Source organism: Vigna unguiculata, chromosome 10 (assembly GCF_004118075.2).
Source record: "Vigna unguiculata cultivar IT97K-499-35 chromosome 10, ASM411807v1, whole genome shotgun sequence".
Lineage (NCBI taxonomy): Eukaryota > Viridiplantae > Streptophyta > Magnoliopsida > Fabales > Fabaceae > Vigna > Vigna unguiculata.
Window position 1 is genome coordinate 1045137 of NC_040288.1, and position 124864 is coordinate 1170000.

Sequence of the window (124864 nt, forward strand, 5' to 3'; positions counted from 1 at the left end):
GCCTGAATACTCAGATGGGTTGACCAGACGACCCATATAGTCCAGGCAGGTCCAATTCGGACGGGTCGTGCCCAACGACCAGTACGGACTGAGCAGGCCCGAGACCCTGATGGGCCGAACGAGCTCGACGACCCGGACAGGCTGAGTCGTGTTGACCTTAAGGACACAAGTTTTAGAAAATTCAATTTTAATTTCTTTTATAAAAAGTGGATTTTGGATTTTGAACTTGATCTAAATATTTGGACTGGATTTAAATCTTGATCCAAATATTTGAATCTGGATTTTAAAAAAATTCAAACTAGTTTTGTTGAAAAAATGAATTTGGGTCGAAAATCTAATACAATTATTTGCAAATGGATGTGGATTGGATCATTAAAAATCCAATCCATGCTCACCCCTACTTCAAACTGGATAATACCTCGAAAGTATAGTGATTGACCCTAACGATGTGGATTTAGGATCAAAATAAATATTTTTTTTTACATAATGCTGACATAGGGTAGTAGTAAGATTTTAACCTAGTTAAGACCTAGTGATTATTTTGCAATAAATATGGAGAAATATCTGAAGAGTTTGATTGAATATACTTTAGGCCCTGGTTGCTGTGAGTGAAGTGATACAAAACAATGGGGAAAAGGAAATTTTGTTGCTGTCATTAGGAACTGGAATTCCAAAAGCTCAGAACAAGTTAGGTGGCATCTTTGATCTTGGGTGCCAAGCTTTATGGCTAAGTTTACACCAAGATGTTTTCAATGAAGCTATGTTCAGAACTGACGTGACTCATTACTACCTTGCCACAATCTTCCCTGGTCTCTTACCTGCAGATAACTATCTTCGAATTGAGGTATGCATAATTAGGTTTTTCAAATACATTTTTCTATATACTTATAATATAGAAGAAAACAAAATGATTATAATATGTAATTGCAGGAGTATAACCTGGATCCATCCATGGAAGAAATGGATGATGCTTCTAAAAAGAACATGGATAACCTTGAAAAGGTGGGAAAGGGCCTGTTGACCCAAAGAGTCAAGAGGATAAATGTAAAGACATTTCTCCCATATGAACTCGACCAAACAAATGCTCAAGCTCTTGACAAGTCAGTATAATCACTTTCTCAAAGTTTTTTTAAACAATAATACTATGACTCTCATCTTTTGATTCTCATTCTTTATTCTCTGAGATATAGTCTAGTATAGGTCATTGATTAATATATCACTACCTTTCTCTTTGAAAGAATCAATGACTTACACAGAACCAAGTTAGAAAATAAAGATGAGAGTAAAAGAATGGAAGTCAAAGTATAATTTTCTTTTCTGTTAATACTACGTATGTTTAAATTAGTAGCTAAACTTTACTGATAAAAGATATTAGTTCTCCGAAAACAACCCGGTTATTAAAATTTTTTACAGAATTATAAATACTTTTATATTATATTAATGCTAATTTTGAGAGGATTTTTTTTTTTTTCTTAAGGTTGGCTGAGGAATTATATGCAGAGAGACAATTGCGTCTGAAAAGGAAATCTATGGAAAAAGGAGGAAGACCTTTCATTGAAACTATATAATATTTCCTTATCGAGAAATCAACATATTGACATTATGAATAAATGTTATGTTGGAATATGGTTCATGTTTTGGGGTTCTGTGTAACTCCCAATTGCAAGAACAATATATATCATATAATAAGGTTGAATACTTTGGGGGTTCTATGTAACTCCCATTTGGAGGAACCATGAAAGATATAACATATGAGGTTCAATGCTTTTGAGTTCTATGTAGCTTAATTGCTAGGACGATGAAATATAGAGAGTAATCCCTTGTTTAATGTTTTTTTTTTTTTTGTGTTTTAAGATCTCGCTGTTCCAACTTCTTTGTTTACATTATTAAGCAGTAACAAATGGTGGGAAGTAAAATTAATTATTTTAACAATAAAAATTATTTATTTTGGAAAATAATAAATAATATTATTGTTGTTAGTAAAATATCATTATAAGAAACTAAAGAAGTCGAAATAAGGAAGGATATAGGTCATGTGGGAAATTTTACCATTAATAGAAACTGAGACAATAATGACTAACATTTTGAAAAGAGTGTTTAATATCGATTGGAAAAAAGTGAATATAAACTATAACGCACCATAATGAAAGTGCCAGCGAAGAAGGTATAAATTAATCTTAGGTTATGTATAATTAAACATTATTTATTACTTTTATAAAAAAAATGACTATTATGAGAAAATTGTTAGAATCATATTGATACATGATAATTCCATATCATTCTAATATTTTTTTTTCTTGTGCAACACCTATATTAACTAAACTATTTGCTGTACCTCCTCAAACCTCGCCTTAAAAAACAGTCAAAAATAATTTTTAAGTTTTTAACCGTAAAACAATACTAACTTTCAAGCATTTTTTGTACAGCTCACGAGATGGTTAGATAACATACAATTTTTTTATAGCTCACGAGATGGTTAGATAACAGAAAAAAAAAAGTACACATTATCGGAAGATCAAGTCAAGGCCCATGTTCCATAGTTTTATAGGAAGAGTTGTTAGGAACAAGACAATAAAGGAAAAAATAAGGAGAGAAAAATAAACGACACAAAAATTTAACGTGGTTTGGCGTACAATGTGTATGTCTACATCCACGACTATACTAGTAAGTATTTTTAGTTCTAGTGTATATCAAGTTTTACATAAGGTTTCTTATATAGCAAAATAGAAAATCACATCTCAAGATTCTAAAGTGATATGGGACTAAATCAAGCATCATAATACTAACAAGAGTTGGAGAGACTGCATCTAGAGCATAGGTGAATGTCATACTATTGCAGCCTAGAATCCAAAGGCAACTTCTAACACCTATAAGAAAGTTCAAACTTATGTATATGTGTATATGTGTGTGTAAAATTTACTAGGTTGATGTAGTGACGGATTTTCAACAAATATTTTTAGGTACCAAAATTTTGTTTTATAGATGTATACAAATTTTAGGGAGTCCAATACATACAATTTTTAAAACAATTATTTTATTTAAATGTTAACTTTAGTTTGTTTGTACAAAAAAATTTGAAAGTATAATTATATTTATTACACACAACATAAACCACTCTTGTCAACACCTTAACCATTTTCTCAAAAGACTTAGATTTCTCTAAATACAATATTTTCTTCCTGTCACCGTCCATTTCTTCTAGCGTCTGTGAATTCACAATGACATCACCCCTTTCTTCATTCTTCACAAAGCCACCACCTCTTTCTTCAATCTTGAAAGTGCCACAATCCCTTTCTTCAATCTTGACAATGCCACAACCCCTTTCTTTAATCCCATCTTTAGTAACGCAGTTGAAGTAATTGCACCCACCAATGTTCACTTCCACTTTGTTCGAAAAATGTCATTTACGTGACCAACAACGAATAATATTTTCAAAAACAAATACAGAAAAACCATACCAAAGTTTCCATGTATCTTTCCTTGTAGTTTGGGCAACTCCAAAAAATTTTCCCTTGCTCTTCATAGTTCTCAACAATGATTTATCCCCACAATATCAAATGGGTGTTACAACCATACTTTTACACCCAACTCCACCACAAGATGACACACTAGGGTTCTGCATTCTCAAAACTTCACAAGTGCATGATGAACAAGACGACCCGAGAGACATAACTCACCTACGCATACCAGAACCTCGGAGAAGAAGAGGAATATGCAAGATTGACACCAACACCACAGATTTAGGGCTTCAACCAAAAGAGGTAAATGATACGTATCTCTTTAACAAATTACATTGTGTCCCATTGCATTTCAAATGTAAATGACATGTATCCGTTACAGAAATCCACCTTAAGATCTTCAGCACCGTTTAACCCAATTTAAAAGAAAGGGCATGATTGATACCATTTTTCGAAAATATGGACTTATTTGAGACTTATAAAAATAAAGGGATTAAATCGATATTTTCGTATGAAAATGGGGATCAAAGACATAATTTAACCTTTTAACATTTAGATATTATAGTCTCGAATGGTTAAGTGAAGATTCACAAAGTTGTGCCCCACATCAAGATGTGGAACTTACTCAAGAAAGAAAAAAATGTTTTAAGATGTACTTTGATGATGTCGATGTGAGGAGACAAGTGAATCTTGAGTTTGCATTGTTGGGGATGATTTTTCATTGGATGACAATGAAATTGTTGATACAGTTAATCTATCTCTTGATGAATCATAATTAAAAGTTGTATGTTTCAATGAAGATTAACAAATATGACACTTAAACATATTATGATATTTTAAATGTTTCTCTTTTTTTTATTATAAAATATAATTATTAGATTTTAATATATATATATATATATATATATATATATATATATATTATCGTGGTCGTGTTGTATATTTTTTCAATTGTTGTAACTTCGTATCTGTGTTGTGTCCTATTTATATCTGTGTCTTGGTATCATAGATGAGTGCAAACCTTATTTATAAATCGGATTTGAAGAATTGAGTTAGACTTAAATACACTTTTTAAGATGAAATCATACCTTTGAACTTGGTCTTGCATTGCATTTTTGTGAATTTTACCATAGAGGGGATGAAGTCTTTGGTCCAAGCGAACACCCTCAGAACACCCTCATAATGATATTATTTATTATTTTCTACGATAAATAATTTGTATTGCTAAAATAAATTTTACTTCCCACCATTTGTGACTGCTTAATAATACAAACATTAACAAAGAAGTTGAAGCAGAGAGATCTTAAAACAGTACAAAAGAAAAACACCAAAACAACAAGGGATCACTTTCTATAATATAGATGGTCGTAGCAATTAAGTTACATAGAACTCAAATGCATTGAACTTTATTACATGATCCATGGTTCCTTCAAATGGGAGTTGCATAGAACCCCAAAGCATCAACCTTATTCCAACATAACACATATTACATTAAACATGATAAACACTGCATAATATAATGTCATACGCATGACACTTATTCATAATGTGAAGTTGCTTATTTCCGCAGAAGGAACTTATACATAGTTTCAATGAAAGGTCTTCCTCCTTTTTCCATAGATTTCCTTTTCAGACGCAACTGCCTCTCTGCATATAATTTCCCAGCCAACCTTCAAAACAATCCTCACAAAATTATCATTCCATATATAATCAACTAAAAAGTATATATAATATACATAACAATATTCGCAATTCAGTAACAATTTTTAATATAATTGGGTTACGTTCGAAGAACTAATTGACAAAAAATTGGGTACTATTCTGTTGAACAAAATTTATTCTTTTATTTGTTATATTTTAGCTTCTTTTTAACCTAAATATTACAGAATTCAGCACCCAAATTTAAAACTCTCAAAGTCCAATATGGAAGGATAAAAAGATTAATATTTATATAACACAATCGACAATTTGATTTTATAATGTACACCAATCAACTTTAACATAGGTGAAATGAAGGATATTTGGATAGTAGAAGAAAACCTTTACTGTCCAAACGTAGTGTATCAAACATAACATGTCGGTCACTTTACTGAAAATGTACTCGACCTAAATATGACATATGATACAATGCTAATGAGATATGAGTCCAATCAGAATATAATAGATTGACACCATTAATAATCTAAAACTTTAAGATAATGAGGTTCTGGGTCTTTATCGTTATATAGTGTTTCACTTTTATTCAATGTGAAACTTAGATTTACATTTAAATTTCTGACGTATAGGTCATATTTTCTGAAATTAGTTATGTAATTTGAGAAAGTGGTTGTACCGACCTGTCAAGAGCTTCAGCATTTGTTTGGTCCAAGTGAATAAGACTGGTTTAGTTAATCAAATTTTTAAAGCTTAAAAAATTGGAATTAATTAATATAATAGAAATTAGACCTTAAGAGCGTTGTCCAAGTGAATAAGAAGAGTGGCAGGAATAATTCCTCTGATGCCACCACCATCTATGCTCAGAATGGAAACTTGATCTCCATAGCTTGGAGGTGGCAACGGTGTGTTGAATGCAGCCATGAGTTGGCTGCAAAACACCAAAGTAAACAAGAGCAATGTAAGACATTATCAAAGTGTTCAAGAGAGAATTGAAGAAGGGTGTGAAATGGAGAATGAAGAACTTGATGATTCCTCTCAAATGTGGAGGCTATTTATAAACTTCTTCTTTGCCACCAGATGCAAAGTAGAAGAATTAAAAAAATAGTCTCAAATTTTATTATTATAATTAAAAGAACCGACTAAAATAAAGGAGCATTATTGTTTCTTAGCTTTGTTTTTTTTATCAACAAAGAATAAATAAATTATAGGAGAGTACTTAAAGGGTACTCTAACCATTTTACATAAAATACACAACCAGTTGAGAGAGATCGGGAAGCGTGACAACATGGTCACACAAAGTAGGATAGTCACCGAAATAAACATAAGTTATTGTAACAAAGGACAAACTTCTTCTACAAGCCAACAAAACATTACCAGTTCAAAAGCATAGTTATAACCTTGGCAAATGATAGGCAGTGGCTATCCAAGTAAAAAATTAACCACCTAACTAGCAAAACCTTTCAGGAAAGTTGGTGTTTGCAGCATGGTTGCTTGCACTTGAGGTGTCTCTTCTGCCTATTAGCACTATGATGCTGTCTCTCATTCAGAATACGGGAGAGGTAAGAAATTGTTTTCACATTATAACACAGTTGTTATTGAGATGAATCTGACTCTTATACTTCTCTTAGAATACGAGATAGGAAGATTGTCTTCACATTAGAACACAAGCTATCATTGAGGTGAATCAAACTCTGATACCTAGTTAGGTTTTTCAATGAGAGATACCGGAGAGTTAAGACACTAATAAATTTTGAACAAATTGAAATAAATTATCAAGACAATAATTTCAACACCTTAAAATAATAAGACTTTAATTTTTTTTTATTGACAAAAAATTATGCATAAATAGTTACACTTGGTGTGAGGGTTTGATAAAACACTGGACAGGAAAGCTCGAAGAAAAATATTTTAATAAAAGTACGAGAATGAGTTAGTTTACAAAAGTGAAATATGTTGAATATAAAGGAAAATTCAAGCAACAAAAAATTATAATAGAAAATCATAACAAAAAATTGAAAGAAGATATCAAAGATATCTTTAACATTCCTTAGGGGCACAAAGATTATGAAGGTCCAACTTGGAAGTATAAAGATAGTGGGATGTAGAGACTTGGTGACTTTCTTTTCTATTGAGAATCTTGAGAATCTTGAAAACGAGAACCTTGAGAATCCCGAGAATCTTGAGACAAAAATCGTAAGAACGAGGATCCTGAGATGAAAACCCTTAGAATGACAACCCTGAGAACAAGAATCCTGAGAAACTAAAAAACTTGAGAAATCGAGAACCTTGATGCTTTTTTTTAGCTACCCCAATCATCTAAAAACGTATTGGTCTAAAGGTTTTAGAATCAGAATTTCATTGTTGATAATTGTTATCAACAACAAAGAGATATACAAGAACAAGCACGTGGTTTTCTCCAAGATGAAAAAAATAGAGGGTTAGGAAAAGAAAAACTCGTTATGGGTGCGTCGAATAGAAGGTAACGATAGTGAAAAGTTGTTTCATCTAATACGTTAGTGTTTGATAAAGCACAAGTTAAATATGGAAGAAAGATATTTCAATAAAAGTATGAGAATGAGTTATTACAGAAGTGAAATATGTTTGAAAAAAAAGGAAAAATTCAATCAACAGAAAATGATAATAGAAAACCTAATAGAAAATCATAATAGAAAACCTATTAGAAAAAGTCATAACATAAAACTGAAAGAAGAAATCAAAGATATCTTTATCACTTGGGATGTCATAACCCATTTAGAAAGACATGAAGTTAAATTATGTCATAATCTTTAACAAAAAATAATGATATAAAGTCATTATTAAGATTTCACATCAACAAAAGATAAGACAAATTTACAGTATATAAGTGAATGTAAACATCACCTTAAAAGTTGCACTAATTTAGATTTAAAGTTCACTTGTTAAAATGGTATTAGAGTCAACTGAAGCTCACCTAGTCCCATGCTTAAAATATATGTCTTGGCACAAAGGTTGTGTTGAAATTCAACATTAACCAAACATAAAGTAAATTTAGAATATATAACTGCGTGTAAACCTTACCTTACACACTTATAAAATTAAATTAAATTTCAAACTCGTCTCTTAATAATTCATTTTTCTTGAACATTAGAATCATATTTCACAATCAAAGTTAGCTTGAAAAAAATATGCAAACAATTATTTATATATTTTTTATTCATTCATTTTTGTTGGGAATAATTCAAGTGTGAGTCAAAAGGTCCCACATTGGATAGAAAAGACAAAGTTCAGCACTATATAAGAATAAAGACCCATAACAACATTGCTTTAAGGTTTTAGTGTAAAAGGTCTTATATGTGTAAGACTGACTAATGTCATATAACCATATAGAACCACAATCTCTCAATGACTATGCCATGACTATAACTTATATATGAAATATATAAACCCATCAATTTTTAACCGATATAAAACCTTGAACTCATCTTAAATTTTTATGAAAATACTCTCCACTTACCTTCCGGGTTTGGCGAGCATTGTGAGAAAAGCACTTTGCAGGATGGTTTTGAGTTGCCAACGTTTTTTTAATTTTTCTTTGCCTCTTTGGGGAGCATTAACAAAAGTTGATGGTAGAGCAACTTAAATGCTGCAGCAAAAGATGATGAAGTTACGTGGCATCATTTATATGATAATTAAGACTCCTTTCATGCCAAAGGCTTAGGGAAAATTCTTAAATGGTAGAGCAAATAAAAGATCACCATATATGAGTCCTTTCAATCGTGAGGCAAGTTCAATATTTAATGCATTTTTATATCTACTTAGTATTCACTTTATTCGTGTAAAGGTTTTCTACGTTACCCTACCTCTACATGTAGAAACTTTAGTTTGTAGTATTTTCCACATTTAAGTTGAGAATTTTCTCACGTTTTTATTATATATATATATATATATATATATATATATATATAAATTACTAGAAATTCTTATATTATATGAGATTTTTCTAGGAAATTTGTTAAAAGGAAAAGATTTTTTTCTATCAGTTTTTCTAAGAATTTTAATTAGCAGATAATTCCTTCATGGGTAATTATTTCCAACAAAATTATAAAATTTACAAGTATTTCCTACAAAATTTGTTGTGAAAAGTGTTTTATACAAAATATTTTGCAAGAAAAATGGTAGCAACTTCTTGCAAATTTTTTTTCACAACAAAATTTGTAAGTATTTCCTACGAAAAAATTTTCAAAACAAAATTGGCAGAAAATATGAGTTTTTTTAGTAGTGATATATGGTTAAAATACCTTTTTAATCTTAATTTTAGTCAAGTTTTGTTTAATCTTTCCTAATTTTGTTTTTGTGTTCAAATAGGTCTTAATTTTCGTCAACTTTGTTCAATTAGGTCATTTTTTTCTAACATCGTTTAAATCATTAACGACCATAAACAATAATGGTCACGTATCATTTCGTGATTTTTTTATTTTTTTTATTTTTTTTAATTCTTTTACTTTTTTTAATGTTCACGTATCAACCCATAAGCATGCTACATGTTAGAGTCAATGTTTTATATTAAATCTGGTCCCTATATTTTTTATTTTTGTTCAATTTAGTCTCGATTTTTGTTAACATTAACCAATTTTGTCCCCTTTCAAATTGAAACCAAATTTAATTTTTATATTAAAATTCACATTTTATTAAATATTTTTATATAATATATTAAAATTCACATCATTATAACTTTTATATAAAAGTTAAATTTGGTCTCACCTTTGACACTAACAAAATAGGTCAATTTTAAACAAAATTGGGACTAAATTGAACAAAAATAACAAATATATGGATCAAATTGAATATAAAACATTGACTCTGATACGTGACAAGTTGCTGGGTTGACACGTGGAATTTAAAAAAATAAAAAAAACTACAAAGTGACACGTAACAGGTATTGGTCGTTAATGCGGTGTTTGCAACAAATGACCACAATAAACAAAATTGTTAAAAATTGGGATATATTTGACCACAAAAACAAAGTTAGGATTGATTTGACAAAATTTGACGAAAATTGGGACCAAAGATGTATTTTAACCTATAAATATATATATATATATATATATATATATATATATATATATATATATATATATATATATATATATATATATTTGTATAAATGTTATACTAATATTTTTTATTAAAATCCACTTTTTAACATATTACTTTATTAATTACTTTTTTTATTAAGTACTCATGTTTTATTAATTTTTTTTTCCAAAATAAAACAATATTGTTTCTTACTAATTTTAAACCAAAATTTTTATTTGTATGAATGTTATACTAATTTTTTTTTATTAAAAATGACTTAATAAAATGATTTTTACCACTAAATTTTAATATAAATATCAAATACTTAATTTTTGTAAAACTTTTATACTTAATTACTTTTAATTTTATAAAAAATGAATTTTAATTATTAAAAAAAAATTGGAGAAAATTGAATCATATATACATAAGTAGATACTAAATTGAATCAAAAGAATATATGGGAACTAAATCAAAATCAACACAATGACATCTGGTAGTGATACGGACATATGACATTGCAATGCCACGTGTCACACACAAAGACATGACACATGGCATTTTTATTTTTTATTTCAAAAATTAAAAAAATATTAAAAAATATTAAAAAAATTTGAAAAAAATTTAAAAAAATCTTAAAAACATAAAAAAAAATCGCATACTGACACGTGGCATGTCGTTAACGGCGTTAGTTAACTCCTCCGCTTGAAAGGGACCTAATTGAAGCACTCTTTCAGAAGTTGGGATGCAATTGACACTTTTTTAAAAGCAGGTACCAGATTGACACACTTCTACCAAAGTGGGTACAATACAAGTAATTAAACATTTTTTTATTTGTTTGATAATTTGAATTTTCGTGTACATAATAATATTGAAAGTTTTTAATTATTGTATTATGTTTCAGATTCATTTGAAAAAATGAAATTTTTATTTAAATATAATTTTAAATTATAAATTGTCGCGTCAAACCTTAAATTTCTGTGACTATTAAAATATTAATTTAATTCATAATTTTAAAAACTATTGATTATCAAGTTTTAAACGTGTTTAACATTTAAAATGTTTATCTATATGTAGGACTTTTGGAAATTATTCGTTATCATATTAATATTTAATTTACTTGATAATTAAAGTTTTTATTCATATAATTATTCAATAATTATTCATTATTTCGTTAAGTCTAGAATATATTTTATCATTAAAATTTTTATTTGCATAAATTTTAAAAATTACTAATTATCTTCTCAAATCTCAAACTTGTTTCATAATTTCGAAAAATAACGGATTAGTACCGTTTTTTTTTTTTACTGTTAAATGACTTCCAAACTCAAGTCTAGTTTCAAAAATATTTTTTAAACATTTTTCTGTTATTTTTATAACTATAAACTATTATGACGAATTCTTTATTTTTTTTTCAAAGATTTTTTTGACCGGTCTTGACATTGATCGCATATCTTGAAGTTTCGTGCGTAATTTACTACAACCACTTAAAAAGTATAATTATTATATAATTTAATGGTTAATACAACTATTTAAATTTGGTATTCTATAAACCAGTAAGAAGTAATATTAGCTATGACTTTTAAAATAATTTATGTAAAATAGTTCATAGGAACTGTATCAAATCATTCTCTTAGTTATTATAAAAAAAAAAAAATTGCTAACTTCGACTAAAAAGTCACTTTTATAGTCAATTGTGACCATTTTGAAAGACGTAGGTTTTAATTATTTAAATATTATTTAATAATATATTTAATGTTCCCATTTTTATAACAACCATTACGGTATACACGAGATATATAAATTTTGTTTGTTTTTTTTGTTCACTGCAGGATATATATGAAATCCCAAAGAAGCATGATAAACCACACAACATAGAGTTCTTTGGAAATCCCTAATTTGCTTGATTTTTGTCCGAGCGAACCCTAAAAGTTTGAAGAAGTGGTCTTCCTCCATTTCCCATAGATTTCCCTTTCAGACGATGTTGTCTTTCTTCATGCAAAATATCAGCAATCCTTCATAAAAATATAAAACCATTCCCCTCAAAATAGAATTCGATATTATATATAATTGAATAAAAGGTTATTTATTTTTTCATTTATTTTTCACCTGTGAAGTGCCTCAGCATTTGTTTCTCCATGTTCTTCTAAATTGAAAGTATTCAAATTCATCTTCACAACCTTTTCTTGTAACAGTTGTTGCCCAGTCTTCTCAAGGCCTTCCAAGTTTTCTTTTGTGACATTAACTGAGTTGGAGAAATCATGATTCAAGTCGTGTTCCTGCCATTCATTACATCATTCATCAATATATAATCCCAAATACAAATAATTTAAGCATAAAGATAATATCTTATCTTAATAATAAAAAAAGAAAAAGAAAAAGAAAATATATACATCAATTCGAAGATAGGTACTGTGAGGAGGTTGAAAGCCTGAAAAGAGTGAAGCAAGGTAATACTCAGTTATGGCTGAAGAAGCACGACCAAGCATATCGTTTGCAACAAAAGCCCAATTTAATATTGTCCAATTGGCAGCCGAGCGAGCATCAAAATCAGGATTCTCCACATATTTTTCTGCTCCAGTTCCCAAAGACAACAACAATATTTTCGGATATTCATTGTGTTGTAGCACTTCACTTATTGTTGCTTGTGTCTGATCAAATTAAACATTGTTAAATATCATAACTAGGATATATATTTGTTGTGTCTTGCTGCGAATGAGTGTCTATAACATTAGTTAAGGATAATTAATATACATTGGATCTTATAAAAGTATACAAATAAATATAATATTAAAGGAAAAAAATAGTCATAAATATAATCATTAATATAACTTTATTTTTTTAAAGGAAAAAAATAGTCATAAATATTGTACATATATATTTAATACTTTATTTAATGTTCATAAATAAAAGTTAAAAACTAATTAAATAATAAAATAACTATATATTTTAATGTTGCTAAAAATTAAATATAAAAAAGTTCATATTAACAGAAAACCCAACAAAAAAATAGTGATAAATATTTAAAAATTAAAAAAAAAAACATAAGAAATTATAAATTAACAGAAAAATCAACAAAAAAATTAGTGTTAAACATCTAAAAATGTTACAAAAAAAAAGAACAATTAAAGTGTTAATTTGAGACTTAATTGAATTTCTTTTCTTTTTAGTAGAGATCTTAAAAATTCCAAAGTCCTTATTTTGTGACAGTAAGTTATTGTCTAAAAATTTAAAAAGATATTTTTGTCTTTATAAAATTTATTATGTGCATTTATACTATTTTAATTATTATATTTAATTATTTCAACTTTCAATATAAAAATGATGATACAAAATTACATTTATTATATCTTAACAAGGCCCGGTACCGGTTAGCATTCTTCATATTTTTTATGTTATTTGTAATAAATAATTAAATCAATTTACCGGATTCCGAGCTGCTACACCACCATCAATCATATTGAACTCAACACCATCGTTCACAAAATAGTAAGGTGGTAGCTGAGTGGGTTCAGCTGAAGTGGATATGCATATATCCGACAACAACGCATTTAAGTACGGAGCATCCTCAAGCTGCATCACCCAAACATTATATTAATTCCTGTTTCCATTTTAACCTACGAAGAAGTTAATATATGAATATGCTATATGGTGCTAACCTTGTAGTTTGAGAATATAACTGGCTTTTGTCTCTTGAGGTCGAAAGCGGGGATTACAACGTTGGTGAGTGTTTGATTAAGTCGTGTATCCTTCAACACTTCACGAGTTATGTTATGTAAAAATTCCCCATCGAATTGGGGACCGTTTCCGGGTCTGCATGTTGGTTGTTTTCATCATCACAAACACAAAAGAAAATCAAGTTATTATTAGTTGCTGTTAATTAACTGTTAGTATTGATGATGTTCAGAGAATATTATAATGCTGTTACTATACCTAGATGAATTGAATACATGAGGGCCATTTTGTTTGTAGAATTCTACAATTTGTGCAGGAGTGAAGGCGCCACGAGTAGGATCATCGTGGCTTGGAGTGGCTAACATGGCTGTTATGAGTCCACCAGTGCTGGTTCCTCCTATCACATCAAAGTAATGTGCTAAATCTGCATTTGGATCCTTACCCTGCAACTCAACCAAATTCAACTTAACCTCATAAACATTCATTCATTCATGGCATTTCAATACATATGCAGAGTATATGAACAATAAGAATGAACCTTAAGAGCCTTTTCTAAGTAATCAAGAACTGTTGCTGGAATAATCCCTCTGATACCACCACCATCAATGCTCAGAACTGTTAGTATGTTTCCATTGTCAGATGGAGGCAGTTTCTGGGTACTGAATCCACCAATCACTTGCCCAGCAAACAACAAAACAAAGAAAACCAAATGAGCCATTAATTGCTTCACTAGGTATAGTATAGAAGTAGTGAGAGAATTGTGTGATTTGTGCTCAAATGCAGAGGCTATTTATAGATTTTTTTATTTTTTTTTTCAGGATACATCAATTCCCATGGTTAAACAAATGTTGGGGACATGGTCCTCGTTGCTTACATAAGCTGCAGAGAGTTTTAAATGGTTCCGAAAGGAAAGGATAATACAATAAAATCCATTATATCATATTAAATACATTTTAATGAAGATTCGTAAAACGTCTTCGATATTTAATACTGTTTGGTATCATAGTAATAATACATAGTACTCAAACTAAAATAAAAGATGAAAAATAAATGGAACAAAACTTATAATAGACAAACAATACAATTTTATTAAACTAAAGAAAATTACATAAGAAAAAAACAATAATAATTTTTCTTTGAAAATAGGAATAACAAATATAAAAGAGTTCTTCTAATTCTATGAATTTGTTTAGAATACTCTTTCCTTTAATACTATTTAAGAAAATTTCGGATTAACTAGTATTCCACCAATTAATAAACCAAGATTCCAGACATTTCTTAAATGTGAAAGATATACACAAGGGCAAAAAGACTATAGATGTAAGATATAGAAGGGGAATGCTTTTTTTTTTTCATTTTTCCTCTTTAATGAACTTAACATCTATTTTGTCAACTCTATATGATAATAACTTTTCAATCAAGTATAAACTTCATTATAAATTATAAGTTATAGAGCTTCTAGATAAATCTAGATTGTATTTTATCATTTTTTTTATTTAAACTTCGAAAGTTAGCTTTTACCTTATTGAGAAAAAAGAATACATAAATTGAATAAGAAATCGAAATAATTCATAGTCAATTCCAATCCAATGAAGAAAAAAATATTGTTTCGAAAGGATATTAATTGCTAAGATTCGAAGAAAAAAGGATTCTTTTCATAAATACACCAATGAGCACTTTGAGTTATACTATAATATTCAAATTTCGAAATAAAAAAGAAACTAAACTTCTTTCTCTTAAAAGATAAACTAATTTTCTCTCTTAATTTCTCTATCAAGCAATAAATCAAAAGGAACGAAAAGAAAGAGACTTTAGAATGTGTTCCTAAAGAAACATCGGACTCCTTTTAACATGAAAAAGTAAGTCTTAAGGTAAGTTCCCATCGATGTGAGACTTCTTTTCTTAAATTCTTTCACTTGAAGATTTTGATGAAATTAATCAAATCTTCACACTATGATTTATTCTTTGTCATTATGTTGGAATACTCTAGGTTCCATTGATGTATCTAATGATCCTCTTAACAGTACTTCAATTCTCTTCACCTAAATTTTTCATGAACCTACTAATCACTCTCATTGTTTATGCAATATATGATCTTGTACAAATTATAATATACATAAGATTACCCACTACCGATGCATACGGCACTCGAGACATCTTCATCCTTTCTGTTTCACTGTTAGGACCCATACTTGAGGATGACTTGTAATTGATAGTAAATTGGGTAGAAATTAGCTTGCAATTTTGCATGTTGAAACGCTACAAGATTTTCAATAAGTAATTCTTTTGAGCAAGCCAAATTTTCCTATCTTTTTTGTCTCGATGAATATGCATTTCCTAAAATCTTGTTTGTTGGTCCCAACTCCTTCTTATTAAGCTCCCTAGCTAGTTGTGTTGTAATACTACCAGTTATTGCAAAAGTTACGTTGCCTCCAGCATTTTTTTTCCGCTGCTGCAGTTTTGTTTGTGGTGCAAAGATTCTTCAGTTTTGATTCCATATTTATTGCAATGATTATGATTAATATTATCCATGTACGTTGCAAATCTGTTGTTGAACGTTAGGTGAGCAATGTGGATTTTCAGCCCATTCCATTCACTCCTTCACACCTATAAATAGGTGGTTTTGGTGCTCTCCAAAACACACCATCCTCAATATTTTCCTTCTTTCTTCTAGCTCTCTTCTCTCTCATATTTCTATTTTCTTCTTTTGTCTGGGTTAAATACTCTTTCAAGAGTACTTGCTAGTTCTGAGATCCTCAGAAGATCCGAGAAGTTCCTGTTGTATCCTGGAGGGCTTGCGCAACACATTGCGGATAAGTCCTTAAGGGCAGTGAATTTACATGCCTCAGGAAGAACCTTTTTGTTCGTGATTTATCAGTTATTTATAACAATCTTAAGCTGTAGAGAGTTTTAAATGGTTCCAAAAGGAAAGGATAATACAATAAAATCCATTATATCATATTAAATACATTTTAATGAAGACACGTAAAACGTCTTCGATATTTAATATTGTTTGGTATCATAGTAATAATACATAGTACTCAAACTAAAATAAAAGATGAAAAATAAATGGAACAAAACTTATAATAGACAAACAATACAATTTTATTAAACTAAAGAAAATTACATAAGAAAAAAACAATAATAATTTTTCTTTGAAAATAGGAATAACAAATATAAAAGAGTTCTTCTAATTCTATGAATTTGCTTTGAATAATCTTTTCTTTAATATTATTCAAGAAAATTTCGGATTGACTAGTATTCTACAAATTAATAAATCAAGATTTCAGACTATTCTTAAATGTGAAAGAGATACACTAGGGCAAAAAGACTATAGATATAAGATATAGGAGGGGAATGCTTTTTTTTTTCCTCTTTAATGAACTTAACTTCATCTCTTTCATCAACTTTATATAATAATAACTTTTCTATGAAGTATAAGCTTCATTACAAGTTTTAGAGCTTCTAGATAAATCTGGATTCTATTTTATCATTTTTTTTATTTAAACTTCGGAAGTTAGCCTTTACCTTCTTTAATTGAGAAAAAAGAATACATAAATTGAATAAGAAATTGAAATAATTCATAGTCAATTCCAATCCAATGAAGAAAAAAATATTGTTTCGAAAGGATATTAATTGCTAAGATTCGAAAAAAAAAATTCTTTTCATAAATACACCAATGAGTACTTCGAGTTATGACTATAATATTCAAATTTCGAAATAAAAAAAAACTAAACTTCTTTCTCTTAAAAGATAAACTAATTTTCTCTCTTAATTTCTCTATCAAGCAATAAATCAAAAGGAACGAAAAGAAAGAGACTTTGGAATGTGTTCCTAAAGAAAATATCGGACTCCTTTTAACATGAAAAAGTAAGTCTTAAGGTAAGTTCCCATCGATGTGAGACTTCTTTTCTTAAATTCTTTCACTTGAAGATTTTGATGAAATTAATTAAATCTTCACACCATGATTTATTCTTTGTCATTATGTTGGAATACTCTAGGTTCCTTTGATGTATCTAAGGATCCTCTTAACAGTACTTCAATGCTCTTCACCTAAATTTTTCATGAACCTACTAATCACTCTCATTGTTTATGCAATATCTGATCTTGTACAAATTATAATATACATAAGATTACCCACTACCGATGCATATGGCACTCGAGACATCTTCATCCTTTCTATTTCACTGTTAGGACCCATACTTGAGGATAACTTACAATTGATAGTAAATTGGGTAGAAATTAGCTTGCAATTTTGCATGTTGAAACGTCACAAGATTTTCGATAAGTAATTCTTCTGAGCAAGCCAAATTTTCCTATCTTTTTTGTCTCGATGAATCTGCATTTCCTAAAATCTTGTTTGTTGGTCCCAGCTCCTTCTTATTAAGCTCCCTAGCTAATTGTGCCTCCATATCCTGGATTCGAGTTTTGTTGGGACCAATACACTTCCAACATGTCATCCACATAGAACAACAAGATGATAAAATCATCCTCACCAAACGTTTTGTAATCAGTACAATGGTTTGAACTCAGTTTGTTGTAACCGAGGCTAATGAAGGAATTAAATCTCATGTACGAATACTTGGATGCCCACTTTAAATCGTTCAAAGATCTATTCAACATACAAACCAAGTTTTCTTGTTCTTTAAATCCTTCTGCTAACGAAAACCTTTTCAACAGTGGGACCCCAAGGCAATACCCCTTCACATTGTTAACATAGCCCAAACACTTAATTCTTTTCCCAGTTTGAAGCTCTACTCATGCTTTGAATTCCTTGAATACTAGAAACACATTTAACTTCCTTTTGATGAGCTACACACCCATAATCTCCTAAAGTAATCATCATTGAACAATGCAAAATATTTTGCCCTTGATAGGGATCATACCAATGATTCCCACACACCATAATGAGCTAAGTCTAATATGTGCATGCCTTTAGTATCATGTTACACTAGTGCAACGAAGGGTTTTTGGCATCAGGTATTTTTGACATTGTATTTTGATTTCCAAACTAAAACATATCAAAACGAGATAAAAAAAATAGAGGGTCTTTTCATTTCGATGATGAACCGAAACATAAAATTTGCATTAGGCTTTATTTGTCTCTAAAATTGAAGTCTAAAGCAATAAAAAATATAAAAATAAATAAAGAAATAGACTCGTTTCTAAAAAACAACATAACCCTTTCGACTATAGGCTTTAGTTTCATTGGCAACCGAAATTTACTCTAGTATTTAGAACAAATCTATTGTCATTAGGTAATTCCTACACTGTATTAACGTCCTGTTCTTATGAATGGAATTACTGTTTAGAAGAAAGCGTGAGCGATGATTCAAAGGTTATTTTTGCGTTCGTTTAAAGGTGATAAGAGGTGATGATAGGCGATGATCAGCGGAATACATTGAAAATTCAATCACGCTGTACATAAAGAGATTGGAAGGGATCACATGCATATTTATTTATAGAATTACCCTTTGATTATTTAATATTTTCTACACCACATGGAAACTAATAACTTCCTCAGCAATATGGTTATTCAATCTAAGCAACAGCAAAACATACAAACCCCATAACACTACACACAACAGATTCCTAAATAAAATAAAATTTATTATTCATGTTTTAAAAATAAATTTATGATTATTTCAAACAATCAACACAAATTAAATAAATTATTTTAAATTGTTTTAAATTATTTATATAGTATTTTATATTAATTTTAACACTAGGGATATTTTTGTAATCTCATTTTTTTATCTATTAAAAGTTTTTTTAATATGTCACATCACTCATTTCAATCACAAACTTTCACCAATTTCACTCTCTAATCCACTCTAAAATCACCTTCTAATTCCTTAAAAAGAACAACATCAACTTCACCCTCTAATCCTTTCAATCTCTTTCTCTTCCTCTCCCTCTAATCATTCCTCTCAAACGAACCCAGCCTAAGAGTGAATTAAGAGTTGTTTCAAAAAAAAAATTAAAAAAACAATTAATTTTCTTTTTTAGATTTGTAAAATAGAAAAATTCAAAAAAAAATCTTTTATTACTTTTAGGTCCAATTGTTTTACTACTTACATTACTATTTGTTTTATTTTCTTGGCATCATTTTTATTTTTTTAGTTTGCCATCATTGTTTCACTACTTCCATGCCCATAATTTTTCTTGGTTTGTGAGTCAACGTTCAAAATTTAATTTTAAAATAATGATATTTTAACTTACATTTTTTAACTCATTTTTAATTTATTATTATTCACTATTTCAATCACATACTCTAATTTTGATTAAAATACGATGATTTAATAATTAAGAATTAATTTTATCAAACTTACATTCTCTCTTCTTACTCACATAACTTCTCCCATAATTATTCGCCACTTGGCATTCTTTTCCCTCTCCACTGACTAATTGCAATAGAATCTTTGATTTTGTTTTGTTTTGGTCAATCAAAATCGTTGAGAACACTACACAACACTGACTCACGTTTGGCACCCACGTTTTGATTCACATTACCCGGTGGCTGGCGCGGTGACGGCGCGTCGCAGGGGCTGTGGCGCTCGGTTCTCTTGCACTATGAAGGAGAACGGAAAGATCGGAGCGACACCGAAACGCTGCGAGACCACGACGGTGACTGACGTTGCGCCGGTAGTTCTGGATGACGGAGGAGGTGCGGTCGCGAGGATGCAAGTGGAGCTACTACGTTGATGCCGGCAAAACCACGGTGGCGACCGACGTCATCGGCAGCGACGGAGGGCGAGGGTCGCGCTGCAGCTGCACCTGGTCTTAGAGGATGGCTCGTGAAAATGGATATGAAAATGAGAGAAACCCTAGCCGGTTTCATTTTGGGCTTCTCCCTGAACCCAAACGTTTCAATCCCAAAAATTGTTAAATTTCTCCTTTGCCTTCAGTCAAAAGGAAAAGAAGAAAGAAGAAAAGTAAATTTTTTAAACCTATCTCCTAAAAAAAAAAATTGCAGATGTCGAAATTCATAACACAAATCGAAATATGTTGAATATTAGCGTCATGTGGATATCCACAGTACAATTTAACATTAACAACATTTTTTATTTTATTTTTAATTAAATTAGATTCATAGAATTCAAAAAAAATTAACAAATCATTGTATTAATATTTATACATATTATAATGTGATTACTTGATTAAATGGATAAAAAAACAAAGAAAAAAAATTATATATGAAAATTTAATATATATATATATATATATATATATATATATATATATATATTTTGCGGATTTCGCAATATAATTTTACATTAACATTATTTTTTATTTTTTTAATTAAATCAGATTTATATAATTTAAAAAATTAACAACTCACTATATTAATGTTTATACATATTATAATATGGTTACTGGATTAAATAGATCAACAATCAAAACCAAACAAATTATATATGACAGTTTAAAAAGAAAAAATATTGCGGATGTCAACATTCGCAACACAAACTAACATCTGTTGAGTACTATTGTGAATGTTGACATCCGCAATACAATTTTACATTAACATCATTTTTAATTTTTTTAATTAAATCAGATTCATATAATTGAAAAAAAATTAACAAACCAATATATTAATGTTTATACATATTATAGTATGGTTACTGGATTAAATGAATCAACAATCAAAGCCAAAAAAATATATAAGAAAATTTAAAAAAATAAAAAAATGTTGCAGATGTTGACATCCACAACACAATCTAACATTTGTTGAATACTATTACAGATGTTGACATCCAATATACAATTTTACATTAACATCATTTTTTTAATTTCTTTTTAATTAAATCAGATTCATATAATTAAAAAAAATTAACAAACGACTATATTCATATTTATACATATTATAGTGTGGTTACTGGATTAAATGGATCAACAATCAAAGCCAAAAAAATATTTATGAAAATTAAGAAAAAAAATGTTGCGGATGTCGACATCCGCAACACAAACTGACATCCGTAACACAAACTGACATCCATTGAATACTATTGTAGATGTCGACATCCGCAATACAATTTTACATTAACATCATTTTTAATTTTTTTTAATTAAATCAGATTCATATAATTGAAAAAAAAATAACAAACCACTATATTAATGTTTATACGTATTATAGTATGATTACTGGATTAAATGGATGAACAATCAAAGTCAAAAAAATTATACATGAATTTTAAAAAAATAAAAATATGTTGCGGGCAGATGTCGACATCCGCAACATAATCTGACATCCGTTGAATACTATTGCGGATGTCGACATCCGCAACACAATCTGACATCCGTTGAATACTACTGCGGATGTCGATATCCACAATACAATTTTACATTAACATCATTTTTTTATTTTTTTAATTAAATCAGATTCATATAATTCAAAAAAAAAATTAACAATCCACTATATTAGTGTTTATACATATTATAATATGGTTATTGGATTAAATGGATCAATAATCAAAGCCAAACAATTATATATGAAAATTAAGAAAAAAAAATGTTGTGAATGTCGACATCTACAACATAAACTGACATTCGTTGAATACTATTGCAAACATCAACATCCGTAATACAATTTTACATTAACATCATTTTTAATTTTTTTAATTAAATCAGATTCATATAATTCCAACAAATTTAACAAACCACTATATTAATGTTTATATATATTATAGTATCGTTACTGGATTAAATTGATCAACAATCAAAGTAAAAAAAAACTATATATGATAATTAATATATATATATATATATATATATATATATATATATATATATATATATATATATATATATATATATATATATATATATATATATTGGATGTCGATATCTGTAATACAAAAATGACATCCATTAATATTATTAATATTATTACAGATGTCGACATCTACAATACAAAGTAGGTGAGATTATTATGGTAAAAAATTTTGACACTTTAAGATACTGGAGAAAGCTTTGGAGGTACATGGAGAAGCCTCTCTTTTTTGAGGCAGAGGGCGATCTTTGGACCAGCCGAGTTTTAGTTTGTGCACCCTAATTTTTACTTTCTATTGCATCCTTTTTTGTTTTTATTCATGCTGGGCTGTTTTGTGTTTAATTTGCACACCCCAATGTTTGTTAACCTTCACTCCTGCTGTTTTTGTTTGTTGTGTTTGGTGGGCCTATTTTTGTGTATACCTGTTGTACTCCCACATTTACTGCATACACATTTTCTATTAATTGCTCACTACACTTTGGCACATTACTATTTTGTACCATTTTTATTTGAGATATTTTAAATTTTGGACCCTTATTTTAGTTTTTTACTAATGTTTTTAAACTTTTTATACCCTCGTTTACTTTTTCACATTTTTTCTCTAAATAAAAAAAATAAAAAAATTATAGAATTAAGGTAATTTTTTCACGTTTTAAAAGGTAAAAATACTTGAGCAAGTTAATTTGTGTCAGTTTAGTATTTAATATCTTTCGTTTTTTAATAAATAATCAAAATATGTTTTTAAAATGTATGAATACTCAAGTCATCGTTTGCATCAGTTACGATCAACTTAGTACTTAATGTCTTTTATTTTCTTAATAAATAATTAAAAATAAATTTTTTAAAAAATACGAATATGTGAGCGACAATCCAAAATATATTTTAAAAAAAGTATGAATATGCGAGCGACAATCCGCACCAGTTTAGTAATTAATGTCTTTCCTTCTTTAATAAATAATTAAAATATATCTTTTTAAAAACATGAATACTTGAGTGATGGTCTGCATCAATCTAAAACTTAATTTCTTTCGTGTTTAATAAATAATTAAAATATGTTTTTTAAAATGTATAATTACTCAAACGATTGTCCACATTGGTATTTAATGTCGTTTATTTTTTTAATAAATAATTAAAATATATTTTCCAAAAGGTACGAATATTCTATTCGATATCTTTTCTTCTCTTAAAGCTTCTAGAAAATATAAAACTTTCAACATTTCAGCACTCTTCATCTAAGTTCTCATTGACATTCCCTTTCAATATAAATTAATGTTCTTTTTAGTAACAATAATTAATATATACATACAAGAATAATGTATTAGGAATAATTCGACTCATGTACAAAAAGTATAAATAAATACATAGATATGTGAATATGATAACTTTAGATAGTAAATTTCTTTCCAAAAATAATAATAATTAACAAAGATATATAAATCAATACAAATTTTATTTTACGACTCAATTTTATAATTAAATTATTAAAAGATCTTGAACGGATAGAGAATAGGTTCACATGCAGAGTAGGAAAAATACAAGTTGGGACAACAAACATGCTAAAATTGATAAACTTACAACAAAAATAGAATATCAAAAGAAATGACAAACTTTTATAGAACATGTCCTTATCTCATTTTCCGAAGGGTCAAAAGTGTCAAACCGAGAGTGGCCTATGGGTAGGGATGACAAAAATACCCGTGTCCGTGGATATCTGCGGATAAAATCCGCGACGGATAGTTACTACCGGTGGGTATTTATTACCCGCGGGTAGCGGGTATTTTAATACCCGCTTATAAATGGGTCGGGTACAGGTATCATACTATCCGTACCCGCAAAAAAATAAAAATTAAATTAAATTTATATTTTATTAAGTTAAATTTAATTAAAATCAGAAGTAATAGTATATTTTATTATGTCAAATTTAATTATAATTATAATTATAATTTAATTTATATTTTATTTTTATAATTTTATATTAAAAATTTTATAAAATACATATTTTTTTAAATATTTGCGGGTATCGGGTATTCACGGGTACCTGCGGGTTTTAAAAATATCCCCGGGTATTTTTAAAACAGATACCTGACAGGTAAACGGGCGGGTAACGGACGGATTTTTTTTTGGCAGGTTGGGTTGCGGGTAGACACTATCCGTGCTCGACCCGACCCGTTGCCATCCTTACCTATGGGGGAGAGCCTAACCCTAACGGGTACAAAAACGCCACATTATCTTAAGTCGAATGTAATGGTAATACAACACATGTCTTATTGTGTACGTATGTTTGTATTTTTTAATTTTTATAAAAATTTGAATTAAGATTAATAAAGAATATATAATTAATTTTTAAAATAATTGTTAAATGTAAAATTAAAAAAATAAAATATGTACACAAAAGATGTTTTTAAAATAATTGTTAAAAGACAAAAGGGATTTTTAGAATTATTTATAAAATAATTTATTTTTAAAAAAATAATTAAAGATAAAACTGGAATAATGAAATGTGGACACAAAAGAAGTTAACGTCTTTATATATTATTATAGATGATACCTTGAACGTCTTTTATAGACACTACTAAAATTCTCATATTACATGAGATTTTTCTTGTAAATTTCTTAAAAATATTTGCAAGAAAAGATTTTTTCTATTATTTTTTCTAAGAATCTTAATTGGTAAGTAATTTCTTCGTGGGTAATTATTTTCTACAAAATTATAAAATTCGTAAGTATTTCTTACAAAATTTATTGTTAAAAGTGTTTTATACAAAATATTTTACAAAAAATTTGGCAACAATTTTGTGCAATTTTTTTTTCATAACAAAATTTATGAATATTTCCTACGAAAAAAAATTCAAAACAAAATTAAGAGAGAATATAATTTTTTTTAATATTGAGAAGGGTTTCAGGACCCTTAGTAGTACTCTACTTTATTATTTGTTTTTTACTAATAAAATAACAAGTGTAACATTGTAAAATTTAGAGATGATAAACTCTTTAACTTCCCTTCTCCTACATACACGAGGTCTAAAGCATGAGATTATATGACTCAATAAAAACACATCATATCATTATAGATTATAGATGACAAACAAGTTAAAATATTTTGTTTGTCTTATACTCTTTTTTTTTTTACCTGCTAGCAGGTCCGTGTGACTTGTCTTGCGTTGCCATTGTGAAACTTCATTGGTGTGTTTTTGTGCTTTGTATGGTTATGCTCTTCAGGTATAGGCATGTTTGCATCTTTTTTTATCTATCTACACCCAAAATCCGCAAGCTACAATTAACCAAGAATGATAAAACTCGTTCATTAATCAACATGGTTTACTTGCACCTTATTTTCCACTTCCGAACTAGGGGACTTATTTACATACCCCAAGATATTATAAAATATCTTCGATATATTTACAGTTAATATCTTATGATATAATAATCTATTATCATATTCTTTCGATTATATTCCCAAAATATTAAGAAATATCTCAAAGATAGTTAATATCTTATAATAATTTATCATATTTTATTATATCTCTAAAATATTATAATAATAGTTTATTATCTAATATCTCTAAGATATTATGATATAATAATAGTTGATTATATAATATCATCACGATATAATACTTGATTATAAGAGAATCAATTTAATATGTATTTAATGTATTTGTTTATTTGTGGTCTGGGAAACCTATAAATACATGTTGTCACATGAAGTATGAGAGTCTCATAATTACTTTACTCACTTATCCTCTCTTACCTCTTATTGACTTGAACATTAAAGAGTCTTATTAGGTGAATTATCTTTTCTTTGTGATTCAAAGTTTGATTACACATCAACAATTAGGTCAATCCACCTCGAAAACTACTTGGTTAAATCTGATAAGAATAATTACTATTGATATTACTTATAATAACATTGGTTTAAAGAAATTTTATTATATTATATAAAATAGTAGTACCATTTTTAATAAATATAACCAAAAAGATGTTATTAAAATTAGTAAATGATATAGATAATATACATTCTTGTAGCAAGTCATTATCTTGTTAATATTATTGTCGAGACGAATTTCGGTCGTCGCTAATTGGTTTGCAACTACAAATTTTGTTACCACATATTTTCGATTGCTATTCCAATTGTTAAAGGATTTGCGATCGATTTTATGACTTTTAAGGATAAAAAAAGGTGGTTGCTAATTTTTTTTTAGTGAAAGATATCTCATTATCAACATCAACCTACACTTCTCAAGCTCTACAAAACCATTGTATTTTAAGCATGTGTGTGTCCAACTACATGCAAAAATTCGTACTATATTTTGCAAAAGTTTAAAGGGTTAAATATGTTTTTGGTCCCTCAAGTTTCAGCGAAATTTGGAATTAGTCCCTCATCAAAACTTTTGACCAATTTAGTCCTTCATCTTTAAAAATGCGTGAATTTAGTCTTTTTAACCAAATTTTGTTAAGTTTATTTGACGTTTCAAGCGCATTTCATTATAGTATTTGAATTATTTACACCGTTTGAAACAATTTTACTTTAATGTTAACTCAAATATTATCACAAAATGCGTTTAAAATGTCAAATAAACTTCATAAAATTTGATAAGAAGGACTAAATTTACGCATTTCTAAAGATGAAAGACTAAATTGGTATAAAGTTTCGAAGAGGGACTAATTCCAAAATTCACTGAAACTTGAAGGACCAAAAACATATTTAACCCAAGTTTAAATTGTAGGTGATACAAAATAAAATTCCCATTATAATAATATATATTATTGTACTAAGTCATTATTGTATTAGGGTATGTGGGAGCCAAAGTTCTATTACTCTTAGATAGATGCATGTTCCGACATACCCAAAAGTCAAGGGTAATTTGAATACATCTTCCTTATTCACGACTCTGATATGCATTTGAAGGACAAAGTTTTTCAAGGAGTTTCAGATTTCGAAGCAGACTATATATTGAATGCAGTGATTAACTCTAACACTGTATTTCAATGTACTTGAGATTGAAACATTTACTTTTAATATTCAACTTTGGGACTTAATTCCTATAATCATATTTTTCCGTTACTATTCCTCTAATACAAATCCTCACTCTCTTACAACTTAAGTATCAGAGAGTCTTTTGCATGAACTTTGTTTCTTGCTAAAACTCAGGACTATGTCACCAAGAAGCACCAAGTCAACATTCATCATCTCTAACTCCACCTCAAAGACTCTTTGGCATCATCCGATAAGAACAATATTTAAAACCTAAAACTATTAATTTCAACTATACATTATCAATCAAGATTAAAAGTCATTTTTATATTCACATCTAAACCAAGCCTAAATCATACTTGGGAAATTCTATATACATACAACTAATTCAATGGCGTTTCAGAAGCTTCTTACGTTTTCATCGTTTCAATTCATGTGTGATAGTGACACAGCTATGAAGCTAAGTAACTGGCGTTGAGGGTTTATTTTACAAAGAAACTTTTATGTAACGGTTCAATGCTTTACTTGCTAAACTAAGATCAAACTTGTTCTAAGGTGAAATTATATATTTTTGTTGGCTACATTACCATGCTTGTTTCATTCAAAAGTTTACGCGCATTTCTCTCACTTTCCGTACAGCTATGGTGAGCTTGAAATGTGGAAAGTGTTCCAACGATGGGGAAAGGTGACGGATATCTTCATCTCGCGACGACTAGACAAATGGGGGCATATGTTTGGTTTTGTTCGATTTTTGGAGGTGAAGAATGAACAAAGTTTCCAACGAGAGCTAGACTCAATCAGAATCGGATCCACCAAACTGCATGTCAACAAACCTAGATACGAAAGGGATGATAGACAGAAACCCAAATATGGAAGGGAAGATTGGTGGAAAGTAGCTAAGAAACCTAATACTCTGGAAGCAAACAGGCCACCCCATACTCGGAAGGTTTGGAGAGAAGTCAAGCGCCATCAAACTTTTGCTCAAATTGTAAAAGCTTCTACCACTTCATCCAATCAAGCATGGAAAGGCATATCCTTTGACACAGAAGAGGCGAACATCAACTGGATGGAAGGAAGCCATATTGCCAGAGTAAGTGATTATTCAAAAGTTAACAAGGTTCTGGAGGAAGTAATTCAAAATGGGTTGGGTCGTCTGAATGCAAAGTACCTGGGTGAGAATGCAATACTGATTCAAGGAATTGAAGGTGCAGAGATAGGTAATCTTATAGGAGAGAATAATGAGTGGTGGGAAGCAAATTTTGATTCTGTTACACCCTGGAACTCCTCTCAGACAATTCAAAACAAGCTGGTGTGGGTCAGATGTAGAGGATTGCCTCTAAACCTATGGTCACAACAGTGTTTTGGTAAAATCGTGGCTCCAATAGGGACACTAGTCTCCATAGATGAAAAAACTCTTACCTGGGAGTGCTTAGAATTTGCCAGACTAAACGTTAAAGTCCCAATTGGAACGAAAATCTGGGTACAGAAAAGCATGAGAATAAACGGGCGAATATATAATGTGGTCTTAGAGGAAGAAACCAACGGAGGAACATATCACACATGTTGTTGCGCTAACGAAAATAACTTGTCTTCTGATTGCAATACAAGCTGCAATGGCTTATTTGATTTCAGTTCTATATCAGAATGGTGCGACAACGAAAATTTGTTTGATTCTGAGAAGGAAAAGATGAAAGAGGAAAAGACGATCCAATCGCCGGCAGCCTTAATCGACCGGTGCCCCCAAGTCATACCGGAATTGTCAAGTGGGATTGGTAACGTCTCTATTCCCGACCGTTGTGGATCCAAAGCTGGAAGTGAAACGTCTGAGCCTAAACTGGATGATGCTCTGACAGACACAGATCCTATAAATGAGTATGGTTTAAGTTTTACGCCTGCAACAAAATCAGCCATACGAGATCACGCTACTCCTATCTTTGGGCCTATAGCAGAGGTAGCCCAATCTGCTAGTGAGGGGTTTTCTGAGTCTTTTGTCAAGGAATCTGAGTTGGGCTTTAATGGAAATGCAGACCCAGAAGTCATAAACTCTGGTCCGTCTACTGAGCTTTTAATTAAATGTAATACAACACCTCTGCTAACAAACACGCACCCAGGACGTGAATATTTGGGGCTCAATCACCATAGGGAAGGGTTTGAAGCTCATGATGAAGAACAACGTCAATACGTCGAACGTGAATCCAGGGAGAGGAAATTTGAAGTGCAACATTCAAGAACTCAGCTTCTCCAATCTACGCACGACACAAATAAAATCTCGACTATAAGCAATCCAGCGATCCACTCTAAAGATTTAGTGGGACATCAAACATCTAAGCATATGACGCTAATCAAAGAATCAATTATGGATCCAAAAGACTTCGAGGAGAGACGACAATTCTGGAAAGGAGAATCAAGCATGAAACGACCAATATCCAAGAATCGCAACATCTTGAACAAGGGCAAAGCTAGTAAGCGGAAACTTCTCAGGTCAGTGGTCCAAACTATTTGTAACTCGTTATCTGATGATAATATCTTAAATTGTAATAGACTGTTCTGGTCTACAAGATGCCAATCGAGTAACTCTGAATCTGCAACTATTTGGAGCCTAGCAAAAGAATTAGGAGTTACCTTTTCAGGTGAAGAGGAAGAAATTCTAAAGGAACTAGCATACATGGAAAATAGGGATAAGAATCAAAGGAAAAACAATGGAGAGAAGAACATAGTTGTTAATGAAGATCATTAGTATAAACATAAGGGGTCTAGGAGGGGGTCACAAATGGAAATATCTAAAGGGGATTTTAGCAAGTGAAGGAGTGGACATGATATGTATTCAGGAAACCAAGCTAAGTGATCTGCAACCATCTAGTTGTTACAACCTGTGGGGGGATAACAATATTGATTGGGTGAGCAAACCGGCAGTGGGAAACTCGGGAGGGATTTTAACAATTTGGCATAAAAACAAATTTAAGCTAGCAAAGCACATTGCAGGTGAATCGTATATAGGTGTCTTTGGTGAGTATTGTAATAGTGTTAATAATGTCTTAACTCCAGTCGCAGTTTTTAACGTTTATTCCTCGTGTAACTTTAATGAAAAAGTAAAAATGTGGGAGGAATTAATCAATATCAAGATGGGGGTAGGATGTAGTCATTGGTGTATTTTGGGTGATTTTAATGCAGTAAGAAAAATGACGGAAAGAAGGGGCATTAATCCGAGTGGTAATACAACGTTAAAAGAGGTGCAAGGCTTTAATAATTTCATAGAATCTATGGAGCTATTAGATGTACCACTGATTGGAGCTAAATATACTTGGTACAAAGAAAATGGATCAGCTAAGAGCAGAATAGATAGGATTTTGGTCTCCATTGAATGGTTAGAGCAGTGGCCTGATAGTAAACAATACATTAAAGGAAGGCAAGTATCAGATCATTGTGTTTTAGTGTTGAAACCAGTCACAATCGATTGGGGACCTAAACCTTTCAAAACCCTCGATATCTGGAAATTTGATCCTACTTTTAAGGAGGTGGTAAAACAATCTTGGGACACATATATTGGGAAGGGTAATCCAATGATCATTTTAAAAGAGAAGCTAAAAAAGCTGAAGTTTGATTTAAAAGTTTGGAACAAAGAGGTGTTTGGAATCATAGGTTTGAAGAAACAAAACCTTCTCCTACAACTAGACGAAATGGATAGAAAAGACGATGAAAGTAATTTAGAAGATGATGATAAGGTGAGGCGCATGAAACTATTAAGTGAACTGAAGCTGCTCTTGCACAAGGAAAGTGGGCTACTAAATCAAAAGGCAAGGCTTAAATGGATAGAACAAGGGGATACTAACTCAAAGTATTTTCACTCAAGAATAAGATGGAGAAGGGCCACGAATGAACTAAAAGGGCTGGTCTTGGATGGGACGTGGTGTGAGGATCCAACAAAGGTAAGAGAGGAGGTAAGACAGGTCTTCCAAAAAAGGTTTTCTGCGCTTAGATCTTTTAGTATCAACTTCCGAAACATAGAGTTCCAAACAATATCTGAGGAAGACAATATGCTACTAGTTGAGGAAATAAGTGATAAGGAAATAGAGGAGACGATAAACCAATGTGGTGAATCGAAGAGTCCAGGTCCGGACGGTTTTAACTTCTTCTTCTTAAAGCACAATTGGGACACGATGAAGAACGAGTTTAATCAAGCAGTGAGATGGTTTTGGAGAGGAGGGAAGATCCCAAAAGGGGGTAATGCTTCTTTCATAACACTAGTTCCAAAAAAGCAAAACCCTCTTGGCTTGGATGATTATAGACCAATTTCATTAGTTGGCTGTGTGTACAAGGTAATATCTAAGATCTTAGCAAATAGGCTTAAGATTGTGTTGCCAAAGGTTATAGACTACTCTCAATCAGCATTCATCAAAGGAAGAGGTCTCTTGGACAGTATCTTGGTAGCTAATGAGACAGTGGAGGAGTATAGGCTAAAAAGAAAGAGGATGGTAATAATAAAGGTTGATTATGAAAAAGCATATGACTTAGTTAATTGGGACTTTCTATATTACATGATGAAGAGAATGGGGTTTTGTGACAGATGGATTGGATGGATTAGAGAATGTTTGGGTACTTCGTCGGTGTCAATCCTTGTTAATGGGAGTCCTACTAAGGAGTTTGTTCCTACAAGAGGTCTTAGGCAGGGGGATCCTATAGCCCCCTTCCTGTTTCTTATTGTTGCAGAAGGCTTGGCAGGGTTAGTGAGACAAGCTGCTAAGAAAGACTTGTATAGTGGGATAAAAGTTGGGTCTAATGGAGTAAATGTGGGGTTATTACAATTTGCAGATGATACTCTCTTCTTGTGTGAAGCAAAATCTCAAAATGCACGAGTGTTAAAAGCCATATTAAGAAGTTTTGAACTGGCATCTGGGCTAAGGGTTAACTTTTCCAAAACCAAAGTTGGGGGGTTAGGTCTAGATGAATCAATGTTAAATGTATTTTCAACTACCCTAAACTGCAAACATATGAAAATCCCTTTTGTGTACCTTGGAATGCCAATTGGAGGAAATCCAAGATCTACACAATTCTGGCAGCCTATGATTGAGAAGGTCAGTACCCGATTATCTATTTGGAAAGGTAAATTAATAAGTATGGCTGGTCGGTTATGTCTAATTAAATCTGTCTTATCTGCTTTGCCTTTATACTACCTGTCCTTTTTTAAAATGCCAAAAGGTGTGAGCAATAAGCTCTTAAGAATCCAAAGAAACTTCCTTTGGGGTTGGGGTTCGGAAGCCAGGAAAATAGCATGGGTCAAATGGGAAAAGATATGTAAACCAAAGGAGGTAGGGGGCCTAGACATAAGGGACATTCGACTATTTAATGTAGCACTCTTGGCAAAATGGAAATGGAGACTAGGAATGGAGGATAAAGGGTTATGGAAACAGGTCCTAGAGTCAAAGTACGGATCATGGAGGAACCTTAATGATTCTAACATATCGAGGTCTGCGTCAAGATGGTGGATGGACATCTATAACGTGTGTGGGAGTACGACGCAAGGACTCTGGTTTGATAAAAGTTTTGAGTGGGTGTTAGGTGAAGGGAACAAAGTGAAATTCTGGGAAGACATATGGGCAGGGGAAGAAACACTTAAATGTAGGTTCCCTAGGCTATATTCGATATCAGAGTGTAAGGATAGAGTTATTGGGGAGGTTGGACACTGGGAAGACGATCGTTGGGAGTGGGACCTAAGTTGGAGGAGACAAAAATTTGTTTGGGAGTCAAATATGGAGGAACAACTTCTCCTAGCTATTAATGGCCTACGATTACGTAAGGGATATCCCGATACTTGGAAATGGAAAGAATGTGAGGATGGGATGTTTTCAGTAAAATCGGCCTACAAAGCATTGCAAATATACGATGAAGATGAAGTATATGAAGAGTTTACAATGTTGTGGAGCACAAGGGTAACCCCAAAGGCTAAAATACTGGGATGGAGGGTATTTTTGGAAAAGTTACCGACTAAGGATAAGTTACTAGCAAAGGGGGTTCAATTACAACATAATCTCTGCGACTTGTGTGGCACACATGAAGAGACTGTAGTCCATCTATTCTTCTCTTGTAGGGTGGCCCAAATGGTGTGGAATATGTGTGATAGATGGTTGAGGGTATGTAATGTGCACCATATCAATCCTAGGGCGAACTTTAACCACTTCCACCTCGCTAATCTTAATAGTAGACAAAACCTAGCTTGGAGAGGTATGTGGTTAGCTACTATAGGGGAAATTTGGAACCATAGGAATGGGGTAATCTTTAAGCAAAGGAAAGTGGACCCTATAGAAATTTTCAGTCATGCTCAAATGGTAGCTTGGGTATGGATGAAACATAAGATTCCTACTACATCGTTCTCTTATAGTGATTGGATTTTATCCCCATTTACATGCTTAAAATCCATGTGATACGGTAATGTTGTGTGTTCCAGTGTGATAGGTATCAAACTGCAGGTGTTCAAAAGCTAAATGGAATTGTATCGTGGTGGTGACTGTGTACAAGGGAACACAAATCAAGGTTCAAAACATATTGTAGTTACATGTGAAGCCGTAGGCATTTGGAATAACTTGGATGCTATTGCTGAAGGCTTAAAAGGACACACTACCAGCGACAAAGATCTCCCTCCACTGTGTTCATAACTATTTTATGATGCAGCATATTTTCAGACCTCCATTACGCTTGTTCTATTCTGTAGCAACCAAAACACAATGAAGTGGTGCTTGTGGAAGCAGAAGGGATTAGGATAGCAATTCAAAGGAGGCGGATCAACTCTATTATGCTGAATCTGCTAGATCTTTGTGTTTGGATCCACAAGCCTATCTCATAGTTTTTGTTCAGGGTTATGCTATTGTTCTAGCTTTGTACTAGATTGTTTTGTATAAGGGTTAGAGCACCCCTTAAGTGCTCTTTCTTAATTATATCCATTCTTTGCTGATCAAAAAAAAAAAAAAAGAAAGATGAAATGGATTTTTGTTGTATTATCCTTTCTTTTGAGATGAAGTGGACTTTTTCTGTATTATCCTTTCTTTTATTATTTGGATCCATTGAAGACTCTAGAGCTTGTTATAAAATTGTCACCCATACACTTATTTGAGCCTCATATTATTTTTATTAATAATAAATAATATATTAATGACAAAAAAACAAAATTCACAATGGTTTACAAACAAAGTAGACTGAGGATATATAGAAATGTGATAATGTACTCAAGTAAAACAATTTGAGTTTCATTTTTTATCATGTAACATTACAAACACAAATGCACTTGTCTCTTCTATCGTATTATATTTTTTTATATCTCCCTTTAAGGGTGAGTCTTTTGTTTTTTTTTTCTCTTCAGGTGTGTGAATGACCTCTTTTTGTTATGGTTATGTGGTCAATCACTTCGGTGACCCCTTTTTGTTATGATTATGGCTATGCGGTCAGTCACTCTTTGAACCCTCGGTTCTCTGATATCACTGATGAGTTTATATATATTTTACGTCTTATGGGTTATGGTCATAATCTATGATGCACCGATACTTCAACTTGGGTCACGTATCCGTGTCCGACACGTATCGTGTCCGATCCTTTACCAATTCTTATCAATGAAGTATCTAATTTATAAAGTTGTTGTAGTACAATACAATACAATTTTAGAATACAATACAATTTTAGAATAGTGACCAATTTTAGTGAAAAAATAATTAGTCATTGTATAGTGACCAAATTGAGAACTAAAATAGTTCAAAAAAATTATAATTGGTTTCTAAATTGATAATTAAAATAGTTTCAATTATGAGTTGGTTTTTAAATTGATCACTAACATTAGTTACCAAGTTTTGGCTACCAAAATAATTGGTCTCTAATTAGGAAATTTGGATTCACACATTAACAATCATATATTTATTTGTTTGTAAGAATTATTGTACATTTCTCAATATTCATATATCACGTATCGTATCCTATTATTTTGAAAATAAACGTATCAACGTATTAGATACGTGTTGTATCCGATACACGTATCGTATCTGTGCATCATAGGTTATAATCATTGAAAGATTGTGGTTCCATATGGTTATATGACATTAGTTTTACACTTATGAGACATTCAACGACACTTTTATACCAAAATCTTAAGACAATGATGTTAGTCTTTATTTTTATATAGTATTTAACTGTATCTATTCTATTCCATGTGAGACTTTTTTTTTTGACTCATACTTGGACTATTCCCAACAATTTACATATATAAAAAGTAGCTAATTTATCTCATTTATTCAATTAAAAATTTTACAACAGGATTTACTGACCTTTCCCTTATTGGAATACAAATTCAACATAGTAGGTAACTCAGATAATAAAGCCTCTGACTTTACAAACTGTCTCTGTTAAGTATTTTCCTTGTGAAAACTATTTTCCCTGTGAAAAATATTTTCCTTGTGATAAAGAACGTTGGAGTGATTGGATGCTTTTGAAAAGCTCAAAATACTCTATGATTAGGTATTATAACTCTTGCTCCTAACTTTTTATGAATCATCAATTGAATTGGTACACGTAGTCATAATCTACAAGTTTTCTAAGATTGCGTTTTAATAATTCTTATTTGTTTATAGATAAAACAGTACATGTTTTGAGTTAAATAATATTTTTTTTGTCTTATATAGTATTATTTAAAATTAGATAATCTTATATTTATATTTTAGTGCTTGTGGCACTTCAATTACGAAGAAAATAATATTAAATTTTATATTATATTAATATTTACACCATAAAATAGTTTCTCATTTTTCTCGTGTGTGCATTCTTTCTTGGTTATTCATCTTTCAAATTTATGACTCCAAGCCCTCTTTCTTTTTCATGCTTGTAAATATTTTTTTCATTAGACTGTTTAAATTTTTGTGTCGTTTATTTTTTCCTCTTTATATTTTTTTGTTATCTTTTTCCTAAGATTTTTCTACAAGAAGTCCATATAAAGTTTTTGATGTTTTTCCCCAAATTTTTTATCAACATGGCAGGCCACTTATAGACCCTAAAACTGAGATCACTAGTCCAAAATTAACTTCTAAAAGTGAGATCACAGATTGAGTTTTATCATAAAACTCAATTTATAAATTTGGTCTTATAATATCTTTAATCTCTAAGTTTTGTATAGTTTCTTATAGTGATAGTGTACTAACAAAAATAATATTATTTATTCTTTTCTAAAATAAATGATTTTTATTTTTAAAATAATTAATTTTACTTCCCACCATTTGTGACTGCTTAATAAATAATAGGTATAATTATTCGCAACGTACCCAGTTTCGTTCCAATGTGTCTAAATGGTACCCGCTTTTAACTTTGCATCTATTTAGTACCCAAATTAGTTAATTTGCATCAATTTGGTCCATCCCGTTAAATTTTCAGAAACACCGTTAACGGAACAGTGATCTGGCATTGTAGAACGGATACGTGTCAGTGAGAATAATTGTACAGTGGCAGTGGGTGGGTAACGTGTCATGCCCTATTTCAATTGATTTTCCCCACCTAAAAAACCCTAATTTCCCATTCCCATGTTCATGTTCTTCTTCGTTGCTCGATTGGTGCAGTGACCGTGAAGCTTAGTTGCTCCAGTGGTGAAGTCGCTGGCGAATAGGGAAATGTTGCGTGGTTTTAGTCATCCATTGTCGTCTTGTTCGTGTGGGTCACGTAATCACAGTGTTTCTTCTCCTGGGTCATTGAGTGGAACACCACATTGCCATTGCGGGGAGATTGCAGTGCTAAGAGTTGCAAGAACAGCGAAGAATTGCGGGAAACTATTTTGGGGGTGCCCTCACTACAAGGTTTGATATGTGACTTTTATTTTTGTTTGGGCTGAGTTTTGTTGTGGAAAATCATGTTTGCTTTGTTTTTTTGTGAATAGCGGAGTGTTGGTGAAGATTTCAAAGCCTGCAACTACTTCAAATGGTGCACGGAAGATAATGGGGATGAAAGAGGTAGGGCTGGGCATAGTTAATTAAATTGTACTGAACTTTAGATTATCTGTACTAAATGAAACTAAAATAATTGAACTATATGTAATAAAATCTGAACTGAACTATTATACAGTTCAGTTTTAAAAAACTGAACCCCTCAAAATTAAGTTCAGTTAACTGTTTAGAAAATGTTATCTAATAATAGAAACTCTGTCCAATTCACAATTGACCATTGTCTCGCTGTTCACCCCGTTGTCCGCTGCTGCTCTTTGTGCCATTGACGATGTAAGATTCAACTTCACTTATGTTTCTCGATCTAACTTCTTCTTCTTGTGAGAACATTTGCTTTTTCATTTGCAGCACAAATTTAATTTCTGAAATTTCAACTTTACTCTTTTCCTTTCCAAAGAAAATTTACATTTTAGGGTTTTTTTTGTTGAGATAGCAGAGACCCAATAACTGTACTTCTTTGCTTCACTACTCTACTTACTTCATCTCAAAATTGATTTCAATTGGAACCTAACAGTGTTTGGGAAATGGCTTAGACTATTATAAGCTACATAGTCTTCCTAAACTTTTTGGAATATCTCTCGTATTTCCTTCATAAATGTTAACTATTCAAGAATAACATTTCATTTGGGAAATAACATTATTGCTTCATTTGTTTAACAGGATATAACAGAGATTACTGGTGTGGTGCTTTCCTTTGACCCTAAGCCAATCAAGGTTAAAATTTACATTTTCTCTCACTTGGTGATTTGCTAGATTAAACATGTAATTTATTTTCCTAGTGGCTATTAGTTAAACATGTCATTTATTGCTCTGTATATGGGATAAAGTAAGAAGAAATAGTAGAATCACTAAATCTTAGAGGAAAGTGGAAACATATGTTGTCTTTTGGCGTCTTTTGTTCACCTTTGAAAATTGATTCAAGTTTTGGCGTCTTTTGTTCTCATCACTGCATAAAATTGTCACACAAGTCAGGCCCTTCATCTAATTTTATATTATTTTAATGAGTGGAAAGAGAGAACAAAGCTGAGGCTATCTCTACATCTGCTCCGAGTCATGTTTCACCACAACTAGAGACAACATCCGCATGGTTTAGTTATCACAAAAATGGGAGCACTATACTTGAACACCATAAGAAATTAATAACAAAAGTTTCTAATGAAATTTATGATGTTTCTTCATGATGGAGGCAATCTCAAATGATATGGTGTGTCTTCCTGCCACTAGATGCTCATGAATAGGGAGATAAATTACTAGAAATGTTACACTTGAATAGGAGACTCCAAAAATTTGAATGTTACCTTTTGTGCAGAGTTGGAATGACTTAAAGTAGTAGTAGAGTGGCAAAGCCAACATGGTTTTAACGTGTGTCAACCTCGAAAGAAGATAAGAATCTTTGTATCCATAGAAGCATTTCTCGTAGATAATCTGGCATATCTTCTAGTGTGTTTGTTTACTACAAAATGATTAGGCCCATAAATTGTCAAAGGGTGTCATGGTCACAGGAGAGTGAGGTATGAGTGCAACCCTTTTTGTTTTTGTTGTCATCATACTATAAATTTCATAAAATTATGCAACTGAAATCTGATGCAAGCACAATAATTTCCTAGTCAATAATTAATACAACTTCTGCATCTCTATTTCGTGCAAATAGAACTTCTGCACATCATGCAACTCTAACATCTAAGTTGGGTAAAATGTGTTTTAACACAATTTATTCCATAATAAATCATGCCACAATATGTTCTTTTAATACACGTACAACAACTTGAAACTAGCATCAAAATAGTCACCCCTTTTATCTACTAACTTTTCTCCATCCTTTTCCATCATGAACCTATTTTCTACATGTTATGAAGTAGTACTCTAAAAAAGCCTCAACCATTTAACTCATTTTAAACTGTATATTTATTTAACTACACTCAATTATATACTAAGTTTACTGTTTTTGCATTGTAGCATACTGGTAATTTTCATTGATATGTATATGCTTAATTTAATTATCTTCACTTCACCCACCTCAAGGGAAGAAATAATGAAAGTTTCTATAGCTCCTTAATGGCTGGCTAAAAGTCAAACATGGTTGTAAATGAAAAAGTTATGTGGCTGGCTAAACTCATTAGTAGTGCATGGTGTTGTGTTGCTGATTTCTTCAGAACTAATTTATCTTTCTACTCAATTTGGTGTAGTGACAGTGGATTATGTCGACAATGGCAAACAATTCTGACTGCTGACCAACTAAAAGGAAAAGGTCTTTGAGGGAATTACTAAAAGGGGTCTCATGGTGAAATATACTTGGTAATTTAGTACTCTACAATTTTCACAGACTTGTGCTATTAAAAGTACTGAAATGCATTCGTATATATTAACAAACAAAAGAGTACATGATGCATTGAACTAATTCAATTCACTATAGTCTTTCAGGTATTAATCACAACTTTACAAAAGCTCACATATCTCGTTGTAAGGCACCCTAAAGTTTATTTGTAGCAGGGTAAGACAATCATCTTCTAGCTTTAGCGGTTCCCAAACCCTCAGTGATTATCACACAGATCAGATGGATTTTACATTGCCGGAAACCATCGAAACTCTCACACCAACTACTTCTGGGATTGATCCTTTACCTCCTTGTATGGCTACATCGTCAACAGAGCATAGTAAAGGTCGGTCAGATGTGTGGGGGCATTTTACCAAACAAAAACCTTATTCTGAGAAGAAGGCTAAGTGCAATTACTGTGGTGATTTGATTAAATATTTGGCTGGAACAAGTGGGATGAGGAATCATTTGATAAGATGCAAGGAAAATCCTAATAGAGAAGCATTCAAAAGGCAAAAATTGTCATCATCAACTACAGAAGGGGTTAGTGTTGGCCCTTCACCAACTATTTCTAAGTTTGACCAAAATGCATCTCGAATGAAGTTGGTGAAGATGTTTGTGAAGTCCGAGCTTCCTTTTCGATTTGTGGAAGATGAAGACTTCCGTGACTTTGTGCGGTCCTTGCAACCACGGTTTGAGGTTCCATCCCGCACTACATTGAGGCGTGAAATGTGGGAACTCTATGAAGAGGAAAAAGCAAAGTTGAAAATTTTTCTATCAAAGCAGTGTGGGAGAGTTTGCTTAACTACAGACACGTGGACTTCAATCCAAAACCTAAACTACATGAGTTTAACAGCTCACTTTATTGATGATGATTGGAAGCTTCATAAGAAAATTTTTAATTTTTCTCAAACAACAGGTCATTCAGGGGAGCTCATTGCTAAACATGTTGAGGCTTGTTTGAATAACTGGGAGTTGAAGCGCGTCCTTAGTGTCACAGTGGATAATGCTACAGCAAATGATGTTGGGGTCCAATACCTCAAAAGAAGGATGTTATCATGGAATTGTCTTGTCTTAAAGGGAGAATATGTTCATATGCGTTGTTGCGCACATATATTAAGTTTGATTGTGAAGGATGGGTTAAAAGAGATAAAAGATTCAATTTCAAAAATTCGGAGTGTAGTTAAATATGTGAAATCTTCTCCAGCTAGATTTGCTAGATTCAAGGCTTGTGTTGAACAAGAGGGAATTTCTTATAAAGGTCTTGTTTGCCTTGATGTTGAAACCAGATGGAATTCAACTTATCTAATGTTAGAGGCAAGCTTGAAGTACAAAGATGCCTTTGTCTTGTTAGATATGCAAGATAAGAAATTTGGTGCTGAAATGGCCAAAAGTAGTGGTGTGTCATTAGAAGAGGATTGGGAATATGCGAGGTCTGTTCTACCATTCTTAAATATGTTTTATGACTCTACCATGCGCATTTCTGGTTCTTCTTACGTCACTAGTCATATGTATATGAAGGAAGTGTTTGGAATTGGTAAAAAGATTCGACAATATTCTGAGAGTAGTGATGTGAGCATAAGATCGATGACAATGAGGATGAAGGGTAAGTATGACAAATATTGGGGAAATCCCAATGGAATTAATATCTTATTATTGATTGCTGTTGTGCTTGACCCTAGAAGTAAGTTGGATTTTGTTAATTACTTCATTGACTATATATTTGAATCTAGCATGGCCAGTGGATTGAAATCAAAATTATTGTCATCTTTAAAAACACTTTATGATCAATATCAAGGATTTGAGGAGGGTTCTCAAAGTAGCCAACAAGAATCCCAACTAGATGATGAAGATGATGATCCTCATGGCATGAGTTTCTACCTAAGAGCTACAGGACATAGATTTGATTATATATCAGAGCTTGATAAATATTTGAGAGAGGATCCTGAACCTTATATAAAGTCGGTTGAGCTTGATGTTTTACGTTGGTGGAAGGTAAACTCAACTAGATTTCCTATCCTTGCAAACATGGCTAGAGAGGTGTTAGCCATTCCCATTTCTACCATAGCATCAGAGTGTGCATTCAGTACAGGAGGAAGGGTGGTTAGTCCTTATCGTAGTTGCCTAATGCCTAAAATAGTGGAAGTACTTGTTTGCACACAAGATTGGTTAAGAGGAACACCTTTCTCTATACTCTTTAATGAGGATCCTAAAGAGCTTGATGAATTTGAGCAAGGTGAGTTTATATAAAAACTTTATATACTTTTTAGTTGATACTTTATATGAAAGACTAAAATATATATATATATATATATATATATATATATATATATATATATATATTTTTGTAGATATAACTTCTCAAGACGAAGTGGGACCTTCAAGTGCAATTAATTTAGATGATTGAAGATGTATTAAGATGTATTAACATTTTGATGTTGTTTATGGGAGAACCTACTAAAGAACCTATGTATTAAGATGTATAAATATTTTGATTTTGGTGTACTGAAGTATGAGGCTTATTTCAAGTATTATTTCCTAAGCACTTTCAAATTATAACTTTATATTATTATTGCATATTACAATCATATGTAATTAGTGCAATTCAGTTCAAAATAATGTAATTCAGTTCAAAAACAGTGCAATTCAGTTCAAAAATTGTGCAATTCAGTTCAAAATCAATGCAATTCGGTTCAAAAATAGTACAATTCGATTCAAAAAAAGTGAAGTTTATTCAAAATCAGTGCAATTCGATTCAAAAACGGTTCAAAAATAGTGTAGTTAAGTTAAAAATTAGTGCAGTTCAATTCAAGAATAGTGCAGTTCAGTAAATAATAGTGCAGTTCAGTTAAAAAATAGTGTAGTTCAGTTCTGATATAGTGCAGTTCATAAAACAGTTCAGTTAATAACAGTTTAGTACAATTCATATTATAGTGCAGTGCAGTTCAGTACAGTTTATTTTTCAGAAAAACAGTTCAGTTCGTCTGAACTGTTTTTCAGTTCAGTGCAGTTCATACGAACTATTTTTTAGTTCAGTGCAGTTTTTGGTAGTTCAGTACAGTATAGTTATTTTTGCCCAGCCCTAGAAAGAGATGCAACCATTGCTAGACAGAGTCAAAGAATACGTCAACTGGAGAAAGATTTGATTGATTCCGAGAAGTGGCTGATGTACTTGTTTAGGATAATAGGGTTGTTGGGTTTAATTGTGATCCTTCTTCTGTTTGTATTGTTAAAAAAATAGGATGGTTTAACTTTTTGGTTTGATGTTCTTGTTTTGTTAAATCCGTGAAGGTTTAACTGTTTCAATGGTTAAATATGGTTTGTATTTAGGTATGTACTTTGTGTTCGATGAAGTTGTAATGAATGATTATTAAATGAATTAGAAGTGAAATTGTTGGTGATGAAAAGTGTGTTCAATTTGTGGTCATACATTTTTAAAGTTAATCTGCTGTAAATAATTGGATGAATATACATGGTGAACCACAACAGTAAAGATGGATGAAAATGCATTCATTAAACTAGAACTGAATATCATGTGCTGAGTACATAACCTGGGCATATCAAAATAATTTGTCTTTCAAAATAAGCCCAAATATAAACCAACTAGTCAATTACAAATTACATTTTAAAAAACCAACTAGTCCAAATTCTTCAAGACAAAACATTCACTTTCTGGATCATGGCTTCCATACTGGGCCCCTTTTAAAAGCCAATTTTGGTCTCTGATTTGTACGTGGAGGTGGTGCCTGAATTGGTTGTTGTGGTCCAGGAGGAGCATGTGTTGGGGGTTGAATTGGAGTCTCATTTGGTGCTTCAGCTGTGGACTGACTTAGTTCTTGTGGTCCAGGAGGAGCTTCTATTTGTGGCTGAAATGGAGTCTCATTTGGTGCTTCAGCTCTGGACTGGATTGGGGGTTGCGTTCCAGGACTCTCAGTTGCTGGCTGTGATTGCTGAATTGGTTGTTCTGTTTCAGGTCCTTGTGTTGGTGGCTGTGATTGCTGACTGGTCCCAGTTGGTGGCTGAGTTTGGGGATTAGTTGGTGGCTCCTTTGGGGCGTGGGGACAACCATTTCTTCTATGACCTATTTCCCTGCATATCCCACACCTTTTTCTAGTCCCACCCTGTCTCAGTTGTATAGAATCCTTGCGCAATTCCCAACTCTCAAGTCTTCTCTTTTTTTTAGGTCTCCCTGGCAATATCCTCTTTGGTGGGGGCAGAACATCAATATCTGAATTCATCTCCCAAACCTTAGGTCCATTGACTGGATATATCAGTGGAATATATGTTTCCTCATATGTTGATGTCAAAAACCAGTGAGGTATATGCTGTTCTATATTGATATTGAGGAACCTCATAGCAGTTAGTGAGTGGCAGCAGGGTATTCCTGTGATTGTCCATTTTCTACATGTACACTCCAATTTGTCTAGGTTCACCACGAACTTGTCACCAATCATGGACACGTGGTTCACCTCAAACAATTTCTCTCCAGCCCAACTACCAAAAGAAAATATAACAGTTAAAATCTGAAATTTACACATTAAACAACATCATATTGTATGGAAACATAACTAACCAAGGCATCCAATACTTTGTCTTCTCTAATTCGTTATCCAGTCTGTTTTTGATTTTGGGGCAGATGGAACCTTCAACCTTTTTTATGCTGACTCTATTTTTGGCCCATCTCTTCATAAGATAAATCCTAATATCTTCCATCATGGTGATGATTGGCTTACTTCTTGCATTGATGATTGTACTGTTAAAGGCCTCGCTCATATTGTTCACCAGTGTGTCACATACTGCCTGCCCTGTGAACCTGGACCTAGACCAAAATCTGCCACACCAAAGCAAAATGAGTACATAAAACTTAATATTGTTTAATCAGAAAAGCATGTATGACTTGCCTTGGAGGAATGGCAATAAGATGCTTAAAGGCATCTTCATTCAAGTCTTTCATGTCTCTCATTGTGGCCTCCCATGCTTGAGGGTGAGTTGCTGCAGCTGCCTTCCATAACAGTCTTTTCAAGTTTTTGCCAGGAAATTTCTTGCGGAAATTTGCATATATGTGCCTTACACAAAACCTTTGTTCAACATTAGGTATTAATTCTTGTAATGCTGGAAGCAGTCCCTGTAAAAATATCAAAATAAGTTATGAAATGTTACACAAATTATAGATGCAGACAGTAATATAAATGGTTATACAAATGCTTACTTTCTGTTGATCAGACATGAAGGTAATTCCCCTGCAGACTTCAACCCCACCAAGATCATCCACCAAGAGCTCTAAAAACCAACTCCACGTTTCTTTATTCTCGACTTCAACAACACAATACGCCAAAGGAACCATTTGGTCATTACCATCTCTTGCCACAGCTGATAGTAATTCCCCACCATATTTTCCTTTTAGGAAACATCCATCTAACCCAATGATAGGCCTACAACTAACAAAGCTGTCCTTACAAGCCTTTAAACACACATATAGTCTTTTGAAAGTTTTCGATCCATCGTTATCATCTACATTGACCTTCACAGTAGATCCTGGATTAGACCTTAACAGTTCTTGGGCATAGTCATACACAATTTTATATTGTTCCCTAAATGACCCTTCCACATTCTTGTATGCCATTTTTTTTGCTCTATGGGCAGTTGCCCTGGAGATTCCAATATTCCATTTTTTACCAACTCTGTTTTTAATATTAGTAAGTTTAATATCAGGATTATCTCTTATGTTTTTTTCTAATCTCTGACTTAACCATTTAGATGTTATCATCCTGATATTGAACTCCCTGCTGCAGGTATGTTCATTTATAATTCGTCTTAACTGCCAAGTACTTTGAGCAGCCTTGTATGCACAATAAGCATACCATTTACATGTTCCTTTTGCTCCAAGACACTTCACACAGATCCTTCGTTTGTCATTTCTAAAGATTTTTAATTTCCTTCCATTATGCACACCATAAGTTCTTATTGCTTCCACAAACTCCTCTTTTTCTGTGAAGTATGTCCCCACCTCCCATTTGTAGCCTTCCATACTTTTGGGCATTGAAAAAATCCCAAAGTTTCCATAACTATCTCTGTCATCTCCAGAACAGTCACTGTACTCAACACTATTCAAACTTTCAGATGCCCAGTCATTGTCAGATAAGCCTCTATCAGCTGCATGATTATTTTGACCACTAACTCCACCACTAACTCCACCAAAATCGATTGAACCACGACCATCACCGTCCCAAGAATCATCTTCACCTTCATAAGTATGGATACTGACATCAAGTAGATCCTCTTTAACAAAACTATCCCCTATGGAATCACTACAGCTACTTACATCATCCTTATCTACATCTTCTTCACCTCCATCTTTGTCTTCTTCATTCTGAACACCTCCATCATTTTCAACATCCACCTGCACATCAACCTCACCTCCATGTTCCTCTACTTCATTCTGAACACCTCCATCATTTTCAACATCCACCTGCACATCAACCTCACCTCCATGTTCCTCTACTTCATTCTGAACACCTCCATCATTTTCAACATCCACCTGCACATCAACCTCACCTCCATGTTCCTCTACTTCATTCTGAACACCTCCATCATTTTTAACATCCACCTGCACATCAACCTCACCTCCATGTTCCTCAATTACAATTTCTACAGGCACATCAACCTCACCTCCATCCTCCTCAATTTGAACCTGTACACCCTCATCAACCTGTCCTCCATCATCCTCATTTTGAACCTGGACACCCTCCCTCACATCACCCTCTTCCACAACAGGATGATATTCTAACAGATTCACTACCTCAGCTTCATCTACTTTGTGAACCACATACAGATGTACTTGACCATTAAGAGTGGCAATATTCACCATATGACATGCCCCTCGGTCATCACACAACAACTCCAATCTACCCTCCAAAACAGATCCTCCACCCACTGCATACCACATCTCCTTCACATTTGCATAACCCATCTCCTTCAGAATACCCAAAATCTTGAAATAGCTCCATCTATCTGGGTCACATGCCAAAGTACTTAATTGTCCAACATATTGCAGTGACCTATTGCTCTCAAACCTCTCACCATGATGAAAAACAACTTCGAAATGGTCGTCCATACCAACAATAACATATAAATACTACCCTGCGAAATACCATTTTACCCAAACAAAGCAACACAAATTACAATTTCATACCACTATAAGACCGACAAAACCATTAAAATAGACAAAAGCGTGAAAATAGACAAAAGCATAATGACCACTGCTCGTGCCCACAAACACACTTCATGGACCACCACCGTCAACGAAATCATAAAAAAGGACAACCACCGTCAAACATATCATAAAAAATTAAAACACCACCGCATAAAATAATTAAATAAATCAAACGCTAAACCCCACCATTCCCAAAATCAATTAATTCAATGAAAGACAAATTCAAATGACTCGCGCACCTGGAATCCAAAATACTTGCCACTGTGATGTGAATTTCAGCTTCAATTTCCTCTGCAACGCTCCAAATCCCCAATTCGATTTGAACCCTAACTTCACCATGCTGCCTCTCACTCGAACACACTCTTCTAATTCGTTCCCAAATCACGTCCCCTTTTCATTTTCAATTTCATTTTTCAAAACACTGTTCCACATCACACACCTGATAATGCCACGTAATCTTTTTTTTCCCACTTAAGTAGTCAACATGGTCAGACGTTAAGTCATTTAACGGAGTCAACTAAAAGGGACCAAATTGATGCAAATTAACTATTTTGGGTACTAAATAGATGCAAAGTTAAAAGCGGGTACCATTTAGACACATTGGAACGAAACTGGGTACGTGGCGAATAATTATACCTAAATAATATAAATAAAGATGTTGTAGCAGGGAGATCTTAAAACAGAAAAAAAAAACACTAAACAAGGGATCACTTTTACATGGTCCCAGCAATTAAGTTACATAGAACTCAAATAGCATTGAACCTTATATGTTACATCTTTCATGGTTCCTCCAAATGGGAGTTACATAGAACCCAAAGTATTCAACCTTATTATATCATATATTGTTCTTGCAATTGGGAGTTACACAGAACACCAAAACATGAACCATATTCCAACATAACATTTATTCATAATGTGAAGTTGTTGATTTCTCGATAAGGAAATATTATATAGTTTCAATGAAAGGCCTTCCTCCTTTTTCCATAGATTTCCTTTTCAGACGCAATTGCCTCTCTGCATATAATTCCTCAACAAACCTTAAGAAAAAAAATCCTCCCAAAATTAGCATTCAATATATAATCAACAAAAAATATATATAATATAAAAGTATTTACAATTCTGTAACATTTTTTTAGTAGCAAAATTATGTAACAGTACAAAAAATGGTTAAATATGTCTTTGATTCCTCAAATTTCAGTGAAATTTGGAATTAATTTATCTTCGAACCTTTATACCGATTTAGTTCTTCTTTTTTAAAAATGCGTGAATTTAGTCTTTCTTACCCAATTTTGTTAAGTTTATTTGACATTTTAAACGCATTTTATGATAATATTTGAGTTAACATTAAAGCGAAAATGTGTCAAACGGTGTAAACAATTCAAATACTATAATGAAATATGCTTGAAACGTCAGATAAACTTAACAAAATTTGGTTAAAAAGACTAAATTCACGTAATTTTAAAGATGAAGGACTAAATTAGTCGAAAGATTTGAAGAAAGATTAATTCCAAATTTTATTTAAACTTGAGTGAAAAAAAACGTATTTAAACCTAATAAAAACATGTTGAGAAAGTGATTGTACTCACGTGTCAAGAGCTTGAGCATTTGTTTGGTCAAGTTCATATGGGAGAAATGTATTGACATTAATCCTCTTAACTTTTTGGAGCAACAGGTCCTTTCCCACCTTTTCAAGGTTATCCATGTTCCTTTTAGAAGCATCATCTATTCCTTCCATGGATGGATCCAGGTTATACTCCTGCAATTACATATATATCCTCAATCATTTTAACTCATACATTACTTCTTAAATTCATTTTCTGTTTCGTTTGCTTCTATACAAGTATATTGAAAAATATTTATGCACAAAACCTAACTATGTATACCTCAATTCGAAGATAGTTATCTGCCGGTGAGAGGCCAGGGAAGATTGAAGCAAGGTAGTAATGAGTCATGTCTGTCCTGAACATAGCTTCAGTAAAAACTTCTTTGTGTGTATTTAGCCATAAAGCTTGGCACGCGTCATCAAAGATGTCACCCAACTTTTCCTTAGCTTTTGGTATTCCAGTTCCTATTGACAGCAACAAAATCTCCTTGCCCCCATTGTGTTGTAACACTTCACTCACAGCAACAAAGGCCTAAAGTATATCAAATATCAAGTTTTATATTGTCAAACTCTTGAGATAAAAACATCACTAGGTCTTATAAACTAGGTTAAAATCTTACTACTATACAATCTCTCAAAACTATTGTAGAAAAAGTGTTTATATGTATATAGTTTGAGTTAGTGATGAATATTTACTGGATTGTTAGCAGCGAGAACACCATCAGCCAAATCAAATTGAACACCATCGTTCTGAAATTCGTGGGATGGAAAATAAGTTGGTGCAGCCGAAGTGCCAAGACCTATATCTGAAAGTTTGGCATTCAAGTAACTTTCTGTCTTCAGCTGCATCATCCAAGAATAATGTTCAATTTTAGAACACATTTTCATGCATATATATATATAGATGTAGACAATTTTATTATAGCAAGCTAACCTTGTAGTTTGAGAATATAAGTGGATGGATTGTGTTCTCGTTGAAGGTTGGTATTACCACGTTGGTCAACGTTTGATCGAGTCGTGTATCATTCAATATCTGACGTGCTATATCTCGTAAGAACACTCCGTCATACTTGGGACATTTGATGGGATCCAAGATAGACCTGCATGGTTTTGTTTGCATCACAAGAACCCAAACCTTTCAGAAAACTAAGTAACTATGACGATATAACATGTCTCAAATAGTTGTTCTTATCAGAAAAATATCTCAAATAGTTGTTATGACTATGTTAACTCAATTTTTATGAGCTTGATATATGCATACCTAGGTCTAAATATATCAGGGCCATATCTCTTGTAGAACTGTACGACTTGTGATGGAGTAAAGAGAGGACGATTGGGCTCTGATGAGTTTGGAGTTACTAACATAAGAGTCATGATTCCACCAGTGCTTGTTCCTGATATTACATCGAAATAATCTGCCAACGATGATGTTGGATCCTTAGCCTGCAACAAAAACACAAATACTAATCAGACTCGAGTCCAACTGCATAAGGTATTGACATTACTCTCAATCCAAAACTTCAAGACAATGGATTTATGAGTTTTTATCTTTATATAGTATTCTACTTTCTCATTTTTAACTAATATAGAACTTAGACTCATACTTAACTTCTTAAAAAGTTTGAACCCAGAGACAGTGATAATATAATAGAAAACGGACCTTAAGAGCATTGTCCAAGTAAACAAGAACAGTGGCCGGAATAATTCCCCTGATGCCACCACCATCTATGCTGAGAACGGAAACACGATCTCCAAAGTTTGGAGGTGGCAATGGTGTATTCAATCCACCCTTGAAGTGGCTTAAAAACACCAAACCAAACAAGAGCAATGGAGACATTATATCTAAGTCTTCAAGAAAGAAGAAAAGGAGAAGGGTGTGAAATGGAGAATGATGAACTTGAGGATTCCTCTCTATTGTTGAGGCTATTTATAGACTTTTTTTGGCCACCATGCAAGTAGAAGAATTAGAAAAATAGTCTCAAATTTCATTATTATAACTAGGGCCACTTAAAAATTATAATCATATAATAATGTATGACTTTTAAAATAATTTACGTATATATATAGTTTGTTATTTATATTGTATGTGAGTTCTGTACTTATGAACCCTATTGGAGTAGTTAATTAGAGGTAAGTAGAATGTAAAAATTTCATGTACATATCTTTATGTGTATCTATAACTAAAGTATTAATAAAATTTCTAAAAAAGATATCTATATATACTAACAAAAGTTACGTTCAGACGGATACATATACTTTACGTGCTTTTGCTTTTTGTTTATTTTTCTGCTATGTAGTATATTTCAAACATGATTAAGTTTGTGTATATAACCAAATAATCATGACAATAGAAACAAGTAGCATAATGGAAAATTGTTACCAAATGAAAATTGTGCTGAAAACGTTTATTTATAGAAATTGTTTCGAGATACATCCATGATTAAACAAATGTTGGTCAAAGGTTATTTTATGCATGATAATAATGCTTTTATTGCATAGATGAGTTTATGTAAGGTTCGAAAAGGAAAGGATAATACAATGTATTCATTCCATCATATTATATATTCATTAATAAAGAATGCGCAAAAACGTGTCGTCTCCGTTATAAAAGACAAACTATGCTCTGTTTTATATTTTAGAAATTTTGAAGGTGAGAACTGTTAGAAATATATCCCTCCTTAATTAAGGGATGCAATTCTATATATAGAAACTAGTATATTTTTTTCAAGATGTTGGAATTATTTTCTTTGACTCTTTAAGAGTTGTATATTTGTCTTTAGAAAGAAAGCTGAAGAATATTTAATATTTACTATCACTCTTGATCTAGAAACGTCCTTCATTATAAATAAGGGATATTTAGATAGTTGGAGACAAGAGTCGTTGAGTGATCCAACTAGTAAATTGCAAAAGAGAGTTTCCATGGGAGCATGCCAAGTTCATAATAAATAAAAAAATACACAACTTCATGAAACATAGACAAAGAAGATCTATTATGAAAAATATTTTAAATAAAAGCATGGAAACCAGTTATAATGTTGCTTATGAATAAATGTCAAGATGTCTAACCTATCGGTATAATAATCCCAGTAATTATATATCGTTACACATCATATGTTTAATAAAAATTAAAAGAAAAAGTATTATTTTTGTTTTTGTGAAATTTGTTGTCAAATTGAGTTATGAATTGCAAGAGTTGTCAAAGTGTTGCACGCGTCTCTAAGAAACGATAGTTGAGTTTTTCACTTTATTACTGATGCGATTTGGCACATTTGTCAATCTCATAACACATATTCCTCTCCTCTTATACTTCATCCACATTTTTGTCTTCCTCCCCTTCATTCATATTCATTTGTTCCATCCACAGTCATCTCCCTTTTATTCATTTCTTTCATCTATTATAGTTTCTTTTTTTTCTTTGTTTTTTCCGTTTATATTTGTTAGATATGAAGGGACTATATGGGATTTTTGTTTTAATTTAATGTCAATAGCATTGGACAAGCTAACACTAAATTAAATCAATTTTAAAATTAAAATACATTAATGTAATAGCTAAATCGATGGTAAATTACTCTAATAAAATGTTATTTTAAAAATTAGCAACAAGTGACAAATGTTGTGAGTAGAGAGCAGGAGAAGGGAATAAAGTTTTATTTTGGGAAGATATATGGGTCAGAGGATCATCTTTGTCGTAGGTTGTGACTATGAAGTACCGTTTGTGACTTGTGCGCAAAGCATGAGGAGAATATCAAACATATTTTCTTTGTATGCAAAACAACTCAAATTGTCTGAGACAGTGTGATAGATTGGTTGGAGTGATTGCACTACATCATAGTAACTCTAGAGTTAACTTTCAACGCTCTCACCTTATGTAATTAAATGGAAAGCAAGATAAAATCTGGAAAACTATATGGTTAGCGATTGTTTAGAAAATTTGGAAATATAGAAATAAAATGATTTTTAACCAAGGGAAGGTAGACCTAGAATTTTTCTTTTTTGCATGGCACAAGCGAATGCATGGATTGGATGAAACATAAACTACCAAACGTTACATTTTTTTTAACAGTGATTGGTATCAATTCCCAATACAATGCTCGATGTTATTGTGAAATTCGATCCATGTTTTAAAGTTAAGAATTGTTTTTGAGAATGCAAAACTAGTGGTGGATTGGGTGCAAGTCTTATTTTTGCGGGTACTAGGAATATACATGTACAAATTATAGTACAAAAGAGAGAGATTAATTGCGATTTCAGAAGAAATTATAAAAATGTAAGAAAATACCTAACGCAAACACTTGTAGTTGGGAAGAGAGCATAATAAGTGAATGCATACCGTTCAAGGTTATTTATTGTTATTGTTACATAATCAATGTGTCTGTGTGAATGGTAACTTTCATGAGACCACAAGAAAAACAATAGTTATTTAAGCTTTCTTTATTATTAACGTTAAAAAACCTTTATTTTTATCCTTAACCATCATTGTAATTCCCTACAAGAAAAAGACATTTTAACCTAAGATTGTAAAAAAAAATTGTAAAAGTTTAGTAGAAAAAATAGTTTTCCTTTTCAAAATTGTATCCTTGTTCAGTACTCTACACTCTCCTCTTGGCTTAAAGTACCCCTGAAGCTCTATTTTTATATTATTTCATTAGTTTATTGGGTTTATCTTCAATAACTTTTTTAAGATAAATCCAATCAAGATAAATCCAACTTAGCTTTTCTTTGATTTTCATGATTCAGACTCCCAATAATTAATTGTAAGAATAAATGTGTAAGAATAATTATTATGGAATACATAATAATTAAATGTGTAAGAGTAAAAAATATAACAATTGCAATGATTCTTTAAAATCAAGATAAAAATCCAACGTGGTTCCATAAGTAGTTGCATTAGTTTATTGGGTTTATCTTCAATTTTTTTAAGATAAATCCAACTTAGCTCTTCTTTGCGAGTTGTCCCTAGTTAACTTGCTAAATGTTAAATCAGTAGCCTAACACTTCAAAACCACATGCGTCTAACTAATGCTTTGGATTATTTAATTAATGTTATTATTTAATTAAAAATCGTATCCTTTAACAAATAAAACATGGTAATTTTATTTCATCAAATATCTAATTGTATAACCATTTCATCAAATATCTACTAAAAATTCTCATATTACATAAATTTTTTTTGCAAATTTGCTCAGAACTTTGAACGTTTATAATATTATTAATGTCCATTTATTGATTCAACATGTATTCACAATTTTTCATTGCATTGGTGATCTCCAATGTGGTTGAGAAATGGACATTGTTTCCTGCATTAATCTTTTTCTATGATCTAAAACCTTGTTTAGTAAACACATATGACCTAGGATGACCATTTGACTTTGAACTAAATAGATAACATGCCAAACAATAAGCTTCATCATTAGTCGGGGAATACTCTAGTCAAGAAGGAAAAAATTTAAACCAATTAAATTGAAAACACCTTGGATGTTTCTCCTTAGAAAAAAGGTAGTTTTCAAGTTGTATTTATATGGACACCATCTTAAATAAACTCTTCTAATTTTATCTCTTTGGCTCATTGGATATTCTCATATTTGAAGACATGTCTTGGATCACATTCCAAAGAATTATTATGAAACTCCTCACCTGTAATTCTTTGAACCTTAAGAAAGAGCTACTCTAATCGAACAATGGATCATTAGTATCATACTTCAGGATATTTGAAGTAGTTGAATTTGTCTTGTTTTTATACTACTAAAAAACTCATATTTCATGCCAATTTTGTTTTGAAATTTTTTTCATAGGAAATATTTACAAATTTTATTGTGAAAAAAAAATTTACAAGAAATTGCTACCAAAAAAATTTGCAAGAAATTACTACCAATTTTCTTGCAAAATATTTTGTATAAAACACTTTTCGCAACAAATTTTGTAGGAAATACTTGCAAATTTATAATTTTGTAGGAAATGATTACCCACGAAGGAATTACCTGTCAATTAAAATTCTTAAAAAAATGACAGAAAAACAAATCTTTTTTTTGCAATTTTTTTTAATAAATTTGCAAGAAAAATCTCATGTAATATGAGAATTTCTAATAGTGTTATCTTCACAAATAGCTTCCCTTTTGTCACTTTAACAAATGCATCTATTTTGTTATTCTTCATCAATATACCTATTTAAAAAAAAGATAAAAATTAATTTTTATCATAATCTAATAAAACATTAAAAGATACTAAAAATAAAATTGATGATAATCAAACCACAATTAAAATCCAATTATAAAAAAGAAACACACATAATAAAATAATTTTTCTTCTATGTCCATAAAATAAAAAATTAATATACAAGGCTAATGAGATAAACTCTTAAACTAATATTTCACTATCAAGTGAGACAAAAGAAAATTACATTGTTTTTTCTTTTCAAGAATGAAAGAAAATAGATGAGAAATGAGAAAAAAAATAATAAATATTTTTCTCTTCATAAATAAAAGAAAACAAGTGAATATGATGGATGAGAACAATTTGTGAAAATTCAAAAGACAATGAGAAAAGAAAATAAAAAATATCTTAATAAATATTTGTATGATTTACTATTTTAATTTTATATTTTATTACTTATTAAAATTTAAATGTTGTGTTTTATAAAAGAAATAAAAAATTTAATTTAATTATTACTAATTTTGAATATATTATCTAATATTAAAAATTTCAAAATATTTTTGGGTCCCGGTCTTTTACGGTGTTCCGCCACCGGTCAGAATAAAGAAAAAAAAATGGTTTTAAATATATTTTTTTCTCCCAAACATTTAGATAAAGATATTATTAGATTGACAACAAAAATAAAATAATCAATAAAATGCTAAAGTAATGGGAGAAAATAAAACTATAAAAAATGAGTTTTGCGGTGCATATGTCCTGATCAATATTATTAAATTATATTTTAGAACCGCGAGAGGCACGCATTTCTTAACTTTATAAATAATAGAAGCTAATAATGTTATTCAATTATTCGATTACTAATATGTTTAGGAATGTCAAAAAAATCTGTACTCGCGGATAAAATCCGCAAGGGATAGAAAATGGATATTAAAAATGGATATCCGTTATCCGTGGGTATAAGTATTTTTTATACCCGCATGTTAACGGGGCGGGTACGAATATCATAGTATCCGTACTCGTGGATACCCGTATCCGCTAAACTTTAATTCAGAAAAATTATTACCCCACAAATGAGTCAAAACATTATGAGTCTTCATTATATTAGTAAAAACTTTAATTCAGAAAAATTATATATATATATATATATATATATATATATATATTAGTAAAAACATTATGAGTCTTCATTCAATAGTGGTGGTCAGATTCTTACCTCACAAAGGAGTAAATTACTTCCATATACTGTGGAGGCATTGATCTGTCTCTAAGACTGGTTATGGACCAATATGAAAGGTAATGAAATTAACATTTTTACTTAGATATTTTAATTAAGTGATTGTTAGAAATTTTTACTGAACTCCTTAATTATGTTTTAAGGCTCTTTTAGATTAAAATTGGACAACATGAAACTTTATACAATGTTGCAAGAGGTGGACATTGATGAAGTTAGTAATTTCTTTAATATTTTATTCAAAAATAAACTACAATATAAATTGGTAGTGATTTTTTATTTGTTTGTTTTTTAAGAATCAATCGGAGAAAGGGAACTTGTTGATCCAAACAATAATTATTGTTAAATAATTATTTTTTTAAATACTTTTGTAAATACCCGCGGGTACTTGTGGATACCCGCGAATATGAAAAAAATAGACGGTTCCCGCATAACGGATACCCGACGGATATGGATACGGGTACGGGGCGAATATTAATTCAGCGGGTAGGGTACGAAAAACTACTACCCGTACCCTACCCGTCCCGTTGACATCCCTAAATACGTCATATACGGCATTACTCGTTAAAAAAAGTCTGAGGTATGTATGGTTTTACAAAAATACTAACATTTGCCCAAAATCATGATTTATAAATTTACTAAAATAAACATTAAAATTAATTACTCTATTACTTTTTATAATAATTGTAAAATATAATATAACATAGAGAATACACATAATATGATAAGTTATCCATTAATTTTAATCCTTTCCTGTAATTTTAAATAAATTAATCTAAATATAAATAAATATAAAATAAATACACATGTGTGATATAATTTATTTCATAATTTATGTAATATTATTAAAAAAAAATATTGTGAATTATTTTAATTTAACTGCACATTTATAAAATTATACACTTTCATTTTAATTTTTTATTTTCTTGTTTTGATAAATAAAGATATATATAAAGAGTTGTGTGTTTTATTACCATATATTATATAGTAATTTTTAAATTTCTATTAATTTTATGAAGCGTTTGTTATGTTATATTTAGTAAGTATTAACATATACAATATAGAGTAAATATCTGATTCACGTAATATTAATATGAATACATTTATTTATTACTATTATTATTAGTCATTTTGTAAAAAAAAAAAAAAGTTAAATATACTTTTAAAATGTCAAATAAACTTAACAAAATTTGGTAAGAAGGACTAAATCCATGCATTTTTAAAGATGAAAGACTAAATTGGTATAGAGTTTCAAAGATGGACTAATTCCAAAATTTACTAAAAAACTTGATAAACCAAAAAGATATTTAAACCAAAAAAAATTAAGAAGAACAATAAAATTGTTCTAACATAAAAAAAATACAAAAAAATGAAGTAAAAAGAAAAAAATTGTCACCATGAGCTATGTCTCCCTCCCTTCAACTAAATAATTCTTAGTCATATATCTTTGTCCAGAAATATTTGTTGCCCATATAGCAAAAGAACAAATTAAGAGTTCGGACAAAAATTTGGTCTTGTTGCAATTTTGGTTCGTGCAAAGATCATTATAAAAAATGACCATGCATGTGATGGGGAAAATAATAACAAACAATATATCAGAGAATGCAGCGGATATAATTTTCCCTAACTTGCAAGAATCTATGAGGAGCAATAATCAAATAGCAGCAATAATAAATCACCAAAAGCACAAATAAAGGCACCAACATTTTTAACGTGAAAAACCCCTCAAATCAAGGGTAAAAACCACGAGTCGTCCAGACCAAAGAAATAGCTCCACTATGATCAACAAGAGTACAAAAGAGTCTCAATCAATAGCACAAATTAGTGCCAACACCCAACCAAATAACAAAGCAACAAAGCTTTCAAATAGAGAAGAACAAGAGGGGAAAACCTCTACAAATCACTGCTGCATTGCGAAATTAATATCTCCAAACTCAAATCTCGTATCAAAGATCCGACCGGTCAGAATGAAGAGCAATGAGTTCCAAACCTGCTGTAAAAATTTCAACCCAATCCAACGGTGAACGAATCCGCAGCGCCGAATTTACTGTGACAGCTCTATGAAAAACGTGAACAGAATTTTCCCTCTACCTCTCCCTCTATGTGTTAGGGCTTTCAGTGTATTCTGACTCTATTATTCTGCCTCTCTCTTTATTTTATAGCCTCCTCTCCACTAGGTTTAAGTGAGACATGGGCTTCTCAAATTTTGGGCCTTTTCTCCACATAGGAAGGGAACCCAATACCCAACAGCATGCACTAATACAAGTTTTATATCCAGAGAAAAACAAAACAAGCCACATTTACAAAACTTTTCCTATTATCTTGATAGGTTTACGATACTAATTCCATAATGATCTTAAACAAGGCAAACACCATATGAGTAAGATAGTATTCTATTCTAAATCCATTATAACATAGAACAATAGTCTTCTAATACAGAAATCAGAAAAAAAGTCATTTAACAACTCGAATCAAAGAACCTAATTTACTAAAGAGATATAGATCGTAAACATATAGTTGGACACAAACACTAATATGAAAATTTGGACTTTTTTGTATATCTGAGTCTATGTAAACTGAAATTTGTAAAAATGATATGTTGAATTTTTTTTTGCAAAATTGGGTTAAGCTGCCAGGGTGAAGGACGACATTATAGGTGAAGTCGTCCTCCACCCTACTAGTTTTTTTTTTTTCAAAAAGCGAAACCGTGTTGTGGGAGGCCGGTTTCTATTCATGTAAAAAGTGAAGTCGTTCTCGTACATGACGACTTCACTTTTAATTTTTTTTTTATATATTTCTTTTAATTTTGTAGAGTGGTAGTGGGAATGGAAACAGTGGTTTGAGTTCAATGGCTCCATTCTTGCTCGGTTATTTATGGCCAATTTGTAGCTTGTTGTCTCATTATGTGGCAGCTAACGGCTCCATTCTTGCTCGGTTATTTATGGCCAATCTGCATCTTATTGTCTCATCATGTGGCAGTTGACGAGCGCGTGTTATGCATCTCCATATATAAGCTGATAATGATTGGAACAAAGAGATTTTGGTGGTCTTGGACTCTGAGTTAGCCCTGACTTTCAGTTTCGTAATTGACTCTTCTGAGAAATGGAAGATTCTCTCTGGTAGCTCGGGTGCTTCAAATCTGCTAATAAACTAGTCGTGATGTTTGAAGGGAAGGTTAATTAATGGATCATAGCCATCAGGAAACCACCAGTTATGAATGGGGTGGCGTGAAATGGGAACACCGTATTCATGGCCTCAAGCTTGAGCTTGAAAGATCTCAGACCATGTATTAAAGAAATTCCAATAAGAAGTTACATCGCCTATGGCGTGGTTCATAAAACAGCCTAAGAAAACACCATCCACCACTTTCCAACGTTAAAAAAATATATAAAAAATAAATAAAAGTGAAGTCGTCATGTATGAGAATGACTTCACTTTTTACGTGAATAGAAACTGACAATCTACAACACGATTTCATTTTTTGAAAAAAAAAAAAAAGAAATCGGCAAGGTGGAGGACAACTTCACCTGTAATGTCATCCTCTACCCTGACGACTCAACTCAATTTTGCAAAAAAAAGGAAAATTAAACGGACCCATTTTTACAAATTTTAGTTTAAATAGATCCCAAAATACAAAAAAGTCGAAAAATTTACATTAGGGTTTTTATATATTGGCTAGAATGAACACTTCATCAACATCAATTCTTGCATTTGGGAAAATCATATTACTTCTATAATTTCAAATGCACCATATAATGGACACTTACCTACATCGACACACTTTGTTTTTTTCATTTCTTATTCATGCCTAGGTGTTCAACTTGATTGAATTGTTGTAACTGCTTCTATATTATGATGTACTAATGATAATCCCACTTATAAGTCACACATCTTGGCATCGTCTTACATAAAAACAAATGGTTAACAAATTCTACATTAATTTCACAATTACACAAATATTTCACGCAAAGAAAAGTTATATAGTGAGAATGGATCAACCATTTTTATATTAATTCAATAATATCATGTCATGGTACATATATACACTTCACAACTTTTTGTCATACACCTTTGTTTCATCATATATCAATTGAATACTATGATCTTATATGTCAAGTCTCATTTCCTTATTTTCAATTTGATCTTAATATTTTAATTTTTGTTTCAATTTAGTCATAATTTTTATAAAAATTGACCAATTTTGTCTCTCTCCAAATTAAAATCAAATTTAATTTCTATATAAATGTACACAAATATTTCCATCAAAATTGATATTTCAAGTGAATGTTTTTAACAAGATTAAGTTTATCTAAATTTATATTTTACATTGAATTTTATTTAAAATTATTTTAAAGTTGTTAATAGAAAATAATGCTAATAGCAAAAAAAAATCATAAATTATATTGATATTTTATTACATCATACTTTAATATTATTTTTTATTTGAATTTATATTTTAAATAATTGCATATTTTTAAAATGTGTAAAATTCAATAAATTTAAAAATAACAATTATATAAATTTAAAAAAAATTAATTAGTTTATATAACAATCAAAAACAAATAAATTTAAAATTTGAAAACAATTTTAAGTAAAATTAAATGTGAAACAAATTTAAATAAACTTAGTTTTGTTAAAAATATATAATAAAAATATCAATTTGAATAAAAAATTCAAATTAATAAAAATATTTGTATAACATTTATATAAAAGTTAATTTTTGTTTCAATTTGGAAGGGGGCGAAATTGTACATTTTTTACAAAAATTGAGACTAAATTGAGACAAAAATTAAATTATAGGGACCAAATTGAGAATGAGAAGATGACATCTCACATAATAGTGACACATGACACTGTCACTGCCACGTCACACTATCATTGCCACGTGGGGCACGATGTCAGCTTGACATGTGACAAATTTATAATTTTAAAAAAAATAAAAAAAAAACAAAAAAATTTCAAAAAATGCAACACGTGGCATCTCATATAACGCCGTTACTACACCACTAACGGAAATGACTTGATTGTATCAAATTTCTCAAAATATGGATGAGATAAAAGAAAATAGAAAGACCAAATTAGTATTTTGATACAAAAATAAAGACGAAAAATATAATTTTAACATTACTTTATTAAATCTATTCTTTTATCTAACATATCAATCAAATCATTCACAAACACTTACCAATTTCATTCTAATATTTGCTCCCATTCATCCTCAAATCCTATAAAAAAAACACAACAAATTATTAACTCAAATTCATCCGAATTTATCGTCACCTTTACTATTCTACTTGGGCATCATGGGTAATAAGAGAGGGAAGGGTAGTTACGTAATTTGAGCTGGGACTTTTTTGAAATTGGGTTTCACTCCCATCTCGTTGGTTTTGAGTTTCAATTTGCGCAAAGCTTCCTCTGCTACGTTTTCGCTTTTCTTCCTTACCGTTATCGGAAGTGTTAGATCTATTAGATTAGAGATAAGAAAATTTCAGATTATATTAAAAGATGTAAATTTTACTTTAAAAGTTGAGTTGGACTTACACTGCACTCCCTAATATCCCTAAACATGACGTTCATTTCCTCGCTGATCACATCGGTGGTACAAATTGGCTTTGGATGTCCTTCCGGGGTTGCAGTTTCGATTTGGATATCCTTTTCTGTTAGGAATCCAAGTGTGAGTCTAAGTCTCACTAGAAATGAGAAAGTAGAGCACCATATAAGGATCAAGACCCATAAACCCATTGCCTTAAGGTTTTGGGTTGAGAGTGGTGTCAGTGCCTTATATAGTTTGACTCAGGTCTCATTGGTGTTGTATCTCCCCAATCAAATCCCCTCTTTGTAAAACCTGACATTTTCTCAGTGAGCAATTCCGTTTTAGTCCCTTTCCTCTTTCTGATGTGTTTTTGTTTCGGCGATTATGTTTCCCTCACCCTTCGTCAGTTTATTTTTGGCTCTCATTTATCGTTAGCGTTGGACTTGCACGGTTTTGTGAGATGTTTCTGATAAAACGCATAGTTCGAGCAATTTTTCTGTTTCTGTTTTCCTATATATATTTGTACCCTTGCTTCTTTACAGATACACTATTGTAATACTTTTTATATGCAAGCTTTCTCTTTCTGCATTTATTGTAAAGTGCTCTTCTCTCTTCTCCTTAACACTCTCAGTTCACTTTCTCTTACCATGCACATGCATATCACATAACAGTTTCTGTGAAATCTGGATTTGTTTTTATCGGGTAGGGTCTTGAATTGTTCATGATTTGTTAACAAGATTGTAATGGGTAGGATTTATTTATCCATTTCTCAATGATTAGTTTTTTGTAATAACTAATGGGTAGAGAGAGTGTCACATGTTTTCGTATGTCACTGCCATAAACAGAATATTTGTGTTGACTCATGTAATTGTTTGTTTTGAACTTATGATGCTTCTTGGGGCTTCACACTGTGACATTCGTAGTTGATGACTACAATAACAATGCCTTAATATACTTGGTGCTTATTAAGAAATAATTATAGTAGTTAACGGGAAATGCTTTTCATTTTAAATGTTTCTTTTAATTCTTCTGTTTGAACCAATATCATTAGAATATGAATAGATGTCTTCAAATTATGATTTTGATTTGGCCTTTCTTTCATTTTGGATTTATTGGAACTAGAAAAACAACAAGTTTTATTTGTTGAGTTTCTTACAGACAGGAATCACTTCGTTACTTTTCATATGCCTGTTTTCCAGAGTTGGACCTTTGAACACAGACTTGAAGCCACGGAATTCCACATAGTTGAAAAAAAGCAGATCTCTTGTGGTAATAATCATGAAAAGAGTTTCTTTGAACCTGTTTACTACATTGTTGATTGAATTGTTCCATATAGGGATGAGAGACTGCAGAAGAGCCCTCTGTTCATCGTGGCAGAGTCATATGGTGGCAAATTAGGTGTCACTCTCGGTTTATCTGCTCTAGAAGCTATAGAAGCTGGGAAATTGAAGCTTAGACTTGGAGGTAATTTCTCTTGAATTATGTGCATCTGTCAGATTCTACATTGGTGTTTTTGGACTTATATACATGGTCCTAGCAATTAAGTTACATACAATTCAAAAGCATTGAACCTTATTACATGATCCATGGTTCCTCCAAATAGGAGTTACTAACAACCCCAAAGCATCAACCTTATTAGATGATATATGGTTCTTGGAACTGGGAATTGCATAGAACCCCAAAGCATCAACCTTATGCAAACATGGATAAAAGACAACATAATGTAATGTCATAACATGACATTTATTCATAATGTGAAGTTGGTAATTCCCTAATAAGGAACTTAAATAGTTTCAGTGAAAGATCTTCCTCCTTTTTCCATTGATTTCCTTTTCAGACGCAACTGCCTCTCTGCATATAATTTCTCAGCCAACCTTAAAAGAAAAATCCTCCCAAAATTATTATTCAATATATTATAAAAACCTTTTAATATTCTACATTAAGTCAATAAAAAAAAAGCTCTTAAAACTTTCTGCTACTAATTTTAAACAAAGTACAAAATTATTGAGAAAGTGAGTGTACGCACATGTCAAGAGCCATAGCATTTGTTTGGTGTAGTTTAAATGGGACAAATGTATTAACATTCATCCTCTTAGCTTTTTTGTCCAACAGCGCATTTCCCACCTTTACAAGGCTATCCATGTTCTCTTCAGTAGTATTATCCACTGCTCCCATGGATGGGTCCAGGTTATACTCCTGCCACAATTACATATATATCATCAATCATTTTAACTTATATACATTAGTTGCTGTTTTGTTTTCTTCTATTATAAGTATATCGAAACATTTATGCAGAAAAACCTAAGTGTGTATACCTCAATTCGAAGATAGTTTTCTGCAGGAAAGAGGCCAGGGAAGATTGTGGCAAGGTAGGAATGAGTCATGTCTGTTTTGGATATAACTTCGCTAATAGTATCACTGTGTTCACCTAGCCATCTAAGTAGGCACGAATCATCATCATTGTCATCACCTAACTTGTCCTTTGCTTTTGGTATTCCAGTTCCTAATGACAGCAACAAAATTTCCTTTTCTGCATGGTGTTCTTGTATCACTTCACTCACAGCAGCCATGGCCTATATTATTCAATCAAACTCTTCACATATTTCTCCATATTTGTTGCAAAAAATTTCACTAGTCTTAACTAAGTTAAAATATTACTACAACCATCTCTCAATACTGTGTTAAAAAAAGTGTATATAATGAGTTAGTGATGAATATTTACTGGATTGTTAGCAGCGAGAGCACCATCAACCAAATCAAATTGAACACCGTCATTCTCAAATTGGTGTGATGGTAGAAGAGTTGGTGCAGCTGAAGTGGCTACGCAGATATCTGAGAGTTTGGCATTCAAGTAAGCTTCTGTCTTCAGCTGCATCATCAAAACCACCACAAACAATATTCAACAGTTACCCTCAAGAAAAAGGTTATATTCAAATCAAAATATAATATACACATTTAATTTCTACCATGCTAACCTTCAATTTTGAGAATACAACTGGTTTGACTTTCTTCTCATCGAAAGATGGTATTACCACGTTCGTCAACGTTTCACTGAGTCGTGTATCTTTCAGTATCTCACTAGTTATGTTTCGTATGAAAACTCCATCATACTTGGGACATTTGATAGGATCCCAGATAGGTCTGCATGGTTTTGCATCACAAGAAACCAAATCTTTCAGAAAACTAATCAAGCCAAAGGTAACAACTAAGCCATCTTTATTAAATTTCACCCAACTACATATACTTCTAAGTTTAGAAGTTAATTTTGATGATATAACATCTCCCAAATAGTTGTTATGACTATGTTAACTCAATTTTTATGAGCTTGATACTTATACCTAGGTTTAAATATTTCAGGGCCATATTTCTTGTAGAACAGTGCGACTTCCGATGGAGTAAAGAGAGGATGATTAGGGTCATATGAGCTCGGTGCTGCTAACATAGCAGTCATGAGTCCACCAGTGTCTGTTCCTGATATCACATCGAAATAATGTGCCAAAGATGCTGTTCGATCCATAAACTGCAACTCAACACAGTCTCAGATGTTACAGTTAATGTATTCAAGTACGGTTTTTAACTCTACAATATATTCAACCATACCAAATTGTAGATTCTCTAGGGAATAACATCAATTCAAATTATACACGAGTTTTTCAATTCATATTAATCACAAGTAGTTTTCGTTGACCACATACATATATAATGTGTGTAAAAACTTCTATCTCCTCTTCATATGTTGTTTCTTTTGGGGAAGAAGAACTAAGTATACATAGTTCTATAAGAAAACATTTTTATAAGCAAAAGCCATAAGGATTATTTATAACTTTGCCTAAAAAACTAACAGCCTCATACACTCCTTTGAAAGGATAAGACTGATATATAGTTAACAAAATCCTTTATGGCCAGAATACATATACAATTCTTAAAGCTTAAAAACTTGGAACTCACACACAGTGATATAATAGAAATTGGACCTTAAGAGTCTTGTCCAAGTAATGAAGAACAGCAGCAGGAATAAGTCCTCTGATGCCACCACCATCTATGCTGAGAATGGATACATAATCTCCATAGCTTGGTGGTGGCAATGGTGTATTCAATCCACCCGTGAGTTGGCTGCAAAACACCAAACAAAACAAGACCAATGGAGACATTATCTAAGTATACATTAACGAGGATTCCTCTCTGATGTGGAGGCTATTTAAAGACTTTTTTTCGGCCACCAAGCAGGTAAAAAAATTAGAAAAATAGTCTCAAATTCATTGTTATAATAGTTAGAAAATTAATTATATTATCTTGGTTCAATTTTATTTCTTGTCTTTGTCTTTTCGCCCGTTTTTTATACGTATGGGATTTGGTGGTGATTAATTGTTTTGGTGCGATTGATTACATTTTATAATTTGTAGGTTTGGTAGAATGCAGTAGAGTCTACCACCAATTGAAAAACAAGAAAAACATGTATTTAATGAAGCCATGCCGACACAACATTATGTGCATGCGCCAGTAATTAGGAGTTGTAAAGCCAACTAGTCTTTGACCTATAAAAAATAGTTGGATCGACTTGGTCCACTATAAAAAAAAAAGAGTCAAAAATTATAATTCGTCCCGTCACATAATAGGTTGACATGTAGGAGGTTAGGCTGAATGGAATGTGGACTGGTTTGTCATTTTTCTATTTTATTTAATTTTTAATTTTTAAAATTCTTTTGTATATGTTTCAATAAATAAATATTTAAAATATATTTAATTATATAAACATTCATGTGATTAACTAATATTTATAATTGGATAAATTAAAATAATTAAGCTTAAATATTTTTTTAGTTCCTATTTTCGTCACGTTTATTCAATTTGATCATCGTTTAGTTTAAATGTTCAATTAGGTTTTAAATTTTGTCAATTTTAATCAATTGGTCATTTTTGTTAACCGTGTTTAAATATTTAATGTATGTGAACCATGCATGTCCTGTATCAGTTCTTGATGTTTTTCATTTTTTTATTTTAATTTTTTGATTTTTTTAATTTAAAAAAATTGTCCACATGTTAAGTCTGCACATTTCGATGTTAGTGTCACGTGTCGGTTATTTATGTTCAATTCAGTCTCAAGTTTTATTAAAATTAAGCAATTTTGTCTTTTCAAAATTATGACCAAATTTATTTTTTATATAAATGTTATACTAATATTTCTATTAAAATTGACATTTTAATTAATTATATTACTAAAATTAAATTGTAAATTATTAAATTCAATTATAAATTGAATATAATTTTAGATTCAATTATTAAACAAACATAAATTTAAAATTTTTAAATTATTTCTCATATTTTTAAATTTCAAGTAAAAAATAAATTTAATATTTCTAAAATGTTTTAATATTTTTAATATTTTTAAATGTCAAGTAAAACATATATTTAATATTTCTAAAATATTTATAATTTTTTAAATGTCAATTTTTGAAATATTAGTATATTTAGAATATAATTATTGGAGAAAAAATATTTAATAATTGTATTCTAATAATATTATACTAATTATAATATATTTAACAATTGAATCTAAGAATTGTATTAAATTTATAATTAAATATAATATTTTATAATATGAATTTCAAATATAATTAATAAAAATGTCAATTTTAATAAAAATAATATTATAATATTTATATAAAAATTAAATTTGGTGTAAATTTGGGAGAGAGAAAATTGTTCAATTTTAATAAAAATTAGAATGAATTGAACAAAAATGAGAAATATAGGGATTCAAAAGAACAAAAGGAAATGACACAATGACGAATTGACACATGACACTAACAATGACACGTGATACAATGCTGACTTGATACATGGACAATATTTTTTAAATTAAAAAAAATTAAAAATTTAAAAATAACGGATATAGGAACTCAATTAAACAAAAGGAAATGACTCAATGACAAACAGATATGTGACATACATTGTTCACATACGTTAATTATTTAAATATTTAAATATCGTTATTAAAAAAGACCAAATTGATAAAAATTATTGGAAATTAGAATCTAATTGATGCTGGAACTAAATGTGAACCAAGTTGAACAAACATAACGAAAATAATAACCAAAAAGATATTTAAACCAAATAATTATTACATTTACATATTAAATTATTCTATTATAACTAATTTGAACTTAATTTATAAATATTAATAATTTAAATTATAATAGTATTATATATTTTAAAAAATATAATATAAAAATTTTAATTTTTTTAATTATTTTTCTCTTTTTTAAAAAAATAAACAATAAAATAAAGTTAACATAGAAATAAATTGAATCAGAGGTTGAATCGTCAATTTGAGCGACTAGACGAATCGAGTTACAATTTCAATAAAAAATTAAAAGTTGTAACTCAGCCTACCTCATTTTGATAGGTGAGCGGGCTCGTCCACGTGCCATATTCATTGTAACTCCGGTCAAATTCACCACTCCTATAATAGTAACTTTTGTTTTTGTGCCACATGTTCTCACTTTCTAAAAATCTTTATTAGAGGATATTGTTTGAGAATGTTGGATTATCAGGAGAAAAAAGAATAGCGTCAATGCTTAATTTTATTGAAGAAAAAAAAAATGATAAAAGTTTAAAAGAAAAGAATAACAAATAAAACTGTGTAAAGTTTATCTTAATATACTTTTGTATTTACGATAAAATATACAAATTTTGATTTTGATTTCTATATATTTTTATTTTTCTTTTGTTTAATTTTAGTTTAGTCATCAACCTTTTTTTCTCTTTCCAATTCTGAAGTCACTATTCTATTCCTAAAATTAATATTAATTTTAAGATAAATAAATAAATTTGATTTGGAAACAAAAAAAAAAATATTATAGATATATAACCTAGCATGGTATAGAAAAATACTGATAAGCTCTCGATCAAATAATATTTGTAATTGGACTTTCACTCGGCTACAATTAAATAACAAGTGATCGGAAATAAAGAAAAAATATCATAAGAAATAATAAAATAAAGGTTTTGTATTTTTAGAGATGAAACTAAAAAACTAAAAGAATTAAAATATAATTTTGATTATTTTGTAGAGGTTAAAAGTATTTTTATTTTGTTTATAATTCTAATATAATCTAGAAACCTATTTAAAACTTACTTTGACATTGTTTAAAAATGCAATCTAATTAATTTTGTTTTTACCGGATCTAAAAAACACATTTCAAAGACTCTATTAGTTCTTCTCTTCACTCTTAATCTTCAAGTTGAGATCCTTAATTTTCAAGTTGAGATGTTCCTGAGCCTAGGTATCGTTCCAAGTTGAGAGGAGCGTGTCTCTAAAAGATATTATGACGAGTCAAGGACATGTTTTAGATGATAATAAGTGTTGTAAAAATGAATACGCAATTAATTACCTCGTTAATAATGTTATTCATATTAAGTTTGTGGGCTTTAACCTGGTTTGGATTACCATTGATTAATTTTGTTTAATGTTCTACTATGTTTTAACTTTTAACCTCAACTGATTGAAGTTTGCCCTAAAAAATCTTTTCCACAATGTCCTCTTGCTGACATGTTTAGCGTTGTCCGAAGATATCTCGATCATACTCAATATAGTCCAAGATGATATCATGCATACAACAATTTGAGATGATCCTGAGAATATAGGTCGAGATAATCTCGGGTACACAACCAAATATCATCTCGGGTTTGTATAACAACACTAGCCCCTTAAACTCAATATGATTTAAATGCGAGTTTTTAAATGTTGAAATGATATAGGTGACAATGTTGCCGATATGATGATATGATGCAAAGAAAAATTATGTTCTTTGGCCATTTTGTTCTATACTTGGTCTTATAGGTTTAACAGCCTCCCAACCTCGAGAAACAAAAAGACGAGGAGGCTTGATGGATAGGTATTAGAGTGTCGATGTGACATGTAAAACCTTAGAAAATTTAATTCAGTAGAATGAGTAAAATGACAAAATAAGTTATATAGCTCATTTGGTTAGAGTATGTGGGTAATGTATGAGAGGTATTGGGTTCTTCCACTAGCAATGCTTTTATATTGTGGTTTTCCGAAATTGAAATTTGGGATAATAATAAATTTGGGCCTATTTGTTTTGGGTTTGGAGAAGAGCACTAAGAATGAAATAGTGCATGTTGTAGTCATTAGGGTTTTATTAGTGATGAAGCTTTGGGGTAGGTTATTTTTAGATAGTGTCATTTGACAGTCAGTAGGGTAAAAGGTGAAGAGAGAAAAATGGAGTTCTGGGAGGGAGTTAAGTGCAAACAGGGAAGTATCAAGAGCTATAGTGGGAATAACAATCCAGGTGAGCGGAGCTAATTGTATTAGTTATTTTAATTATTTCAACATGTTTTAACTTGTATACATGATTATTTGTTTGTGTGATTTTGATGGGTTATCACGGTTCAAGCAGAAAACCAACAGTAAAGATAATGGTCAGATAGAAAATGATGACCCTACTTTGAACGTAGTTTGGTACCTTCCAATGCCTAGACATATAAGCGTTTGTTTGTGAATTCAAAAGACGCTAAAAACCTTAGATGACATGCAGATGAGAGAAGATGTGCTAACTGCTTCGTTATCCAGCTAATTCAATGTAATGGAAAAATATTGAACATGAATTTCCTTAGTTTAGTCAAGAATGTATGAGTGTTCGGTTTGGTTTAGCTACCGATGGAATGAATCCATTTGGTAACTTAAGTACCAACCATATGTGTTGGCCCTTATATTATTCATTTACAACTTATCTCCTCGATTGTGCATTAAGAGATAATACATGATATTATGATGATATTTGGTCCAAGGCAGCCTAGAATTGACATATATCTCAGTCCATTAGTTGAAGACTTGAAGTTGTTGTGGGTTGATGGGGTTGAAATATTTGATGTTTTTACTTTTGAAATTTTCATGATGCATGCAATGTTATTTTACACCATTAATGACTTTTCAACTTACGGTAATTTATTAGGGTACAAAGTTAAAGGTCATAAAGCATGTCCCATATGTGAAGAAAACATTGCATCTCATTAATTGAAAAATGAAAGGATGACAATATAATTGCGCCTTCAAAGGTTTTTACAATTTAATCATCCTTATTGACGATTAAAGAAAGCATTCCATTGATTGACCTTCAAATTCATGGAAAAGTTAATAAAGTACATCATGTATTTAGGACAACATCCAAGAAGTCATATGCAATGAGTCCTTGGAAGAAAAAATCAATATTCTTTGATCTTACATATTGGTTGAAGTTAGAGATTAGACATTGCGTAGATGTAATGCATGTAGAAAAGAATGTGTGTGATAGGTTGATTGGTATACTACTTAACATTCAGGAAAAGACAAAAGATGAAGTAAATGTTCTTTTGGATTTGGTTGAAATGAAGATCTGAGAAGACTTGACACTAATGGAGATTGGTAAGCATACTTATTTGTGCCCCACATGTTACACTACGTCCAAACAAAGAGAAGATAACTTTTTGCCTTTACCTAAAGAGTGTCAAGGTACCTCAAGGATACTCTTCAAATATTAAGAGTTCAGTGTCAATGCAGAACTTGAAGTTTGTTGACCCGAAGTACACATATGTTCATAATTAAATTATATTTCCATGTAATAGTAGTTGCATCAACAAGGAAGTCCTAAACCCAAGAAGATTCCTCTATCTTTGGAATGTCCTCTTGGGCATTACACCAACTTCCTGACATCATAAGCTATAAGCCGATGATAGTTCCATGGGATTCTAATGTATTGGGAGAAACATTGACATTCGATTGTATTTGTATAAGAAAGATGCCTTAGAGCTTGTGTCGAGGACAAGAATTGAATATTACTGTTATGTAGTTATGGATGATGTAAGACTTTTAACCATTATTTTCATGTAATTGATTTATCTAGTTATTTATATCAAATAAATTTTGTGTTCTAATATATGTGTGGTGTCACTAACAATACGGGGTTGAATGATGCATATCGGTTCATAGACCCCTAACTCACTCATGAAGGCAATAAGTTTGATGACATTCAAGCATACGTCACCAAATGCTATGAACAAGGAAAGCAAATATATTGTGTCCTTTATATTGCTAAATAAGTGTACTTTGTTAACTTGTCAATATAATCCTTCATTTTAAAGTATAACAATGAATTTATTTTCAATTCAAACATCATTGACAACTACTTGTGATTTCCCTAAAGGAAAACGTTTGTTGTGTGATTTTGCTCCTTACACAACTCTCCCCTCAACCATCTCAAACAAGTAATAGATTAGTAAGAACCTAAATCTTATGCACTTTCTTTTTTATTTAAATGTATCCTAAAACATTCCCTTTATCATAGTTCAATTGCTTGACATAGCATGTTGCTAGGGAAATCAATTGCTAAAGCAAAAAAATTTGCATGGTTATCCCTCCAGGTTTGATATTTTGGTGCATATATTTATTATTGTTTGATTCCTTTTCTTCCTTAATTATTTATAATTGTGCTAATATATTGTAGTATAATAAACAAACTGACTCTTATGAATGTGGTTAATATTTAATGTAATGGATGACAATCATTGTTCGTGCTCGTATTACAACTAGTTGGAAAACGATAATATTTGCATTGAATCAAATACTTTGCAACTTTGTCTTTTTATATACTAATTGAAATTAATGTCTTTTTTTGTGTAAAAATTTAAGAGTACCAAATAATTCCATAAAGTATGGTAGGATAACTTGTGAAAAATTTATAATACAAATGTACAATAGTATTTAGGATATTTACTTGTTGTAAGACAAGACTGATAGTTGTATTTTGATTCTGGATGATTCTGGGTTTGATAAAATTTATTGTGTTGTTTCTATGGTGGTTTTGTATCAACCTGTGCAGGTTTAAAATGTCGGAGGAAACAAAAATAAAACATTATTTAAAATAAAAAATGCCTACAAACCCAATACAATAAAAATTTTTGATTAATGACCAATGTTAACATTAACTACCTAGGTTTTGGCTACCAAAAAAATTGGTCTCTAAATTAGTTTCTAAATTGATCTCTAAACATTTTTTATCGTAAACTATTTGATAATTTTCTTCTAGTAACCATAGAAAAATTCCCTTTTTAATTTTAAATTATTATTTAGTTATAAAGATATTTAGTTTTGTTATGGGCATAACCAAAACCAAATACTCTTTTTAATTTAACTTTTTTTGTGATATTTGGTCTTAATTATGAGTATAACCGAAATCAGATACCCACTCTAATAAAAAAATGTTTAATTTAAAAGGTATTATGCTTCGGTTCGCACTAACTAAAGCATAGTATAAACCCTTTAACTTCAGTTCATAACCGAAACCAAAAAGTCACTCTTTTTTTACCTCGTCCTGATATGTTTTAATTATCTAACCGAAACAAAACTACAGGAAAAAAAATGATGCCAAAATGCTCATATGCTGAAATGTCTTTGTGAAGAAAGTATAACAAACCTTAGAGATGGTGTTTCTCCTTTGTTATAATATATATGTGTACACTTATGCATGTGTGTGGTTAGATACAAACTATCAAATAATGGACCTTTAATTTTGTTTTTCAAAAACTACTTTTTTCTTTTCATCATAGTTGATTCATATATATGATTACACTTTTGAATGTGGAGAACATATTGTTTTGAAATAAATTACTTAGTTGAGATAATGGGTGGCTCAACAAATTATACAAATGGCTCACCGAAGATAGAAATTTAATAGTAAAAGAAAAATGTTGGAAGGAGTAATGATTTTTTTTATACACATACATGTATATACTGTCGCGTACACACACGTATATTTTTTTTATACTGATCATGAAGTTGTTTTGACAATTCATAGTATATTATACATGTAAGATTGTTGATTGAAAAATTCAAAATGTTAGTTGTTTGTTAACTAGAAAAATTGAATAGGCAGAGAGACGAGTCTTCATATGTCAAAAAGAAGGAAAACTTACTTACGACTTATGTTATATATATATATATATATATATATATATATATATATATATATATATATATATATATATATATATATATATATATATATATATATATATATATATATATATATATATACTCACACATGTCCACGTGCACACACTTATGTATGGATGGCAAAAAATTACATACTCGTAGATATCCGTAAATAAACTCTGTGAGGAATACTAAATGGATACCCATGAATAATGAGTACGAGTATTAATTACATGTTTGCTAATGAGATAAGTATGAATATTATGGTATCCTATTCGTGATGCCTGCTACCGCTCATAATTATCATTTTTTTATACTTTTTCTTGAAAAATAAGTATGAGTTTTATTTTAATATTTGTTTAAATGAAGTGATCAAAATAAAGCTACTAGTGAAAAAAAATTATGCTATAAGAATATGTCTCATTAACAATCAGTTTTAGTGACCAAAAATTGATAGTCACTATATAGTGACTAACTTAGATACCAATTTACAAAATAAAAAATTATTGGTTACTAAAAAAATCACTATTATGAATAAAAAATTATAATTGGGCGTTAAATTGGTTACTAATTAATTAGAGACTAATTTTGAAACTAACTCTTTTTGGTAGCAAAAATCTTGGTAATTAATATTTAGTAACCAATTTCCTTTGGTAGCTAAAACCTTGATAGCTAAATTTAGAGACTAATTATAATTTTTTATTCATAATAATGACTATTTTAGTAATCAATAATTTTTTATTTTGTAAATTGATATCTAAATTGGTCACTACAGTGACCAACAATTTTCGATCACTAAAATTGGTTATTAATAAGACATTTTCTTATAGTGTTAATAATTATCGAAGAATTGTTTAAGATTTGACTTCATACACTATAAGAAAATCCTTGAATAATGATTAATTTTAGTGAAAAAAAATTAATCACTACAGTGACCAGTTTATATATGAATTTATAAAGTAAAATTTATTGGTAATTAAAATAGTTTCAAAAAATTATAATGGATCTCTACTGGTCACTGAACTTTTTTCTATCATGAAGTGGTTTCTAAATTAATTTCTAAACATATTATTTGTAACTAAAATTGGTCATTATTTAAGAATTTTCATGTAGTTATATATATATTTTATTTTTTATTTAGGCCTATAAAATTGAAGTTATTTTCAAAAAAATTAATTTCTTAAAATTTATATTTTGGTACAAGTCAGTCATATTTACATTGTTTTGAATTGTACTTTAATTTTTTTTTTAATTTTGTTATTAAAAAAATTTAGTTTTAAGTAATTATATTTAAAATTAAAAAGCATTTATATAAATAAAAATATTTACAGGTATATATAGATATTCGCGTATATAAAAAATCATACACATTTTTTTCATATACGAAGAAGATAAATGGAGTGGGTAAGGAACTGATTTTTTTAGGCGTTCAGGCACAGATAGTTCTTGCCCTCCCTACACCTATGTATCCACTCACATGTGCACACAAGCACGTCATGTTCACATTACAATAATGCATACTTTTAGTAGGTCTTTCTCGTATTCTCGATAATAATTTAACCCACACATATGATATACGAATACAATATATATATTGGATACGATACATATTCAATACGTTATACATTTATTTTTAAAAATAATAAGATACGATACGTAATATATGTATACTGAAAAGTATACGATAATTCTTAAAAACATGATAAATATATGATTGTTATATGGTGTGAATTCAAATTAAAATCATATGTATTAAAGTTGTAACACGAAAAATTATAAATTACTGTCATCATAAAAGTACTACTCTTTAGAGATTAGATACTTTATTGATAAGTATCGGTTGTTAGGAATCCAAGTGTGATTCTAAGTCCCACATTGATCAGAAATGAGAAAGTAGAGCACTATATAAGAATAAAGACCCATAAACCCATTGCCTTAAGGTTTTGGGTTGAGAGTGGTGTCAGTATCTTATGTGATTAGGCTCAGATCTCATTGGTGTTGTTCTCCCCAGTGAAACCCCCCCTCTGTAGAACCTGACATCGGTCAAATATCCTAAAGTATCAAATAAGGGTACGTGTCAGACACGGATACGTGATTCAAATCGAAGTATTGATGCTTCATTGAAGGGGTCAAAATAATATACTCAAAATGTATATATTTAATCATTGCCACTAATATAATAAAAGTATATATAATTTAGTATTGAAATCTTCTTGTATGTTTCTTCTTAGAAAAATCATAGTTTTGAAGTTGATATAAAACTCATTTTAAATTAGTTTTTTCTAATATCATCTCGTTCACTCATTAAATAAGTTTTTCTAATTTCATCTCGTTCACTCATTAATATTCCTATATTTGAACATTTGATAACGTTCTTTTGGAATATGTTCCAAAGAATTAATACGAAACTCCCCACATCTAATTCTTTAAATATTAAGAAATTTTCGTCTAATTTAACAATTTGATCCTTACTATCATACTAAGAAAATATGTAAACAAAACAACTTTACTTCTTCACGGTATCTTTTCTTTTATGACTTAAAAAAAATATGTTATTTTATTTCCTCATCAATATATGTTAAGAAGTGAACTTTAAAGCCTAACGGAACCCCACAAAATCGGGTTGTAAGGTAAGGTTTGCACCCCACTTATATATTATGAAATTGCTTTATCTCTAGTGGAATGTGGGACTTCAAACACACACTCTCACACCGAGGTATATACATCCCGTGTGTGGGACTAGAAATGGGTGGTCCGATAGCGAGTGAAACAATATCTCCAAGAAATCTCGCTAGAATACATTGTAACCTAGCTTTGATACCATGTTAGAAAGCGGACTTTAAAGTCTAACTCAATCTCACAATACCAACTTATAAGGTGAGATTTTCATCCCACTTATATATTAAGAAATTGCCTTATCTCTAGTGAAATTTGGGACTTCCAACAATACCTATTTGGAAAAAAGAAATTAAAGACTAAAAATAATCTATCAAGATCTAATAGAAAATTGAGAAACGTAAGTACTGAAAAAAAAATCTATAATAATCAAGTTACAATTAAAAATAATTATGGAAAAACATATATATAGTACATTTTTTTATATTCATAAAAAATACAAAAAAATCATGAGATAAAAAAAAATACAAACTATTAAACTAATATTTTACTGTCAAGAGACAAGATAGAGTTGCCTTCTTATCTAAAAAGATGAAAGAGAACATATAAAAAATAAAAGTAGAAAAAGTAAATTTGTGTCCAACTTTCTATTTTTGTTTTAGAAAACAAAAGAACTATTGCTACACTAAGAATGAAGATGAATATAGTATATAGAAAACTTAAAAACAATAGATAGAACATATAAAAATATCTAAATAAATTTTTTTATTCTTTTATATTTAATTTTACATTTTATTATTTATCAACAGTCAATATTATACTTTATAAAAAAATAAAAATTTATCTAATTTAATTTCATCAATACAATATATATTACATATATTTAAAAAAATTAAAATTTTGGGGGGCATGGCCTCTGGTGTACAACTAAGATCAGCCACTGTCTATTTCAATTGAATGCTATGATCTTAGTGGTCGTTCGGTTTGTACGATAGCAAACATATCAATGCATACTGAATGCGATGAATAAAAGTTTTGTGTAGTTGAATTTAAATGTGTTTGAAAGTTGCTATTATTTTAGGGTTTAAAATATAAAAATTATACTTGATTTTTTTTTCTGGAAACTTTGACGAGGTAGTGCAACAAGTTTAATTAATACAGGTCTTGCACAACAACAATAAGTATTAGAATGATATACAATTATCATGTATCAATACAATTCCAACAATTTTCTCATAATATAGTCATTCTTTTAAAAAAATAATTAATAATGTTTCATTTATAACCTAAAATTAATTTGTATATCTTCTTCCTTGGGCACTTTGGTGGGTTGTAGGAAGAGTGGTCAAAATGGGTAATTCGACCTGACCCGGCATGACCCACCACGGGTTGATTACTTAGTGAACCAATCCAACCTGGCTCACTTATTAACGAACCAAAAAAAGTTAAACCCGGTTCGACTCATCGGATTAAACGGGTTGGCTCATGGGTTCACTTAATTAAAAAAAATACAATTTTTATTTTTTTTTCAGTCAAAACTAAATTATAATTCTAATTAAAATCTAAATAAACTTTAATACAATCAAAATACAAACAAAAATCACAAAAATACAAATTATCTATGTGTTGGCTAAAAAAACAACCTAACATGATCCAAATGCAAAGTTCAACTTAATAAAAAATACTTGTGTGATCCTTTATTTGCGGCTTGATAAGCCAATCCGGCTCACCATGGGTTCAACCCAGATGAACCGAGTTCTAGGTGAGCCGGGTCAAAAATCAACCCATATTGAAATTTCTAAAAAATTTCAACCTAACCTAACCCGAACCCGTGGTAAGTCGGGTTGGCTTGCGAATTCCAACTCATTTTGACAACTGTATATTAACTCTCCTTTATCTATATTAAACACTTTATAAAAATATTAGTTATTAATGTGTTAGTTTCTGTTAATGTTAAAATTTCAACACATGACCTATGTACTTCTTCCTACTTCTTTAATCTTTCACTTTTTGCATAGTTTCTTATAGTGATATTTTACATAAGACAATATTATTCATTATTTTCAACAAATAAATAATTTGTATTGTTAAAATAAATTTTACGTCCCACCATTTGTGACTGCTAAAAAAAATATTAACATTGACAAATAAATTGGATCAAGGAGATCTTAAAATACCACAGAAAATTACCAAACAAAGGATCACTTCTATAATACATGGTCTTAGCAATTAAGTTACATAGAACTCAAAAACATTGAACCTTACTATTACATGATCCATGGTTCCAGCTAATGGGAGTTATACATAGAACCCCAAAGCATTCAACCTTATTATATCATATATGGTTCTTGCAATTGGGATTTACATAGAAACCCAAAGCATCAACCTTATTCCAACATAAAACACACAACAAACATGGATAAAGACAACATAATATAATGTCATACACATGACATTTATTTATAATGCTCAAGATGCTCTTATTCCATCAGAAGGAACTTAAATAGTTTCAATGAAAGGTCTTCCTCCTTCCTCCATAGATTTCCTTTTCAGACGCAACTGCCTCTCTGCAAATAATTTCTCAGCCAACCTTCAAAACAAACATCCTCTCAAAATTACCATTCAATATATATAATCAACTAATAAGATATTATAGTATTCACAATTCTGTATCACTTTTCAAAATCAGAAACAATTCTGTGTATATATATACATATATAGCTTTTAAAATAACTATTATAAAGGCCTTTTAACATTATAATTCAATAAAAAAAAATCATCTAAACCTTTCAGCTACTAATTTTAAACATAGATAGTGAAAACAATGTTGAGAAAGTTAGTATGAGTACCTGTCAAGAGCTTGAGCATTTGTTTGGTCTAGTTCAAATGGTTTATATGAACTCAGATTTATCCTCTTCACTTTTTGGGTCAAGAGGCCCTCTCCCACCTTTTCAAGGTTATCCATGTTCTTTTTATCAGCATTATCCATTGCTTCCATGGATGGATCCAGATTATACTCCTGCAATTACAAAGACAACATCAATCATTTTACATTAGTTGTCAAATTCATTTTTTGTTTTGTTTTCTTCTGCAATAAGTAGATTGAAAACATTATTTGAAAAACCTAAGTATGCATATATACCTCAATTCGAAGATAGTTTTTGGGAGGAACGAGGCCAGGGAAGATTGTTGCAAGGTAGTAATGAGTCATGTCTGTGCTGAATGCAACTTCACTGATAACTTCAATGTGCCCAGGTAGCCATAAAGCTTGGCACCCAATATCGAAGATGTTACCTAACTTCTCCTTTGCTTTTGGTATTCCAGTTCCTAATGACAGCAACAATACTTCCTTTTCCCCACTGTGTTGAAACACTTCACTCACAGCAACCAGGGCCTAAAGTATTCAATCAAACTCTTCAGATATTTCTTCTAAAAGAATCACTAGGTTTAACTAGGTTCAAATCTTACTACTACCTACACAAAAGTATTTATATATATAGTTTGAGTTAGTGATGAATATTTACTGGATTGTTAGCGGCCATAGCTCCATCAATCAAATCAAATTGAACACCATCATTCTCAAATTCGTGGGATGGTAGAAAAGTTGGTGCAGCCGAAGTGGCAAGACCTATATCCGAGAGCTTCGCATTCAAGTAAGTTTGTGTCTTCGCCTGCACAAACAGTATTCAACACTCAGCCTTAAGAAAAAGGTTATTGGTCGAAATATGAGAAGATAATATGAAGAATGTGTAGCATATGCTAACCTTGAAGCTGGAGAATATAACTGGGTAGATTTTCTGCTCATCGAAAGATGGTATTACCACGTTCGTCAACGTTTGATTCAGTCGTGTCTCTTTCAGCAACTCTCTAGCTTTGTTCGCTAAGAACTTTCCATCATACTTGGGACATTTTGTAAGATCCCAGATAGGTCTGCCATGGTTTTGCATCACAAGAACCCACACCTTTTAGCAAACTGATTAAGGCAAAGGTAATAACTAAACCATTTTTACTAAATTTTACCCAATTACATATTTTGCTCGTGAAAAAGTGAATTTTAACTCTATTCTAACCCTAGAAAATCGGTTTGTATAAAATGAGATTTGCACCCGCATAAATACTCGGATTTGATCTCATTTTCGATACACCTCTTCCTCCTGCTGATATGGTCCGATTGCTGGTTCTAAGTTTAGAAATTAATTATGATGTGTCAAATATTTGTTATGACTATGTTAACTCAATTTTGATGAGGTTCATTCATACCTAAGTTTAAATATGTCAGGGCCATATGTCTTGTAGAAGTTTACGACTTCCGATGGAGTGAAGAGAGGAGTATTGGAACCAGGTGAGCTCGGAGCTGATAACATAAGACTCATGAGTCCTCCAGTGCTTGTTCCTGATATCACATCAAAATAATCTGCCAACGATGATGTTGGATCCTTCGCCTGCAACTCAAACACAATCTCAAATGTTACAATTAATGTATTCATGTACGGTTTTTAGTTCTACAATATATTTAACCAAACTAAAATGTAGGGAATAACATGAATTCAAATTATACACGAGTTATTAATTTCATACACGTAGTTTTCCTTTCTGAAGAAAAAATATGTAGAGCATGTGTTAAACACTCCAAGGAGAGCACTAACCTTTCCAAAAAACATTATTACAAGAGTTTGTAATGAGATAACAACTTATGTAAAGTATATATATAATGTGTGTAAACACTTCCGTTTCCTCTTTATATGTTGTTTCTTGGGGAAAATGAACTAATTATATATATATTCTATATAGCTTTAAAAAAAATTAATTCACACACATACAAATTCTTAAAGCTTAAATAAAAACTTGGAATCCACACACATTGGAATTAATTAATATAATAGAAATTAGACCTTAAGAGCGTTGTCCAAGTGAATAAGAACAGTGGCAGGAATAATTCCTCTGATGCCACCACCATCTATGCTCAGAATGGAAACTTGATCTCCATAGCTTGGAGGTGGCAACGGTGTGTTGAATGCAGCCATGACTTGGCTGCAAAACACCAAAGTAAACAAGAGCAATGAAGACATTATCAAAGTGTTCAAGAGAGAATTGAAGAAGGGTGTGAAATGGAGAATGAAGAACTTGATGATTCCTCTCTAATGTGAGGGCTATTTATAGACTTTTTCTTTTTGGCCATACTAGTAGAAAATTAAAAAATAAAATAAAGTTTCAAATTCTTTTTTATATTATACCATTGGTATTTATTGCCTGAATAATGTGAAGCTTGCGTGCAATTTACTAGAACCACTTAAAAAGTATAATTGTGTAATTTAAGAGTTTATATATATATATATATATATATATATATATATATATATATATATATATATATATATATATATATATATCGTACGTGAACTATATTAAGAATTCACAAGAGGTATATTTGAAATAATTTATGTAAAATAGCTTATAGGAATTGTATCAAATCATACTCATGTAATACTAAAATTTTGGTTAAATTGTTCTTTTGATCTGTTCTTGTCAAGAAATGTCTAATTTGTCCTTCACTTTTTTTGTTTCAATTTGGTCATATTTTTTTAAAAGTAATTCAACTTAGTTGTTGCTGTTAGTTTTTACAAACGATGTTAAATTAAAAAAAAATCATAAATTGACATGTGACACTGACTTTAATATCATTTGTGAAAAAAATAACAACAAGTACCAAATTGAATCACACTTTTAAAAAAAAATCATGACCAAATGAAGACAAAAAAGACTGAAGAACTAATTTAATACTTCTTGACAAAAATAAGGATCAAAAGAGTAATTTAGTCTAAATTTTTTAATAATTTATGGGATATTTCTTATAATTTTTTTAAAAAAATTTACAAAAAGAGACTTTTTTTTATCATTTTTTCTAAAAGTTTTAATTGACACATAATTTCTTCGTGAATAATTATTTACTACAAAATTAAATAATTCACAACCTACATATTTTATTGTAAAAAGTGTTTATACAAAATATTTTACAAGAAAATTAGCAATTTCTTATAAATTATTTCATAACAAATATTTCTAGTAGTGATGGTTAACTATTATTAATTATTATGAAAATTTAAAATTGTTTATTTCGACTATATATACGTTAACAATCAAGATTAAAATTAATTTTTATGTCCCCATTTTAAAAGACGTATTAAGTTTTCATTATTTAAATATTATTAAATAATATATTTAATGTCCCTATTTTTATAATAACTACTAATATTATACACGAGATATATGAATTTTCTTATGTTTTTGTAATGCGGGAGATATATGAAATTTTAAATTTTGGATGCATTTAAGAATGAAAATCATAAAGTTTGGACAATTATTCTATTTTTTTTAAATGATTTTTTGACTACTAAATTTTAATAACTTTCTCGTACCATCTTAGATGACACTTTTAAGTAGTTTTTCATTTTTTCATTTTCTCATTCTCAATATTTCAAAACCATTTAAAAAATGACACCTCATGTTATTAAAGAAAGTTGTCAAAATTTAGTAATAAAAATATCATTGTCTTTTTTTTATCAGCAATAACAAATATATTAATAGGGACAATAGGGTTATCCCAACCCAAATACAGAAAAAACAAAATAGGGCAATAGGGACAATCATTCTATGATATACAACTTTAAAAATTTATATTTATATTAACCATTTAAATGTGAAATTCTTTATTAGTTGGAGAAATAAGAATATTATAATTATGATGAATCATGTCCAAATGAGTTGCCACATAATTAATTAAAAGTACTTATCTCTATTTAACCTTGACTAAGACCATAAAGTGCCAACATTTTTTATTTTCTTTTCATTTATGTTATGTGTATATGGATTAAAGTAACCCAATTATCTCATTAATTTAATTTATTTTTACCAATAAAAAACTTTAACTATTCAAATATTAAATAGTAGTATTTTTTTCATTTTCTATTAACAAATAAAATATATTAATACATGATTATTTAAGATATTTCAACCATCATAAATCACCAAATTACCCAAAACCCCAAATCTTAATAAAATGAATTTGTAAATATTTTTTCTTATAACATACTCAATTTTCTTATTTTTACTTAATATAGTATTTAATGTCATACTTGGATTTTTCAACCATATCCTATAAGCTATCCAAAACAAGAAAAAAGACAAAAAAAGAAAAAAGAAAAAAGAAACTAAGTAAAAAGAATCTCTAAAATTCTCATCCTTACATCTAGTGATGTTATACCAAAGATGTCTCTACATAAAAGGTCTCTTCCAATCGAACAATTATAATTATAGTTAATTTATTGATTAAATAAATAAATTAACCATACTTTATTCTCTATTGTGAACTGCTTTCTCCTTTGTTATTATGTATCAACAAAAACTGAATAATGTATATTCTTATAGGATATTGAGTCAGACTTTTGGATTACCTGGAGAAGAAAGCATTACAAATCTAAATCATATAAACTTTTTGAAGAAAAAAAAATGATAAAAAGTTGAAATAAAAGAATAAAGAAATTAAACCTAGGAAAAATTTATTTTAATATATTTTTAGTATCTTTCATTAAAAGGTACACATTTTTATTTTTATTTATATATTTGTTTATTCTTCTAAAGTTTAAGAAATTACTTTTCTATATATCGGTAAATTCTAGTTTTAGTCATCAAATATTTTTCGCTTTGGAATTCTGAAGTCACTATTCTGTACCTGAAATTAGTATTATTATTCTTAACAAAGATTTTAAGACATTGATGAACACGAACTCATAAAATAAAATAATTAATTAAACCCAACAACTCATTTTTCTTAATATTAAATATTCCATCCTATAACTACATTTTTATTAGAAAAAGAAAATAAACTCATATTCTACTACTATTTGAACTCATCTTACGTTTACGAAAATATTTTAAATTGATCGATATATATAAATAACATTGGACTTTGTAAATTAAATATATGGATCTAAATTATATATATAGTTATTTTCTTTGTATTGATCTTCATTTTTAATTATTAATATATTTTATTTTATTTTAAGATATAGTTATACCTTTTTAATTATATTGTGGAATTAAAAATATGAATTTATATTAATTTTTTATTACATAATATTTATTTTACTTGTTGTAAATATGTTGTTCAATAAATCCTATTGGAAAAGAATATACTATTTAATTATAGAGAGTTTAGGATTTAAGAATTAAAATTCAGAGTTTAGAATTTGATATGAATTGTAAAAGAAAAATTAGGTGTCTGGCTACTACAGACTTTTAAAAAAGTAGATTAAAATTTTCAATTCATCTAATGAGGAAGAATCCACTTAACATCTCTCACTTTCCTTTAATTTTCCTTAATAACGAAAATACTTTTTTTGTATATGTTTCACAATTTTCCAATCTCAAAAGTATATGTGATTCACGTGATACTTTTCTGTCTTTCATTCTTATTACAAATAAATGATCCTGCACATTTTCCTGTCAAAAATATTCCTTAGACCTATATATATATATATATATATATATATATATATATATATATATATATATATATATATATATATATATATATATATATATATATAATGCATCCGTCAAACTCAGACCTAATTTTTACAGAAAAATCTACTCTGATTACAAAGATAAAGTAATTTTTATTTTATGTTTATGATTCTGTTTATTTTTCTTCACATATTATGATTTTTTTGTTGTTGAGATAAAATTATGATTAATGTAATTAGATAAGTTACTTTAAACAAAAATGTATTGAATAATTGTCATGTGCTTTGATAGCTTTCATTTATAATTCTACCCAGAGATTAAGGAATGGTTGTTATAATTACTATTGTTATAATTTCAACAAAATGTGTGAAAAACAATACAGTCAATTATTATTTTATATAAATTGTAATATTTTTTATATTAATCACTATGGCTAATAAGAATTTTGAATACTTAATATACTCAAAATAATAAATAAGAATTTAATTAAAAAAATTAAAATTAAAATTTTATAAATTTATTGTTTTAAAAAAATAAATAGATTGAAAAATATACAGTTTTTAAAATACTTAAAAATTTAATAAAAAATATTTAAATTTATAATATAAAAAATTAAAACTTAACTAAATCGTAGAGAAATTACCTTATCATAATTATTTTTTATTTTTGTACCGGTGCCATGTCTATAATAGTATATAATAGAAAATATTTAACTGTATAAAGTGACATAATTATTAACTTTTGCAGTTCTAATTAAAATTTATTTTTTAAATATCTCTTACAGAAATGAAATTATACATCATTTAAAAAGAGTCAAAAGAAATTTAATGAGAATTGACAAAACCAGCTCATGTTTGTATAAAGAGACAAAAATTCATTAATTGCATAAGATGGGGCAGGAGAACCACATACTGCTACTGCACCCTCCACCACATTATGGATCACTTGTAGATTTCTCTTTTTCCATAAAAGAATATATAAAAAAATTTAACATAGCATTTAAGGGTACTCGTCTACGTATTTATCTCAGGAAAAAAAATCTAGATGAAAATTGGGTTAAATATTTTTTGATATTTCAAGTTTGAAGTGAATTTTAGAATTAGTCTTTTTTTAAAATTTTATATTAATTTAGTCTTTTTTTTTATTATTAGAAATGTGTAAATTTAATAATTTTTATTAAATTTTGTTAAGTTTATTTAATATTTTAAAAGTATTTTATGATAATATTTGAGTTAATATTAAAAAGAAAATGTGTCTAATGATATAAATAATTCAAATACTATCGTGAAATACACTTAAAATGTTAGATAAATTTAACAAAATTTAATTAAAAAAATTATATTAACGTATTTTTAAAAATAAAAATTAAATTAATTAAAAATTAAAAAAAAAAAAATAATTCCAAATTTTACTCATAAAAATTTTATAGGCTTATCTTACGGTCAAGGGTTAGAAATTGATGTATAACTTATACAAATATTTACTATATAATAAAAATAACATATCAGTCTTATAATTTAGAAAGCTGAACTGATTAGATGTCATTGAATAATAGAGATAAGTCCAGTAGTGTCTATTTGTTGTCTGTACGTACCATTAAAAAAATTCATTTCATTAATATCTATCATTTTTTTAAATTTGGTATCCATAGACTGTTATAAATATATATAATAAAATCATTTAAAAAAATTAAATTTAACTACAATTTAAATTAAATTACTTAATAACATATTTATACAAATAATTTTTATTTTTTTAAAATTAATTTTAAATAAATTGTGTAAAATAAAAAATTATAAATTTTAAAAAATTAATCTTTTACAAAATAACTTATGTTTACAGAATAAAAATATATAAAATTCATTTTTAAATGATTTTTCCATATTAACATATTATTAAAGAATAAATTTATTTTGAAAACTTAAATTTTTAAAAATTAAATAAAATATATTAATAATTATTTAATATATTTCCTATCAAGAAGTGAATAGTTAAATATCCCTTATTTGCGGGTATCTATATAAAAAAAATTCATTACACACTTTATCGCAAATATCTTTGTTAATCATGAATTGAAATGGAAATATTTTTTCTAATAATTCTTAATGTAGAAATTTTCTAAGATTACATATTAATAGTTTTTTATTTGTTTATAGATAAAAAAAATATTTTGAATTGAATAATATATTTTTATGTCCTATTGTTTTATTTAAAATAAAAGACTTTTTTTTATCGATGAAGATAATATTATATATTTATATAACAGTATTAGTGACACTTCAACCCGTATATAAGGAACATAATTTTAAAATTTATATTATATTAATATTTGTGGTGATACATTTTCTTATAATTTTTTTTGGTGTCAACATATAAAATATAATCTTCCTTTTTAAAATAAAATACGCAAGTAGATAGCCTCTCTACTCCAATCAAACGCGTAATTCCTTCACTTTTAAAAATAACCAATACATATATTTTTTAAATAATTATGATAAAGTTTATATATTTTTTGAAACATATTATTTAATGTAATAAAAATGCATAAAGATACACAAACATGAGAATGTATACTAGTGTTATAATCAAAAAGATTTGAGAAGAGAATCTTAACTATGAGAGAAATCATATGAGAATGTACTACTGTTATAATACAAAATTTCAAGCCCAAATGTCTTAAACAAAATCTTAAGACATAAGAATAAAATAATAATAATCATATTTCAGATAAAAAATAAACATAACATTTATTTTCTAAAAAGTTGAAAAATGTATCATTAAGATCTTAAAAATAATAAATGAAGATATGATACCTAAGATTCTGATCAATATTATCTCAGATTTTATTTCAGAATCATGTAAGACACTCATTTGTTAGTTATATTTATACTGTGGAAACTGGTAATTTTATTCAAATACTCACATATTTACTATTAGTGGTTCTCGAATATATATATATATATATATATATATATATATATATATATATATATATATATATATATATATATATATATATATATATATATATTGAAAGAAATGTAATATATATTGAGAAATGGTCATGAGCATGAGACATGGCCAAAATGATAGGGAAAGTGAAGAGAATAGAAGAGATATGCAGCATAACATTTCTGCATATGTAGTTTCAGCAGTAGCTTCAACTTCTTCTTCAGCTTTTCCTTTTCTTCTTTTTGGAAGAACTTTATGTTACGATGATGCTATGAGAAGCTTTTTCAAGAGGACTTGGTATTTTCTGATTTTCTCTTCTAATATTGTTTTTTATTTCTTATTAGATCGTGTAAATAACTTTCTTCATATATATTATTACCATTAACGATGAAGAAGGTCTTAATTCTTTAGAGGATATATGTTTCTTTTGGATTTTTTTTTTCTAAGTATTGCTTCAATTGTTTTACTGATATGAAAATACGAAAAGGAAATCAAATAGGGATAATAGGAAAGATATTAGATGTTCTAAACAAAAAATGAATGCAAGACAAAGTTCATCTCTTGGGTTTGTTCTCGTTTAGTTTCATTTGTTTGTTTGTTTTTTGTTTTTTTTTTTTGCCATAGTTTTAGTTTATATATATGTAGATTAAAATCCTTGTTTCGTAGTGACAATAATAATGTCTGTATGCATTGTTGGTGTGGTAGATCTATTATGTAGTACAGCATAATAATACCCTAAATTATACAGTATTTCTGTAACCTTGTATAAGCATTAGGGAATCTCAAATTTCCTATTACATTTATTTAATTTTTTGTTGTTGATCTAAAATGAAAATCCAAGTTATTACAATTAGAAAATTTCAAACCTATTTTTCTTATCTGTTTTTATGATATTATTCATATATTTAATGTGGTGTTCTATATAGATTATAAACTTGAATTAATTTAGGTATAAGAGAAATTTTGTCTCAAATGAAGGATATATTTTGTCTCAAGGAAGATGGTAATTATTTATTCTTATCTTGTCTAATGATACATGGTTTTTGATTTAAAACCAAAATATATGCACCAACATTCTTCTTTTCATATTTAGTGTTATGGATCTTTTAGGAAACCATTGAACATCTCTTCTTTTCTTGTTCAATGGCAATGAAATTTTGGACTTGGTTGGCTGTCACCTTTAAATTCAACACTCTTTGCTCCATATCAGATAATGTGATTACTATTAAAGTAAAAATCGCATTAGGCGACAACACACAATTATGACTTAAACCATAAAATTATGGGCTAAAGTTTAAACAACAGTTTTTTAGGCGTGATCTAGGTGAACATAATTATAAGTAATATGTCACGATTTTCATTACGACGACAATTTTAAAATTGTTGCTTAAAATCTTCATAACAAGCACCAGTTTTAATATACATGTTTTTAAAAACTTCACATTTTAAGCATTGTCACCTCTTGGCCTTTTTCGATCCAAAAACAAAGGGAGGGAAAAAATTCAAATTTTCGCATTTTTAGAACTAAATTTTGCATTTTCAGTCAAAAAATAAGGGAGAAAATATTTCTAATCTAAAAAAATTAAATTTTAGTATATTTTAGATCACGTTTTGATGAATTAGCCCACACTTTTTATAAGCAACATTTATATAAATGTTGCTTATGATAGTTATCAAGTCATGTCTAAAAAAGTGTTGCATTTATTGTGTTTATACCACATTTTTATATTCGTGGTCTCCTTTAGTGTTGTCTAAAGTCATTTTTCTTATAGTATCACTAGTGTAGGAGAGAATTTTTGTCGCGGTTATTTTGAATCTTTGACCTCAGTTTAAGACCCGAGGCATATATTGCTGAAGCAAAAAAGGTTACTTTTCTGCCTCGGTTCACACCTGAGACATATTTAATCATTACTGCCTCGGTTCTAGAATAACCGAGGCCTAATGTAGGCATTAAAAATAAAAAAAAAAAAATTAAAACACCCACGCACCCAAAGCAACGCAGTGGCCATTTCAAAATCTTTTTTCCCATTACCATTTCAAAAGCAGACACCACAAACATCAACCCTCACCACTGGAACCTCGTCATCAAATAACGTTCTAATCGAAGGCTTTGTCACCATCACTCAACACAAGCTTCGTTCGATTTCGCATAAAAGAGAAACTCGGAGAAAACACAAAACAGGACCAATCTAAAATCGCTTCTTCAAAAACCCTAAAATGGTGAAATGAGATGGTGTGGTTGGGTCTCACTGGAAATGGCAGCAGCGACCCAAGGCTGTCACTGCCAACGGCAGGAAAAACCAGTCCTGCCACCGTCGTGACGCACCATCACCGGACCTGATCGAGCCTGAGGACCCACAACGCGAGCCCTAAGTCGCAGAACCAGATCGTCGCTGACTCGAAACCCCTACGCGTAACAGATCGGCGCCGCTGTGACGATGGAGACGAAAACCTTTGACGAAGCCATCGTGAATCGTGCACCGCTGGAGGAACCACCATCGATGCAGGCCACCGCAGCCAAAACCAGAACCTGCAGTAAAACCCATAACCAACAGAGGAAAAATGGTTTGACGGTGTCGCGAAACCAGGCCACCACGACGGTCATGATGCTCGTCGGAGACGCGTGCGAACCACCACTGAAAACCATCATCAGCGCCGCGGGCACCTCGTCATCAGGAACCATGAATGCGAGAACGATTCTTATCCCGCTTTGTGTGTGTTGGGTCTGATTTTGGATAGGGGTTTTTTATTTATTTGACCTAACTCTTATGCCTCGGGTGCAAATCAAACGAAGCAGATAAGAAGTATACGCCTCGGGTATTGGACAACCGAGGCAGAAGTTTTTCGTTCAAATGAAAATTTAAAAATTGCGGGAGATTTGAAAATTCTGACAGGCATTAGGTATCGGGTCTGTGTGAACCGAGGCAGAATGTGGATTTCTGCCTCGGGTATTATAATAACCGAGGCATAAAAAGATGCAAAAATTTCAAAATTGCCACCGCGTGTTTATATGTCTCGTTTGCTCTGTAATCGAGGCATAAAGGCTGAGTTAGAAAGTCAAAATTGTACTAGTGTATATATATTTTCATGAAAGTATAGACCGGTTCACAACTAAAAGATCTAAGGAGAGTAGCATGTATCAACATTTTATGGATGATTTGGAAAATGCGCAACAATGCAAGACATTATATTCCTGTACAATTCAATCATGCTCTAGTTATTGTAAAGAACATTTGTACTATGGCAGGTAATCTATTCTAAATCATTTCAACGTAAAAATTCATTCCATTAAACAAATCAAGATATACTATAAGAAAATTCTTAAATAATAAATATTTTTAGTGAGCAAAATATGTTTTGAGAATAATTTAAAAATCAATTTTCTAATTAAATTTTAATTTAGAGACTAATTTTTTTAGTAGCCAAAATTTTTATGATTAGTGTTAGTGATCAATTTTAAAAATCAATTCATAATAGAAATTATTTTCTTATTGATCTAGAGATCAATTATAATTTTTTGAAACTATTTTAATATGTATATACAGATGTACATAGAAGGTTTTTTACTCTCTATTAGTACCGTTTTGGTCGTCGGGGCATAATTAATGGCAACCACAGTCTTGCCATAGAAGCATCACAAAGGGGATGACAAAACCTTTGGCTAAAAAATGACTTTATTCTAGTAATCAAGGCTTTTTTTGAATATGAAAGTTGTACCTTTAGGAGTTTAGAAATATATGGAAATATTGCTTAATCAAAATTAGAAGAATTACTTTTACGATTTTTCATATTTTCAAGAAAGGTGAAAAGTAATAGATGACTTTTGTCAACATTAGAATTAATTGCCAGATTGTGTTTGTATGTTTCCCTCTTTGTCTCCGGTTTGTAGGAAAGAATTTTTTAGAAATAGATTTGGTTTGGAATATAGATTAACTTAACTGTATGTTTAACTTTATGATGTTAAGATTAATTAATCCTCCCATGATATAGATTTGGTTCTCTTTATATAGATTTTGTTTAAAAAACAACTAAAAAAATTATATTAACTAACTTTATTTATTTAAATATCAAATATATTAAAATTTCATCAATTATGAGTTGGAGTATGCTTAGGAAGTTATAAGTTGATTACTGAAATTTTGATTTAAAAGTCTAAAGATTATTATGAAAATTGTTGTTAGCATATTTTTCTTTTTTTTATTATTTATTTACGTACAATTCTTTGTAATTACTTTTTGTCACACCATCATAATCATTTGTGTAAATGTAATCATTTGATGTTTTTTTCAATGATAGTTTCTTAATAGTTATTTTTGAAGAGGTTTTGAAATTACTTTGAATAACGATTCTTTCTTTGTCAATTTGAAAGTGAAGAAGTGATGATATTTATAAGAGGAATCATCGTTGAAAAGACATATGTCAATTTTATAATTAAGTCAATATTAGAATAGCAAACTTATGATGAATGTTTTAGGTTAACCATGCTTAAAATCGTAATTTTTTAAGGTTAAATATATTTTTAGTTATTAAATTTAAATATGAAATTAAAATTTATTTTTGTCTTAAATTTTGATATATTTAGATCATCAAATTTTAAATATTAATAGATATAGTCTTTTTAATCTAATAACGTTAATTTTTATTATTAGGTGTTCCCGATAAACATTTGAGTTATTTACACAATTTATCACATTATAACTCAAATGTCAACCTTAAATACATAATGTTTTTAAATAATATTTATTTATTTTTTAAGTTTGGAGACTAAAATAAATTAAAATTTAAGACAAAAATAAATTCTAATTTTGAGTCTAAGTTGAAGAATTAAAAATATATTTAACCCTTATTTCATTTCATGCATATAATTGTTTTGTATATGGACGGAGACAATTCTATTACATTTTTTCAATATATTTGTTTTCACTTATAAAAAAACAACTGATTCAATTGTCTTAACTCATATGATCCTATTAAGACCGACATAAGATATATGTTTAAATTGGAGATGACTTATAAATCTGTAAGCATATCATCTATTTAAACTTAGTTGAGGGATTGTTATCAAAAGAACATCTCAATATATGTTGAGAAATCCTAAAAATTATAATAACTAAAATAATATATAAATATGATTAAATATTTTAAGTAAATGAATAAACAGTTTGTCACTACAAGAATGTATGTTGTTTTCGTCGGCCAAAAACGGATGCCAGTAGTGTAAAATCGACAAAAAAAGGACAAAGGCGTCGGTCCAGCGACAGCAACATGGACCATGCCAATTTTCTGGATGCAAAGCTCGTTTGCGTCGGCTAAACAGGGACGCACATTTGCTGCTTATTTATCGTTGGCTTAACCCACGAAAACGCATAAAAAATATAATAATAATTTTGTATACGTGGGTCAAGCCCACGCACACCCAAAATATTTTCTGACTTTTGCGTGGGCTAAGCCCACAAATGATTGAAAATTAATGGTTGAAATAAGGCTTTGCGTGGGTTTAGCCGTCGCAAACAATTTGTGCTTTAATCGTTGGCATCAGCCTTGCGTGGGCTTGACCCACGCAAATACCTGCAAAACAAGTTATGACCCAGCTGAGCGGTGGATTTCAACGAGAACACGAACCCTAATTGTACAGAGAAGCTCCAATAGAACCCATTACAATGCACATGCTTCCAATTGGGTGCGAACGAAAATCCCTAAATCGCGCCTCTGAAAAAACTCTTCGTTGCAGAGAAGAGAGTTTTTGCATTGTGTTGATGACGAGAAGCTACAAGGTGAAGGAAGCTCGCTGTTGTGCCCTCTCTCGCTCAAGCCTCCACACTCGTCACCTCAGTCATCTCACTAGAGCAGCTCGCAACATTGCAGAACCACGCCTCGTCGTAGTAGTGGCATTGTCGAAGAAGTTGGAGCGTCGTTGCAGCTGGTGGCGTTGCTGTTTCGCTCGCCCACTTGCCTCATTGAGTTTCACCAACTCGTGGAAGAAATCCCTTGCCAAGGAAGGAGGGAAAAGTGGAACTCACTCAAGGAAAGACGAAGGGTGTGAAAAGTTAAAGGGGGAAAAGTGAAATTTGATGGTTTCCCCAATACTTTAACCTAAAATTTAAATTTTTTTTATCTCAGCAATTTATGTGTGGGCTAGCCGACGCAAACAATTTAAATTGTTATGCGTAGGCCCTCCGACGTCAGCTATTTGGTATGTATGCGTCGGCCAAACCGACGAAAAGATTTTTTGTTAACGTCGGTTTTGCGTGGGTCTGACCGACGTAATTTGTGTCGCACACTAGTCCGACGCCATGATTTGGAAGCTAAAAGAGTGCATTCTTGTAGTGTTTGTTGATGGCTTGGGTTTGTGTCTCTTAGTAAGAGGTGATGTCTTGGGTTTATAAGGAGGGGGTTTCACTGGGGAGATACAAACACTAATGAGACCTGAGCCCAACCATATAAAGCACTGACACCACTCTCAACCCAAAACCTTAAGGCAATAGGCAATGGGTTTATGGGTCTTTATTCTTATATAGTGTTTCACTTTCTCATTTCTAGTCAATGTGGGACTTAGACTCACACTTGGATTCCTAAGCGGAACTGTGTTACCGAATTGACAAGTGTATTAAATTGTACAGTAATAAAGTAGAGAGTTCAAGTATCAATAAAGTAGAGAGTCTAAGTATCATTTCTCAAGAGACTAATGTGGTTTAAGAAAAAATGTTTATTTACTAATGAAGGTTAAGAATTTTCAAACAAGGAAACATTTTGAAGAATGAAAATAAAAGAAGTTTAAAACTAAGAAGGCAGTAAAATTCACAAATAAAAACAATTAATTTAATTTAAGAAAATGTATGATAAAAGCTTAGTGAGATTGGGTTTCATGATTCAAGTCAAAGTAAAATCACTAAACAATTAATATATTTCTAATTTTAACTCTAGCATTCACATATTTTGTAACGAAAATGTCTTACCGACAAATATAAACTTAAACAATAAAAACTCTATGTCTAGTAATTTTTATTATAATTTTGTATTAATGATTAAAATTTTGATGTTAAAAATCAACAAAAATAAAAACATGATGATGTCAATGATCAAACAGTTGGTGAAATTCGTCTGTAAATCTCTTAGAGAGAGCAATGGAAAGTGAACTTTGTTCATAAGAGTTGAAAGCAATGAGGAGTACTAGCTCTTGTGGTGAGTGAGTGCCTAGTACGGTACATGTTTGCTTGTAGTTGGAAACCTAATGTTTCCTTAGTTCCCAAAGAGTGAAAGATTAGAAACTCTGTGAGAGGGTATAACAACGGTGAAAGAAGTTTATCTGGTGGTTTTTTGTGAACTTGTTTGACTAAGATCCTTGTGCTAGAGACAATACTTGTATTTGTATGATATGTTCTTTTAGTTTATGGTTTTTACTAAAAAGTATTTTCAAACTTATAATATGGGGAAAATTGTGTTATAATACTTATTGTTTATGTTAAATTACCTTTCTATTTTGGTGATGGTTGTTTTTACCTGCGATGATGATATTGTTTTACGAGAGTAGATGATAGATGATGAGGAAGATGTACAATAGAAATGAGAATTATGGAGAGAATTATAGGAACAATTGTCTTTAATCATTTTTTAAAAGTAGTTTATTTTGGATTGTTAATTAATTTTACAATTTTATATTTTTGTAATAAGAAAATATGTACTTTTTTTAGTACTTGATAATAAAGGTCTTTTTCGTTAACAGTGGTATTATAGTTTAAATTTGTTTTATTTTGCTATAAGTTAGATACAATATTATTTTAGTATCACCTTAAATAAATAGAAAGAAAAAACAATGTAAATAATGTACATATATTTTTATTTTTCTATATAAATTTAAGCAACTCAAATGTTCTTATTTAATATATATATATATATATATATATATATATATATGTTTTCACTGATAAAAAGAAAGTTTAAAATGTTTTACTCATGAATGTGTTTGTACACATATTAATGAAAACAAGGGTAAATTTTTTGGAGGTCAGGAATTGTAGTGTTCTCCAAACTTTTTAAAATTTTTGTATATAATAATAAGAATTTATAGGAATTAATAAAATACGTAATTTAATGTTAATAAATAGTAAAAATTAAAATTAAAAATAATAATAATAAATTTATTAAGATATTTTTTATTTTTTCTCTATTTATTTTTCTGATTTATATATATATATATATATATATATATATATATATATATATATATATATATATATATATATATATTTTTTGTAACATTCCATTTAAATAATAACATAATTAAATGAAATCTTACACCGGATAATATAAAGAGCCAAGTTGTGGAGTATAAAGTCACTCCTTATAGTTATCCAAGGTACTTAAAAGAAAATACCAAAGCTCACTACAATGCCTACAACCCAAAAGGTGTAAGAGATAGCCAGTATTCGAAATAAAGCCTTAGGGACAATACAATACACGTGCCTTAGCCCTAAAGAAAGCCCAAATAAAACATGAAGTCCAACTCAAGAAGACTATGCAGCGGAATCATCTCTCCCTTGTTGACCACAAGTACCTCTCGAATCTGCTCACACCAACAAGTTGATGATCATTGCAAAGGAGAGTACCACACAGCAGAACACACAACAAAGAAAGTAGGGTAAGCTAGAGCACAAAAGATTTCATCATGCAATCAGATATACTTTCATAGTCCAATATACACAGATCATCCAAGCATGTTATGACCTTCAAATCAATACACTAATACTCGACTCGACTCATCCGGATACATATAACCTGGTCGGATTCAGCGGATGCTCGCACTTGTGGTGGATACCTCTGCTCACCCCCGAGCTATGTGTTACAAGTGTTACAATAAGTCAATTTCCCTCACCACAAGGTTAGCCCTTAATGAATTTCAGGCCTCCTGCTACTCTCACCACAGGAGTCAGTCTGCTCTAAGTGAGACTAATTGACTCCTTAGAGTGTCAGGATGCAATCCTTACCTTGAATCCTTACCAAGTTATATAGATGGGGCACCACCATGAACACCCACTAACAGGGCCCATGGAATTACGCCCCGACCACTGAAGCACGACCAGGAAGTCTCACCTAGAGACTTGTGGATTTATGTACTGACAACATACCAATCACATTCCAAACAAGCAAATAATATTGATCATGCATTTAACACCTCACGCCATCCTTTGTAACCCATCCTCATTCATATTCCATGTTGATTTCATACCATCCCATTCTTCCCAATTCGGGGATATAGAACTTCACCTCATACCAATACCATGTCATCAATGTAACATTATTGTTCATACCGAATTCATGACCACATATATAACCAACCATTTCATTGAAATCGCATGCCAAGATTTATCTAAGTTCATCATTCACAATCTGTGAATCACATCACTCATGCAAATTCATTCATCTCATACTTTATAAATGCATACCAAGACATACATATATCACAAAATAGTATTCATCCCAAATAAATGAGTGCCAACATTTAAGTACTTGCAATTTCATACAATCAAGCACAACCCACAACCATAATTCTTACACCAAAATTCCCAAGAAAATTTATTATCACAAAACTAAAATCATTGCAGTAATGCGTGACACATTTCTCAAGCTACAGACATCTAATCGACGATCCAACCGGTCGAACCATAAAATAGCATGTTATGAACCACATGTCAAAATTTGAGTTCAATCCAACGGTTAATGAGTCGAGAAAGTTAATTTTACTAAAACTGCGCATATCAGAAAAAACACACTGTCGCCCAGCGACCCAGGGCACTCGCCCAGCGACTGTGCGACGCATCAGAATACGAGAAATGACGTCAAATATCACATTTTCATGAATATTTGAACCTCTAACTCAGAAATATACCAAAAACCCCCAATATTTTCTCATATTTCACAAAACATTAATCACATAAAATAGAAATAACGTGAAACCTTAGCTTCCCTTACCTGGAAAAGGACTAATATTGGACTTCGACTCTTAAGCCAGCGAAACCAGTAGCTCCAAGGACAGATCTAAGAACTGAAATAGTGGCACAAAAAAGGAGATTGGATTCACACAATGAGTCTCGACATAAACCACGAAAACAACTTAGAAATGCTAGGTTCGAGAACTAACTTACGTGAATGGGAGACGGAGGTTGAGCTCACTTGACCTTGGGTAGATCTCCAAACTCTAACAGAGGTTCTGTGGAGAGAAAATGGGTGAGTTAGGACACTGATTTTTCAGAATGACTTGCAATTGAGTGACCTTGGCTGCTTTAGGGGCCTTGACACCCTATGGGCCAGCCCTTTAGGCCCAACAGTGTGGCAGCCCTTAACATTAGGGCACTCAATAAAAGTGGGTCTTACACACACACACATATATATATATATATATATATATATATATATATATATGTATATATTTGTTTCTAAAGATGAAAGGAAACATATAAGTTCATTATTTCTAGTTTCATTTCTCACAGGTTCTATTTAGTTTTGAAGAAAAAAAGTAAAAGATACTGAAATATTAGTTTTGTATTTTTTTTATCTTAATAGTATTTTGTATAGTAATTTTTTATAAATATAAAAAAATTAACTATTATGTCTTTTTTCATAATTTAAAATGTGAATTTGATTATCATAGATATTTTTTTTTAATAATTATATTTCTCAATATTTAATTAAATTTTGATAGTTTATTTTTTAGTTTTAATTTTCTTAAATAAGTATATTTATGAAAAATAAAAGAGTAAATTTACTTTTTAAAAGTGATAAAAAGAGATAAAAAAAACCTAATTTTTTTACGTTGGAGATGTCAACTTTTTATTTTTATTATATTAATAATAATAATTAAATATATAAATTTTGAATACATTATTTTAATTCTCTCAAAATGATTGGTTCTTGCGAATGAAAACAATTAAATTGACAATTCTAAAATAAAAATGATTTTTTGATTACGAAATTTTAACAACTTTTTCTTATAACCTTAAGTGTCATCTTCTAAGTAGGTTTTTATTTTTTCTTTTTTTCATACTCATTCTCAATATTCACAAATTACTTAGAAGATGACACATCATGTTGTGAGAGAAAAATGTCAAAATTTAGTAGTCAAAATATCATTCTCCATTCTAAAATTGTTGTTCATGAATTGTTCTTAACTATTGTTAAAACATTTTTTTAGAAAATTGTACGATAATAATTTATTTTATTGTCTTTAGGGAAGAATATTTATATTTTACAATTGTTTATTTATGCATACTTAGTTATGATTATGGTATAATTAGTCGTATAGTACCCAATTTGATGCTGGAGTTTCTAATTGGTACCCGGTTTAAAAAAAGTGTCAATTACGTACCCAAATTAGTTTAAGTGCACCAATTGAGTCCATACCATTAAATGTTCCCAAACGGCGTTTAGAAAGTGGTGAGGTGGCAGTGCAGAAGGGATACGTGTCAAATAATAACACATGACTAGTTGAAATTATAATTGTATAGTGTTCAACGTGGTATTTACATTTAAAGAAGATTTGCCCTCATTTTCATTGTCTTCTTCCTCTCGTATCTTCTGCCCTAATCCAGTTTCTTCTTCCTCTCGTATCTTCTACCCTAATCCAGTTTCTTCTTCATCAATATCCGGACAGTTTGTTCTGCCCTAATTCAGTTTGTTCTTCCTCTCGTTTTTCAATTCCGCAATGTCTCGTAAAGAAGGGTGTTCGTGTTCTTCGTGGGGTTCACAGCAGCAGAGCGTCTCCTCCCCTGGTGGTTGGAATAGGGGTTTGGGTGAAAGACCAATGTGTTATTGTGGGGAGGTAGTTGTGTTGAGAGTGGTGAAAACTATTAGGAATGTTGGAAAAGAGTTTTGGGGCTGCCCCAACTTTAAGGTTTGTATATTGATTTTAATTTCTTTTTGATTCATGCTACAATGGTGGATTGTAATCGAAGGCTGTGTGTTTTTGTTTTTATTTTGTAAGCAGCGGAGTGGTGGCAATGATGTATTTAAAGGGTGCAATTACTTCAAATGGTTGAACGAAGATAATGGGGATGAAAAAGATGCTACCATTGCTAGACAAAGGAGAAAGATATACCATCTGGAAAAGTCACTTGTAATTTCTGGAAAGTGGGTTAGGTTTTTAAGTGGGATTATAATTTGTTTGGGTTTGATCAATGTAATATTGGTTTGGAAGTTTATACAAATCCCATGAAGTGCTGTAAAATTCAGTTCTGTAGTGAATAGGAAGTTATGTAATTGGTCTGTATTTTGTAGTTTGCTTTTGTAATGAAGTGTTTTTAAATGGATGAGAAGTTTGAGTAATGAATTTTATTTTGTTTGTCTTGTATTATCGATTTATAATGAACCATGTCTGTAATCCAAATGAACCATATAAGTAATCCAAAATGAACCATCTTCAGAACAGAAACAAATGAACCATATAAGTAATCCAAAATGGTATTAATCCAAAATAACCATGTTCTTGAAAATACATAACCCCTACACCAAAATACATAACCCTGTTCTTCCAAAAAGCTGTTGCAATTACACATTAAACTTAACAAACAAAGTAACCATGTTCTTGAAAATACATAACCCCTACACCAAAATAAATAACCATGTTCTTCCAAAAAGGTGCTGCAATTACACATTAAACTTAACAAACAAAATAACCATGTTCTTCAAAATACATAACCCATACACCAAAATAAATAACCCTGTTCTTCTAAAAAGCTATTGCAATTACACATTAAACTCATTGCTTCGAAATTGGACCCATCCTATATGATAATTTTTCTATGAAGGTGGGCCTTGTTGGTGGGTCAATGACATTGCATGAAGAAATCTGAGTTGGTTGACTTTGCATAGGTATTTGAGTTCCCTGTTGTGGTTGTGATGGTAGAATAGGCACACTTCCAGTAATCTGTGATTGAGTAGCCTGCTGTGGTTGTGATGGTAGAATAGGCGCACTTCCAGTTCCCTGCTGTGCTTCAAGTGGTTGTCTTGGCTGAGATTCAGTGGGTTGCACTGGTTGCCCTTGGTGGGATTGAGTAGCCTGAGTTTCAGTTGGTTGTGTGCCTCCTTGTTGTGTAGTAGATGGAGTTGGGTTTGGTTGCTACTGGGGTGGAGGTGCTTGGGGACAATTATTTCGTTTGTGTCCAAGCTGTCTGCATATGGCACACCTTTTACGTGTTCCACCTTGTCAACTACCGCATATGCTAATGGTAGCATCTGATCGTTATCATCTCTGCCCACTGCCATTAACAATTCCCCTCCATATTTTCCCTTTAAGAAACACCCATCCACTCCGATTATAGGTCTACAAGAAATGAAGCTATCCTTGGAAGCTTTAAGACAAATATACAGCCGCTTGAATATGGGATTGCCTTCATTCTCATCCACATGAACTTTAACTGTTGAACCTGGATTTGACTTTAGAAGTTCATGAGCGTAATCATAGACTCGCTTATATTGTTCTCTGAATGATCCATCAATGTTGGCATATGCCATACTCTTAGCCCTAAAGGTTGTAGACCTCGAAACACCAATATTCCATTTCCTCACTATTTTGTTCTTCAAATCAGTTAGCTTAATATTTGGGTTCTCTTTTAATGTCTTTTCTAGTCTCCCACTTAACCACTTAGAAGTCATTAAACTTACATTAAATTCCCTACAACATGTGTGGGTGTTGATAATCTTCCTAAGTTGCCATGTACTTTGTGCAGCCTTATAAGCACAATACGCATACCATTTACACTTACCTTTGGCACCTAAACACTTCACACATATTCTTCTTTTGTCATTTCTAAATATTTTAAGTTTCCTCCCACTATGGACACCATAAGTTCTTATTGCATCTGTAAATTCTTCCTTTTCAGCAAAATAGGTCCCAACTTCCCACTTGTAGTCCTCCATGCTTTTAGGCATTGAAAAAGTCCCAAAGTGACCATAGTTGTCTCTATCGTCATCTGTTGAATCACTATGGTCACCACTATCTAATGTTTCAAACTCCCACTCATTATCAGAAATCCCTTTGGCATACACATTTGTATCCTGTGACATTGTTCGAGTACTACCACTTGGCCCAGGCACTTCATGGCATCCAACACTAACCTCATGTAGTTCGTCCTCCATATCATCTCTATCAATCCTAACATCATATAATTCGTCCTCATACATGACATCACCTTCAGACTCAGTCCAACTACTAACCTCGTACTCATCCTCCTCCTCATTGTCCGTCTCTCCACCAACTTCATCCTCATCATCCCCAACAATGTCTTCAGCCTCAACAGGGTCTTCTGTATTCACCTTATCAGCCAACTCCTCTTCACCATCCCCAAAACAAACTTCTTCATTACCCACACCATTCTCCTTATCAGTCAACTCCTCTTCACCATCCCCAACACAAACATCTTCATTAGCCACTCCATCCTCGCACTCAACAATAACCTGTTCTCCAATATCCCCATCAGGTGATTCATTTTCGCTTTGGACAGCAACTTCTTCCCCAACAACCCCACCATCCCCCTCCACAGTAGGTTGGTCCTCTATCATATGAACTACTTGAGGCTCACAAACAAAGTGGACCACATAAAGGTGCACTTGACCATTCAGGGTGGCTATGTTCACCATATGACATACACCTCTATCATCATTGAGCAACTCCAACCTTCCTTCCAACACAGAGCCCCCACCCACTGAACACCACAATTCCTTCACATTCACATAACCCATCTCCCTCAAAATTGACATAATCTCAAAGAAACTCCATCTGTCAGGGTCACACAACAAAGTACTACTATCTCCCATGTATTTCAGTGACCCCTCATTGACAAACCTTCCCCCATGGTGAAACACTACTTCAAAATTTTTGTCGTTCATGGCAACTATTATATGCCTAACTTTATATCCCTGCCAAATATACAAAAAACCCAAACAATAACACACAATTTATGCTCAATACCACTAACACACCAACACACCGACAATAATTAAGAAAGAGGGACCACACCACATACTCAACACCGTCACCGTCACATATCATGGGGGACAAACCAGTAAAGTAATACTGACTCAAAGGCAACAAAAAAGACAACATTGAAACTAAAAAAGCTTCAAATACACTGCGCCTAAACACATAAATCAACAAAACTTCACAAAAATCAACCCTAACATCAAAACCCTAATCACTAAATCAGAAAAAAACACAATACCAACCTTTCGTTATCAATGGCCCGCAAGTCGCTCTCAAGTCTCCACTTCAGTATTCGAAAGTCGCCTTCAATTTCTCCACCACTTCACGAAGAATCCTCCACCAGTTCGTCTCTCCTGCGTCACCTTTCCCCAATTTCACGTTTTTATCACATGCTTCTGCGACTTCTTTTTTAACTTCGTCGCCCCTTTTTTTTTTAATTTTCGTTCTTTTCTTTTTTCAATTTTTCATTACAAGACATATTTAATTTTCTTCCCCAGCTTTTCACGTCATTAAAAGTTAATCTCCATGTGTTCCAAATTTAATTCAGAGACCAACCAATATCAGTCAACGTTAACCTTTCTAACGACGTCAATTTAAATGGACTCAATTGGTGCACTTAAACTAATTTGGGTACGTAATTGACACTTTTTTTAAACCGGATACCAATTAGAAACTCCAACACCAAACTGGGTATTATGCGACTAATTATACCTATGATTATTAGTAAAGGATCTCTATATGTATGGCGTTTCGTTTTGTACAAATCTTTCAGGGTGAGAGTAATATTCTCACAAAAAAAGTTGGAAATAAAATAAAATGAAATAAATACATGAATAGGTAACAGAAAGTAAAAAAAAAATGTAGTTGATAACTTGAGTGTGGATGATTTGTTTTTTTTTTTTTGTGATGATGCATGATTCTATTTTCTTTATGGATAATGCAAATTTGCATCCACCAGTAACCAGAATTCATTTTCACCACAAGCCTCAGAGAGCCTTATCCAAATCAATGTTTCTCTCTCTGCATGTTAAAGATGACGATGATGATGAAAATTTCATGGAAAACATGTTTTAAAAATATGTCATTATCATGGAAATTTTTGTAATGAAAGAGTGCGAAAAAAATATGTATTTTATTTGAAGATAATGCAGCCTATTTGGCTCCACCACACACGAAGAGTATCTCAGATTACCTTATCAATTCCCATGCTTCTGGGTGTGCAAAGTTCAACAAAAAATCCCAACAAAATTCCAAATATAACGTTATCACAGTGGACAACATCGTTATTACCAAATACCTTGCTGTAAGTTATTCTTTAGTTTTTTGTACAGGTATTCAAATTTGTATCATGTTGTTATTTTGTATCAACTAGTGGCCAAGAACAAAACACAACCAGTTGATGGGTTTATATATATATATATATATATATATATATATTTTTCATATATGGTTATAGTCATCGAGAGAATGTGGTTATGTAGTTTTATATGATTATATGACATAAGTCTTACACATTAAGGTCTTTAACATCACTTTAACTCCAAAATTTTAAAGCAATGGTTTTATGAGTTTTTATTCTTATATAATGTTTAACTTTGTTTTTTCTATCCAATATAGGACTTTGACTCACACTTGGACTATTTCCAACACCAGCTTATATAGAATCACGATTTTTAGGTCTCTAAGCACTTGGCACAATATTTAGGATGGAATGACTTCAATGATTTGGATTTTTCAATCGCATTTCAATCTCTGCAACGTAAATGAGACTTAGATGACCAATTTTGAGGATTATGTTATGGTAATTTTTTATGAATCTGTTGTGTGTAGTTGGGTTTTTACCTTGCAGGAGAAAGTACATAGGTTGAGGTTTTTTTCGATTCTGTCGTTATATGTTGGGTGCATACTTTGTAAGTTTTTGCATCATACCTTGTAGGAGAAAGTTCATTACCACTCACACTCAACGGGTTAATATTTTTATTTCATCCCATCCTTACCGAATAATAAGTAGGGTTAAATATGTTTTTGTCCCTCAATTTTCGGTAAAAATAAAAATTAGTCCTTCTTCGAAACTTTGCTTCAATTTAGTCTCTCAACTTCAAAATTACATGGATTTAGTTTTTTTAACCAAATTTTGTTAAGTTTATTTGACGTTTCAAATGTGTTTCATGATAGTTTCTTATCTAATATTAAAACAAAAATGTGTCAAACAGTATAAACATCTCAAATACTATCATGAAATACATTTGAACCGTTAAATAAACTTAATAATATTTGCTTAAAATGACTAAATTCACACAGTTTTGAAGTTTGAGAACTAAATTACACCAAAATTTTGAAAAGGGACTAATTCTAATTTTCACTAAAATTGAGGGACAAAAAACATATTTAACCCTAATAAATATACACTCATACCCATATTTCGTCCCATTTTTGTTTATATTAATTAATGATTTTTTATAAAAACAAATAAAAAATCATAATAATAAAATATATTATTATCAAATAATTAACATCATTCTTGATTTTTTAGTACCAAATATTTAGAAGAAAAAAATTACAATTATATACATTTACAAACTGCAAATGTTAACGATCAAAGTCAACAAAATCAAAAAATATATTTAAGAAGTTAAAAACAAAACAAGTATCAAAGTTTCAAAATACTTTAAATGTTTATTGACTTCTTTCTCTAAAATATAATTACATCTTTTTTTTTCATACATTAATAAAAAATTATAATATACCACTTTAAAGAAATCGCACAAAAAACAAATATTAAACTAATTATAATTGATAATGATATTAAATTATTATATTATAGTAAATAAAATATCTATATAACTGTGATGATAAAATTATATTTACAAGATGGTTAGGAAATAAAAATAATTATATAAAAAATCATCAAAATAGTATTTTATTTGATACAAACAAATAATAAATAAAAATATTAAAGAAGAGTAAAAATAATTAAATATGCATCTTAAATACAATTTAATACATCATTTAATGAATTCACAGCAAGAAACACAAATATATATTAAATATATATTTAAGGAGGTGATTGATAAGATGGGAAATATCTTGAAAATCTAAACGAAAAGAATTCAGATATAAAAATAGTCGAACTATTATAACATAATAAAAATTATTTTAACGAAACAAAAATTCTTCATATGAAACAAAATTAAAGATCAAAGAAAATAAAAAAGATAATTTCGTTTTATATTACCTACTAAATAAAAGATTTATGTCATTGAACGTTTGAAATTGAGAGTCAAATAAAAATATTAAAAAAAAATATTTAAATACGAGATATAAAATTATTTTAATAATTTTAATTAATAATATATCATTTGAATATAACTATATAAAAATTATAATCTTAAAAATATGAAAGGATTTTATAAATATAAATAATATATATATATATATATATATATATATATATATATGAACAAATTAAGATAATTCTCACAAATTTGCATCCCCATTTCACCGACACTTACTTGTTTTACTTCCACGGAATTATCGTCGGCCCGTTTTCCAACACTCGGATAAATCTACTCTTTCCTCAATCTCAGCTTTTACCTTCTACCATTCACATTTGGCCAACCTATTCTTTAACTTTCTATATAGTACTAAAAAAAAAAACTAGATAAACAAACTTTAGAATTTTAATCATAACTTTTTTCAAATTTTTACAAAACAAAAGTTAATATTTTTTTGTTTGTTATTTAAACTCGATTTTAAATTCTATATCATATAACAGGAAAATACTATAAGACACTAAAAACAAATACTATTTAACTAGAAACATTTTTGTTTTAACTGTAGACAAATACAAAATTATTAAAATGTAATCTTTGAAAACTTTTACATTATGAGTTATTACAAATAATGTATCCCAGTTCAATTTATGTTTGATAAAGAATTAGGAGATGGAGGACTTAATCATAGAGTATTTTGAGTTTTACAATGGCATTCTTCGTTAGTATTCTTCACACCGACGGATCTTCATAAGGATCAAGAGGGGTCATGCCTCCCAATTTTTTTTTAATATATTTATATACTTTAATGTATAATTTTAAATATATTTTTGAAAAAATTAATATTTGTAATATATTTTAGGTATTTGATATTCTAATAAATTTGTATACATATATATCTATATATAGAAAAAAATTAAGTTGTTCACGTTTATTTTTCAATTTTATATTTTAAATATTTTTTGAACAAAATTAATTATTTTATTAATGTTATCTTTTAAATGATTATTCGTGTAATTTAATTATTTTTTCATTTGATTATTTTTTAAACTTAATTATTATAAATGAAAATTAATTATAACAAAACTATAAAATTTATTTATATTTAATTTAATAATTATAATTATAACAATAATTATAATTTTATTATTTTTTATTATCATGAAAAAAGTAAATACAATATTTTTATTAGTTTATATGAAAATTTTGAAATTACTCTTTTGGTTCCTTCGTTCAAAAATATCAAGTTGGTCTTCCAGTATTTTTTTTTTGTCTCAATTTGATCTTGATTTTTTAAAAAAATGATACAATTTTATCATTTTGGTTAAATTTCTTGAATATTATTTTTTTTTATCAAAAATTAAAATTTAGAAGAAGAATGGTTTGATTTATTGGTGTAATTCACATAATCCTAGTGTTAATTTTAATGAAAAATCTTTTTTTGCTTAAAAAAATTTAACGACAAATATTAATGTACATCAATTTTTAACAAATCGAGATCAAATTAAAATTTAAAAAAATTAAAGGAACAACTTAATATTTAAAAAAAAATTAAAAAATAATTTAACCAACATTATGACAGGGAAAATATTAACCGAAAATCTGTCACTTGAGAAGGAAAATAGTGAACAGAGACAAAGTTTTGAAAGTCAGTGGCTTCTTTAGAGTCCAATTATCTTGTCCTTCTTCTCAGTGTGAAAGCTCCATTTCTCATATTGGACTTTTCTTTTCCTAAGATAGATTAATCATCTATATGAGTTTTTCATATAAAAGATCTCATACAATTTCAAAGTTAAGATTTTTTACAGGTCTTTTATTTATATCTATATATATATATATACCATTCATTTTTTTTTAATTTTTACTTAATATAAAAATTTTAAACTTATATTTAAATTTGTAAATGTTCATAGGTGAAAAAAGGTAATAAAATTGTAAAGATTTGATTTATAATTTTGTTTTGTTGTACGTAAATGTAAATGGGTATGAATATCTTAAATGCTTTTTTGTTAAGGTGTGGTGAAGGACAGAGAAGTGTAGTGGATGTGGTTGTTCTAGCCGTGGTATGCACCTAACGAGTTTGTGTCTCTTTCTTTGTACAGGTGTCCCCTATACCTAGACAACGTGAGCTGGTTGCTTTCAATTCTCATTAAATTCTTTTGTCTTTTTAAAACATGTATATATAGTTTCTTGTGTATAGGAGATAATTAAAAAATTAAATTTAATTACAATTATCATAGGAAAGTTAATAATTATATGATTTGTAGTATAGTTATATTTGAAAGTAATTTCGAAAAAACGATGTACGAACATGAAATATTTTTCACTAGCTACTTACATTTTTACTACCACATTGATTTCTAAATTAATATTTATTTAATTAATGAACAATTTAGAGACCAATTATAATTTTTTAGTATAATAGTGACGATTTTAATAATAAATAATATTTTATTTTGTAAATTAATATCTAAATTGATCACTGAAATTAATTGTTAATGAGACTTTTTTTAATGATTATTTTGTATTTTTGTCTTTCCCATGTTATGAAACGTGAAATATGAGTTAGTATAAAATAATATTAAAAGATAAAATTACTATAAAATAATATTAAAACAATAAATTATTTTCATTGTTTTCCTTAAAATGTTTTGGATAATAAATAATCTTCGTTGACGCCTACATCAAAAATATTTATAATAACAATCCTTTATAAAAGTTATGGAAGAACATGGCGATATTGATATTTAACATGTTTTTACTCAAAATAATAAAAATTACTCATGGATAACATTATTTTAGTTTACCAACTAAACATATCACAATTTGTAAATTCAAGTAAATAAAAGGTTTAAATACTGATTTTTTTCTACTATTCGTTTAGTTTTTTTTTTTTCAATTTGGTTTTATTATTCTTTTTTTACTCAATTTGATATTAATATTTGTCAATTTTATTCAATTTCATCCTTTTTATTAATCCCGTCAAAATAGTTAACAGATTGTGAACAATAACTGCCAAGTGTTATTTTGTGATTTTTTTAAAATTTTAAATTTTTTTATTTAAAATAAATGTCCACATGTCAAGCTAATATCATGTCACGTGTCATTTTGTGATTTTTTAAAAATTTTTTAATTAATTTTTTTTATTTCAAAAAAAATGTTCGGGTGTCAAATCAATATCATGCCAATATTCAATTTAGTTCTATTATTCGTTATTTTTGTTCAATTTAGCCCTAATTTTTTAAAAATTGAGCAATTTTGTCCCTCTTCAAATGGAGACAAAATTTAATTTTTATATAAATGTTAGACTGATATTCTTATTAAAATTCATATTTTTATTAAATATTTTTAATTTAGAGTTAGTGTTGATATAAAATTAAAACAAAAAATTTAAAAGTAAAGAATAACACCATTAAATTTAAAATTTTAAGAGGTTAAAAATACTTAATATTATTTTTAATTTTAATATTTTATATTATTTTAAACCTCTTAAAATTTTAAATTAATGGTGTTATTGCTTACTTTGAAATTTTCGTTTTAATTTTAAACCAAACTCTAAATATAAATAAAAAATATTTAATAAAAATATGAATTTTAATAAGAATATCAATCTAATATTTATATAAAAAATTAAATTTTCTCTCAATTTGAAAAAGGACAAAATTGTTCAATTTCCAAAAAAATTAGGTCCAAATTGAACCAAATTAGCGAATAGAATGATCAAATTGAATATAAAAAACTGACCCTGATACATGACATAATATTGACTTAACACGTGAACATTTTTCTTAAATAATTTTTTTATATTAAAAAAAATCAAAAAAATCAAAAAAGGACACATGGCATGATATTAGCTTGACACGTGGACATTTTTTAAAATAAAAAATTATTTCTAAAAAAAAATTTTAAAATCACAAAATTACACGTAGCAGTTACTTTTTACAATCCATAAATTATTTTAACGATGTTAGCAAAAATGATCAAATTAAATAAAATTGACAAATATTATGACCAAATTGAACAAAAAAAAAGAATAGTATGACCAAATTGAAAAAACTGAATAAATACCAAGACCAAATCATTATTTAAACCTAAATAAAATGAGTAAAACAACAATCATTTAATCTTAGTAACCAGAATAGATTTGCTTATGTAAAATTTAAGTTAAACCGAAAGAAAATGATATTATCACTCCCATTCTTTTACTCACATCCTTTAGTTTTTTATTTGACTTAGTGTGGATCATTGATTGATATATCATTACTTTTTTTTAAAGAATCAATAATCTACACTAAGCCACGTCAGAGAATAAAATATAAGAGTCAAAATATGGGAGTCATGCTATAATTTTTGTAAATTGAATATATAATTGCTATATAACCTCAGTCGGAGGAATATTTTTGAAAGGGAAAAATCGAGAGAAGAGACATGATATTTTGGTGTTTGTATTATTAGGAATGAAAGATAAAAAATATCACGTCAATGACATCAGATTTATGAGACTGGAAAATTGTTAGGTTTATAAGGATGTGGTATCACTTGGAGATACAAAACTAATGAGACCTGAGCCCAACCACATAAGGCATTTACACCACTATCAACCGAAAATCTTAAAGCAATAGATTTATGGGTCTTTATCCTTATATAGTGCTCTATTTTATCATTTTTAACCAGTGAGACTTAAACTCACACTTGAATTCCTAACAAAAATTGGGAAACAAGTTTTCGTTGTTAAGGAAAATTATATGAAAATAAGAGATGTTAAGTGAATTGTCAGATGAATTGGAAAAGTTAACCTACCTGCTTGCAACCTAGGTTTTCTTTTACATTTCATATCACATTTTAAACTCTACATGTGGTTATATAAGATAGAAAAATGAACTAAGATTTAATTAGTTTTTTTAGTTTACGAAGAGAATTCATCGATGTTTAAAAATTTTAATTTTTTATTAATAAAAAATAAATATATCAAATAATAAAATATTCATGTAATAAAAATTATATTTAGTATACACTTATTTAGAATAAGATAATTAAATTGTCTCGATTCTTACATAAAATAAAAATAAAGAAATTGTAATTTAACACCTTTACGTACTAATATATGTATAATATATGTATGTCCCGATAGAGTCATGATATATTTATTATGTTCCGTCAGATCTCCATAAATAAAAATGGACAATTTATCAAATTAAAATTACTTTTCAAGTATTAAAATATTATTTAATAGGTGAAACGAGATAATTTATACCTTTGATATTTAATAACATTTTTTTAAATTCATTATATTAGAATCGATATTTTTTTCATCATAATTATTGTGAAAAAAAATATTTTCCATTCTTGATCAATTTATTTGCGAAAATATATGTATAGTTCAAATGTAAAATGAACCACACATTAAATTGGGTCAAATTCTAACTGTTCAAATGTTAAAATGGGTTATTTATGTTGGTTTATGCTTATCTCGCTTTTGATCTATCAAATTTAAGTTGGGTTGGGTTAGTCTGACGTCAGAAAACGAGTTATAAAATTGAACCCGTCTTGTCATTGGACAGGTCAGGGGCCTCACAGGCTAACCTGCCATTTCTTCATTTCCGATGACTTTGTTCTTCTACATTATCATTGACCTTCATTTTCTCCGTCACTAGATGCAAGAGATCCACTATCTTCATCTCTACAAATTATAAGATTTCTGCATCAATATAGGTGAACATCTTCTTCATCTTTATAGTAAGAACCTAACTTACTATGCAAAAACCCCAACCCACAAAATCATCACAACCAAAAAAAACACCAATGTACAAAATCCCAACCCACAAAATCATCACAACCAGATTAAGAAACCCCAATCACTAAGATATGAAAAAAACCAAATTACAACCAAATAAAAAAACCCCAATCGAGAAACCCTCAAACCCCCACATGAGAAACCCCAATCACAATCATTGTGTAGAGAACGAAAAACAAAATCAGAGACTTTGTCGATGTTCCTCTCAGCTCAAACAAACGTGCGGATCTTCCTCCTTCCAGATCTAGTTGCATCAATAACAAGGAGTCACCAATGCGTCACCGATGACCTTGTGCCCTCTTGGGACCAAGAGCCTTTCCAAGACGATGAAGGTGTGATGGTTTGAAATGTGATAATGGAATGGGGTTTACCTATTTGTGTGGGTGTTTGTTTTTCTTGTTAGGTGCGCGATGAATATGTTGGATGTAGAGAAGATGAAATTGAATGATGATGAAACTGTAATAGATGGAGAAGAAGATGATAAAGATGAGAATGAGAGATTGTGGATAGTCTTGAGTGAACAAGAAAATGGAGAAAATGATGGAAGAGATGAATAGAGATGATGATTGAGGAAATAAAGTTCTAGATAAAACATGTTTGGGTTAGCATGTAAAAACTCACCTATTGGCCCGTTAGGTTGCCAGCTTTGTCAGGCCGGAATGTAGAGATGTCAAAATGGGTTTGAACCCGTGAGCCAACCCGGCTCACCACGGGTTCGAGCCGGGTTGGGTTGAAAAAAATTCAACTTTTTCAAAAGTGGGTTGAACTCAACCCGGCTCACTTAACCCACGGGTTAAACGGGTTCGAGCCGGGTTAAAGGTGGGTTGGCCCACTTAACCCACCAACATTTTTTTACAATTCTTTTTTAATTTTTTTAATTTAATTTATTTATTTTTTATTTTTTTAGTAATTATTTACTACTCCTATTATATTTGTTCACAATTTCATATTTTTAAATGCTAGTTTGTTGCTTAATTATATTTGAATAGTTTGAATGTTTAATTAATTTGATTGTCAAGTTATATATATATATATATATATATATATATATATATATATATATATATATGTTGATACTTTAATCTTTAACTATAATCTTTATAGTAAATTACTCAAGTAACCGTCTTATAAACATTTTTTCTAAATTAGCATGAAAAAAATGTATATTTTTTTATTTATATTTTGTTGAATAGAATGACAGAAAATTTGTAATATTAGTCATGCTTTCTTAGACTAATGGATACTTTCTTGAAAATAATTCTTCATATATTGGTGGTGAGCATGATCAAAACATTGGTTCTTGATTTTACTATGATTGTTATTTCATGGGTTACTTAAAAATTTATTTAAATATTTGAATACTAAAAAAAAAAATTAGGTGGGTTGGTGAGTCAACCCACTTAACCCACCAACCCGTGGTGGGTTGAGCCGGGTTACAAAATTCCTGGCTCACTAGAAAGTGAGCCGGGTTGGGTTCACTCATTTTCAACCCGGCTCGTGGTGAGCCAACCCGTGTGAGCCGGGTTGGCTCACTTTGACATGTCTACCGGAATGTAATGGGTTTGCAGGTTGAATGACCACAATTTTAAATGTTTTAGTGGATTTTTTGAATATAGGCTTAATTAGTCGGATGATCCCACTTCGGTGGAAGTATGTCAATTTGTTCATCGCTTTTAAAAACGTTTCAATTGCGTCACAACTTTTAAAAAAATGTCTTAATTAGGTCATTTAAAAAAAACTAATGGTGTTAATCGTGCTATGTATCAATTTATGGTTTTTTTTATTTTATTTTTTTTTTGAAAAAACAAACTTTGTCATATCTCAAGTCCTTTGGCGTGAATTGTCAATGCCATGTGCCAAGACAATGACATGTGTCAATGTTACTACCAAATGTCATTGTCTTGTTTTCAATTTAGTTCTCACATATGTCTCTTTGTTCTGATTTAGTCTTAACATATATTTTTTATTTCAATTTAATCTCATTTTTTTCAAAATATATTCTCTCTCTTAAATTTGAAACCAAATTTATTATTTGTAAAAATGTTATATTGATATTTTTTATTGAAAAAGTCTTACAAAATTAAGTATTAAAATTTAGTGGTAAAAGTAAAGATTAATAAAACATAAGTTAACAATTAAGAAAAATGTAATATGTTAAAACGTCATTTTCAATAAAAAAATATCAGTAAAACATTTATCTAAATAATAAATTTGGTCTCAAATTTAAGAGAGATATGATATTGCACTATTTTGAAAAGAAAAATTGGGATTAAATTGAATAAAAAAGGCATATGTGGGAACTAAATTAAATCAAGGAGACATATGTGGGACTAAATTAAAATCAAGATAATGAATCTTGGCACGACACTCACACATGACACTGCCTTGCCACTTGGCACTGATAGTGCCATATGTTACATCAGAGATTTGACACATGACAAAAAAAATTCAAAAAAAAATTAAATAAATAATTAAAAAAAAATAAAAAACCTTAGATTGACAAATGACACAACATTAGTATTTTTTTGTTTTGAAAAGGACCGAGACAATTTTTCAAAAGTTGAGACGCAATTGAAACGTTTTTAAAAACAGGGACCAAATTGACACATTTGCACCAAAGTGGGGACCATCCGATTAATTACGCCTATATCCAAACAATCTACTAAAACATTTAAAATCGTGTATTATATATATGACTCTTTCATTAATTGCTAGACTTCTTGTTTCTTCACTTAATGCTTGCATTGATTTAGCCATCTATTGCATGATTTTTGGTTCATTGAGTGTGGAAATATCTTTTGAAACCTAGATTTGGAATAAGAAAACTCAATGGAGCTTGTACCTAGGCATGGGGCTTGACCCATTGGTTGTCTTAAACCTTAGTGCATAAAGCAAATTTGCTTACTAAAAGTTCAAGGAATTGACTTTTAATAGGGAAATTTAGGCTCAATCCATTAAGGAATTAGGGTTTGAGTAAAATTATGGGTTGACATTAGCATATTAATGAAGGGGATGTTAAATTGTAGTTGCATGAGTGCATAGTTGGTGAATTCTAACCCCGGCAATATCAAGTCATTTCATTTCTAATCTTTTCCATTCACTAAGTGCCTTTAACTTCCAAAGTTCAATTTTAATTATTTATGCAAAATTTAATTTCATACAAAAAACCCAAATTATGAATTTATTCATTAGTTTAAATTAGTCACTAATTACGCAAATATTTAGTATACACGAGTCTCTTGGGAAACGATATCTCGGTCTTACCGGTTACTACTTGCGTGACTTGGTACACTTGCCAAAGTCATAACAAGTTTTTGGCGCCGTTGCCAGGGACCTGTGTCTAATACTAGACTTTTGTGTGATTTTTGACTTATTTAGATTAAATTCTTTTGTTCATATTTATTGCTTTCGGTTTACTTATAGATACACATTATTTGGGCTAACTTGCAGTTCGAACTATTTTTTGTGGTTGTTCTATAGTTTATGCAGGGTAGGATCCGTACAAGGAGGACTGCATCTTCAGAACCACTCCTTGTTGATCCCGAGATAGAGAAAACTGTCCGCAGAAACAATAGTGCCACAAGGAGAAGACGAGCTCAAGCACAACAAGTTGCCCATCACTCTTCTACTTCAGACACTCTTCCGTCTACTTCTCAGAATCTTGACTCTTTTCCAGAAGAAGAAATGGCTGAAAATCCTAATGGGGATGGTAGAGGTCGTGAAAGACGCACTTTGGAAGATTATGCAGCATTCACAGGCCATATCAACTTCAACAGTATTGCTAGGCCAAACGTCAATGCCAGCAACATGGAGATGAAGCCCGCTCTCATTCATCTGGTGTAGAGTAATCAGTTCAACGGCCTGTCTCATGAGAATCCCTACACTCATCTGACCACATTCTTGGAGATATGCAATACTGTGAAGATCCATCAAGTTCCTGATGAAGCTATACGACTGAGTCTCTTCCCGTTCTCTCTAGCAGGACCCGCAAAAGCCTGGCTGAATTCTTTTCCTGAAAATAGCCTCACCAACTGGGATGATGTGGTTGCAAAGTTCTTGAGCAAATATTTTCCCCAGTCCAAGGTTAATAAGGGAAAACAGGAAATCTCGGCATTTCAACAGGATATGGATGAGTCTTTAGGCCAAGCTTGGGATAGATTCAAAGGACTGCTGAGGAAAACTCCCATTCATGGGTTTGATCAACCTACACAGCTCACTCTTTTCTTGGCAGGACTTAAATCCCAGTCAAAGCTGATGTTAGATGCCTCTGCCGGTAGGAGTATCAAGTGGAAGACGCTAGAGGAAGCATATGAGTTAATAGAGATCATGGCAGCTAATGATAATGAAGCCTATACTGAGAGAGCCCATTCTCAAAAGAAGGGTATTCTAGAGCTTCAATCTCAAGATGCTCTATTGGCTCAAAACAAGATTATGACTCAGTAGCTGGAGACCCTCATGAAGAAATTGTCACAACTTCCTCAAGAGCTTCAAAATGCCTTTATAGCTCAACTCCAACAAGTGCAAAGTTATGAGTTATGTGGAGGAAACCATACCAATGGGCAATGTGCTATGTCAAGCACATCTCAAAAGGAAGTTAGTTATATGGGCAACCAAGGTCGATCAGGGAACTATAATCAAGGATGGAGACCTCACCAAAACATGGGCCAAGCAGGACCTTCCAATAGGCCCCCACATCAACAAACTTACCAACATCCTTCTTTGTCTGATAGAACATCCAAGCTTGAAGACATGATGCATCAATTCTTGCAAATGTCAATTCAGAATCAGAAGAACACCAATGCCTCAATTAAAAACTTGGAGGTGCAAGTGGGGCAATAGGCCAAGCAAGTGGCGAATCAACAAAGTAGTTCATTTTCTGCCAACACCGAAGCCAATCCCAAAGAGCAATGCAAAGCGGTGGTCACAAGAAGTGGTAAAGAAGTGGGGTTGAATGCTAAAGGAAGTGATGAAGCCAAAGCCAAGCCCAATGACAGAGGAGAAGAAAAAGATGAGAAAGAGATAGATGAAGAAATTGTTGTAGAAGAGGAAGAGAATAAGAGTGAAAATAGAGAAAATGAGAAAAATAAAGAAGTGGCATTAAAACCACCACCAGTGAAAACTCTCCCATATCCTCTCAAGCCTTCAAAAAAGACAAAGAAAGGCAATTTGCAAGGTTTTTGGACATTTTTAAGAGGCTTCAAATCAATATTCCCTTCTCAGAAGCCTTGGAGCAAATGCCAACCTATGCAAAGTTTATGAAGGAAATCCTCATAAAGAAGAGAAGATTTATTGAAGAGGAAACCATAGAACTAGAGGCTGGATGCAGTGCCATCATTCAGAAGATGTTGCCTCCAAAGTTTAAGGATCCTGGCAGCTTTACACTTCCAGTCACAATTGGGAGCCTAGCTGTGGGGAAAGCCTTACTTGATTTGGGTGCTAGCATCAACTTGATGCCTCTTTCTATGCTCAAGAAGATTGGAGAGTTGGAAATCAAGCTCACTCGAATGACATTGCAACTGGCGGATAGGTCAATCAAATACCCTCACGGAGTAGTGGAGGATGTGCTGGTCAAAGTTGACAAGTTTCTATTCCCAGTGGACTTTGTTATAATGGAGATGGAGGAGGATGTTGAAGTTCCTCTCATATTGGGGAGTCCATTTATGAAGACTGCAAGAGTGTTAATTGATGTTGATGATGACAAACTCACTGTGAGAGTTCAAGATGAAGAAGTAAACTTCAATGTCTTTGAAGCCATGTCTCACCCAAAAGATATTGGAGGATGCTTCAGAGTTGATATGCTTAATGAAGTGCTCATGAGCTCCAAGAAAGATCTACACGCCTCATCCCCTCTAGAGAAAGCTCTAATTGATGCATTTGAGACTCTCAATGATGAGGAGGAGAAAGAGATTGATGAGTGCTTCGCCAATCTTGATGCTTTGAAGGAGATCCCTCCTCATGAGGCGAAGATGGAAGATTTGAAGGGTGAGAATGAAGTCACGAAGCCAAAAGTGGAGTTGAAGATGTTGCCCCAACATTTGAAGTATGTGTTTCTTGAAGGGGGTAGCAACAAACCTGTGATTATCAGTAACTCTTTATCACCCTCAGAAGAAAAAAAGTTGATTGAGGTGCTAAGAGTCAACTCAGGAGCCATTGGTTGGTCCATATCTGATCTGAAGGGAATCAGTCCCTCCTACTGCATGCATAGAATCTTCATGGAGGAGGATTTCAAGCTAGTGGCACAACCTCAGAGAAGGTTAAATCCTGTGATGAAGGAGGAGGTGAGAAAGGAGGTTTTGAAACTCCTAGATGCTGGAATTATCTACCCAATTTCTGATAGTGCATGGGTGAGTCCAGTGCAAGTGGTTCCCAAGAAAGGCGACATGACAGTGGTTCGTAATGATAAGAATGAGTTGATACCCACACGAACCGTGACCGGTTGGAGGATGTGCATAGATTATAGAAAGCTGAACAAGGCCATAAGGAAGGATCACTTCCCTCTTTCTTTCATGGATCAAATGTTAGAGAGATTGGCGGGTCAAGCTTTCTATTACTTTTTGGATGGCTATTCTGGTTATAACCAGATCGTGGTGGACCCTAAAGACCAAGAGAAGACCGCCTTCACTTGCCCTTTTGGTATCTATGCCTACAGAAAGATGTCATTTGGGCTTTGCAATGCACCAACCACATTTCAACGATGCATGTTGGCTATTTTCTCCGACCTTGTAGAGAAGTGCATAGAGGTCTTCATGGATGACTTCTCGGTGTTTGGAAGTTCATTCGATCTTTGCTTGGCAAATTTGGAAGTTGTGCTCAAGAAATGTGTTGAAACCAATCTCATTCTCAATTGGGAGAAATGCCATTTCATGATGACTGAAGGGATTGTCTTGGGCCACAAAATATCTTCCAAGGGCATTGAAGTGGACAAAGCAAAGGTGGATGTCATTGAGAAACTCCCACCACCAACAAATGTGAAGGGAATCCGGAGCTTTCTTGGACATGCGGGTTTCTACCGACGCTTCATCAAGGATTTATCCAAGATAGCCAAGCCATTGAGCAACTTGCTCAACAAGGATATTTCCTTTAATTTTGATGTTGAATGTTTAAATGCTTTCAATCTTTTGAAAACTAGCCTAGTCTCCGCACCCATAATCATTGCACCTAATTGGGAACTTGATTTTGAACTTATATGTGATGCAAGTGATTATGCGGTTGGAGCTGTTTTGGGGCAAAGAAAGAATAAAATTTTTCATTCCATACACTATGCTAGTAAAGTCCTTAATGAACATCAAGTGAATTATGCAACTACTGAAAAGGAGTTACTAGCAATAGTGTATGCCTTGGAAAAATTTCATTCTTACCTCATTGGTTCTAGAGTAGTTGTTTACACTGATCATGCTGCAATCAGATACTTGCTTACTAAACCTGATTCTAAACCTAGACTCATTAGGTGGATTTTGTTGTTGCAGGAATTTAATCTTGAGATTAAAGACAAGAAGGGTTGTGAAAATCAAGTGGCAGACCATCTGCTAAGATTGGTGAATGAAGAGATGACCACACTGGAGCAGGAAGTGTTAGAAGAATTCCCTGATGAAAAGCTGCTCCTAGTATCTAATAGACCTTGATTTGCAGAAATGGCAAACTTTAAGGCTGCTCAAGTTGTTCCTGAGGATATGAGTTGGCATCAGCAACAGAAGCTGTTCAGGGAAGCAAAATACTATGTGTGGGATGATCCTCATCTTTTCAAGATTGGGGCAGACAATCTGTTGAGGAGATGTGTGTCTGAAGAGGAGGCAAGAGATATCTTGTGGCACTGCCACAATTCACCCTATGGAGGATACTACAGTGGAGAAAGAACAGCTGCAAAGTTCTACAATCTGGGTTCTATTGGCCGAGCATTTTCAAGGATTCTCATGCATATGAAAAACACTGTGACAAGTGCCAAAGAACAGGGAGTATCTCCAAAAGGAATGAAATGCCTTTGCAGAACATACTGGAGGTGGAAGTGTTCGATTGTTGGGGTATTGATTTCATTGGCCCCTTGCCTTCCTCATTTTCTAAGGAGTATATCTTGTTGGTTGTGGACTATGTCAGCAAATGGGTGGAAGCTATTGTCACACCCACAAATGATGCTAAGACAGTCATCAAGTTTCTTAAGAAGAACATATTCTTCAAATTTGGTGTCCCAAGAGTCTTGATAACTGATGGAGGTTCTCACTTTTGCAACGCTCAGTTGAAGAAAGTCTTGGAGCACTACAATGTCAGACATAGAGTTGCCTCTCCCTACCATCCTCAGTCAAATGGACAAGCAGAGGTGTCAAATAGAGAAATTAAGAGGATCCTTGAGAAGACAACTTCTTCTTCAAGAAAGGATTGGTCTATCAAGTTAGACGATGCTCTGTGGGCCTACAGGACTGCATTCAAGACTCCAATTGGGTTGACTCCATTCCAATTGGTATATGGGAAGGCTTGTCATCTTCCGGTGGAGTTGGAGCACAAGGCCTATTGGGCCATGAAGTTCTTGAACTTTGATCCATCCTTGTCAGGGGAGAAGAGAAAGTTACAACTTCATGAGTTGGGAGAGATGCGACTCAATGCCTATGAGTCCTCCAAGAGCTATAAAGAGAAAGTGAAGGCCTGTCATGATAGGAAGTTGGTAAAAAGAGATTTCAAACCCGGTCAACAAGTGCTTCTGTTCAACTCAAGATTCAAATTATTCCTAGGGAAGTTGAAATCCAAGTGGTTAGGCCCATTTACCATCAAAGAGGTGAAAGCTTATGGGGCAATTGAAATTGAAGACCCTTCCTCACAAAGGAGTTGGGTAGTGAATGGCCAAAGGCTCAAACCTTATTTGGGTGGTGAAGTTTTGAGGATGACCACCGTCATGTACCTCAGTGAAGCCTAGAGTCCTTATCCGCCTGGCTCGTGACGTTAAACAAGCGCTTCCTGGGAGGCAACCCAGCGCTCTAAACTCATTTTGGTTTTTAATTTTCGTTTTCAATTAAGTATGATGTTTATATGCATGTGTGAATTATGTTAGTATGATTGTTGTGTTGTTGAGATGTTGAACTTTGTGTTAAATTTGCATATGTGAACATGTGGTAGCATAACTTTGAGTGTTGTCATGCATAGTTAATTTTAGGATGTGATAGCATGTGCTTGTTGTTGCATTTTGAATTGAGTTCAACATTTATGCATCATAGAATGTGGTAGTGAAAGTGGTTGTTTGTGAGAATAGTAGTAGCATAGTTGTGTAGTGAAATCATGTCTTAAATTAAGTTGTGCATTTGTTAAGTGAATTGAATGTTTTGCTTGAGTGTGAATGCTTGGTTTGAAGTTGAAAAGCTTGAAAAAGTACGTGTGCAAGAGTGAAAGGTTGGTGGGAGCACAATAGAGTCAAAACCAACCCAACCATAGCCTAAAAACACAATAATCTCCACCACTGCAGTAGTCGCCTGACGCTACACTCCCTCCCGCCAGGCGATATATGAAAATTTGACCCCTGGAATCACTGCAGAAGCAAGCCGCCTAGCGGCTCCCTAGTGCCCGCCTGGGGCCACACTAGAAAAATAGCTCCAGTGGCATTTTACTGGTATACCGCCTAACGGCTCGTGACCTACCGTCAAGCAGTAGCGCTGCGCGAACTGATTTGGGCTTTTTAATTGTGTTTCAGCTAGCCCACTCCCTCACAATTCAAAACCTAAACCTCGCTTGGCGCCGCTGCTCCTTGCTCTCACTTCTACCAAATCCCTAACTCTATTTCCCAATCTCTCTCAAATTCAAACCTGATTCCAACTCCCCTTCTCGTGCCACTCACTCACAACTCACTCTCTCCAGGCGAAACGCTGCTCCAACCCTTTCCACGCACCAACCCACACTTCACGTCTCATCCAATCTCACTTCTTCCAGCACTCACTCAAGCATTCCACTCAAGTAAAACATCTTTCTTGTGCTCTCCTCGTTTTGGCATTTTTTATTCTTGTTTTGTAACTCCATTGTTGATGCATTAGTTTAGGGTTTACTTTGCTTTGATTCTTCTTGTTGTTGCTGATGTGTGTGTTTACATTCCCTGGTTTACTGTGCTTTCGTGTTGCCATTGGATAATGCTTGATGTTTGTGCCTTGTTTTTTCTGTCCATCCATGGTTGCCCTGTTGTGTACCGCCTGGCGGTGGCCATTTTGGCCTGTCTTACCGCCAGGCGGTGGAGCCCTGCAGAGTCACTGGTTTGACTTGGCGCCTGTCGCCAGTTTTGGAGGGGCCAGGCGGTGGCCCCTGTTTTTTGCGTCTTTTTCTGGTTTTCATCTGATTGTTGCTTGGGTTGTGAGGCACCAATGCGGCAATGGTTTTTGCATATGAATGACTCTATGTTTTGTTGTTCTAGTTTAGTCTTTAGATGCAATTAACTCTCTTTTTGATTGAATCTCTCACTCCAATGCTAATTTAAATTGCCTCTTTGTACCAATGTTTATTTTGCAGATGGTATCCTCCTCAAATCCCAAAAGAATGAAGACCACTGTTGGCAACCCTTCAAAAGGGCAAAAGCGAAAGGAGATAATTTACTCTCACTACTTCCTCACAAAGGATAATGAGGACTGCTTCCAAGTGGTCATGCAACGAAAGTTGGTGGCAGAGAGGAAAGTGATACTCAAGCCCGGGGAGGTCAACGAATTTCAGCTAGAGTTGATCAGGCGTGGCTGGGTAGCTATCCTAGCACTTTTAGTGTAACCTTGGTGAAGGAATTCTATGCTAATGCCAAGGTTACCACCTCAGCAGCCCCTACCTTTCTCAGCTATGTGCAGGGGAAAAGAGTGCCCTTTGATGCTGACACGATCAATGAGTTTTTGGGCACCCAGTTGGCTGATGATGTGGAGTGCCAGTTGTCAGTGTTGGATGATGAGGGCGTGGCGCCTGGAGAGCTTATCCAAGCACTCTGCTTGGCGGGTGGAGGATTTCACAGGGGCACGATTCAGAGAGGTTTCCTTCACCCCTTGGTCCGCTTCTGGTCAGCATTTGTGCACGCCAACATCTCCCCGTGCTCCCATGTGTCTGATCTTACGGAGGGACGCGCCACCATTTTATACACTATCCTGACAGGTCGGATGATGGATGTAGGGCAATTTATTGCAAATGAGATCCACCGGTGTGCCAACGCCGCTGGCAAGGCCGCTCTTGGCCATCCCTTTCTCATCACCCATCTTTGCAGCCTGGCAGGGGTGGATATTTCTGTACCCCCGTTGGAGAAAGCAACGCATGACCTGGACTTTTCATATTTTCAGAGGTTCTGCTCAGTTGCTCCCAGACCCAGGAGGCGCCATCAGCCACAGGCAGAGCCTGAGCCAGAGCCCGAGCTCGAGGCAACACCCACCATTAACATGCGGTTGCAGGCTTTGGAGGCCAAGCTCGATCACCTTCAGCTCCTGGAACCCCAAATGCAAGCCTTATATCGGATGGGGATGGCCAATGCTGACATGCTTAGGGGCATCTCCCTAACTATTCCTGAGCTGCACACCCCATCAGCTGAAGAGTTTGCTGCCACTGTTGCTTGGCCTGGGGCCCAGGCCACTACTACTGGGGGAGGTGGAGCCTCAGCTGCTGCAAAGGATGAGGATGAGGAGCTAGACGAAGAGGGCGAGGATGACGCCTGAGCACTTGGAGAGAGTGATTCACATTTTGCAGGACTTGTTTTGCTGATAGTCCTGATTTAATTTATGCTTTTAGATTTCAGTTTTTTTTAACTTTCTTTTGATAGTATTGAACTTTTTAGCATAGTGTAGAACTTTGTAACTTGGTTGTGGTGAACTAATCTTTTGCATTGAATTAGTACTTTTCATGATCATCTTTTGTGCTTGTTATGAAGTGATGTGAATTGGCTTGTGAGCATGAGCTTGTGGTTGTTCTCATTTTGATATAGTGATGCTTGATTTTAATTGTGATCAATGATTTTGGCATATGTTGACAATTGTGGAACCCAAATACCCTGTGAGAGGTTGTGCCCCAGAGTTGATTTGTGTGAATGCTATCACTGTGGATTCATAATTGACTTTGCTTGAGTTCATTTGCTAATCATTTACTTGCATGCTACAAATGATCAAGGCCATCTTTCTTTTTGCCTGTTACATAATTGAGCCAATTCTTTTCAAGTTGATTTATTGTGCAAACCTTTTGAATCTTCTTTGAGCCTCATTCCTTGAATCTTGAGCATAGTGAAGATATTGACTACCTTACTTTGAGCTTGAGAGAGCAAATGATTGTTAGTCATGAGTATGGTTCAAGTTTGGGGGAATTATTGCTAATACAAGGGAGCATGGGAAAATTTGTAAAGTTTTGGTTCAATTCAAAAAAAGAAAAAGAAAAGAAAAGAAAAGAAAATTGGTGCAAGCAAGTTGGGAATTGGTTTCATTGGTTCAATAGAGAAGGGAGAAAAATACTTTCATGATTTGATTAGTTGCTCTCTTAGCTCAAGGTACTTTTGTTATCCTGAAAAACCAAATTTCCTTTTTAGCCTAGCCACGATACAAGCCATAAAAGATCTTGTGATGATAGCATGCTTGTGAAAGTTTTAGCCATTTTGAACAAAAAGCAAAGTTAAATTGTGTGACATTGTGATGGTAGAGAGAATATTGTTATATCCATACACCAGTGGGCTTGAGTGAAACAATTGTTCTTGTGAGAAGTGGTTCCCATTGATCAAGGAAACATTTTGCCATGATTGTTGATCCCTTATAAACTCTTGCATGCACTTGTGAAACTTTTGTTTGTGAACACCATAGCTTTAGTTTGCATTGCTAATGAAACACATGTGCTACACAATCTTTCAAATAAGAGCAAGCACAATTGAAATTTGTTTTCTTGAGTTGCTAGATCATTGCAATTGTGTTGTTCATTTAGGCCAAGTTACTTTTTTGCTTGAGGACAAGCAAGGTTTTAAGTTTGGGGGAGTTGATAATGTTAATTTTTACCATTATCCAAGCTATATTTCATTAGCAAAATCATCTCTTCCATAGCTTTTAACCTACTTAATCCTCAATTTTACCTTACTTTTGTAAATAAATACATTTTGGGTTACATTTATCCAAATATACCACTAATCCCCATTTTTTGTGTCCTTTTTGTAGATGGGAAGCTTTGTTCCAAAAATCCAGACTAATGAGT

At 31.1% G+C, this 124864-nt stretch overlaps 6 protein-coding genes and 1 long non-coding RNA gene across 7 annotated transcripts in view; 3 read left to right on the plus strand and 4 right to left on the minus strand.

The window, feature by feature from the left end:
• LOC114165697 (patatin-like protein 3) overlaps positions 1-1826 on the plus strand; it is a 4322-nt gene extending 2496 nt beyond the window's left edge. The window contains exons 5-7 of the mRNA XM_028050263.1: positions 593-844; positions 931-1100; positions 1478-1826. Coding sequence (XP_027906064.1) covers positions 593-844; positions 931-1100; positions 1478-1568 — 513 coding nt within the window. The 3' untranslated portion in view covers positions 1569-1826. The remainder of the gene's footprint in view (positions 1-592; positions 845-930; positions 1101-1477) is intronic.
• Positions 1827-11905: 10079 nt separating this feature from the next.
• LOC114165691 (patatin-17-like) lies at positions 11906-14666 on the minus strand. Its single transcript, XM_028050258.1, has 7 exons — positions 14380-14666; positions 14100-14284; positions 13826-13979; positions 13593-13739; positions 12560-12817; positions 12276-12445; positions 11906-12181 (listed from the first exon to the last, which is right to left on the minus strand). Exons 1-7 carry the CDS (start codon positions 14557-14559, stop codon positions 12061-12063), a joined length of 1215 nt encoding a protein of 404 aa, XP_027906059.1. The 5' UTR covers positions 14560-14666; the 3' UTR covers positions 11906-12060.
• A 33139-nt stretch (positions 14667-47805) lies between these two features.
• Positions 47806-50571, minus strand: LOC114165698 (patatin-like protein 1). The gene is made up of 7 exons (XM_028050264.1): positions 50339-50571; positions 49940-50121; positions 49613-49778; positions 49375-49521; positions 48959-49210; positions 48662-48831; positions 47806-48112 (listed from the first exon to the last, which is right to left on the minus strand). Exons 1-7 carry the CDS (start codon positions 50513-50515, stop codon positions 48022-48024), a joined length of 1185 nt encoding a protein of 394 aa, XP_027906065.1. The 5' UTR covers positions 50516-50571; the 3' UTR covers positions 47806-48021.
• Positions 50572-62976: 12405 nt separating this feature from the next.
• Positions 62977-64446, plus strand: LOC114165700. The gene is made up of 3 exons (XR_003599758.1): positions 62977-63056; positions 63888-63961; positions 64329-64446. It is a non-coding gene; the product is annotated as an uncharacterized LOC114165700 (long non-coding RNA).
• Positions 63051-65767, minus strand: LOC114165693 (patatin-like protein 3). Its single transcript, XM_028050260.1, has 7 exons — positions 65567-65767; positions 64931-65112; positions 64568-64733; positions 64315-64461; positions 63908-64165; positions 63619-63788; positions 63051-63466 (listed from the first exon to the last, which is right to left on the minus strand). Exons 1-7 carry the CDS (start codon positions 65741-65743, stop codon positions 63376-63378), a joined length of 1191 nt encoding a protein of 396 aa, XP_027906061.1. The 5' UTR covers positions 65744-65767; the 3' UTR covers positions 63051-63375.
• A 12599-nt stretch (positions 65768-78366) lies between these two features.
• LOC114165694 (patatin-like protein 3) lies at positions 78367-81323 on the minus strand. The gene is made up of 7 exons (XM_028050261.1): positions 81093-81323; positions 80461-80642; positions 79965-80130; positions 79725-79871; positions 79343-79594; positions 79050-79219; positions 78367-78790 (listed from the first exon to the last, which is right to left on the minus strand). The coding sequence occupies exons 1-7, from the start codon at positions 81267-81269 to the stop codon at positions 78700-78702; spliced, it is 1185 nt and encodes a 394-aa protein (XP_027906062.1). The 5' UTR covers positions 81270-81323; the 3' UTR covers positions 78367-78699.
• A 6451-nt stretch (positions 81324-87774) lies between these two features.
• Positions 87775-99942, plus strand: LOC114165699. Its single transcript, XM_028050265.1, has 3 exons — positions 87775-87972; positions 99297-99562; positions 99656-99942. The coding sequence occupies exons 2-3, from the start codon at positions 99374-99376 to the stop codon at positions 99881-99883; spliced, it is 417 nt and encodes a 138-aa protein (XP_027906066.1). The 5' UTR covers positions 87775-87972; positions 99297-99373; the 3' UTR covers positions 99884-99942.
• Positions 99943-124864: the final 24922 nt, after the last annotated feature.

Coding starts and splice junctions, on each gene's coding strand:
- LOC114165691 (XM_028050258.1), bottom strand. CDS start 14,559: ATGGCTCATTTGGTTTTCTTTGTTTTGTTGTTTGCTGGGCAAGTGATT. Junction 13,740..13,825: donor TTATATTCTCAAACTACAAG/GTTAGCACCATA, acceptor TGGGTGATGCAG/CTTGAGGATGCTCCGTACTT. Junction 12,446..12,559: donor GTACCTATCTTCGAATTGAT/GTATATATTTTC, acceptor AATGAATGGCAG/GAACACGACTTGAATCATGA.
- LOC114165698 (XM_028050264.1), bottom strand. CDS start 50,515: ATGTCTCCATTGCTCTTGTTTGGTTTGGTGTTTTTAAGCCACTTCAAG. Junction 49,522..49,612: donor TTATATTCTCAAACTACAAG/GTTAGCTTGCTA, acceptor TGGATGATGCAG/CTGAAGACAGAAAGTTACTT. Junction 48,113..48,661: donor AATGCTCAAGCTCTTGACAC/GTGAGTACAATC, acceptor TTTTTTCTTAAG/GTTTGTTGAGGAATTATATG.
- LOC114165693 (XM_028050260.1), bottom strand. CDS start 65,743: ATGTCTCCATTGGTCTTGTTTTGTTTGGTGTTTTGCAGCCAACTCACG. Junction 64,166..64,314: donor CTCTCGCTGCTAACAATCCA/GTAAATATTCAT, acceptor TGAATAATATAG/GCCATGGCTGCTGTGAGTGA. Junction 63,467..63,618: donor AATGCTATGGCTCTTGACAT/GTGCGTACACTC, acceptor TTTTCTTTTAAG/GTTGGCTGAGAAATTATATG.
- LOC114165694 (XM_028050261.1), bottom strand. CDS start 81,269: ATGTCTTCATTGCTCTTGTTTACTTTGGTGTTTTGCAGCCAAGTCATG. Junction 80,643..81,092: donor ACTTGGACAACGCTCTTAAG/GTCTAATTTCTA, acceptor TTTGAGTTGCAG/GCGAAGGATCCAACATCATC. Junction 78,791..79,049: donor AATGCTCAAGCTCTTGACAG/GTACTCATACTA, acceptor TTTGTTTTGAAG/GTTGGCTGAGAAATTATTTG.
- LOC114165699 (XM_028050265.1), top strand. CDS start 99,374: ATGTCTCGTAAAGAAGGGTGTTCGTGTTCTTCGTGGGGTTCACAGCAG. Junction 99,563..99,655: donor GGGGCTGCCCCAACTTTAAG/GTTTGTATATTG, acceptor TTTTGTAAGCAG/CGGAGTGGTGGCAATGATGT.